Here is a 144,179-nt window from a genome sequence, read left to right on the forward strand (position 1 = left end):
GAATATTGTGTATTTCTTTTCTAAATGAGCCTAATTATACTATTCTGAGTGCTCGGTGTTTCTTACACTAGCTATGATTACGGCAATAAATTACAGCAATCTGCCCATCCGGTGTGGTAATTTATTATTACAGACTTTTGATTCATTGCAATTAGCATGAGTGTAGCAGCAATGAACTAAATTTATTATAAAGTGAAATAATTTCAGTAGCCTTGGTACATTTTATCAGCTTAATATTTGAAAAGGAGTAAGATATTTAGTTCAGTTTTTTTGTATAGCACTTTTAACAGTAGACATTGTCTAAAAGAAGCTAATGCTAATAGGTTATTTGCGTATTGTAGCTGAAGTGACTGTAAAAATATAACCTCCATAGAAATAAAATGGAAATAATATGATGTAGAGAATTAAGAAAAAGATCAGGACTGTAGTAAAAACTTCAGCTGAGGAAACAATTCTACTATTATATCAACTTAAACAGAACAAAAACTAAACTAAGCTATGGCAGGTTTGGAATTAAAAGTTTAGGGACTTTAGAGTGCTGTTAAGAAACTTGATTTAAATCACGTTGGTTATATATAATATACTCTAGATTCAACACAACTCAGGTGAGCTGAGCTGAACAAAATTTATACTTTATTTATAATTTCATCTAAACCTAATAGAACTAAATTTAATTCAACTCCACTCAATTCAACTGACCTCAATTTTACTCAATTCAGTTTAACTAAATTTAATTGAACTCAGTTCAGTTTAATTGTTTAAAAGTTTTACTTAATTGAGTTTAACAACTTAATTTGGCATAATTCAGTTCACCTAAACTCAATACAACTCAAATAAATTTGATCAGTTCTCTTTAATTGGGGTATGATTAACCTTTGGACCACTCAGCTGAGGTGAACTCATCTCAATACAACTCAATTCTCATGTTCCTCAGCTTTGTTCAGCTCATCGGAACTCAGATTTACGTTTTCTGACATTTTTTAAGGCAATTTAACTCAATTCATTTCAATTGTAGTTTGAATGGAATGGCATTTACAGTATATTTATTTTCTGCACAATAAGGTTATTACTTTAGTGCTTAATACAGTATGTATACTCTGGAGTTTAGATGAAGTTAAACACATATGAAGCAGCATAACTTTTACTGCAAACAACATTGATTATGAATCAGACGATCCTGAGTAAAATTCCCAGTGTGTTCACACCGGCTGCTTGTGCATGTGTTGTACAGATGGAAAACTACTTCATAGTGACTATTGTTCTATAAACAGCCTTTTATCAAAAGAGCTTCAGTGTTTCCACCATCTGTAGTGTACGTACACTTAGCATTGAAGAAGTTGTTTTCTGTGGTGGGAATTAAATGGAAAACCTAGGGTGTGGAAAATATATGAGATTTGCATTATATTGCCTTTTTTTTGTTCTTCTCAAACAAATTGGATTCTGAAACAGAGTTTGTACTGATTGATGACAAAGATTTTAAAAAAACATTTTATTATTAAATTATTCATTTAAAGTTGTAAATTATGACAAGTAATTCACAATTTTTGTTGGGTTTACAGTGCAGTTTATGTACAATTCTCCCTCTAAAAGGAAACATCAAAAGGAGAGTCAAAACCTCACCATTTTTTGTTTCTGCATGAGGGGTCATAGAACGTAACCCCCGCGAGTATCGAGGTTGCACTGTATACGTTAAAGTTTATTCATTACGGTAGTGTAAATTGCTCTGTTTCGCTAAATTATGTACTGTAATTTGTTGAAAATTATTACAAATAACAACACTACACCATACTGATCACCAAGACTAAGACTCCTGGGTAGGCGTACGATATATTCAAGTTACGATGGGGTCATCAGAACCCATCTCCATCATAAGTCAGGGACTGCCTGCACAAGAGAAAATGTATAGGTGAATGAGAAACAGGTGTGGAAAGGCATTTGAGTCCGGGGTGGTTTGTGGGAAATGTAGTCCCTGTCCATAATCCTGACATTGTGAAGGTTTCAGACTGATTCACTATATGGACCAAAGTTTGTGGGAACCTGAGCATGTGCCTCTTTTTGAACATCACATTCCACATTTCATCCCTATTTACTCTTATAATAACTTCCACTCCTCTGAGAAGATGTTTCACTAGATTTTACAAAGATTCTTTCAGCCACAAGGGTGTTAGTAAAGTCAGGAACTGATGTATGTGAGAAGGTGAGGAGGTTCCTGCGGTGCAGTCAGCGTTCACATTAATCCCAAAGGTGTTTAATAGGGTTGGAGCTCTTTAGCAGGAGATCTTCCACACACCCATGGAAAGCATATCTTCATGGAGCTGGCTTTGTGCAGGGGCATTATCATGCTGGTCATCAACAGGTTTGGGTCTTTAAGTTCAAGTGAAGGGAAAATTTAATGCTACTGCTCCCAAAGACATTTGTGTGTAGAAGTGTATGTTAAATTGAATACAATTTCCTTATTCTTATAAATGCTACAAAATGGATAAAGCCATGACCTGGATATGAATTTTCCATCATGCATGGGTCAGCTTTTAGAAATTCTTTAACAGGCAGAAAAGTAGCCCTTTGCGTCTGGAATAATTGCACTATTCATCAGTTTGCCCAATTCTTCATGTTAATCAGCTGTTAGAGAAGCCGTACTGTCACAAATCCCAACATCTGGATCTCCAACGTCGCAATGCGGTCGCTTTAAACCCTCAAGCTCCACAAAGCTCTTTATCTTCCTATAGAGGAGCCAAAATCCTGCAAATGAAAAGGAACATTTTATTACCCCAAATCTATTTCCTCTGTTCCACCCAAGATGTTTGATTTGCTCTCCGATTATCTAAAATGAATATAGTCGCATTATATAAAGATACAAAAAGACGGAAAAAAGCTGTATTTCTTTATATCTACATATATAACTCAGAATCCTGAATTCTGATTGGTCTGAAAGCTTTGATTAATAATTTAGGGAGGGAGTCTCTGGTGTCAGTCTTAAATCATTTTATCATTTCATGTTTTTAATTGCTTGTAAAATCACTTTTGGCTAGTCATTTTCGAGCTAGTTAGGACTTGGGCTAGTTAGCAAAACACTCAACAGGACGTGGCTCTGTAAAGTCTAATCTCATCCCACTAGCCTTTTTCAAGTTAGTTCATTTTCATGCTAGCTCATTACAATGCTATTTAGTGGTAGCTCAGTGGGACACTGCTGGGCCCTCGAGCAAGGCCTTTAACCCTCCACTTGTAAATGTAATTACGACACTGCCTGATTAGCAAGACAGAAATGTCTCTGTAAAGTCAAATCTTATCCAGCCAGCTGTTCATGTGGCAGGTTATTATTATGCTAGCTAAAGGTGATGCTAAGGTTAGGGTTAGTTTAGCAAAACAGCTAGCAGGAAATGTCTCTGTAAAGCCAAAAGGGCATATACTGTACAAATAGATTAATTTGGATTTCACAGATATAGAAATAAATGTCAGATACTTGTACATACATCCCACATGTATTTCAAAATGGCTATTTTTATATATGTAGTAAATTTTCCCAAATCCAAATACGGTATATGCCACATACAGTATCTAATAAAAGTAAGAACAACCCTCACATATCAGCAACCATTGTAGTAAATCTTCTCAAGGGACAAAGCTATACAAATGAAACTTAATTTTAGATTTACTGTCCTCAGCATACAGTCATTATTGTCTAAATAGCTGTCAACAGAAGTGAGTACACCCTTTAGTGGACATGTAAATGAAAGGGTTAAATATAAGAAATGCATAAATGGCATATATAAATGGTAAATAATCACAGAATAAAGTTAACTTTTCAGTTTTTAAAAAATTAAATGTTTACTGCAATTACACAACAGAATTAACATAAAAATGTACAATTCTTTTAACAGTTATTTAAAACTAATTTAATACTAGAAAATCAAGTGGTAATCTTGGGTCCTTTTTTTTTTAATTTCTTTTATTTATATTTATCTATTTGGCAGATTCACATCCAAAAGCAGAGATGCCTTAAATAAGTACAAGACTGACCTCTCAAATTGCTCTCCAAGAGTGTATCAGTGTTAAATAGTCCCATGAGCAAATTCGACATTATGTATTCCGGTATATATAATATGACATATATCAGATTTCCGTATGGGGTGCTGAAGTGACCACTTGTGTGAGACGTATGGTACATGGTTACACACTTGAGATTTGTAACAGGAAGTCCAGGAGGAAACAGGAAATAAACAGTACAAATGTAAGTATTTGGTGACCCGAGCTTCCTGTGAATCAAAACAGTTTCTCAGGGGTGGGGGGGATTAGCATTCCTTAGTGTGTGTGTGTGTGTGTGTGTGTGTATGTCACAGGCTGCTGGAAAACAGGAAATACTGCAATGGCACATCAAATGTTTAGTTTTTCTCCTTCAAGGAGAATGTAAGCAGCTGCCGCACAGCATGCTGGGAAATGTAAATAAGGAGGACGTGATTGTTTTATAATCGTTATTTGATCAAGAAGTGAAACGAGGCAGAAACAGAAACGTGAGGCTCTCTTGCTCTCATTTGGCGTCGTGCCGGTCAGGGGCTGAGCTCGGGGCGCTCGGGGTGATTACGACGCGGAGAGATGCAATTACTAAATTCTACAGAGATGAAAAATAATTATCTGGCAGTAACGGACCATACTTAAGAGCTCTATAGCAGGAGGTCTTTCACTCCAACCCATGCAATGCATATCTTAATGGGGCATTATCATGCTGGAACAGGTTCAGGTCTCCTCAAATGAAGGGAACATTTTTTTTAATTCAAATTCATCCCAAGATGTCCTTTACAATTGTGTGCCTCAAATATTGTGGTAACAGTTTGCAGAAGAACCACATATACATTATATTGCTAAAGTATTGGGTCATAAGTTTGGTATGTGCTTTTTGAGCATCGCATTCCACATTTAGTCCCAATTTGCTCTTATAATTCTCTCCATTCTTCTGGGAAGATGTTCCACTAGATTTTTGGAGTGTGATTATGGATATTTTGTGTTCATAATCCACAAGGGTGGTATGAAAGGCAGGTACTGATGTAGGTGAGGGGACCTGGTGCGCAGTCAGCGTTCACAATTATCCTAAAGGTGTTCAGTAGGGATGAGATCGCCATACAGGTTTGGATTTCCAAGTTCAAGTGAATGCAAAATTTTATTACAGCGCATTCTAAAGACTTTTTGTACAATTGAGTGCCTCCAGATTTGTGGTAATAATTTGGAGAAGAACCACATATAGCAGGCAAGTGCAGGTGTCCTAATACTTTTGCCAATGCAGTGTAGATAAAAAATAGTTTCCCAATAGATTTTGGGTATATAGTTTACTTAAAATCACTTCCACCCACCTTCCCTTCGGAGCCTCTAGCACTGCTCCACTGGTCCCTCAGCTGAATGATCAAAGACCTACTTTTTCTTGCAGAACTCAAATTAGCACTGTGTAAATGAAAGCTCCATATTTCTCGTCTCCCTTCGTAGCGGTGAAGAAAGCTCAGTGGCTGGAGAAGGAGGAGAAGGCTCGGCGTCTGAGGGAGAGCCAGTTGGAGGAGAGAAGGAGGAGGCTGGAGGAGCAGAGACTCCGGACTGAGAAACGCAGAGCTCTCCTGGAGGAGAAACAAAGACAGAAACTGGAGAAGAACAAGGTCAGGACACTGTGCTTCACTCTCTTCACTTTTTTTGTATGCATTGCCGATATGACACAACTCAGGACTGAAACACGACACTGTTATTTTAAAGTGTTTAAAAGCTCAGTGTATAGAGGGGTCATGTGTGTGTGTGTGTGTGTGTGTGTGTGTGTGTGTGTGTGTGTGTGGGTGTGTGTGTGTGTGTGTGTTTGTGTGTGTGCAGGAGAGATACGAGTCCGCTATCAAACGTTCGACTAAGAAGACGTGGGCTGAGATCAGACAGCAGAGATGGTCCTGGGCTGGAGGACTGAACCAGACATCTCGCAGAGAGAGTGAGTGTTTTAACTAATAGGGATGATGTTAATAATGGGTGGGGGATAATAGACACATTATTTATCACTTCACTATCATCATCTCTACCAACCAGTCAACTGGTTTTTGTGTGTTATAGCTGAATATTCAGTATTTATAATTTTTTTTAAAGAACTGAAAATCTCACAAAAGTTTCTCGCTAACAAACATCCAGACAAGCAGCTAACACGACTGAACAGTTTTTGTATGCAGCACTTCATGCTAACACGGTTTAAGTAGAGTTTGATGAGAGTCCGGTCTCTGGTCTGATCATCTGCGATTAGCTGATTGACTTCCATGAATGCATGTGATTGGATAATCCTTTGCAGTTCAGAAACCTGGAGTAGCTGAATTTTGACCATTTTGTTGTTTATTGGGTGTGTGGAAGTGGGAGTTTAGTAGATGTTGGGCTTCGGATCCAAAGGTTGTGAGTTCAAATCTCAGCACCACCAAGCTGCCACTTAATCCTCAACTGTTCAGTTGTATAAATGGGACTGTAATGAACGGACATTCGGTGCCACCCAGATGAGGGTGTCTGGTTCCTCTAAAGGTTTCTTCCTCACACTCTCTCAGAGAGTTTTTTCTTGCCTCAGTCGCCATTGCTCTCTTAAAATAGATGTAAAATTTTTTTTATTTTTTTAGCACACAAGACAATCAGTGAAAACTAAACTAAACATCAAAATACGAACACAGTGCGTTTAAAAAGTCCCCCTGCAGTGGCAGTGTAGAGCAGGTTATGGGAAAATATCCGTTTAATGAAACTCATAATTATTCTCACTCATGTATTTATTTATTAAATCTCACACAGCATTACGATGTGTGTTTTCATGTCTCTGGAAAAGCTGCTTGAAATGAATCACTAAATCTGTGTAGAAACGTGCTCCACTACTCTGCTCTACACGGCACTGTGGAGGGACTTTTAGATCGCGCTGCCTATAAATAAAAATATAAAAATCAGTTTAAAATGACTTTAAAAACTGTAACCGCACTGTACCGTGTTTACTGAATCTTCTCCCCGTCCCTCACTGTTTTCTCCCCGTTCCTCTGTTTTTCATTCTGCAGCGTCTTCTGTGTTTCCAGAGTTTAGCGGCTGGTGTGTCAGTAATAATAGTCCGTGGGGAAACGCCGTGCTAGGCGTGGAGTTAAATGGACTAAACGAAATGTAATATTTGTAATCGAATTACTCGAATTATTCGAGGAATCGTTTTCAGCCCTAGTATTGTTTTAATTCCACCCCCATGTAGATGCAAAAAAAGCACCATGGATTATACAATTTTAGAAATAAGGTTCCTCTTGGATTATTTGGGTATTTAATGGTCTCTAGACCTTCATGTTATACACGACATGGACAATAGTATTAGGACACCTGACTTTTACAGCCATATGTGCTTTTTCCCCACACTGTTACTGCAAAGTTGGAGGCATACAATTAGTTATGAAGGCTTTGTATGTGGTGGCATGGAATTTTCCCTCCACTTAAACTAGGTGAACCAAACCTGTCCCAGCATAATAATGCCCCTGTGCATCCCCCCAGTCCTCCTCACCTACATAATTGCATCAGTACCTGACTTTACTAACAACCTTGTGGCTGAATGAGCACAAATCTCCACGCTCCAAAATCTAGTGGAACGTCTTCCCAGAAGAGTGAAGGTTATTATAACAGCAAACATTTTTAAACATGTAATGTGATGTTTAAAAAGCATCGGGGGTCGGGTGTCCACAAACGTTTGGTTGTATAGTGTAGATATTTTTTCATAGGGAAAAACCAAAGATCCCATAAAGCTTTGGGTCACTAACTGCAGTTTATTCTTCTATTTAAGTCCTAAACTTCTCTTTGAGCTTTCTGTGTGATACAGTATGTATTCAGTGTTAGTCATAATTCAGTTGTACATGCCTGGTGATGTGGCTGTAGTGTGTATTGTGTGTGTGTGTGTGTGTGTGTGTGTGTGTGTGTGTGTGTGTGTGTGTGTGTGTGTGTGTGTGTGTGTGTATATGTGCTGTTTTGTGGTGATATGACATTGATATCGCATCAGTATGCCAGTGTACAACATTCTATTTTTGGACTATTTGTAAATAATGGGCCTTGTTTATCTTTTAGTAAAGTTTTTACATACAGTCAGATTAAAAAAAGTTTACAAATTGATAATTCTATGTATCACATGTGTATATGTGGTAAAGGCCAATCACCAATAAATGATCAAGTGTGCATATGAAAATGCTGATTTTCATTTGGAGGCATAAATTAAATATATCAGGTAAATTAAATTACCAGATGAATAAGGCCCAATGTTTTTACCAGCTGCTTGTTGAATGTCGTGTTTTTGTAAATAATTACAAAAATACAGTTTTTCTGAATGTATTGATGTATTTGATACTTAGTTTTGCCTTATCACTCATCTAGTCCTTACTTCTCTCCCTTGGTTATAACTCCATCACTATAATATGAGCTGTTTCTCTATGTTACATTAAGTTTCTTTATTACCTCGACCCCCTGAAGTACTATTCTGGAAGTTGGAGTACTAAATAACAATGTTTCGATTTTAAGAGCATTATCTGTCATTTTTTTAGCATAATACAATTATCTTTATGGTTTTTACAACTACACGGTGAGAAATTAAGTGCCATTAAGCTTACTGGATGCGGACTTCTTTTCAAAACAGAAAAAAAATATCTAGTTAATATATCTCTAGCTACATAGCTCCCATTAACCGCTAGTTAATCATACCAGCTATTAAAATTATAATTAAAACAGTTTGATTTTGTTTTTAGTTTCAATGTAATCACAATTACCCAAAAGTTATTATTAAGAAAATTAGGGAAAAAAGCAAATATAGTTCAATAACATGGGAAGATCAACATTTATCTCAGATATGTTGGTCGGTTTTACAGAACAGGCTTAATATGACAAAACAACCATGTGCTAGCTACATGTACATTAGCTATTAGCAATTATTAGTTATACTGTTATCTATAGCTGAAAGTATATTTATATAGTATAAGTAATAAAAGTCCATAAGAGTTACTTCTCTATTGGAGTTACTTCAGCTATTGCCTAAAATTAGTTCTAGTGTGAACAATATTTAGCTAATGTAACTGAAATAGAACAAAAATGTGTGGGCAAGATGAACATTTACCTAAGATGTGTTGGTAAATTCTGACAAAAAGCCATAGTTTGGTCAAACAGCTATATTTTACCATCAGATCATTATGTGTTAGCTAAAAAAAAAGAAACCTTGATTATTAGCTATAGTTAGACATAATGTTAACTTTACTTAAGGTTCCTTTATAGATGATCTATATTCAGTCATAGATTGAGCTATAGTTAGTTAATATAACAGTGAAAATAGAACCAAAAATTGTGGAAGATCACAAATTTACATTACTATATTTAGCTAGTATGAGAAATTATGAAAATTAAAAAATAAATGTTGGAAAGGTCAACATTTCCCTCAGATGTGTTGGCAAAGTTTTGAGAAAATCCTTAGCATGACTAAACAACCATGTTCTAGCTAAATGTACCTCAGTTATTTGCTATAATTAGTTCCAAAATGTTAGCTATAGCTAAATGTATCTCAGCTATTAAACATATTTAGTCGTAGTGTGAAGCGTAGTTAGCTAATATGACAGTGAAAATAGAAATAACGTATGAGACGATCAACATTTACCCTGTATGTGTTTGTAAAATCGGTCTAGCTAAATTGACTTCAGCTTTATTTAGCTAATATAACAATAAATATAGTACAGAAATATGGGAAATAGCAACATTTACTTTAAATGTTTTTGTATATTTATAAGCAAAGGAATTTGAGCATTATTAAACAGATATTTTCTAGCTACATTTCGCTAACCTTAGTTATTACCATTATTTAGCTAACATGACAGTTAAAATAGGACTAAAATATGGGGAGATAAACATTTACCTCAGATGTGTTGGTAAATTTAAATAAACTGGCTTAGCATGACTATTTAGGTAAATGTATAAAAATGTAACTGCCTAATTTGCTATAATTAGTCATAATGGGAACTGTTTTTAGCTAATATGAACGTGAAAATAGAGCTAATATATGAGGACGATCAACATTTGTTTGTATTTGTTTAAATGTGTAAATATGTGTCTGTAAATATGTAGAAAAAGCCTTAGTTGGGTTAAAAGTTATATTATAGATAAATTTTTATTATAGTAGTAAAATTTGGGGAAAAAATGCTCAATATGTTGTTAAATTTCTAAGAATAGCCTCAGCATGAATAAACAACTATGTTTGAGCTAAATGTACCTCAGTTATTAGCTATAATTATTCAAAGTGTTAGCTTTAGCTGATTTTATAGCGTTTAGCTATATCAGTCATAATGATCTGCAGTTATCTGACAGTGAATATAATACATTTACCTCAGATGGGTTTTAAAAGTCCTAAAATAAGCGCTAGTTGGGTAAAACAGCTATATTCTAGCTAAAATTACCTCACTTATTACCTCTATTTAGCTAATATGATGATGAAAGTAGAAGCTTCGCATTACTAAACATATGTTATAGTTGAAAATGTCCTAGTTAGCTATATTTAGCTATATGAATGAAAACTGATGAATGAAGAAATGTCTTCATGAATATTGGTTAAAGACAGTAGGGCGAAAAGGTTGGGACGATCCGTGTTTATCTGATTTACGCTGGAAATCTTGTAGGAAAAATTTTAGTTTACACAATAAATACACATAGCCTCGATTGCTATCCTTGAGATCCTGTGGAATATCAAAAGAGGGTTTTGTTCCTGTGGAATTTTGATGTGAATCGTACTGTATATGTACACAGTGATATGTGGTAGACCTCGGAGTAAGTAGTGGTAGTGTTACCAAGCAGTATTAGGACCGGAGCGTGAGTCAGTTTCCAGGAGGTCCTGGTGGCACAGTTCCAACACCGGATCAGTTTCCTTCCCTCAATATGAATCTTTGGGTTCCTCTGTGAACGTATGTGTGTATATGTGTGTGCGTGTATGTGTGTGTGCTGCGTTCTCTCCGGAGCAGGCAGATGCTCGTCCTCCACCGTAAACCTGCCACGGCAGACAGAGCCTGTCATAAGCAACAGGCTGTCCAAGTCGTCTGCGACACTCTGGAACTCGCCCAAACGAAGTAAGCTCTAGCGGCGTCCATGTTCCCCTCCTCCCTCCTACATAAAGACTCCATTTTCATTTTTTTCCCCTATTAATCCGTTGTTTTCCGGTGACCTTCCTTCCTGCCTGCCTGCCTGTCTGCTTGTGCCTGGCGATCAGTAGTCATTCTCACAATCAAATCCTTCCTGTGCGGCATTGTGGGTAATTTTGAGTTCATCATCAGTCCACACATTTCTAATCTCATGGCTTGTGGTGGTGGTTGTGGTGGTTGTTTGTCAGTGATATTGCTGGATTGTTGTGTTTGTGGTGGTGGTGCTTTTTGTTGTTGCGTTGTTACTTTTTGTTATAGTTTTCATGATTCACTTCCTGTTCCACACTCATGTTTGTTTTTTGAGTCGTCCCTCCTCCGCTGTGTGTGGTGTGGTGTGGTGTGATGTGGCGGTGCAGCTGGACTGTGACACGTAATGATGTAGCGCTGTAACAAAGAATTGGGACGTCAGTGAGGATTAACGACATGCTTTATTACATTGTTAGGGCAATAATCAGATAATCAAATATGGACCATGTCTCGCTTGAGCCGAGACGAGTTTTAACACATTTGTGACTGAATCTAACCCGCTAACATGGACGGCTGTGTTTTATTGTATGATGAGTAAAGTGAGGGTGTGTGATTGCTATAGGTTTTATAAACAGCGATCCTGGAAATGTCCGTACACTTATACAGGAATACAAAAAGTTACGTAAGAAAAGCGGTAAGAAATGCTGACGGACTGTGAAGGTATATCAAAAGAATACACACGACTATGACTATACACACGGCTTATACCCTTTAAAAAATATATACTTTATTTTTATTTTGACTACATAAATTTTATATTTACATTATCTCCTTTATTATTAAGCATCTCACCCATTTGTAATGGTTTATAGGTTGATATAAGGTTATAAGCACTCAAAAGACAAATTAGTTCCACTATTGGTTCCTGTCATGGTTCCGTCTTCAGCATCTCTCTCACTCTTGATTTTTCTCTCTGCCAGTGGTGGACAGCAACGAAGTAAAAGTATCTCATCATTCATTCCTCTGTAAATGAACGATGGAAGAAACTCCTGACTCCGACTCGACACAACACCCGTGGCCTCGTTTGCACCATTTTTTTGAAGTAGTCGAAAAGAAGTTCCTCAGAAGTCAACTGAGTCAATTGAGCAAAGAGACATGTGATAAAACAAAAACGATAACAGGAACATTATAGCCGCAATAAATCATAGTACTTTGGATACTTAAGTACATTTGAAGGCAAATACTTGTATTTTTACTCAAGTAAAAGATTTCATAGAGCATTTTTACGTTTACTGGAGTCACATTTTCCCCATTGTATCTTTACTTTAACTCAACTACATGATTTGTGGTCTTTGTCCACCACTGCTCTCTGTCTCTCTTTCTCTCTTTCTCCAAAACACCCTGTGACTGTTATATAAAGCTCCTACACTCAAAACTCCTTCTATAAACGTCTCCGAACAAAAAGAATCACTATATAAATAATTAGTGACCGTATTTTAGGTTATGAAATCTACTGTACAAATCTCTGCAATAGAACCCTGCTGACCAATCAGATTCAAGAATATGACTGCACAGGTGTATTCATGCAAATGATGACCCTTTTTTTCTCTTCATAGATTTAAACTGGTTTTATTTATTAAATCACAAGTTCCTCTGTGTTTTGTTGATATATCAGGTGCAGCGTCTCTGCTGGATGTCTTGCCGCAGTGAGGGGGGGGGGGGGGGGGTGTTGCTTAGCAACAGAGGGTTGTGCAGCCGTATTCCAGCCCATAGCTGATGACCTTGAATAGGTTTTATTGGTCCTGTGTAGACATAGATCATTTGTTCTTTACGCGCGTGTGTGTGTGTGTGTGTGTGTGTGTGTGTGGTGGGGGGGTGTAGTGTGTGGTGACTAACATTGCCCTCTCCTGGCAGCTCGTAGCCTGCGCCTGAGCCCTTGGGAGAGTCGCATCGTGGAGAGACTCATGACCCCGACACTGTCCTTCCTGGCCAGAAGCCGCAGCACCACCGCGCTCCTGAACAGCAGCGACCCTCGTGGGTGTAACACACACACACACACACACACACACACTATTAATCTTTGCTAATGCACTGACAAAATGGTATGCAAATGAAGACTTCAATTTGCATTTTATTTATTTGCATAATAATGCTAAGCTCTTAACTCTTTGATCAGCTGTAACCTGTGATTATACGTTTAAATGATCAAAAACAGTGGCGCACAGTCTGATCTCAGATCAGCTCTAAGATAAAAAAAGATTAATCTAGAAACTATTAAGTGTCTGATCTTGGATTCGTGTCAAATCAGTCTTCTTATTGAGTTAATCTTGATAATTAGGATGAATAACTGTGTGTGTGTGTGTGTGTGTGTGTGTGTGTGTTCTCAGACCAAGGTTCCCGTTCTCCATCTGCTTCTCCATTAGCCGCCTGCTCGCACCAGCACAACACAGACCGCTGGAGTTCCAGCACACCGGATATCACACAGCGCCAGCGCAGGCGCAATTCTGCTCCGGTACACTCACGCGCGTGCACACACACACACACACACACACACACACACACACACACACACTCATACGTGCTTACAAACAAACCCATTACTCTCGACAGGCTAAAAAGGAGAAGAAGGACAAGGAGAGAGAAAATGAAAAAGAGAAGAACGCTATCACTAAAGAGAAAGTGCAGAAGAAGAGACAATCCGAGTCGCTCACACGACCCAGAGCTGAGCTCAGGTGTGTCAAACTCTGCAATATTAAGGGATGGACACGAGTATTACTGCTGTTATTTAATATGAATTGTTCAACTAGTTTAACTAGGGTTATATTTAATTATATACACTACATGTATATGTGGACAAAAGTATTGGGACACCTGACTTTTCCAGCCATATGTGGTTCTGCTCTTAATTGTTACCTCTAAGTTGGAGGATGTCCTTGGATGATAGCATGACATTTTCCTTTCACTTGAAATAGGAGACCCAAACCTGTTCCAGCATGACAATCCTTCCCTGCACTCAAACTGAGCTCCATGATGATCTGTTTTAAATGGGTTGTAGTGGAAGATCTCCTGCTATCGAGCTCCAACCCTATTGAACACCTTTGGGATAGATATTTTACACTGACTGCATCCCAGGCCTTCTCATATTCTCACCTACATCAGAACCTGACTTTTCTCACCCCCTTGTGTCTGAATGAATCTCCACAAAATCATCTCTAGGTTACGTATGTAACTTTAATTTGCTAAGGGAACAAGACGCTGTGTCAAAAACGCTTTGGGAACACCTAACGGGTTCATAGCTCTGAATCACGTGTGAAATCCAGCCAATTGGCAAGTCGTGGCTTCATCGGTGGGTGACGTCGCGCAAACCAGGAAGCTACAAAATGGCTTTTTGGTAGCGGCATTAGCTTCTGTGAAAAAGAGAAGGTAAGCGGCGCAGGGATGCAGGGAGTAAAGCGTGTTAACGCAATGTCCCTCAGGAACCTAGGGTAACATATGTAACCTAGAGACGTTCCCCTTTTAGGAACTCGAGCTGCGTCGAAACGCTTTGGGAACGAGTGTCCAATCACGCCATACTGACCAGTCCCTGCCTAGTGTGTCTGGGCACCACCAGCGTGCAGGAGTGGTGGACCAGCCCGCATTGTTGCATATGTTCTGGAGAGAACGCCCGTGGACCAGGCGGTAAAGGCCGCCATACTCCAGGTGGAATAAGCCTGACTCTGAAAGGAGTGGGAAGACCAGAGGACCAGAAGACATGAGGAAATGCACTGTTCCCGCACAAAAACTCTAGAACTGCACCAACCGGGCAATTGACTGGGTTGAGCCGGTAGTGCTCTCACCACGTAGTGAACAGATGCCATCTAGCGGCATACAAACCCCTTGTGGAGGGAGCTTTGGAATGGGGGATGGTCTTCACTACCTCAGTAGAGAGACTAGCTGCTAGGAACTGCGCCCCCTCAGGGGCCACAGCTTTCATAACTCCGGGCGGGGGTGAACCACGGGGGGACCTGATATTGGTAAGCTTCGCCCGCGAAAGCAAACCTCAGGAACCTCCTGTGAGCAGGAAGGTGGGCTATGTGGAAATAGGTGTCCCTTAGATCTATTGTGACACCCTCTTTGAGGGTGAGCATCCTGAACCCGAGCCTCATGAGTGAGCGGTTCAAGGAGCATAGATCTAGGATCGGCTGCAATCCGCCGTCCTTCTTCGGAACAACAAAATACTGGCTGTAGTAGCCTGATTCTCTGACTGAGGGAGGAACCACCTTGATGGCCCCTTTCCTCAGGAGGGTGCGCACTTCTAATTCCAGCTAACCAGATCCTGCTTAGGTCCCACCAGGGTGAGGAGAGGACCCGAATTTAATCGAGTAACCCCTCTCTATTGTATCCCCTCCATCCGCAGCGATCTCTTAGGAGGAGATGGGAGGAGACACCGGAGTGAGGCTGCACTCCAAAGGGCTTCGCGCTGCCTGGCCAAGCAGCCCCGTTAGAGCGGCAGGAAGTACCACTGAAACACCGCTCATGGTCTCCTGAACCTGTCGGCGAATGCCCTTACCTATAGCCTCGACTGAACAGGCCAGAAGGAGCCACCAGGGTGTTTAGAAAAAAAGCCTTGTCCCTTTCGGGAATCTCCGTTTACAGGGTGAGCTACAGAAGCCTTTCTGTGGGTGATAGAGCTGAGTTCGACCGTATAAGAAAGGTAGGCCCCGGGGCGAAGGCTGTGTCGTGGGACACAGGAAACGCTCATCCAGCTTGCTATGAACGCGTTGCTTCCGCTTCTCATCAGGCCAAGCTATCTCTAGCTTAGGGATGGCCTGCGTCACTACCTCCAGGAGCTCTTTAAACAGCATAGGCTATGAGGAGTGCGTGGGCTCGCTAGCATCCGAAAATTCTCCCTCCTCGGAGAAACCTTCTGCCTTCTGCTAGGTCGGCTTGCGAGCCCCACGAACTTTGGCGCTGCTTAGCCTCGGCGAGAGCGGGACCTGAGCCGCGAGGGAGAGTGCTCTCCAAGGAGCGCATAGCCACACGGCTAAAAATGCTAACAGTTAACCCCCTTAAAAGCCGACTAAGCATGCTCCTAAGCTAAACAAACAACACATTGGTTGTGTGTATATCTCCTCCCAAATGAAGCCGGGCAAGAAGAAACACACAGTCGGAATTCTGCTTGTATTTTAAAGCTCATGGCTGCACAGATTTGTCAGGACATGCCTATTGCCCGGATTTCACACGTGATTTAGAGCGTGGACAATGCGAGGCGTTCCCAAAGCATTTCGACGCAGCTCAAGTTCCTGAAAGCGAACTAGTGGAACATCTTCCCAGAAGAGTGGAGCTTATTATAACAGGAAATGGAGACTAAATGCTAAATGGGATGAAAAAAGAAGCACATACGAATATTACGGTCAGGTGTCCACATGTAGTGTAATAAATATATTAATAAGTAATATGTAAGTAATTGATATTTGAAAATAATCACTAATAAGCGTTTTCTCTGATTCTTTTTGGGGTTTTTTTCAGCACCAATGTTAAACCAAAGAGTCGAGTTTCCTCCCCTGCTCCCACCAGGAGTCGTCCCTTGTCCCCCAGTCCTGCTGTTTCCCCCAAACCCCAGTCCGCATCCTCCTCAGGCCGAACTCCTCCTGCCACTAAAACCCGGCCCCGGCGTGCACAGACCCCGGCCCGAGTGCAGCCCCCTGTCGTGAGTACCGTCACCGTGACCGAGATGAAGAAAGAACCTGCTAAAGAGGCCAAGAGTGAGTCTGATTATCAGGGCTTTATAACCACTCTGATGTTCGACTCTTAAACATCTCCGTTAATCAATTTCCTTTCTGTTTTATACCATTTCAGTTCCTGCCATCACAGTCTCCGCTACTCCGGCGACGCCGGCTCCTGATACCCAACCACTCACAGCAGCTCCTCAGAGCCCAGAGCCTTCACCCACTCCTCCACCTGACACCACCCCTCCGGTCACCAAGCCGACGGCAGGTACTACAGACCCTGAGGAGGCGACCCGAGCTCTGGCGGAGAAACGAAGGCAAGCTCGAGAGCAGAGAGAGCGAGAGGAGCAGGAGAGACTGGAGCAGGAACAGAGAAGCAGGTGAGAGAACCTGGGAGAGAGGAATGTATGTGAGTGTTTTATGTGAATGTAAGAGTGTTTTAATAACTGAGAGCATTTTATTAAAGTAAGAGCATTTTGTCTCTTGCTGTCAGAGCTCTACAGGAGGAACGTGCTCAGCGTGAGGAGGAAGAGAGGAGGCACAGGGAGGAGGAGCAGCGGTTAATGGAGGAGCGACAGCGTCTGCAGGAGGAGAAGGAGGCACAGGAGAGAACTCGTGCTGAGCAGGAGGAGAACATGCGTCTGCAGAAACAGGTTTTTACATCATTATTCCACAAAAATCCCACGTGATTTTCCCCGAGCAGCTGACAGTGCTGTCTATTTTTTTCTTTTTCTTCTCCTTTCAGTTTCTGTAGGATTCGCTCTAATGGGAAAGCAGAGAAGCACTGAGGTGCATTAAATCAGCAGAGACACACAGACAATAGCCATGAGCAGTGTGAAAGGCCTGTCTCACCCCTACACTCTCCCTCCTACAGAGAGACAGACACACAGAGAGATATTAAAAAGTACAGAGAATAGAAACGAGAAAGAGGAGAGTAGGAGGAAGATAGGAGAGAGAGAAGGACAAGGGGGCAGAGAAAGAGATAAAATGGGAGAGAAGAACTAGGTGAATGAAAGAAAGATGTAAAGAGAAAGAGATGGTCAAGGGGCAGAGAAAGAGAGATGTAAAAAGAGCAGAGCAAGAGAGGATAGAAAGGGCAAGATGGAAGGAGAGAGATAGAAAGAGGGAGCAGAGAAAGAGGGATAAAAAAAGAGATGGTAAAGGTGCAAAGAACGAGAGAGATGGAAAGAGAGAGAGATGGTAAAGGGGCAAAGACAGAGAGATGGAAAGAGAGAGATAGCAAAGGGGGCAGAGAAAGAGATAGAAAGAGAGAAAAGAAAATGAGGACACAACAAGAAATAGAAAATAGAAGAACAAGTGGACAGATATGGTAAGAAAGAGAAGAATGCAGGGACAAAGAGAGACAGATGGAAAAAGAGAGGAGAACAAATAGACACAAAGATAGAAATATAAATTAAGTAAAGGACAAGGGAACAGAAAGAGAGAACTGGAAAGAGAGAGGGATGTTGCAGGGAGGCAGAGAAAGAGAAATGTGGATTGAGAGCGTCCTCTCTTTATTCACTCTTGGAGTTAATAAACCAAAAAAACACAGCCTTTTATCAGTTGAATCCAGAAAAACACGGCAGAAAACCAGCTAAAACCGGAGACTACTTCTGTAGATGGTGAATAAACTTCACCATATCAACAAAATGTTTCTGAGACATGAGCACTTTGTAGGTTAGACCCTGATCATGTAGGTCCCCTCTGAACAAGCTGTTTCTACGGAAACAATAACGGCAGCATTTTAGCGAGATTTATCAAACGTTTTTTAATTGTTGGTGAGAAAACAAAGTAAAGGTAGATGTGGAACTCTACCTCCCCCTGGTGGCAGCCTGAGGAAGTGTTAATACATTGTTTGGTCGAAGTTGCACTTCGTTTGCACCGTTAATTATCGATGTGGGTTTTTTTTTTTTTAGAGAGAGGAGGCGGAGTCGAAAGCTCGTGAGGAGGCGGAGCGTCAGAGGCTGGAGAGAGAAAAGCACTTTCAGAAAGAGGAGCAGGAACGTCTGGAGAGGAAGAAGGTGAGAGAGAACTGAGAATGTTATTAAAAAAAATTGTCTAGAACTAACTGAACATTGCTTTAATGTGTGTGTGTGTGTGTGTGTGTGTGTGTGTGTGTGTGTGTGTGTGTGTGCAGCGTTTGGAGGAGATCATGAAGAGGACTCGTAAGAGCGACACAGGAGACAAGGCGAGCTCCACAATTTCTTTTATCACATTGACGGTGTAAATAACACATTTATCCAAGCATGCATGTCATTCATTCTTTGTTACCATGGTTACATTCCATTTTGTCATGGTATCATTACACTATAATACATTACATTTGTCAGAGGAATTAATTGTTATGTGTGAAAAATTTAACTGACTGAAGGCTTCCATTTTTTTATATATATATATATATATATATATATATATATATATATATATATATATATATATATATATACGACTAGTTAGATCTGGAATTCTGCTGCTCCAAATCACACACAGAGATAAAGTAGTGCCAGAAGATTACTTTTATTTGCATAATTAGAATATTTGCATAATTAGAATCAGTTTAGAATACGTTTTTCATTCCACTTAATCGTTGTCAGGTTGCAGTTTCTCACAGTACAATTAAAGTGAAAATAATGTCAAATAAAATTATATAGGAATCCATGATTTCCAGAGACTCCTCCATGGAGCTCATTAAGGTCGTTAGGAAGCGTTTACAATAACTCCGTATGGAATTTGGACTGGATGTTACTATGGTTTTAGCTGTTTATAAAGCATGCTACAGCTGTAACCATTCCTTTAGTCCATTTAGCTCCACACGGAGCACTGCGTTTCCCCACGGACCATTATTACTGACGCACCACCCACTAAACTCTGGAGCACGCCGAACAGGGAACACAGGAGACGCTGCAGAATTAAAAATAGAGGGACAGGCAGAAAGCAGCCATGAGAAGATTCCTAAGGAAGCCCGTTTAGCATTAAATAAAAACGTTTGCTTATTCCGAGTTATTTATTTTTCGCAATTCCGGAGGTCGGAGGCTCAGTTTAATACCATGTAATTCTACAAAAAAAAAATAATAAATTTAGGAAATACTGCAGAAAGTTTCCAGAGTTTGGGATCATTTTAAACTAAAACATAAAGAAAACACAGTACAGCGCGTTTGCCTTCTTTAGAGCAATCTGGAATTTATTTGTATTTATAATTTTTTATTTATATATTTATATTTTTATTTTGAAGTAATATGGCAATTAAATGCTGTAAACAGATTTAGTTTTCACAGATAATCTCGTTTACAATTTCAGCAATAAAAATGAATAAAAAGGAAACAAATATGACTTGTTTATTTTAAGAGACCCGTCTTATTTTCTTTTGTATATTTAGTATCGTGCTTTAATAAAAAAGTACTATTATTAGGAATAATCGGTAGAACGCTCGATTACTAAAATATATAAATAAACAAATAAATAAATAAATAATCGATTGCAGCAGCTCTAAAGCAGACTGATAAAAAAAAAAAAAAAAAAAGACAACTCTGAAATCCCACCTGAACTTTCAGCCAATCACAATCCAGCATTCACACTGACTGGAGTATAAAAGGAGATTTCTGTAGATTAAGAAATATGTATAAAAAGCTTTCAAATTCAATACTAATTTTCTGTTTTATTGCAGAAGGAGGCCAAATCTCCAGCACTGCTCAACGACAGAGACGCAAGTAAGCTGTTAGATTCACACACACACACACACACACACACACACACACACACACACACACACACACACACACACTGAACATGGATATGATGTCTAATTTTATCTACAGAACCTGAAGCTGTAATAAATTCCTTTGTTGAGAAAAGAATGTGTTTGTGTTTCATGTGAAATTGGAATATTTTTCGGTAAAAATCTTTTTTTTTTTTTGCTTCAGTCACCGCTCTGAACCCGTCACTCAGCCGCAACACTCCAGAGTCACAGGAAGAGGTGAAAGTGAGGTAAAGAATATGAGTATATATAAATATACATTTTTATATCAAACTAGCTGAGCTATGCTATGAAACCAAATGTATTGGGACACCTGACTTTTCCAGCCATATCTGTTTTTACCACAATGTTTGAAGGCACATGACTGTATAGAATGTTTTTGGATTTAGATGCATGAAATTTTCCCTTTTAAACTGTGAGAAACCTGTTCCAAAATGACAATACCCCTGTGCACAAAGCCATAAAAATAAACTTTACATAGACTGGAGTGGAAGATCTCCCGCTATCGAGTTTTTGAACACCCACAGACCTCCTCACTTTCTCACCTACATCACTACCTGACTTTACTAACACCCTTTGTGTCTGAATGAGTCTCCTTAAGATCTAGTGGAAGATCTTCCCAGAGGAATGGAGGATATTGTAACAGCGAATGAATGTGGAACGAGACGTTCGAAATAAAGCACATATGGATCTTCTAGTCGGGTGTCCACAAACTTTTGGCCATATAGTGTATCGGAGCACAGGAATCATATTGATAATATTGTATTATTGATTGATTACTTATTTATTCAAATGAGATGCGACTAAAGTCAAATCCAGCAGCTTCGTTACACACACACACACACACACACACACACACACACACACTTTTCCTGTGATCATTATTTAATTTATATAATAATTAGATTTATGTAATCGTGTGGCACTACTTTATCTCTGTGTGTGATTTATACACAGTATGTCTAGTGATAACAATATGTCTTATATCGTGTCTCCTCCCAGCCCCGTGTCCTGGAACTCTGCTCCCGTGGTAAACGGTGTCCAGGACACCAAACACCACAACGGCCTGTCCTTCAATGGAGAGATCATCCAGATGACCAATCACAGCAGCGGAAACAGCAACGGGCAGGGCCAATCGCAGGGCGGCATGGCGACTGACCCCATCATGGCCTTCGAGGGAGGAGAGACTTTTATTATGAAGTCAGGGCCGATGAAGCCTCAGCATGTGGCAGGTGAAAAGATTCGGGTTAAAAATGTACATTAGAAAAAAAACGAATACATGAGAAAAACCTAGTACAAAAATAAAGTATAAGAAAACTCCAGTGTATGTATGTGTACAGTTCAGAAACATCTGGTCTTCTAGGGGCATCATCTCTCCTGTTCTCCATCTTACACAAGTTCTTCTGTAATTTGGACTCCACAGAACTTTCATTCACCTTGTTTTTACCTTTTACTGAATTCGTTGCATAGAAACAAAACAAACCACAAAATACGGGCAAAAGTTTGTGGACACCTGACCGTAAGATTTATTTATTTACGTCCCATCTCACATTTAGTTCCTATTTATAAAAACCTCCACTCGAGATTTCAGAGTGTGTTTGTGGAGATTTGTGCTGATTCAGCTAGAAAGGTGTTATTAAAGTCCTGAGGTGCAGTCAGAGATCAAAAGAAATATCTCACCACTTTAGTTCTTGTAGTGTAGATACGAGTTTGGAGTTGGTAGACATTTTGTTGGAATGTGAATCATGTTCTGAACAGTCAGATGATGCGATGCATATATATACAGGATGTGTGTATGTGTGTGTTTCCTCTCTCATGTCATTTCTCTCATGTCCTACAGAAGTGCTGTGAAGAATCAGACGAGGCTTTAGGAGCCGTGTGCACCAGGCAGATTAGCAGTGAGAGTGTGTGTGTGTGTGTGTGTGTGTGTGTGTGTGTGTGTGCCAAACCGTCAGAGCAACTGCTTTAACTGAAAGACTGAGACATGGACCTTCATCTTACTTACGTGAATTTGAATAAAAACCCCAGTGTTTTCTGTCGTTCTCACTGCGTATGACGGAGCAGGTGTTCACTTCAGTCCTCAACGTCATCCAGAGTCCTCGTGTGGCACCTTAAAGACTGTGTGACAGAGTTTAGAGACAAAACCTGGAAAAACATCACGATATTCAAGTATTGTTATGAGAAATAATTATTGTTATTGTCGTTGTTCTTATACTATATCAGTATTTTTTCTTTTAAATTCAGAAATAAACTGTGTGTGTGTGTGTGTGTGTGTGTGTGTGTGTGTGTGTGTGTGTGTGTGTGTGTGTGTGTGTGTGTGTCTTGATCTCTTGAGTTATTTAACGAGAGAGAGAGAGAGAGAGAGAGAGAGAGAGAGAGAGAGGTGAGGATTGATTATGTAAATGTATATTTGCCTGAACTGTGGAATAAATCTTTATTAAAAAGGTTGTGTTGTGTGTGTGTGTGTGTGTGTGTGTGTGTGTGTGTGTGTGTGTGTGTGTGTGTGTGTGTGTGTGTGTGTGTGTTGGTATTAACAATCGCTGATCAAATTACTTACTGAAATGAGATGCATTTTACACATTGATGAGCAATGAGGGAAAATTCCATGACAAACCAGAAGGGGGCGGTAAATCCACACACGTGTACTACATAGTGTATCGTTGGACTTCGTGGAGAGATGATTATATTCCTCTACTACCTATTTTCAGATTTCTTTCAGGAAAATGCACCAATTATGGTACTTCATAATTATGTGCACTATTTAGTGTCTCCACATGCTATAGTGAAATGTGCTCTAAATAGTGTCCCTACTTACTTCAAATGAAATGTCCTCTAGTGGTATCACTGAATACTTCTGTCAATTTTGTAGATCTTCCACTCCATCCCATATGAAGCAGATCATTTGACTTGTATTTGTGTGTGTCTCAGTTTACACAAATTTATGTTCCGCATCATGAATCCCTTGGACATATATTGCTACTCCCTTTAATCTTTTCCTGCCGTCATGGCTTTATGATTCTAAACAAATCTATCCATCCATCAGAAGAAAATTTGTTTACGATTCAATCAAGACGTGGCTCCAGTGTTCCGTAATGGAACTGACCTTAAGTTGTGTATTGAGTGTTTTCAGTCTATCAGTATTCAACATGATGGAAACCTCTTAGTCTTTTTTGGTTCGGAGGCACAAAGTAGAAAGTTCTGTGGAGTCCATGTGACAATGTCTTTAACAGACGAACTTGTGTAAGACGGAGACCAGGAGAGATGATGATATTAGACTGCTTCAACCCAGCAGTCAAACATGGAGGTGGAAACTTAATGGTTTGGGGTTGTTTTGGAGCAGGAAAGGTTGGAGACTTATTCTGGAAAGTAAAAGGAACCAACATGGCAACCATTCCATACGTCAACGCCATTCCGTCTGGACCCCAGCTCATTGGGAGCGACTTCACCATACAACATAACAATACGTCTAAATGTTATTTAGAGAGCAAACAGTTGTCTGGAGTGTTCTCTATCGTGGAATGGCCTGTCCAATCATGCGGCTAAATCTGGAGAAATAAACTGTCCGGATTCCAAAAGTGTGCAAAGTTGTTATTCATCATAAGGGAGGATTTTTCACTGTAAATAAAGTGATCTAATAAAAATCTCAATCTTTATACCATTAGATTATGTTGACTGAGGAAAGGGCAGTTATTTAGTTATGTACCTATCTATGGTTTGCTTAGTTTACATAAAATAAAAAAACAGTTGCAAGCTTCCTTATTGAAAAAAAAATCAGGTTAGCAGCTAGCTTTAGCAAACAGATTTAGCGTGCTACTTTAGTGAGAATGAAAACGTTAAGAAGAACATTTCCTTGCACATTTTTATCACTTGGCTTTTTATTAAAAAAAAAAAAATGATGTCAGGGCATCTGTTTCTAGTGTCTAGTCTAGTGTAAAGTCTGAAAATGTTTTAAACAGGATTATCTACTCTCTTAAACATTCCTGTGTAGCAGGTAGATTCCTGTAAGCCTTTCTCACACATGATTTGCATGTTGGCTTACAGATACTAGATAGACCAGTCTGCTATCTCTGTCATTCCTCAACAGCACTCAGCTTCTTAATTTATAAATTTAAAAATGGTTTTGTTTTTAGGACGCACAGTGAGGTCTACTGTTCCTGCTCCCACTGAGATTTACATGCTCCTATTCCTGCCATGTTGATGTTTACAAGCTTTCATTAAGACCTACTATGTTCTACTCCAGCCAATTTGACCCCTAAAGGATTCTAAATCCACATTTTTATGCCTACATGAGTCCCTGCTCCAGCCATATTAAGCCATATTGACTTATACCTTAATGAGAGGTAAGTACACTTCAAGGCTCTTCTCTGTTCTGGCACCGAGGTGGTGAAATGAACTTTTCCTAGATGCCCATACAGCGGAGTCCCTGACTATCTTCAAGTGATGATTGAAGACCTACCTCTTCCTGAAACACTTTAATTAGCACTTTCCAAGTTTGCCTTGTAGAATTCAAGAGATATATTTATATTAAATTTGTAATCTGAAGTACCAGTGTAGAATTATTCATTGCTAAAAACTCAAAGCACTTTTGTACGTCGCTCTGGATAAGTGCATCTGCTAAATGCCGCAAATGTAAATGTAAATATTGAGGCCTACAAGCTTCAACCATACTGAGAAACGGACTGTCCAATATCAATGAATCACCTGTTTAAAAGCTGGCAGCCTGCTTCTTCCATATGATCAATTTTCTGTTCGGATCTCAAAAATTCTGAGCAAAAATACCCAGTAGGCACCAATCCGAAGCCGCATTTTATTGATGTCATCATGTAGAACATCTTACAAAGTAATTTACAGTATTTTAAAACCACAAAAAACTAAACACTAAAGTATTTCGATACGAAATATGAAGCCATTTTCATGAACCTTCTGAAATACAAATTACCAGATCGTATTTTATATTTGAAATGCATGAATCGTAAAACACTGCCCATCCACTGCTATCGCTTTTGATTTCCTTAATAGGCATGGAGTCGTGGAGTCATGGATGATGTTTGTAAAGCTAAATGGAACGCAATCAGTAATTGTTGTAGAAAAACTGCTCCTATTCATTTTGCATAAAAGCTCTGAATGGACCCGAGTAGCCTGTTACACGATACTCTACGGTAAATGTTTACTTTTAAACACAGAATACCGTATGATCTGTGGGTCGACTGCAGCTGCTCTCCATTTCCTGCGAAAAGTGTTGCATTGATGCTACGGCAATTTTCTTGAAAGCAAAATAAACACAATTTAAGGAATTTAAAGCTGATGATTCAGAGGTAGAATATCCAAGTACACGCGACACGCTATATTATAATATAAACAAGTTCACGGGAACACAATCAAACTATTTTTATATGTGATTCGCATTTCCTATGTTAAATACAACACTAACAGGATCATTTAAGTTTCATGGTTGTGTCTGTGCACAAGGTCATTACTAGTAAAATCAGGACATGAAACATACCAGGGGCTTACTCTTTTTTTACAAGGAAGAGAAATCTCAAGGAGAGAAATATAATGGCGGGAACGAGAAAATGAGTTTGCAAAGTAAAAAGAGAAAAGCAGGAGTTACTAGGGAACCTAGAAAGAGTATAACAAACATTTACAGACTGGGATTCTTGGGAAACTCAATGGCTTTGTTTCTGGATGAATAAAGTCTTCTTTTGGCAACACAACTCTGGACTAGTCTCTTTGTGTCCCTCGGGATCTTATCCTCTTTGCTAAAGTCATTTAACCATGACAATGCAACTGAATACTACACTGAAATCATCTGTAATATCTGGAGCAAACACTTTTATAAAAAATAGTTATCTTAGGGAACCTGATGTCATGTATTTGAACGGTTGTGGGCCACCAGTGATTTCTTGATGTCTCAAAGGAGGCGACTCCACCCCAGGATCAGTTTTTCAGGCTTGTTTGAAGAAATGCTTTTATTTTATTTTACATTGTAATTTAGCACCTCTGACTGGTTTCAGTGCCTCCCTATTATATCACTTCCATTGGGACCACAGTGGATAACAATAGGTTTTAAAAAGAGAGAAAAATGAAATAAGTTGATGGCTTCAGAACTTTTTCAGTTTTTCATTGCAGTCAGATGAAGCAGGTTAAGCAAAAGCCTCATCTGATTCTCATTGTTTAATTAGTAGATCTTGGCTTTCAGTAGACTATTGGGTGTGGCTTCTGGATAAGTTTGGACTTGATGTTTCAATTTTTTTCATACATTATATGGACAAAAGTTTGTGGACACCTGACTATAAGATTTGTCTGAAATTTATGAACATCCCATTCCACACTTGCTCTTATAATTACCTATAATTACCACTCTTCTGGGTAGATGTTCCACTAGATGTTCGAGTGTGCTTATAAAGATTTGGGCTCATCTTGCCAGAACTGACAAGATGTTCCAAAGGGCTGGGTTCAAATCTCTGTAGCAGAAGATTCCTCCACTCTAGCCCATGTGAAGCAGATCTTCATTGAGCTGGTTTTGTACACAGGGGTATTGCTGGAACAAGTTTGGGTCTCCTAGTTCAGGAAAAGGAAAGATTTAATCCAACATTTGTGCTAAAAATGATGTTTAATATTATATTTTGTTCAATGTTAAATATCATCATAAATAGTTTGGGCAGTTTTGTATTGTTTAGTATTGTATAGGATATTTAGAATTTGGGGAAATCATTTTATTGAGATTGCAGACCTGGCAACCCAGGACAATAAAAGTCACCAAGCCTGTAGATGAATGCTAATAGAGTTCAAAACAGTGAAAAAAGTTTAAATACTGTATGTAAATATGTCATGTCATTCAGTTACAGTAAAACTTCTGTATTCTCATGCTTTCAGTTCTCTTATTATGGTTCATTTTTAGATTTACTGTAGCCATTGTAATGTGTTATTGGGGTCACTGTCTCTCTCTGTCTCTTTCTCTCTCTCTATCACACACATGTATATTTATGTATGTATGTATGTATGTATGTATGTATGTATGTGTATATATAAATATATTATATATACACATACATACATACATACATACATACATACATACATACATAAATATACATGTATGTATGTATGTATGTATGTATGTATGTATGTATGTATGTATGTATGTATGTATGTATGTATGTATGTATGTGTATATATAAATATATTATATATATAATAGATATAATGTATATAATACATGATTGTCATTAGTTAACTCATAATTAATAGCAACCTAATCACACATTTTTATCTGTTCTGAATGTACTTTAAATTAATACTTTTCAAATTAATACTTTTTGATACTCTAATCAACATGGAAAAATACGGATGCTTTATGCAAAGGTTTGTTTATTATTAGTGAAACCATATTTAACAAATAAGACAACATATTCTTGTTAATGTTTTAAAGTAATTATGGAGTTTTAAATTACAAAAATCATCAGAACATCCAGCGGAACTTTTGTTTCCACACGGACGGTTATAATTGCCGGATGTGTGCATCATGGTGGATTTTGGTACTGATTTGATACCTGCCGCGTCAGTAAAACAAATGTTTAGTAATTAGAAATTATTTTTTGCTGGAGTTTATTTATTTATTTTATTCTCTATTTTTTTATATTTGAGTAAAGAAAGAATGTCGTAATAAATGTGTGTTGCGTTGAAGGTTTTAATTTCATTTTAGGTAAAGTGAATGGGAAATTTACAATTGTGTGCTCCAGATTTGTGGAAAGAACATTTTGTGGAAGAACCTTATATGACTAGAAAGGTCAGATGTCCTAACAATTTTGGCTATTCAGTGTAGATCAGGGAAAAAAATGGAAAAATCACATGGGTAGAAAAGAGGCAGGTGGCTGACCTTAGAATGACTAAAAACTGAGCAAAGATACTGTGTTTCAGTCTGCTCTCTAGCTTTCAGTGAGTAATCAGTCAGTCTGACATTTTAAGCACTTTATTAAATGCAAAATCTTTTAAGTGTCCAACAATGTTTGCTCCCCCCAAAAAATCCCACAATGCACCAGGAAACATCGATACTCACTGTGTTGCTTTCACTAGAAACTGTCCCTTGAAAATAAAAACTGAACTCTCAGCCAATTTCGTCCACAAATGTGAGAAGCTAATTGTGGTTGTTGCAGCTCTTGAATAATTACTTATGTTATGTTACGATAGTCTTCATGATATACCGATTCACCAGCTCGGGAGACAGGAAGCGGATTGAGACACAGCCTAGGAAAGTAAACACAGTGGAATGAGACACAGGTGGCAGCAAAGACACACTTAACATACAGAGAGAATATGGAGGACAATGAATGTTTATTAAAGTCCCATTATTGTTAAGATTATCACCTGCTCACTGAAGGACACGAGTGCAAAAAAAGGTTCATATTAGTTGCAGTCCAAATTCATCTCCATTGTTCCTAAGTGGTACCGTCCACAGTAACCTCATGGGGAACCATCCTTAGCAATGGTATGGTTTTATAAGATCTCTGTCAGGGCATCAGGATAGAGCAGCCAGTTCAGGATAAGTGGTACCTAAGGAGCATGTGTATCTCCACAGAGAGAGAGAGAGAGAGAGAGAGAGAGAGAGAGAGAGGATTATTGGTACACTTATTGTCACATAATGGTCACATATGGACACACTGTATTGTGCTCAGAGAGCAAGCAGGACTCCAGCAAAGTGTGTGTGTGTGTTTGTGTGTGTGTGTGTGTGTGTGTGTGTGTGTGTGTGTGTGTGTGTGTGTGTGTGTGTGTGTGTGTGTGTGTATGTGTGTGTGTGTATGATAGCAGTGATGGGATTTCTGTTGCACTAATTATAACACAGTGACTTTCAAGGGTAGACCTCAAACCACACACACACACACACACACACACACACACACACACACACGCTTGCCACTTCTTATCTTGGACACTCATCATTCTGTTATTAGGATTTGTTTTCCTCGCAGCTTGTGTAGGTTCAAATATACCGATATATATACTATCTACGTGCACCAGGAAAGCAATATCACGAATTTGCTGTGTGAGACATCAGTCATCAATGGAGAGGTACGAGATAAAAACTTCATACAGTTTCACAGCAGAGACCAAATACTGTTTAATGCAATGATTCAGCCCATAAATACAATTTAAACAGACAGACAGACAGACAGACAGACAGACAGACAGACAGACAGACAGACAGACAGACAGATAGATAGATAGATAGATAGATAGATAGATAGATAGATAGATAGATGACGGTTCTAGAAATAAATGCATGGGGATTAGCCATTGCTGCTCTGTAAGATGTCTTTAACAGGTGTGGGTTATGGAAATGTGGGTATTAGTTTCACTACACTTTCAGTAAAGAGGGGCTCAGAAGCCCACAGGAAGCGTGTACGAGGGTGTGTGGATGCACACACACACACACACACACACACACACACACACACACACACACACACACACACACACACACACACACACACACACACACCATGTGTATGAACTCTACTCTTTATGAAGTGTCATCCACAGCTTTTTGTACACTCGGAGAACGCCTTCTGTGCTCGGAAATGTGCTCGGTTATTCACACATAAGACTTACATGTGTCACATTTGAATATAGCAAGTCTTAATTTATTTGTTATAACACATTATCTACAGTGCCCTCGTTTAATTTTGACTCCTCCTAAATATGAGCAAAGAAGGTTGTGTCTTTATTGTATAACCAGTTTGTCCAGACTGGGAGAAAACCCCAATCAACTCAAAATTCTTATTTTGAAACTCAGATCACTTTTATTAACCCTGAGTTCAGTAAGTGATGTCAAATCAACATCAATAATTACCCCCGCAGTGTTTGCTTTGTTTATACAAATATTTGCTTTAGAGCAGTCAATATACAACAATATTCAATTGTAAAATCTTTATTTATGACTATACAGTTCATGGTGTTCACAGAATGCAATATTATAAAAAAAGTATTATGAGGCAATGCTAAAATAATGTGAGAACACGAAAACATTTGAAGTATGGCAATTTCAAAGTCCCAGACTACAAGGTTAAAAAATATATATACTTAAATTTGCCATATGTTATTTACTGAGTTACCAAGTTGATATTTTGACTTTCTTTTTCTTTTTTTAAAATGTAATTACCTAATGTAAATTTTATGCCGTTATTAGTTTCTATTTCACCGTATGTATTTGTGATTTGTACTTACTCAGTTGCTATTTTTACTTACTTATGTTGTAAATTAAGTTGTACATACATTTATTATTTACAAAAGCTTTTAACCTACATAGTTGTAATTTTGACTTACTAAGTTATTTTGACTTACAAACGTTTCTATAATATATATTTTGGGGACTTTTGAAAGTTGTTTCAGCTTACACCGTTGTTCATTTTACTTACATGGTTGTTCATTTGACTTACATTTGACTTGTTACATCCGCCCACTAAAGTTTTTATGTTAACTTATTTATTTATAATTTAACTTGTTATTTTTACTTAATCACGTTAACTTACATAGCTGTTTGACTTACAAGGTTGTTTTTTGACTTACGGATGTTATTTCAGCTGATTAAGTTGTGATTTTAACATGTACATAGTTGTATTTTGAATTAATAAGTTGGTAATTCGACTTAAGTTGTTTCATTTTGCACATGCTGAGGCTCAGCTACTGTATGAGAAAACAAAGTATTTAAAAACAAATACATTTTGTCGTGACATCTTTAGTGTATCAGTGATATTTGTACACAACACATATTTTTGTCCCCTGGAGACTTTACTGTAGACCTAACGAATCATTTTGAGTGTTAAAAAAAGCGGGTTCTCTACAGACCTGGCCACCTTTCAAAGCGCCATTTTGAACGCGTGTGATTTTCAGGAATTGGAATTGGGTGGTGATATGGTGCAACATGGCAACCCATGTGGCTGCAGGAACAGGAAGGACACTGGATCGAATCGCTCGCGCGCTGTACTCTCTGCAGAACACACACTCCAGCGCACTGTCTCATAGCCGCTGCGCCTCTCAGCGCCATCTTTATATAATAAGGAGTTTCTGGATTTTAAACAAAAAGCAATAAATAAAATCAGGTTTAGCGGAAGGTTTGGCTTGGAATTAAAGCCAGTCGTAGATCCGAGTGAGAGCTCGCGCGCCTGTGCAGCCATTACAGCGAGCTGACTTGCGCGCGCGTGCGTGCGCCCGCCCGCCCGCCCGCCCGATATACAGGTACAGCCATTTTCTGTTCAATTGTTTCGTTTTATGTTCATTAATAATATATTTTAACGCGTTCATATGAATAACTCAGGCGTTTATCTAGTTATTGTCGCTCAACACCGTCGTGTCGTAAAAGTAACCCGAGTTAGCTTAGCAACGCGGCTACATCGCATTAGCTAACGGATGCTAGCTGGGGGTTTTACAGTGTTAGCATGACTAGCATCTCAAATATATATACTAATGTAATATATACTTATTGGTCGTATTTTGTTCGAGTTATTTATTTTTGTAAACGATAACTGGGTCCGGTTTTAAGCGCAAATGTATCTTAAAGCTATCCTTATTTGGGATTAGTTTACAGAAACGTCGTCTTTATCACCCGAGCATGCAGAAACATGCAAAATTATTTATTTGTATGAGATACAAATTTGCATATAATTATAATACACTCAGGGTAAAAATATTAAGTATTACTCTCATCTTTTTCCCCACATGTACTGTTTTTTATAAATGAATTGATTTGTTTAACATGATTAGATTTTTACTTGATGTTACGTCATAGCACACGTGTGGTTGTGTATAATATTAATAATATTAATGTAGAAAAGCGTGGAAACACTTGGTGGGTTATGTTTTTAGAGAGACGCATGTTCCTTCTCTTTCTATGCGACAGACTCGGTAATGTCATCGTATGAAGACCCAAACAGATCCATAAATGTCTAGATGTTCCACTTTCTTTTTTTTTTTTTATTTCAGCATTAATAACAGCTTTACACACTGTTGGCATTCAGATATACATCAATTTATCAAGATATTCAGCTGAAACACTTTGTGGTTCCTCTTGTAAAACTTGTCAAATGTGTTCTTCACTAGTTGGAGATGTTTTTCTTGTGATCACTTCATCCCAGAGCAGTTCAATAGGATTAAGGTGTGGTGACTGGGCAGGTCGTACCATGATAGATAACATGGTCAGATTCAGCCAGGCTGGTGAGAAGATGAGGTTCCTGGGGTGCAGCCAGCGTTCACATTCATCCCAAAAGGTGTTCAATAGGGTTGGAGCTCTATAGCAGGAGATCTTCTACTCCAACCCATGTGAAGATCTTCATGGAGCTGGATTTGTGCACAGGGACATTGACACCTTTTGAGATTACAGTTTGGGAAAGAATAATACATTATTTGATGTGAAACTTTCCTGAAGAATGAATGCTGTGTGTGTGTTCATGGTATTGTAGCGGTGTCTCACTTCAGAATGAGGGTTTGATTATGAAAAACATGCTGTTATATCTCACACAAACCACATCCTGACTCATTTGCCTGAAGCCGAAGCGAAAAAAAGATTTCTTCTGATGATGAACGTTTTAATAATCATATAGCTTGTGAGCGGACGAGGGGGGCAATTTTGACCAAAAATCACTTTCTGATGTAATAAATAAATAAAGTGTATTAAAATGTAAGAAAAATCAGTTCTGACACAAAAAAATATATATAAAAATATTTCCTGATGTAAACGTGTAACACGGTCTGATTACAAATGTATTCTTATTTTCCAGTAAGGGGGAGTTTCATATATCCTGGCAAATTGGGTGTCCAAATACTTTTGAGGTATACACTGTACGATTCTTGTTAGGGAAAAAACTATTTTTTTTCAGTACATGTTCATCTTGTGTAATATAAACCAGCATGTATGTTCGAGTTTCGTGTTGTAGCTGAGATCTTTCCTGTAACCGATGGTGACCTGTGGTCTCTTTGTGTACTGTTGAAGGGAAGTGGGTTTTGGGTCATTAATCTGGTGGTGTTTGAGTTTTGGGAATATCTGACGTGGAGGTGGCTACGTCCGAGAAGGGCTAAAGATTAACTCCTGATAAATGATCAGACTTTGGTTCTCAACGATCCGTTCAGAGAACTGTTTGTCAACGTTTGTGTAAACAACTTTGTGTCGACGTGATGGAGGAAATAAATCCTCGTTTGCAAATCTACGTTGTTTCTGAGTTGAATATAACGGGCTGATAGTTTGTGCTGAATGCCAGCGGTTTTGTGATTGGTGATAAGGTAAGCAGAATTAGACCCCAGCTCTCTTTACATTTCAGTTTGTGGGGCAGATTTTTCTCCTTATTAAAGTCCAATGTCTATCTACTCACTGTAGGCAGACGTTTGTGCACACTTTAATACAGGGTTGGTATGTGTTTTCTGAACATTTCTTTCCACATTTGGGCCTCATTTGCTTTTATAATAGTAATCAACAGTCCATTAATCAATAGAGTTGATTTCAGAGTGCTACAGCAGGAGATCTTCCACTCTAACCCATGTAAAGCAGATCTTCATGGAGCTGGCTTTGTCTTTACCAAACATTGATATTTTTTTTTTCCCCTCGCTAGTTTTGAAGAAGACACCATTCCCAAAATGTCGAAGGCACCGAATTCTCCGTCTCGGTCTAGATCGAGGTCTCGGTCCAGATCGAGGTCGTATTCGCGATCTCGTTCCAGCAGCCGCTCACGATCAAGATCCAGGAAGCATCGCTACAGGTAACGCCTTGTCGTTTTCTCTCTGCATAGTATTCTTTTGTTTGCAATGTAAGATTCAATTACAACCAAAAACCTGTTTTTTTTTTAAAGAGAGGAACACTCCAGACTGGTTCAGGTATTTTAGGATGCTCTGTTCCTGTAGTTACGGGTGCAGAAAAAGTTAATAAAACATGGTTGAATTGTCTGGTGGTGTTAGAGCTCTGAAACTCACAATAACCCCACCTTTTACAATAGTGTTTTGGGTTGTCAGGAAATCTGACCAACTAAAATACACAGCACAAGACGAGATAAAATGTGTAGAAATTCATACGTTCATCCCTGTGATTCTCTTGTGCTGATGTAACCTTTAACAAGATCTTTGTGTTTTTCCCCCCTCATTTGTTTGTGTTGTCAAGGAGTTGATACGTTGCACTGTTGTTTTGAGAGCTTTCTTTTGATGAAAAAAATTCCACCAGTCGCTTTTGTTTTTTCCAGTCATTATTATTTTGCCATTGATCTAATGACTAAACAAAACACTGATTATGAGTAGTGAATCCTGAACTTTCATGTGACATAGAGAGACACTATGTGTAGTTATATACTGCCACTATGTGGTAAATGATAACATACCCCCCCCCCCCCTCCTGGTGCTTGGAGGTTTTTTGACATCGGCCATTTTGGTTATTTATTTCAGAATCGCCAACTTACTAAATAAAATGCCATCCTTCCTAGTGCGCATAGTCGTCAGTATTCTAGGTGCTAATAAATAACCTGCACCTTTTACCGTAACTTAGTAATAAATTACATACCAACGTGTTTTATCACTTATGTCTCATCTGTTAATCATAAAAAACTCGAACATATTTCTTTTCTCTTTGTCCCCTAGCTCCAGGTCTCGCTCCCGTTCCCCTAGTCGGGACCGAAACTACCCATCCAGAGATTTTCAAGGCAACCGGGGGTACAATCGTGGTTTCCGTGGCTACCGGAGACCCTTCTATTACAACCGTGGCCGAGGGCGTGGTTATTATCCACGTGGCTACCACCGAGGAGGAGGAGGCGGCGGCGGCGGTGGTGGAGGCGGAGGAGGTGGTGGCGGCGGCGGTTATGGTTATCGCTCCAACAACTGGCACGGAGGCTACCGTGACCAGCAGCAGTCCCACGAACATCACAGCCCCAAAAGAGGACGCTCTCGCTCCAGAACACCCCGCAAGCGTTCCAGGAGCCTCAGCCGCTCCCATTATTCCGGCAAATCCTCTTCTCGATCTCGCCACTCTAGCTCATCTTCACGATCCCCGACCCCGCGGCGCCGGAACTCCGGCAAAGCTGCGTCTAAAGAGTCAAAGAGTAAGACCTCACCGAACGAAGGAAAACCCAATAGTAAAGAAGCAGAGCCCAAATCCTCTGCGTCCATTTCTGAGGAGCCGGCGAGCAAATGGGAGAACTTGAGTGACTACACCACCAGTCCTAAAACCTCTAATCCCGAGCCAACATCTACACTAGGCACTCAACCTGAGGTTAAAGTCTCAATTTCTGGGACAACAGGTAATGGTGCCTCTGCTTGGAGAAGCATTAGTGGTCCAGAAACCAAGAGTCCTCCAAAGCCAACACCGCCGTCAACTGGTTTTGGCTTCTTCTCCAAAGAAGACATGAAGGCAGGAGAGAAAGCGGCCATTTCCACAGCGTTCAAAAAGTACGTGGTGTCTCTTTGTTTGAGAATTGCAGAACTCCTTTTTTAATTTGAACCAACATCCCTCTCTTTTTTTTTTTCTTTCGCACAGTATTTGATTTATAATCACTCTTTCAAATGTGTTTAGTCTGTGCACAGCAAACAAAGCTCCTTGGAAGAAAAAAGGTTAAAATGGAAGTCAACTCATTTCAAACGCAAATAAAATGCCAAATCTTGCTGGCTGTTGCCCTGTGCAATGAGGTTGTTTGCAATCCCATAATTTAGGAGATAAAGCTTAGCCGATGTAAGTATATTTCCTAAAACGAGTCCTGGTCAGTCATGTCTGCTGTGGTGCAGTTTTTAGTGCTCAATGTTTGCCTGTGATAAGTTCATACATTTCTTTTTAGTAAATATATTGGCGTAGCTACGCTGTAGAGCTGAGCGATAATCACATTTATTTTTCCCTGTAAATGTCAGACAAGGAAAATTCTCAAGGATCAAGGACCATTCCTAAAGTAAGAAGTAGATGCAGGACAATGGTTCTGTTAGTAGAAGGGAAGGAGGATCTGGTATGACTGGAGCAAGGAATAAAGAGGATAAAGTGTGAACTCTAAAGTGGGAGGATTACGAAACTAGACCATGGAACTAAGTAGATTAAAGGAACAAGGAATTTATAGGAACTAGAAACATCAAGGAATTGTCCCCTAGGAACTCGAACTAGGGAATAGAAGGATTAATGAGCAATAAAACAAGATGAAGAAAATCGAGTTCTATTAAATTTAACCATGGATATTGTCCCAAAGCAGCTTTTATATAAATACACAGGATTGCGAATATAAATTTTGACTATAAGTTTGAGTTATGAGTGAGCCAGTGGTGGCGTTGGCCTTTTCACGAGGAGGAAATTGTGAGAGGAATCAGACTCAAAGTCTAGGAAGATATTATTAGTTTAGTGTGGTGTCAGTGTATTCAGTAATATATATATATATATATATATATATATATATATATATATATATATATATATATATATATATATATATATATATATATATACATACATACATACACTATATAAATGAAAGTAAAAAAAATTGCTTAAAGTTTAAACGAAAATTTTACGGCTCCTAAACTAATTACGAGTCGTACATCTGGCCACGCCCCATATGCAAATTGTTGTTGTTCTCCATGGAAGCTTTTGTACTACAGCTTTTGACGAGGAATTTATTGAAATGTAGATTGTAATATTTTCCCCTTATCGCTCAGCTCTACACTAGTTTAAGTTCTTTAAAGGCTCAGGATTGTAACTTTTTTTTTTTCTTTTTTTTTTTTTAAACAAGAAAATGTGTCAAACTATCACTCTGGATCATTTACTACAGGTTTCTGGCAGAGAAGAAAAAAACCTCGGCCGACTGGGATGACAATCAGGGCGAAGAACCGAATACCAGCGATACTGAAAAGGAGAAGAGTAGCCGAAAACAAAAAGCCGTTTTCGAACTGGATCCGGTTTATGTTGAGTCCAAGGCCGATAAAGGACTTCCTTTTCTGGACGAGGAAGAAGAGGAGTACGCAAAAATCCTGAAAGAGAGAAAAGCTGAGGAGGAAACAAAGTACAAGACCAAACCCACTCTGTCAGCTAGGGAACTGTTTGAAGAGCGCTTTGGGAAGTGGGATGACGACTACGTGTCCAACAAAGATCCTGCGCAACGGGAGGACGAGATGGAGGAGGAGGAAGAACACGTGATGGAAGCGCTTTACAAAAGCCGCAAGCAGGCCGCACGCAAAGAAGAGAAGGCTGCCAAGAAGAAGGAGAAGAAGAAGAACCGCGTGAGTCCGACATCTCCTTCTCCTTCCAGAAATGCTGAGCGTACCAAGCCCCTGTTTCCTTCAGCTAGGGAGTCTTCACCTCCTGCCAGACCGTCTAAGAAGAAAGAGCCTGAATTTAATTTCAGTCTGAAAGCATTTAACGATGAAGCAGAGAGGTAATTAATGACCAATCAGTTTTGTGAACATTTAACCAGCGGTTTGTGAAGTATTTGATATAATCTGCTTCTTTGTTTGTTTTTTTCCTCCCCGCTATTTTTTAGCTCAACTGGTGCTTTAGCCAAAGAAAGACGTTTGTCTCAGGATCTGATATACCCTGTTAAGAAAGAGCATGAGGAGTTCCGCTCGATTTTCCAGCACATTCAAGCGGCTCAGCTTCGCCGTAGCCCATCTGAACTGTTCGCTCAGCACATAGTCACCATCGTCCATCACATCAAAGGTAACTTTTAAATCTTAAGCAGCTCTTAGTAACTGGTCTGGAGTTCCTCAGGGTCTGATGTTGGGCTCCATGTTGTTCATGCATCATTGTAAGGATTTTCTTCTCGTTTGTAGCTCAGCACTTTCGCTCGTCCGGAATGTCTCTGAACGAGCGGTTCGGCATGTACCAAAGAAAAGCCGCACAGATGGAAATGATGAGGCAACGAAAGAGTCCCGAGATCCACAGGTAATCATATCATCGGTGCTTTAATACAGTCTTTCTTTAACTTGGCAAATTGCATGGGGTGGTTTTTGGCTTGAGGAAATAGGGTTGCAAAATTCCAGCAATTTGTAAGACTGGAATAAAATGGGAATTTACATACTTGTTACAGGTTCTTCTGTAACAGGGAGCTTTACATGAAGTTGGAACATCTCGCAGCATATCTTCGTTAAAACAACCAGATTTAATGCAATTTCAGTTTAACTTCTACCCTGCACATTCATCACATCGCGCGTTCCTCCGTAATGTAACACCGATCACTGCTTGAATCTTGTACTCATGTAAATTACATAAATATTACATAAAACTTATTTAATCATAATAATGAAATCAAAGTCAAAGATTTAAGTTTTTTTAAATGTTTATATTTGTTTGTATATAATAGTTTATATAAATTTCCCCAAAAATTGTTTAATATTAATTTCCATACATTTCTGGTAAGTTTCCAACTTGGAATATTTCCCAAATTCCTCAGATGTAGTTTATATAGAGAGCTTCCAGAAATATTCCACCTCTTTGCGACCCTATGAGGGAATGAGCGTTTATAGCTCCTATGACATGAGTGAGAACTTGTTCCACATCATTATTATGCAAACATAATACGAATATAAAATAAATGTAATAGAGTTGAAGGATAAAAGGCTCCACTTCATCACAGCACTTTTTTAAAATGTATTTAACAGCATGATAATGTACATGTTAACGCGACGCCTTTTTAATGTGATTATGAGTAAATAGTGAAGACTTCAAAATAAGTACTTGAATACAGGCCAATATTCCCCAGTGTCCTCATGGCTTTGTCTGTGTCCTTACAGGAGAATTGATGTGTCTCCCAGTGCTTTTAAGAAGCACACTCGTCTGTTTGAGGATATGGACGAGAACGACTACAAGGTGACCGAGTGTTTTCACAAATCTGACATTGCAATGTGTGTGCCAGCTGAACGAGCAATGTGCTTTCTCCCCTGATTCCTTCATACCCTCCCCCGTTTTAAAGGAGGTGCAGTAAATCCTATATACACAAGTACCTCCTCTTCCTCTTCCTGCCCCCAAGCAGCTTTACTGATATGATTTTTGGGTGGGTACGTTCATGCCCAAAACAAAAAGGCTAATCAAAATGGAAGTGACTATTGAGATGTTGTCCAAGCCATTCAGTGGACATCTAATCAAAAGCCATAGTAAGTATTTTCTCCTTGGAAGTGCATTTGAACACCTTGGGGCTCTGTACTAATGGCCATGGGGGAAAAGCATGGAGCATGCTGCTTTCCTATACTTTTATTGACATCTTATTTAAAAATGTAAATCTGGGCACATTATGAACACTTTTATACCAAATTCTTCACTGTGACATTTTTTTTTCTCAGCGCTGAAGATAAAACTGTTAGAACTGCTCATGTCTTTTTGGGAAATTTATTAAATTAATAATAATTTATTAAACTGATATCCATCTAAAAAGTGTTATTTTACCTTCTATTCGAGCATAATGTGTTCATTTCAAAAGAGAGTGGATTTTTTAAATGACAGTGTATAGTTTTTGTAGTATTAGGGGTTAAGGGTGTACTGATTATGTAGTTTAGTGTAATGTAATAATAATAATAATAATAATCTGTAAATTTAGCTCTAAATGTAAATAATTTAACACGCTAGTGAAGTGTCTTGTGTAGTGCTTGATACTGTTGACATTGTCAAAATCCTTTAAAATTGTCCTTCTGTGAGTCATTAAACGTTTGGAACAAATTTCTAAGCAAAGTTTGGATTGTTGAAGGCTGCTGTAGGTGAGGTAAAGAGGCCTGGGCTGCAGTCAGAGTTCCATATAAGCTCAAAGGTGTTCAGTAGGTTTGAGGTCATTTCCAAAAGTTTCATCCAAGAATCAGTTTTGTGCCTCTGACGTGGTGGTAACAGTTTGGTGTGAAGAACCACATTTAGCTAGAAACGTCTGATGTTCCAGTACCTTGGTCTATATGGTGTATTTTTATATTGATATATATAATTGTATTTTGTCTTGAAGCTTTAATCGTATACGTGTAATATTGCTATTTAACACGCTTATGCGATGCATACTGATAATTACTTTTACACTTCTGTAATATATTATAATGGATTATAAAAAGTCCAATAAGGATTTAGTGTAGGTCTTTGTTTTTTGGTGTGTCGATGTTAAATTTTAAAGTGCGTCGCTGTGTTTCCGCAGGATTATGGTAAAAAATACGAAGGAGAGTCAATGGACCTGCGTTTGGATATTGAGCGACGTAAAAAATATCCCAAGCGTGAGGGGGGCAAAGAATCAGCAGGATCACGCACCCCCAGCCGAGAACTCTCCTCTGAGAAGTCCTCAAAACACAAGAAGTCCAAGTAGGTCCTTTTGTTTAATGATTCAGACACACTTACTTCACTGTGGGCGTTTTCAATTTCACTTATTACTCTCATCAGGAACGGAATCGTACTACAGAATAAAAATGAAAGAATGAATCCAAGACCAGGCGTTGTTTTTTTATACGTATTAATTCAGCCAGTAAAACTCCATTACTATAAACTCTAATGGATGTTTTACTGCCATCTACAGGCCAGTTATGATTTTACAACATTTAACTTCACTCTTTTTATCCTTACTCTCGAGTCAGAACCCTGGAAGTTATATTCTCAGAAACTTATTCAGCTTTTGATTGTGTTGCCATTTGGCACAGCTGCAGGGTGTTGGTTTAAAAAAAGGTGCCTAATGGAGTACGTATTTTAAAGACAGGGTTTATCTTTGTGTCTTCTAATATGGAGAACACACTTGATGATGATGATGATGATGTCTGAAATCCTTTCTTTTGCAATTAACTGGTAAAATATCCATTTTGAAATTGGAAATGAACCCAACCACAATAAAAACAAACCTCTTGGATGTTATGAATGGGCGAAGTGCGCCCCCTGGAGGAGGAGTAGGGCTCTGAATTTGATATGATTTAGAAACGTGATAAAATTTGAGTCATTAAAAACTCTATCTAGTCATATCTGTTCATAAGTTATCTAGTTCTACCTGCTCTCATCCTAAAATAGATAGATGTTTTTCTTTCTTTTTTTTATTATTACAGGAAAAGCAAGAAGAAGCGTGAGCGTTCTCCTTCCTCCTCCTCCTCATCTTCCTCTCCCTCGCCCCAAGCTTACCGTTCCAGAGAGTACCACGGCGAGGAGATGGAACAAATGGATAAAGGGGGCTTTGATAAGTCCCGCCTGGGGCCACGAGAGTACCCCCGGGACTATGAAGGGGGCCACATGGAGAGAGGAGGCCACGAGAGAGGAAGAGGAGGGTATGAGCGTGGAGGATTCGACCGTACGGGTTACGATAGAGGACGCGGGGGATACGACAGGGGATTTGTAAGTCTGTTTTTCTGAGAGATGATGAAATTGTAACTATAACGTTTGTAAAAACGATATAAAAATCGTTTATTAATAAAAAAAATACTTTTTTTGTAATTTTTTTTTTTACTATATTACTGGGAATTAATAAGTGAAGCCATGTGTATGGTGATATATTGTTTAGAAATGCTACGAAGTATCGTGATGTGATGTTTGTGTCGTATTGCCTCGGCCCTAAAGGCAAAATTCTGCAGAGTGAGAAATCTGTCCAAAATCCACTCTGAATGAGATGATGATGGAGCTGCTGGTGATGATGGCTCTCTTTTCTTTTGTTATAAAAATGTCCTTTTGTCTTTTACAGCCTAGAATAAGAGGTAGAGGATGGAACAGGGGAAATTACCCCAACAACAACAACAACAATGGAAACCCTGCAAATATTGGTGGGCCTGTACGCCCCCAGGAGGAGGAGTGGGACCCTGAATATACCCCTAAAAGCAGGAAGTACTACCAGGTACCTACTCACACACATATACACACACACACACACACACACACACACACGCCTTAAATTTGAGCTTCTTTATTTTAAATTATTTTCACCTTTTGATGTCTCAGCACGATGACCGTGACCGTGAAGGTGAGATGAAGTGGGCAGACGGGCGCGGTCGTGGGCGTGGCATGTATCCACGCAGCAGAGGTTCCTTCACTATACGTCGAGGCGCTGCCACCGGGGGTAGCAGTGGCAGCCCGAAGTGGACCCACGACATGTTCCAGGGAGCCACGGAGGAGGGAGAGCTGCCTGACGATGGCATTGAGCACGGCCTCAAAGATGATGAGAAAGCAACCGAGAGCTCCGCCTCTAAACCGTAGACCACGCCCACTCGTCTTTCTTTTTGAGCTTTTTTTTTTTTGTTTTTTTTTTTTTTGTTTAGTTAATTCACCACTGCAGTCCCCAAACGCAGGTGTGTCGTTCAGATGAAGTGTACAGCGATGTTCACACGAGCCGCTCTCACTTTATTCTGTCACGTGTTTAGAACAAAATGCTTTCTAGTTATTTTGATTTAGATTTTTTTTTTAACACTCGTTTTAATCGTAGCAGCTACGGTCTACATAAGTCTAACTGGAATGAGCAGGATGCTGTGATTTTGTGTGTGTGCATGTACATGACCCATATTTTTGTTCTTTGATTTTTATTTTAAAACGTGCAATGGAAATGCGCACTTGTGCCTTAGAGACGGGAACTGCAGTGAAGTGGTTTTGTTGTTGTTGTTTTTTTTTTGTGCTCAGTCTGTCCATTCCCTTTTCCGTCTATCTTCCAGAACACCCTTCGTCGTCGTCCCACCACCCCCCACACATTTCTGTGCGTACCGAGACGTGGGTGTGTTGTCAAATGTCTCAGACTTATTTTAAACCGGTCTTCGTCTCGCCATGTTTAAAGTTAATCGCCGAGCTGCTTCCCATCTGGAACGGTTCCACTGTGTATTTTTAATGATTTGTGACTAATCACTCATTGAGAGTTCAAAACTATAGTGCGATTATTTTCAGTCATTCCCCGAAACCCCTTTTTGTTCAATTGTAAATGATTGTAATGGCTTAGTTTTTTTTTTTTGTTTGTTTTTTTAATAATGCTTTAAAGAAATGCAACTTCAACAGGTTTTATTCAGAAGAAAAAAAAACATGGGTGAAGGATATTGTGGGTGGGGGTTGGAGGAATAAAACCCTGCGTTGTTTGTTTTCTAAAGAAATAAACAGCAGCATCTACGTAATTGTAGAATATTAGACCGCAAAGACACCTTTGAGCTGCTACAGCTTTTGTAAAATGAGCCACACTGGTAGAACCTTGATAGATCTGTAGACTCTCCTCCACCCGTTTCATTTGCCTTGACGCTTTGTTACGTTTGTATCGTTTCGCCAACGCTGTTGTTTCTGTCTTTCCTAATTTCCGTTTCAATAAAGAAAAAAAAAAGAATAAAAAAAGATTTCGTGTTTTTATTTGGAGACGTCACTGTGATTTAGGGACGACTTGCTGCTCGGCAGCTGGGAGTCATTACACACTGGATGTCATGGGAAAGGGTCAGCTCTAATCTCTGGACTTAACACACACACACACACACACACACAGATAACATCTGCAGTAGTGCTCTGAGTCGTGACAGCTGGACCAAAGCTGGGCCTCTTCAGCAGCCTTTAAACTAAAATATAGAAGGCTATGGAGATGTATTCAGTTTGAAATGTCATATCTGGTTTAATGTTTGATCACTTGATCAGGTTGCCTCTGGAGAGTTCTCTAATAAAAGAGAAACGATGGATGGAGTCATGTTTTTTGTAAACGAAAAACCCATAGATTTTTTTGTTTTTTTTTTTATCATTATTTGTTCCAGCAGACTCATTTTTGATCTTGCCACGTATTAATGCATCAGCTTTAATGAATTTTCCCTACAATTCACATCATAAAGCAGGTAAACAGGCATAAAAGAAAAGACTCAAAATACTTGTTTTAAGCAAAAAAGGTTTGGTTTAATGATCATTTATATTAAAAGGAAATAAACAGCGCAAAATTATTATTATTTTTTTTGCTTAACGACTGCTGTTTATGCTCTATTTTTATTTGACTGGATGTCAAGGTGGGATGTGGTAAATAGGAACTCAAAGTAGGATATACACAGTGACTCCTCCCCCTTTTATGTAGCGCAACCGGGTATGTGGGTTTTTTATTGTTGAGTAGCTCTGCCCCCTTTTTAAATATTCACTATCCTTGACCTTAGAACTAGACAGAATTGTTTTACATTGTAGGTGGAACATTTATGCATCACAACCAGGATCAAACATTGTGTGAACCCAAGATTAAAAAGAATGGGGAGAAGAAGGGAGCCTTCTGGCCAATTAGAATCCAGAATTGAATAACGCTACAGTGTGAACAATACAACAGCACCAAATCACTATCATTAACACAACACACACACACACTCTGGAATGTGTCTGTGGTGAAAGTTGAGAGCAAATGCTTTTCTGACATCTGAAATCATTTTCATGACCCCCAGGGAGGAGGGTTGTTTCTCTTTTTGATTGTGGGAGAGCAGCCACAGGAAGTGGAGGCCTGAGAAACGTGGGGTGGTGTTTCTTCTTTAGCGTGGGACCGGGATAAAAACTGAAGCTTCTCAGTTTAAATTCTACTGAGACTCTAATAAATCTCAATATATACAAATGCTCCGAAATAGAATAGTTTATATAAAGGTTTATTCATAAATGTGTAGAAAATATTGTAAATACTGAACTTTTCTCACCGTGTGTCAGTTCCAGTGAAGTGCAAAGATTCTGGTGGATTACAGTAAATGATCTGGAATACATCTTTAGCTAGTGATAGTGCACACGTCCCAGCGTCCCAGTCCCTGCGGATAAGATATCCGGCTGTCCGTTTCTCCAGATTTCTCTGACGATGCGTTCTCTCTCCTCTAAACGCCGAGCTCTCTCCAGCTCATCAGCCGAAGAAAACACGTTCACGTCCGTGGTGGTCCCGTTGACTTGGTTCTGCTCGTTCACGGTCACATCAGGAAACGCTTCCTCTCCTTCATCGTCGCTCTTGTCCAGTCGTTCCTGCGCACCTTCTTCGTCAGACACTTTGAGATGTTTTTGGTCTGGAGATGAAGTTTTCTTCACAGCGTTTCTTCTGGGCCTGCAAGCGAAGCCCAGGATGAGGAGCGTCAGAGCCAGGAGCAGCCCGAAGCAGACACCCAGCATGAAGTACAGCGCAAAGCTTTCGGTGTTCTCTGAGGGAAGAACATATTGCAATTACGACTAATGTTCGATATACAGAGCTCTACACTACATGAACAAAAGCTTGTAGACACCAGAACTTAAAAAAATCTCATTCCACGTTTAGTACCCATTTGTCATTATAATAACCTCCACTCTTCTGGAAAGATATTCCACTACGTTTTGGAGTTTGTGGAGAATCACGAGGGTGTTTTGTAAACTCAGGTACTGATGTAGGTGATGTGAGGAGGACTGGGGTGCAGTCAGCTTTCACATTAATCACAAATGTGTTTAATAGGGTTGAAGATCTATAGCAGGCCACTCAAGATCTTCATCTTCATTGAGCTGGCTTTGTGCACAGGGGCATTGTCATGCTGGAGCAGGTTTTGGGTCTCCTAGTTAACGTGAAAAGAAAATTTCATTCTACTGCATCCAAAGACGACCGATACGACTGTGTGGTAACCAGAGGTGGGAAGTCATGAAGTACCAATATGTCGTTACTGCACTTAAGTAGATTTTTTTTCTGGTATCAGTATTTTAATTCACTATTTATTTTTCGGACAACTTTTGACTTTTACTGATTTTTTTACACAAATATTTGTACGTTCTACTTCTTACATTTTCAAACCAGCCTCGTTACTTTAGTTTGAATCTATCACTAATCTTTGGTGACATGATCAATATTTCGTCTTATATTGTAATGTAACGTGTCCAAATACTTTTGGCTACAAACTACAAATGGAGTTTATAATAATGTCAAATGGAAATAGTAATAATGTAAAAGAAATATAAGAGAAATAATAATAAAAAATGGTACATTATTATATACGTGCTATATATTTTGTAATCATTTTATTTAAAAAAAAATATTAAAAACAAATTAAGTGCCAATTTCCTCGCACAAACACTCCTCTCTTTGTGTGTGTGTTTGTGTCTACGTCTGTGAGAGAAAGTGATACACACCTGTAATGTGAGCGTAGGTGGCCATGCTGTTGCTCAGCAGCTCCATGTCCTTTCTCACAGGATTCATTTTGTCTTCCTCTGTCTCTCTGTCACACCCACACAACCCTCATCACACTTCCTGCTACTCAGCTCACATTACACACCCCACACTCCTGAAAACACACACACAAAATATGTGTACATATTAGGATATTAGAATTAGAAAAATATATTAGACATACAGTGATGTCATAAGCACCTAAAGTAATGTGTTTTATTTCTCCACCAGCCCTTCATCCTCAACTCACCAAACAGAGTGGACGTTTTTTTTGTGACATTTTAAATCTGGTGTAAAAAAAAAAGTATAATTTGATTAGCAGTTGTTCTTTGCCTAAATATGTCTATAATTCTTGACTCTTGCATCAACTTTTAAATCATTAATATTACTTACCACTGTGGTGTAAGAAAGAAAAAAGTTAAACAATGAGAAGACAAACACTGGGAAGGAAAATACCAGGATGCTTACACTAAGGAGCTGAAAACTGAAGCTAAAGAAATCAGGAATACTACCACTAAGAGGCAAAACATAAACTCAGATCACTGCTCTGAAGCCAAACACTCAGAACCCAAAGATTCAGGAAACAAACATTGAGAAAAAAAAAAACATTCAGAAGCCGAAACAACCAAAATACCGGAAAACCAAAGATTTATATCCCAAACACTGGAAAACAAGCACTGAATGGATAAACACTCAGAAACTAAAAACATACACATGAAACCAACAAAAAAGCGAAATAGGAAGAAGTGAAACATTGTGAAGCTTAATGCTAAGAAGTTAAACTGTTAGGTCAACAATGAGACAATCAAAACCATCAGAACCCAAAGATTCAGAAGTCAAACAATAGAAAACAAACACTGAGAGGAAAAACACTCAACAATGATGCTCCACACGGAGAATTTAAAGTCTCTGAAGCTAAACACTGAGAAGCTGAGACAACCAAAACATTCATAAACCAAAGATTCAGAAGAAACACTGGAAAAACAAACACTGAGAGGAAAAACTTTGAGAAGCCAAAAATGTACAGATAAAACCCTCAGATGCTAAACACTGAGAGACTGAATGGTGTGAAGTTAAACTGTCAGAAGGTTAACACTGAGTCAACCAAAACCCTCAGAAACAAAATATTTAAGAGCCAAACACTGGAAAACAGACTTTAAGAGAATAATCACTGAGAATTTGAGTCAACCACAACAGTCAGAAATTGAAGATTCAGAAGCCGGACAGTGAGAAGATAAAAATTTAGAAACTAAAGACGTACACATAAAACCCTCAGAAGTGAAATGCTGAGAAGGTAAACAATGAGAAACTAAGCGCTGAGACAACCAAAACTCTTCAGAACCCAGGGATTCAGAATCAGAACATTCAGAAGGAAAACACTGAAAAGCTGAGACAAAGAAACCAAAGATTCAGAAGCCAAACTGCAGAAATCAAACACTGAGAGAATCAACACTGAAAGGCTCAACACTGAGACAAAAATAAATATATTGGATCTCTGTATAGCAGCAGTCAAACCATCTACATCAATGTTGGGTATAATCGTGTGTACTGACCAAGCTAACATATGTAACCCCAATTCCAAAAAAGTAAAGACATTGTGTAAAATGTCAATAAAAACAGAAGGCAATGATTTGCAAATCCCACAAACCCATATTTTATACACAATACAGAATAAAAACATATCAACTGTTGAAACTGAGGACCATTTTTAAGGAATAAATAAGCTTATGTTTTATTTGGTGGCTGCAACATATCTCAAAAAAGTTGGGACGTGGCAACAAAAGGCTAGAAAAATACGTTTTATTAAAAACAAACAGCTCGAGGAACATTATAAAACTAATCAGGTTCATTGACAACAGGTCAGTAAGATGATTGGGTATAAATACAGATCTTAAACTGGCAGAGTCTCTGGGTAAAGATGGGCAGAGCTTCACCAATCTGTAAAAATGTTAAAATTGTGTTACAATTTCAGAATAATGTTCCTCAAAATCAAATTGTGAAGACTTTAAATATCATCTACAATACATAATATTGTGAGAAGATTCAAAGAATCTGGAAAAAATCTCTGTGCAAGAGACAAAGTCAAAAATCAATATTTAACTTTAGGCCCTCGGGTGGCACTGCATTTAAAACAGTCATGAATCTGTAATAAATATCACTGTATGGGCTCATTAACACCTCCAGAAATCAATGTATCATCATGTCATCCACAAATTCAGGTTGAATCTCTATCACGTAAAGAAGAAGCCATATGTGGAAATGATCCTGTCATCTTCTCTGGGCCAATGCTCATTTAAAACGAGTGGAAAACTGTTTTATAGTTGGAAAAACAACATTTTAATTTCATTAAGGAAACCATGGACACTGCATCCCCCATACTAAAGAGGAGAGGGACCATTCAGCTTATTAGTGCTCAGTTCAAAAGCCTGCATCTCCGATGGCATGGGGGTGCATTTAAGTTTATGGAAATGGTAGCTTTCACATTAATGCTGAAAGGTACATACAGGTTTTAGGGCAAGATAGACCGTCATCCAGAAAACATCTTTTCCCAACTGTTTCGAGATGAAAATTTAAATTAGCTTATTTTGTTCTTAAAACGTTATGCTTTGTTTAAACGTTTGATGTTTTCTGTGTTCTATTGTGAATAGTATTATAGAATTATGAGATTTTAAAATCATTCCATTCTGTTTTTATTTACATTTTATATAGTGTCACAACTTTTTTGGATTCGGGGTTTTGTGTGTGTGTGTGTGTGTGTGTGTGTGTGTGTGTGTGTGTGTGTGTGTGTGTGTGTGTGTGTGTGTGCGGTTAATGTTCCAGTCAGAAAACATGTGTTTGTGTGTTCTCTGACTTGGTCGTTTTCAAAACATTAGTGTTCTTAACACACTGGATAGTTATGTCACCCCATCTAATGTCTCCCCTCACACGTCAGTGTCTCTGTGTGTGTGTGTGTGTGAGTGTGTGTGTGTGTGTGTGTGTGTGTGTGTGTGTGTGTGTGTGTGTGTGTGTGTGGAGGGAAAGGGGTGAAGGCAACAAATGCTCCACAGGAAATGACTTCAAAACCATGACTCTTTAAAAGCAACTTCTCAGGCTGTGGAGTTTTAATTAGCATCGCAACGATCTGTTTATTAGCAGCTGTGTCCCAAACACCCGTGTCTGATAAAAAGATTTCCACAAAAAAAAAAAAAAACATTTGGTCTAGAAAAGAATGTGTGATTTTGGACGGTGCTCATGAAAACGGCAAGAAATATGAAGGTTTTTACATACACATCTAAAAATCTTTTTTTTTTTTTCTTTTCACATGTGCAGTGCATTCTGGGTAATTCACATGGTTCCCCAGCTACTAAGACCAAGAACACTAGAAAACAAGTCTATAACAAATCATGATGTTAATAAAACGTCATTAGTGGGCAGATTGCTATATTTAGAGTTTATGGTGATGGACTCTTCTCTAGAATACGAGTGTTTGGGACACTGCCGGAGTGTGTTTGGGACACAGTGGAGTGCTACTGAAACACAACGGAGTGCTTTTGGCTTTGGGACACAGCCAGAGTGTGTTTGGGACACAGCCTAGTGAGTTTTTGGACACAGCTGTAGTGAGTTTTTAGACACTGCCGTGGCGACTCTCTGAACCATGTGCCCCTGACAGCCAGAGCCAGAGGGTCCATGCTTTTCTCTTCCTGCCCACTTCCTGTTTAAAGGCTCATAATTACTGCTGGGTGTAGTCTAGTGAAATGAGACATAGCTGCTTTCCTACCCTCCATCCTCCTGCCCTCCACCCTGATGGTATCAGCTCACAGAGTAAAATAAAAATGAAAACAGCCGAGCTCCAGCTGGGGCACACTGGAATCAGGGAAGAGACGCCTGTCTGTCATACTGTCTGTATCCCCATCTTACTCCCTGTCTATCTCAACATCTTACTCCCTGTCTGTCTTACTGTCTGTCTCAACATCTTACTCCCTGTCTGTCTTACTGTCTGTCTCAACATCTTACTCCCTGTCTGTCTTACTGTCTGTCTCAACATCTTACTTCCTGTATGTCTCACCATTTTACTCTGTCTTAGTCTTTGTCTCAATATCTTAATTTCTGTCTGTCTCAACATTTTTCTCTTGTCTTTTCTCTTGTCTTAACATCTTACTCTATGTCTCAGTGTCTCACTTTTTTACTATGTCTTTACTCATAGCCTCAACATCTTTCTGTCACACTTTATATCTCACTCCTTTTTGTTTTACCATCTTATTCTCTGTCACACCATCTTTCTCTTTTACTCGCTGTCCGTCTCATTATATCTCTCTCTGTCTCTACCTTACTTTATGTCCAACTCACTCTGTCTCCCTTAGTCTCCATCTAGCGGCCTGTCTTTCTTTACATTTTACTCTGTCTCACGCTTTGTCTTTCTCCATCTCTCATTCTCTTTTTTTCTTTTTCTCTTTATCTCCATCTCTCTCTGTACTAGTATCTATCTCTCTCACCCACTCTTTCGCACGTCTCGCTCATTATCTTCCAACCTGTCTTATCTCTCAATCGCTCATACTCTTTCTGTATGTCTTACTCTATCCGTCTCTCACTCCATCTCTCTCTTTATCTCTTGTTGTTGAGGAGTAAATTATGGTTATCACTCTTACTGGACTGAACACAAACAGTGTGATTACTGCACACACACACACACACACACACGCACACGCACACGCACACACACACACAAAGGAATGTAATAACAGGTCATAGTTAGTGTGAGTCAATTCAAGGCATGTGTTTGTTTAGGAAGCCACAACATCTTAAAATATCTCAATCAGATACCACACACACACACACACACACACACACACACACACACACACACACACACACACACACACACACACACACACACGTATGAATCACTATTTGACAGACAAAATTCTGTGACACACACTATTTCCCAGCAGCTACTCTGTTCATGTAACCATCAACCTGCTATGACCTGCATCACCATATGTGTGTGTGTGTGTGTGTGTGTGTGTGTGTGTGTGTGTGTGTGTGTGTGTGTGTGTGTGTGTGTGTGTGTGTGTGTGTGTGTGTGGGTGGGTAGGTGGCTGGATGTGTGCGTTTTCAATCTATGATAACTTTCATTGCATAATTACCCTAAAACATCACATAAAACCAAACCAGTTCTGACATCACAACACAAACGGATTCTGATTGGACAGAAGGTGTTGAAACTTTGATGTATGCATTATAGTTGCTATAGCAACAGCTTCTTCTAGACATGCTGGAGTAAATTTGGGATGAGACTGAGTACGTTTAGGACACAGCAGGGGTGCATGTCAGAAACAGCCATTGTGAGTCTTTAAACCATGTGACCCTGATGCCCTGAACCATGAGGGTCCATGCTGTTCTCCTTCTAACTACAAGAACTTTAAAAGGGGGAACTACAGGGAAGAAATGTTAATAAACACACCAATATATAGATTAATACCAGGTAGAAAAAAATTTCATTAAGATATCTTTCAGGTCGAAATGTAAAAAAAACAAAAAAGGATTAATCCTGAATAGTTTTTCAGCTGCCACTTTAATGTAAGATGAGTTTATCCGTAGCTGCCAAATACAGATACAGAGGCTCAGATCATTTAGCATTAAGATGCTTAAAGGTGCAGCTAGAAAGAAAGAAAGAAAGAAAGAAAGACTTGACACACATACAATACAGCACAATGAAATTCTTTCTTCACATATCTCAGCTTGATACAGCACCCCTGAAACAGAAGGGGTTAAGGGCCAGCAGGGGCAGCATGGTGGTGCTGGGGCTTGACCCCTGACCTGTAACCCCTAACATTAACCACTGCGCTACCACTTCCCATGTATGATGTGGTATCAGAAAGTGTGGAGAAATAACACAACATTTTGCAGAATATCAACATTTACCTCAGATGTGGTGTTAAATGACTTCCATAACAAAATGTATATAATTACTGTCATAACACTTAGCATTGAGCGCGAACCAGAATTCTACAGGTTGTGTGATTCTGAGGAGACACCAGTGATGTTTCACAACGAATAGAGCACAAGGAGTGAAGTGTCCGTGTGGAATCATCTCGGAGAAACGACGAACACAAAACTATGTGAATGTGATGGGTTACATATGCACCACACACACACACACACACACACATACACACACACACACGTACACACACACACACACACACACATATTTATATGACATATATATATATATATGTGTGTGTGTGTGTGTGTGTGTGTGTGTGTGTGTGTGTGTGTGTGTGTGTGTGTGTGTAGATAAAACATTACACTTAGAATAGAAAATTCACACGTCACATTAAAAAACACTGACCAATCACATCGCATGAAACATGAAACAAAGAACAGGAAGCAAAGATAAGACTAAATTTCTTTTTTCTATTTAGTCCTTTGTTCATTTCTTTATTCTCTTTTATGTTTCTTTCTCTTGCTTGTTTTCATTCTTTACACTTTTTGTTTTTCTTTCTTTCTTTGTTTCCTTCGATGTTTGTTTCTTCTGTTTTTCTTCTGTTCCTATCCTCTGTTTTTCATTTACATTATTTTCTCTTCTTTCCATTTGTTTCTTTCTTCTTTCCTTTCATCTGTCTTCCTCATGTCCAGTTCTCGCCTTTGTTGCTTTGTTTAATTTTTTTCCCTTTGCTCAATCAAGTTCTCCTCTACATTTACTTGGGTTTTTTTCTTACTTTGCGTTTATTCCTCTTTTTGTTCTTTCCATTCATATTTTGTTCTGTATTTTTTTCTAGAGTTAAATTTTTTTTACCCTTTTTTGTCAAGAAATTGTATGAACATCTTCCTAACTCTTTCTTCCTACAATCCCACCATCCATCCTTCTCTTTTCATTTCAAACAAACTTGAACAACAGATCATCTCTCCCTTCATCCTGTTCAGCTCAATAAAAATGCTACATCTCCTTGGGAATGTATTGAATGTATATTTCTGTATAATGTTTATATAACTTCATTTTAATAATTCTTTTTATTATCTCCTTCTCCTCACTCTTTTGTATACCTGCTTTTATCCATCACTTTTCTCTTTGAAAGTTCAACCTTAAGAGCTTTTCTGTAATCTATAATAATTTCTGCAGTAAAATTTCTGTATTTTAAATAAAAGCTTGACTTCTTTTTCTCCTCCTCACTTTTTTTTCATGTTTTTTCTGTAGACTGAAAATAAATCTGTACTGAGATACTGAAAAACCGAGACACAAAACAGCTGAAACACCGGAGTGCACACGCACACACACACACACACACACACACACACACACACACACACACACACACACACACACACACACACTCACCTCTGTTTATAAAACATCAGCTTCTGAAGAAAGATATATCTCCTCTGTGAAGCTTCCAAAAGTCCACCAATGCAGACAGAGAGTCGAGTGTGGACCTGACGAGTGTGTGTGTTTGAGAGGGAGAGGAAAAGAGGGAGAGAGAGAGAGAGAAAGAAAGAAAGAGAGAGGGAGAGAGAGGGAGGAAGGGAGGGGAGGGGAGAAACAGAGGGTCCACTGAGCAGGACCAAGAAAACTGAGTCTGGGAGGTGCTTGTCCTAAACACTTACATGCACACACACACACACACACACACACACACACACACACACACACACACACACACACACACACACACACCTTTTTTACAGTAAGAGGCAAAAGCTGCACTCAAATAGCAAATTGCTCTCTCTCTCTCTCTCTCTCTCTCTCTCTCTCTCTCTCTCTCTGTCTTTCTATTAAATAAAAAATTAATGCAAAAGAAAATGTAATTGAATTCTGGATCATGATATGGTGATATTTTTTTTTCTGACAGTACTCCAGCTTCTTTTCGAAGCGTGTCAAGCACCTTCTGCGTTTCGCACTGGATCTCTGCAATTGTGTAAAAATGGCGACCTTTGCCCTGAATCTTCATCTTCGTGAAGGGTACGGTGGATGCAGAAGTAAGATCATGGTGTTTCTGGTGAGAAACTCACGTGTGAGGTGAGCTTGGTGACAGGGTTTGCAGATATCAGAATGGGTGAGGCCGGTGCTCCCTGTGACTGTGCGTGCAGTCTTGTGCTGCCATCTGTTAGACTCATTTAAAACTAGTCTCGAAACATTTTAGTCACATCTTCTGTTTTCTGACATCTTCCGGAGAAAATTTGGATTTTAAATACAACCGTTAGATAATTTGACTCATCTAACATCAGAGGAGGACTGTTAACAGCTGCTATAATGTAACTGAAAACAGAAACTAGATGATTTGGCCAAAAGTATTGGAACACACAGCCATATGTGGTTCTTACCCAAACTGTTAGCACAAAGTTGGAGATTTGTATGTGAATTTTGCACATCCCATTACACATTCATTGCTCATTTGCTGTTATAAGAACCTCCACTCTCCTGGGTAGAGGCTCCACTAGATTTTTGTTAAGATTTGTAGAGATTCATTCAGTCACATGTAAAGTGTTAGTAAAGTCAGGAACTGATGTAGGTGACCCATGTACATCAGATCTTCATCAGATCTGGTTTTGTGCACAGGGGCATTGTAATGCTGGAGCAGGTTTGGGTCTTCTGAAGAAAAGATTTTATTCTACTGCATCCAACTTTGTGGTAACAGATTGGGGAATATCCCTATATGGCTGGGAAAGTCAGGTGTCCCAATACTTTAGGTCTTATAGTGTATTTGTTAAGGAAGCACCATGTGGTTTGGTTTCTACATAGAATATTAATATAAATATAAAGATTGATGACTCTTAGTCGCTTAAAACTTTAAGAGAATAGACCACCAGCACCAGAACTAGAACCAGCACCAGCACCAGCACCACCACCACCCCACCAACAACAACAACAACAACAATAATTGTGGATGAAAAAAATATCCTGCGTCATTGTTGTCATTTTTTCCCTCTATGTTCTAATTTTTTTCCCCCACACCCTGTTCTCTCTCATCTCTTTCTGACTTGGGTCTCTTTCTCTATTTTTTGTTTCTTGCACTTTCTTTCTCTCTCAGTGTCCACACACACACACACACACACACACACACACACACACACACACACACACACACACACACACACACACACGTCGAGAGGGAGGTTGTTGTCGGCGTGAGTGTAAAAGCAAAGGGAGGAGTATTAAAGTTCGACTGTAATTTACACCCACACACACACTTAAAACACACACCCTTCCCTAAACTCCGGACAGACTCAGCTCCTTCAGCTCTCTTTCACTCTGTAGGCCTCCAGATGTCCTAGCAAATTTAAACAGTCTGTGTGTGTGTACATTATACTCGTACACACACACACACACACACACACACACACACACACACACACACACACACACACACACACACACACACACGCATATACAGCCACAGTAGAGGCTTTCAGACAGCACTAACACATTATAACTAATTTACGTTTGTGTGTATTGTAGTAGACAAGTAGTACAAACATTCTAGTACAAACAGGTCAGGGTCAGGGTCTGGGTCAGGGTCTGGTTCTGGGTCAGGGCCAGGGTCAGGGTCAGGGTCTAAGAATGCCATTAAACTAATACCATGTCAGAAGTCTTTGATGAAGCTTTCCAGTTGCTTGAGTGCTTGAGTGCTTGGTTTAATAGAAATCGAGGTGGGTCTTTAGAGTTTTTAAGGAGACACTCTGTGACTCAGTTGTTCAGACATCAAAGACGTATATTTCACCACCTGGTTGCTGGGAAAGAGAAGAGACTTGATTTATTTCTTGAGGGTTGGCAGGTCAAATCAAGTCATGTCATTGTCTCCAAGGTTATTTTATACAGAACAGGGTTTGATAAGTGCCTTCACGTCTGGTTTTGCCTTTTGTAGGAAAATATGTAGGAAAGTTTTACAGTCGAGTGAATTCAGCACTGTAGAGCCTTCTGGTGATCTGGGTGGTGATGAGTCGTTCATGAACGATTCGTTCACTTTGAACGAGTCTTTAATGTGACTCGATTAGTCTCGAAGACTGATTTGTTCATTTTTTTACTGGACACACGTGAGCAAAGCATCACTAAATCTCTGTAGGTTATGTACAGGAAACAGAATTGAGTAGTTCATCTCATGAGTCCTCTGGTCCGAGTCGTTCGTTATTTTATCAAATCAAATCAAATCAAATCAAATCAAATTTGATCACATGACTCCCAAAGGCGCTACACAATGCAAACGATCAAAATATTTTTTCCGGATCTTAACAATTATTGTTACAATAATTATGGGAGTAATGTGACAAAAGACCTACTGGCACAAATCAAAAGATATGAGAGGTGAGCTACTCATTCTGTTGATCAGAACAGATGTGAACAGATGTGTTGGGGGCTTATTGAACATGTAACATTTTGTTTTATTTCTGATCAAAGAAAAGAAATAAATGATCTAAACGATTTGTTCATTTCGATGAACGAGATTCAAAGAACCAAGTAACTAAAATTATCCGATCTTCCAATCACTGTAACTGGTGTGTTTGGATTTCATCATCCCCACTCTAATGATGAGTTCACTCAGGTTTGTTGTTGATGGAGAGGCTGCAGCTTTATGTTCCATCTGCCCTCATGTGTGTGTTACCTTCTGGCTCCCCTTTATTTCTGCGGTCATAGCTAGTCTTGTCAAAGTCTCTGCTTGCACTTTGGTCATGATATTCATTGCCTTTAACCATTATGTGATCATAAGCTATCTTTGCTACAATGCCTTGTGGCTACTAGGGCCATTGAATTGAAATTTGGATCAGTTGCTTGGTTTTGCTCCTGTATGATCTTCATGGATAGAAATGCCCAGATCATTCTTATCCTGTAAAGGAGAAAACTGCACTGCCCACAACAGGTTAGCAATATGAGAAATCAAATCTCACTCGCCCATTTTTCCTGCTTCTAACACATCAACTTTTCAGGACAAAATGTTCACTTGTTGTCTAATAAATAAATCCACCCACTAACAGGTGCCATGATGAAGATAATCAGTGTTCTTCACTTCACCACTCAGAATATTATAATGTTATGCCTGATCTGTGTACAGAGTATGAAAAACTACATCTTATGTCTTACCATTTATGTGACATGTCTGTAACGAAAAATTATGGGGCAGCAGGAAGTGAACTGTAGATGCAAGATCCAGACAAAGGTTTTAATGTTTACGGTGTAAATGTTGCACCGGTACATTTTTGCGAAAGAAAATGAGGTATCGTACAATTTGGACACTTGTTCGACATCATCTGAAGGTCATTACTCTATACAGGAATCTGGATCAGTCAATGTTGACTTATGCCGGACTGGGAAAGAAGGAAAAAGAGAAAATTCAAACTGTGAGGGTGGAACAGGAAATAGCTGTGGAGAACCTCTGCCACTAAAAGAGCTCTTTGTGTTTATGTCAGTTAGAGAATCACACTTTATATACACACGTATACACTAAACATGGGGCTGGTGCCATAAAACCTGCTTTAGCATCGGCAAACGGCCTTCAAAATGATCACAGGATGAGGTTTAGTGCGTATGTGTTTATGTTGCTGATGAGAGGAGTGGACATATGTATTCAGCTGAAAAAACAGAGGCGTGGTGACGAAAGTGTACCTCTCGCAAAAATGGAGATGGTCCAGGTAGATAAATCTAAGTGTGGGATTCAGGTATAAAGATTGGAAAATCTGAGGGGCGGAGCCAGATGTATGACACTTGGGAGCTGAGAGGGATGTCCATATATATATATATATATATATATACACACACACACACACACACACTATATTTTCAAAGTATTGGGTCACCTGGTCATAAATACAGTATGTGATCCCACATATAGTCCCAATTTTCTCCTATAATTCCCTCCACTCTTCTGGGAAGATGTTCCACAAGATTTTAGTGTGTGCTCATGGATATTTGTGTTCATCAGCCACAAGGTTGTTATGAAAGGCAGGTACTGATGTAGGTGAGGAGACCTGGGGTGCAGTCCGCATTCACATTCATTTTAAAGGTGTTCAGTAGGGATGAGATCAGAGCAGGAGATCTTCCTCTCCATGTAAACCAGATCTTCAAGGAGCTCACTTTGTGCACCGGAGCATCGCCATGCTGCAACAGGTTTGGGTTTTCAAGTTCAAGTGAACGCAAAATCTTATTATAGCATTTCTAAAGACACTTGGACAGTTTGGAGAAGAACCACATATATCAGGAAAGGGCAGGTGACCCAATACTTTTGGAAAGAGTGTATATAGAACCTGAAAGCTGAAGGAGTGGGGGCAAATTTATGGTTCTTGAAGGGTGAGGGGAGGGTCCAGGTGTGGGTATTTAAATAGACAAAAATTTGTCAAGGTAGAGATTTTCCATTAAATTAAATCATATTGGATTTTATGTACAATTAATTTTTATTATAGTAGAAATGAACTCCATATAGACACAAACTCCTGAGGCATTAGGGAGAAACCATGTGTTTGCAAGGACTTACATAAACCCATAAAGCTGCAGTACATATAATATATATATATATGGCATGAAGTCATGCTTTACTGTACTCATATTGCCCATTAAAAACTACATTCCCCTTGTATTAAATCCTTCTATTGGGGCTTTTTATTGTGTCTGTTACTTGAAATAGTGTTTTTACTGGGCTGTGAGTGTGAACAGGAACTCACACACTGTTATTATGTGGTGATTAAGCGTCAGCTCTGCCACAGCAGCTCCGCCAACAAAAATACTCATTTAAATAGATCCACTTTTAACTATGAAACCTCAGAGTCAGACAATAACACAGAGGAGAGCTAAAGAAAAAACAAAGGACCTCTTCTTCATCTTCATCACAGAGTCTAGATCGTGTGTGTTTGTAGACTGTGTTTCGGAGACTGATGAGCAACAAATGGGGATTTACATAATCCACTATGGTTCCATCAACATCTGCGAGACACATCCAATAAGCAACAGAACATGTTCAGCAAACCATATCAGCACATCTGTATTTTCAAGAAGAAACCTAATGTTCCTGCAAAACAAAAGTGATCCAAAAAATGTTATGGGATCAACAGATGGTGAAAACGTTAATCCACAACCATGTGATCAATTCTACATATGTAAGATTGGTATGTGCTTTTTGAGCATCCCTTTTTATATTTGTATTTATATATTGTGTTGTGTATATACTTGTAATATAATAGTATGTCTTTCATCTATTCTTTTATATATTTGCATTTATTTGGTTTTTTTTTCCATGCTGCTGTAACAAAGAAATTTCCCCACTGTGGGACGAATAAAGGATTATCTTATCTTAGTCCCATTTCTGCTACATGAACTTCCACTCTTCTGGGGAAATGTTCCATTAGATGTTCCAGAGATCCATTCAGCCAGGGTTGTTAGTAAAGTCAGGTTCTGATGTAGGTGAGAAGTTGAGGCGACCCAGGGTGGAGTCAGTGTTCATTCAAAAGGTGTTCAACATGGTTGGAGCTATAGAGCAGATCTTTCACTCCAACCAATGTAAAGCAGATGATGCTCTGATACTATTGTGTGTCTCCATGATTGTGGTAACATTTTGAGGAAGAACCACATACTGCTGGGAAGGTCAGGCATCTCAATACCATGTAACATTTTTTGTACATTCAATTCTATATATTTATTCTACAATAAGCGTTATACCTGTGAGGGATTAATGGGGCTGATTTTTGGCATTTTAAATTAAACAGCATCTTCTGATTGTGCTCCGAATTAAAACCGTATTCCGTATTCAATCAGGGGAAACTAGCAAAACTGGACCTGTAAATATATAAAGCGCTCACCGTTTACACCTGCCACGATCATTACTAACGTATTTGTCTGGCTTTGTTTAATCCTGTCTTCTACGCTGTGCAGAAAAGAGAAATAACGGCACGATCACGTTCCGTGTTTTTCTCGTGTGCTCATTCGCTAAGCTAATTAGCCAATCGGAGTTCTCTTTCTCGCCAACGAGAGATACGCTGCTGATTAGACTTGAGAATCAGCTAAAAACAGTCAGCTTTACGTGATTATTTATTTGTTATCCATCCTTATATACTTCATTGGTTAAATATGATGATGTTTTCGAAAAGAGAGAATGAGAAGAAGATTTGGAACTGTTTAGTTAGCGATCCTTCAGACAGCTGTAGTTTAAGCTACAGGGAGGCATTGGGACCAGAACCTACTAACAAGTGCAGACTCTGAGAGTCTTGTGTTGTTCAATGGTTTCATTTCAGCAGTTTTCTGTATCACCTCATTAATTTAGTATTAGATTTTATTGACCGTGGAAAAAAAGAAAATCTGTTTAACTCAGAAAATTGTATGTATAAAAAAGTCTGTTTTGGGACAGTGTTACAAAAAATGTTTTTAAATAAATTGATGTTCTATATTATAGCAGTTACGTCTGTATGCGCTTTTCTGAGGCCCAGTGAGCTGATTAAAGAAACCCAAACCCATTCTCAATGATTGTGTATTTGCACAAACACCTCAAAGAACCTTTTCGCATGTCTGAATGAACCTGATGGAGTGTGTATGTGTTGATACAAAGCCATCACAACATATTGTTGAGGTGTTAAAGAACGCTCTTCTCATTGGTCAGAATGTTTTACGTCATCCGTCACACAAAAACAACAGAAACGTCTGTGATGTCACATGGAAGTGATTATTAGCTCCTGCTCACCGTTCACACAAAAATCTACCCAAAACAAAACATCTCTCGAACAGAAATTGCTCCTGGTTATTTTTTCTTCTTGCTGTACTCCTTCCTCCCCTTCTCAGTGAAGCAGCGCACTCTGCGGATCTTCTCCAGCTGGCTCTGTATGGTCTCTACAATGTCCACATGGTCAGGAATGTGGACGTAACGCACGTTACGACCCGTCACAAACAGGTCGGCCATCTCTGAAACGTTCCCCCGTCTGTCCCGGTACACCACGTCCTCCAGACGCACGTTCATGAAGGCGTCCACGTTGAGGACGCGACCCCGCGCCGTGCTCTCGTCCCGCAGATCCACCGTGGTCACCTGACCGTGCAGACCCTGTAACAGCACCACCAGGCTGTTCTCAGAGATGGTGCGCTCGGCGATCGACTGAGTCGCCATCGATTATATGCTGCACACACACACACACACACACACACAGCATTAAACATGCAATGAAATATAGTCATTACTGGAATTAAATCCACATCTTATAAACTACATGATAACAACACAAACACATTTCATATAGCTATGTGTAAAAGGATTTAAGACTAAAAAATATATATTTATCCTCATATCCAAGAGTTTAAAACAAACAAAAACAACACAAATACATCTTTTAAACAAAAACTAAATAACAATTATCATCAAAACGCAAAATCATAAGAAAATCAACTAGAAAACTAAAAAATCTGTTCAAAAACCCAAATAAAAAAAGAAAACAAATAAAAAACAACATAGTAAAAAAAAAACAAAAGATAAAAAACCCTATATAATTCAATTAAAAAACGAATAATATATATTATTTTTTATCTCAAAAGAAAACTTTTGTTTGCATTGTTTATTATTAATAATAGTGTTGAGGTTTTAATATTACTATTAAACACTTTTAAACTTAACATATTACAAATCTCCCTTTTATTCCTTCATCTTCCGTAAAGTGGAATATTGTAGGAGGAAACCGGAGAACCCGGAGGAAACCCATACAAACAACAGGCTGTGTTAAACTCTTTATTACTTTAATTAGAAATAAATATTAAACAGTAATATCATTGTAACTGAAACACCAGATAATATAACCAACATGCTCAGACATCAGTTTAGCATCATGCTAACCGGAAGTACAAACAGCCACCGACTCCACATTACAACTACACGGCCTTGTCCTAAATCCTCTCTGCGCCCTATCGCACTACACAGTGCTCTAATCTGACTGTAATTTATACCCTCCCTAGTGCACTACAGCTCAGTTTGGGATTCGCCCAGGCTACACGCGGGTTTTGTTCTAGTAAACAACAAAACAGGAGAAAGTTTTTAATGAAATGTTAATCTGTTAATATTTTTTCATTAATTAATTGCACAATTAATAAGTACTAAATGTCTTTACTGGCTGTTTCTTGTTACCTGAATGGTCGCATTTGTAGCCGCTGTAACATTTCCGCCCAACAGCAATCCCGTTGTTCCGCCTCCTACTTCGGTGTTATCAGTGGTGACGTCATTTATTTTCACCCCGAAGCGCGTTGTCTGCCCCCTAGCGGCTGGAGACTTATTCGGGAAAGTGAAATGACTCCAGAACCAACATGGCTACCATTCGATACTTCAACAGCATACAATTCCATCTGGACTGCGGTTCATTGGAACCGACTCCACCGTACAACAAGACAATAAACCCAAGCGTACATCCGAGCTCATTATCCAGTTGTCTGAAGTGATATCTATCATGGAACGGTCTGCCCAGTCACTGAACCTAAATCCTATTGAACTGCTCTGGGATGAACTGGAGCAGAAAGAAATCGCCCAACTACTGAAGAACACCTTTGGCCAGTTTTACACGAGGTGGCAAAGTATTTTAGCTGAAAGTTTAGAAATTACTTGTCCAAATGCCAAGAGAGTGTAAAGCTCTTATTCCTGTATTTATGAAAATAAAGTACATAACATAACTATCTGATTATTGTGGATATGACGTGTTGTTAGGTGAAACTTTACTGTATAACTCGAGTGAATTTATACAGTATTCTCTGTACAGTAGAGTCAAATGGCCCCAAAATGTGCTCCAGCAACAGCTTCTGGTAACGAAACGAAGCGACAGAAGAGGACAACTGGCGCGACAACTGTACAACAAATTCACGTCTTAACGTAAAGGAGATCAAGCAGAAGGTACAAGTAGTACAGCTAGAACTTGTACTGAAGAACCACAACTAGGGACATCAGCAGACTCGGAGGAATTTCAAGCTGAGGGATGGTTTAAACGCAGTATACAGTACACAAATTTTCATTTATTTTAATCTATTTGTTATTATATTAAACACTACATGTGTTTATTCAGAGTTTTTGTGCATGTTGTCTGTGATTTTGGTCAAATTTAAGGTTTATGAATTGAAGTATTGGTATTCAGGGCCCGTTTCTGCGGTTTTCCGTTTCTGGAACGTAACCCCCGTGATATCCGAGGAAATACTGTATTTCTTTGTGGTTTAGAGGTCGTCCATCATGGCCAGCAGATCTTCTCCTTTGTTGCTGAGTCTCTCATCTTGGTCCCGATCGGTGAACTGGGCAGCGATGTAAGTCAGCGCTGTGTCAGCCTGCAGGTAAACACAAAGCGCTTTAATACGCAGATTCAAAAACCTGTGTGTGTGTGTGTGTGTGTGTGTGTCTTATGTTAATTTCTCTATAAAGTCCCATGTCATAATTAAATGTGTCTTGTCAATTTGAGCCAAAGAATGTTGATTGCCAGGAGAACTCAGACTGAGAGTAACATTACTGAGAGTCTTTATGAAGCAGATTAGAGACATTAGAGTGTGAAGGTCAGGAGAGATCTCGTTTCTGCCTCGATCTCACACAGTGTTTAGGAGGAAATCATCTGCAAAGCGTGTAACATACCGACAATTACAGTCAGACGTTTAACAAAACACACACATCTGAGGGGTGTAAAGAAGAGAAGAGAAAAGAAAAGACAATGGGATTAAGGGAACAGAGGAGAAAAGCAGAGAAGGAAAGAAAGGGGGATATAGAAGAAGTGAAGATAAGAGAGAAAAGAATGAAAAGAGCAGGTTTTATAAACCCCATGTGACTGCAGTAATACTACTCCACCCATCCAGGAGACACACACACACACACACACACACACACACACACACACACACACACACACACAAACACACACACAGAGTAAATATGCAAATATGAAGCATGGCCTCAGGGTTCACCTTCACAGCCTGAATGTTCACCACACCAAACGCCTCATCTTTCCTGGAAAGCCTTTCCCTGTAGAGACACAGAGCTTCTCAAACACAGTGTACAAACATCACCCTCACCCCCCTTCCTCCTCCTCATCATTATCATCATCATCATCATCAATATCATCATTATAGTCATACATGATAACTACAAACATCTCCACTGATAATACATTTTATTAGCTTTCATAGATGCAATTGAAAATGTATATGCACTATAATTACATTATATCAAGAAAAGAGAAGTGGATAGAGGAGAAGATATGAGAAAAAAAGAGAGAAAGGGAGACAGGAGAAAAGATGAGGTGAGAAGAGAAAAAGAGAGGAGAAATGTACGAGGAAGATAATAGAGGAAATGTAAAAAAGAGGAGTAGAGAAGAGAAGGAAAAAATATGAGAAGAGATAAAAATGTAAGAGAGGAGATGTGAGAATAAAATAAGTGATGTGAAAAAATGAGAAGAGACGAGAAAGTAAGAACAAAATAAGAGAAGAGAAGAGTTTATAAATGTTTCTACACAGCAGATACACTGCAGGATACAGTACGTGCATCTGATCTCACATGAACATTGTGAAGCACATTGGCTGTAAGTCTGAGAGCTGATGTGTACTCACTCCTCATCTTCCTCCTGCTGTGAGGGAAACAGATTCACTCTCATCCCTCCATCATCACCAACAAAATTACAAACCTCCACCTGTCCCATCAGCTTAGCCAACAGGTTCAGCTCGGCTTTAGCCAGAGGGTTAGGATCATCTGTAACCTGCTCAACACACACACACACACACACACACACACACACACACACACACACACACACACACACACACACACACACACACACACACACACACACACACCAGTCATAAACGTGTAAATAATATGGCACCATATGAAACACTGTTGATGAAGCTAAACGTTCACCTGTTCGCTTCTACATGTGTGTTTGGAGCTTGCAGAGGTGTGTGTGTCCTCAGCTGAGCTCTCACCGTACCTGCATGAGCACAGGGTTTGTACATGAAAGGAACATAAAGGAGAACTCTATTCCACTCCACACTCACACACTACTTTTACAACTTATAATTCAGGTTTACTGCTGTTTACATGTTAGTGCCCAGACGTGTCACTCGGTCTCCAGACACATCGAATGAAGCGTCCCTCAAGGAGCTGGCGTAGCTGCCTCCGCTCACAAATTCACGCCGCCTCACCAACCTGCCTCGAATGTTAAAGTACCTGAGGCAGAAAAGATAGAGTAGTTAAATAGTGTATTGTGATTGGAAGTTCAGGTGTGATCTCAGAGGTAGGCATTTCATAATGACCTCAATGAGCTACATGGAGGATTTTTGAGTGTGGTGGAACTTATATAGTGAATACAGTGACTTTGATCAAATCAAGATAAATCTGATGAACTGGAGAAGAAACCGTTTTAATGAGAAAGAGAAAGAAGAATGGCACCAGGAGTTAACTCCAACAGCTTCAAGCTTGCTTGCTACCATTTAAGGATTATCTTTGTGTGGGAATGCTTTTGGGAAACTTGGTCATTATTGGATGTAATTTTTTTTTTAATCTAAAGATTATCTGAAAATTTTAGTTTAGCATTATGCAGATTGTGATTTTAAAACATTACATACAGGACTGAGATGATTCAGCACAGTGTCACCATTTTTACATAAATACTGCTTAATTAGACAATTGACAATGTCAGGCAGATATCTCATTCATGTTGATTTTTCCTTTCAAAATATTAGGAGAATGACATTCGACCTCTGCAACTGATGCAGAATGAAGCTACATGACTTCGACCTTTGTAGGTTCTCCCACCTCACCTCAATATGTTCCTTTCACTGGCTTTCTATAGCTGTCCACATCAGTTTTAAAAGACAAAACAGTCTCACCCTGCCCTACAACAAGCTCCATCCATCCTCCTACTACTACAACAAACTCCATCCATCCTCCTACTACTACAACAAGCTCCATCCATCCTCCTACCACTACAACAAGCTCCATCCATCCTCCTACTACTACAACAAGCTTCATTCATCCTCCTACCACTACAACAAGCTCCATCCATCCTCCTACTACTACAACAAACTCAATCCATCCTCCTACTACTACAACAAGCTCCATCCATCCTCCTACCACTACAACAAGCTCCATCCATCCTTCTACCACTACAACAAGCTCCATCCATCCTCCTACTACTACAACAAACTCCATCCATCCTCCTACTACAACAAGCTTCATCCATCCTCTACCACTACAACAAGCTCCATCCATCCTCCTACTACTACAACAAGCTCCATCCATCCTCCTCCTACTACAACAAGCTCCATCCATCCTCCTACTACTACAACAAGCTCCATCCATCCTCCTACTACTACAACAAGCTTCATCCATCCTCCTACTACAACAAGCTCCATCTATCCTCCTACCACTACAACAAGCTCCATCCATCCTCCTACCACTACAACAAGCTCCATCCATCCTCCTACCACTACAACAAGCTCCATCCATCCTCCTACCACTACAACAAGCTCCATCCATCCTCCTACCACTACAACAAGCTCCATCCATCCTCCTACTACTACAACAAGCTCCATCCATCCTCCTACCACTACAACAAGCTCCATCCATCCTCCTACTACTACAACAAGCTCCATCCATCCTCCTACCACTACAACAAGCTCCATCCATCCTCCTACTACTACAACAAGCTCCATCCATCCTCCTACTACTACAACAAGCTCCATCCATCCTTTACCACTACAACAAGCTCCATCCATCCTCCTACCACTACAACAAGCTCCATCCATCCTCCTACTACAACAAGCTCCATTCATCCTCTACCACTACAACAAGCTCCATCCATCCTCCTACTACTACAACAAGCTTCATCCATCCTCCTACTACTACAACAAGCTCCATCCATCCTCCTACCACTACAACAAGCTCCATCCATCCTCCTACTTCAACAAGCTCCATCCATCCTTTACCACTACAACAAGCTCCATCCATCCTCCTACTACTACAACAAGCTCCATCCATCCTCCTACTACAACAAGCTTCATCCATCCTCCTACTACTACAACAAGCTCCATCCATCCTCCTACTACTACAACAAGCTCCATCCATCCTCCTACTACTACAACAAGCTCCATCCATCCTCCTACTACAACAAGCTCCATCCATCCTCCTACCACTGCAACAAGCTCCATCCATCCTCCTACCACTGCAACAAGCTCCATCCATCCTCCTACTACTACAACAAGCTCCATCCATCCTTTACCACTACAACAAGCTCCATCCATCCTCCTACTACTACAACAAGCTCCATCCATCCTCCTACTACAACAAGCTTCATCCATCCTCCTCCTACTACAACAAGCTCCATCCATCCTCCTACTGCTACAACAAGCTCCATCCATCCTCCTACTACTACAACAAGCTTCATCCATCCTCCTACTACAACAAGCTCCATCCATCCTCCTACTACTACAACAAGCTCCATCCATCCTCCTACATAAAATAAAATAAGCCACACCCCCTATCCGAAGCTGATAGAACTAAGAGAAGCTGGAAGTAGCTTTTAGCTTTATAAAGTTGTATATTTTTATCTTGAACATTTGCAAAAGACCACATTTAAGACACTAACAAGGCCGAAGTGTGTGTGTGTGTGTGTGTGTGTGTGTGTGTGTGTGTGTGTGTGTGTGTGTGTGTGTGTGATGATTTAAACATGCAGTTGGAACAATGCTATGAACTCTATGGCACTATGAACATTTTAGAAAATTCTTTCAATGAAAAGAAACACCGCATGAAATATTATTTGTAGATAATGTAATACTGTATCTATGATAATGATTCACACACAGGGTAAAAGAAGTAGACAGAGAAGAAGACCTGATTAATCCTGGAACCTCAGAGCCATGAGGCACCGGCCCTGAATTTGGCATCACAAAAGTCCCATCCTCTTTCTGGAGATTCTCTTTCAGGAAAATTGAAACCTGGAAGAAGGAATCATATACAGTGAGGAAAATAAGTATTTGAACACCCTGCTATTTTGCAAGTTCTCCCACTTAGAAATCATGGAGGGGTCTAAAATTGTCATCGTAGGTGCATGTCCACTGTGAGAGACATAATCTAAAAAAAAAAAAATCCAGAAATCACAATGTATGATTTTTTAACTATTTATTTGTATGATACAGCTGCAAATAAGTATTTGAACACCTGAGAAAGTCAATGTTAATATTTGGTACAGTAGCCTTTGTTTGCAATTACAGAGGTCAAACGTTTCCTGTAGTTTTTCACCAGGTTTGCACACACTGCAGGAGGGATTTTGACCCACTTCTCCACACAGATCTTCTCTAGATCAGTCAGGTTTCTGGCCTGTCGCTGAGAAACACGGAGTTTGAGCTCCCTCCAAAAAGATTCTCTATTGGGTTTAGGTCTGGAGACTGGCTAGGCCACGCCAGAACCTTGATATGCTTCTTACAGAGCCACTCCTTGCTTATCCTGGCTGTGTGCTTTGGGTCATTGTCATGTTGGAAGACCCAGCCTCGACCCATCTTCAATGCTCTAACTGAGGGAAGGAGGTTGTTCCCCAAAATCTCGCAATACATGGCCCCGGTCATCCTCTCCTTAATACAGTGCAGTCGCCCTGACCCATGTGCAGAAAAACACCCCCAAAGCATGATGCTACCACCCCCATGCTTCACAGTAGGGATGGTGTTCTTGGGATAATACTTATCATTCTTCTTCCTTCAAACACGTTTAGTGGAATTATGACCCAAAAGTTCTATTTTGGTCTCATCTGACCACATGACTTTCTCCCATGACTCCTCTGGATCATCCAAATAGTCATTGACAAACTAAAGACGTGCCTGGACATGTGCTGGTTTAAGCAGGGGAACCTTCTGTGCCATGCATGATTTCGAACCATGACGTCTTAGTGTATTACCAACAGTAACCTTGGAAACGGTGGTCCCAGCTCTTTTCAGGTCATTGACCAGCTCCTTCTGTGTAGTTCTGGGCTGATTTCTCACCTTCCTTAGGATCATTGAGACCCCACGAGCTGAGATCTTGCATGGAGCCCCAGTCCGAGGGAGATTGACAGTCATGTTTAGCTTCTTCCATTTTCTAATGATTGCTCCAACAGTGGACCATTTTTCACCAAGCTGCTTGGCAATTTCCCTGTAGCACTTTCCAGCATTGTGGAGGTGTACAATTTTGTCTCTAGTGTCTTTGGTCTTGGCCATGTTTGTAGTTCGATTCTTACTGATTGTATGGGGTGGACAGGTGTCTTTATGCAGCTAACGACCTCAAACAGGTGCATCTAATTTAGGATAATGAATGTAGTGGAGGTGGACATTTTAAAGGCAGACTAACAGGTCTTTGAGGGTCAGAATTCTAGCTGATAGACAGGTGTTCAAATACTTATTTGCAGCTGTATCATACAAATAAATAGTTTAAAAATCATATATAGTGATTTCTGGATTTTTTTTTTTAGATTATGTCTCTCACAATGGACATGCACCTACGATGACAATTTCAGACCCCTCCATGATTTCTAAGTGGGAGATCTTGCAAAATAACAGGGTGTTCAAATACTTATTTTCCTCACTGTATATGATGTCCAGTGAACACATACATACATACATACACAATACATACACCAGTCTCCTGTACAGGTATAAAGGAGAAAATATATCAAATATTAAAATAATGTATAATATACTGTAATATGAGGAGCTTTAAAAGGACCTCCAACTTCTTTAATAGGGTTTGAACAAAACAAAAAACTAATATTTCCAAATACTTTGTGGTTTTATTCTGTTTCTTTTAGACTCCTTTAAAAAAAAGGAAAAATTTATTATATAGTTGCTTATTTGTTCTGAATTGTTTCCTTTTTTGTTAAAAATATATTATTCCAAAAAAGTTATTTAAAACAACCACTGACCATTTTTTAGCTTTTAAACAGACACTGTGTAAAACGAATCTCACCCTTATGTGAATGTCCTGAAAGAAAGCAAGGAGTGTCTGCCGTATGAGCTGAAACTCGCCGTCTGATAGAGGAGTGTACGTCTAAAACAAAATGAGAAAAAATACAACTATGATAGAAGTACAAAGGCTCATAAAGTAAAAGATCCCTAGTTATCCAGCTCCAAAAATATTTGGACACCTGACTTTTTTCAGCCGTATGGGTTTTTTCTCCAAACTCAAAGAGGAACACAACTGTATAGGATGTATTTATGCATGGTAGCACGAACTGAACTAGGAGACTCAAACCTGTTCCAGCATGAGTATGCACAAAGCCAGCTACATGAAGATATGCTTTACATGGGCTGGAAGATGTGGAAGATCTGCTATAGCGCTCTGACCTCGACCCTAATAAACCCCTTAAACACATTTGGGATAAATGTAAATGCTGACTGAACCCCAGGCCTCCTCACCTCACCTACCTGACTTTACTAACACCCTTGTGACTGAAAAAATCTCCACAAATCTTGAAATCTATTGGAACATCTTCCCATAAGTGTGGGGAGGATTATAACAACAAAAGGGGACACAATGTGCAATTGGAAGTTCTTAAAGCACACACAAATTTTATGTAAGGTCAGAAACATTAAACCATCATTAAAGATTTATTTGCAGTTTAAACCGTAGAAAAGTTCATTCTACATCCATCCATCCATCCATCCATCCTGAAACCAGGGAATTTCTAACAAATGTTGTGCGGTAAAAAGGTGGTACCTCTATGATGAAACGCTGTGCCTCGTTGACAGAGTTAATGAGGCGAAGATTGTCTTTAATGAGTCCCCGAACCCCGTCCATGTGGTTGAAGGAGACGAGGAGCAAATCTCTTGGCCGAGGACAGAGGACGATCTGGTACTTAAACGCCATTGTCATCAGATCATACAGCTGCACACACACACACATACACACACACACACACACGATATGGTCAAAAGTTTGTGGACACCAGCTTGGTAGTCCTATTTGAACATCTCGTTTCACATTGAGTCCCAATTTTACTGTTATATTAACTATTATATCCCATTTTTCTGGAGATGTTCCACTAGATTTTGGATTGTGCTTTTGAGGATTTTTTAAATCAGTTACAAGGGTGTTAGGTACTGATGTAGGTGAGATGAGGAGGCCTGGGGAGCAGTCAGTGTTCTAAATCATCCAAAAGGTGTTCAATAGGGTCAGGTCTCTTCCACTCTTCCACTCCATCCCATGTAAACTCTATTTTAATGGAGTTGGCTGTATGCTGGAACAGATTTGGGTCTCCTAGTTTTAGTGAAGTTAGACTTTCATGCTACTGCATCCAAAGATATTTTATAAAATTGTGTGCCTTCATGTTTGTGCTAACAATTTGGGGAAGAACCACATATGGGTGGAGAAGTCAGGTGTCCCAATACTTTTGTCGATATAGAGTATAGTTCTATAAGTACAGTAGGACCCCTGTATCCAGAGATGAATATGTGTTAGATTCCAACACGGGTAATTCTGGACATTTATAAATGATTTTGAAATATATATATAAAAAAATCTGGGATTGGGTTTTATGGGATTTATATCAAGACTGCTTCAAAACATTGCTTCCTCCATATCCACTCTCCTCGATCCCCTCCTTCCCCAGCCGCCCTACCCGGTCCATGCTGGTGGAGCTGAGCCTCATGATGGAGGTATGAGCCAGACGTGTGAGCAGGCAGCGCAGCGCTCTGTGTGAGTACACGTCCTGCGGCTGCATCGTCTCCTCTATAAATGCCTTACTGAACATCACGCCTACGATATCGTTCAGCACTACACACACACACACACACACACACACACACACACACACACACACACACACACACACACACACACACACACAGATTCAAATCAAAGACACAAAACACAGAGGACAAAAACGTATTTGCATACAAATGAGACTCAGTTAGCAAAAGTACTACTACTGTAATCTCAGGTGGATGATGAAGGTGCTATTTAGTGTGTAGGACACTGCTAATGTCAATCCTTACAGATCTTTACCTCGTTTCCTGTCCTCCTCTGACCAACCTGCAGGAGGGACAAGTAGCATGAGAGCATGATCTAGACCCATTCCTCATTCTCTATAAAAAACACCACACACTTTATTCACTTTATGGGTCTATGTTTAAACACAGGGTAGTCCAAAGTGTCAGGAGGCTAATCTAGCATTTACTCAAAGATCTTTAACACATCACTGGAACTGTGTGAAGTGCCTGCCGGATCCAAACGTTCCACCATCATCCCCATCCAGAAGAAACCAAAAATCACTGGACTTAACGACTACTGACCAATTGCCCTAACATCTGGGGTCATGAAGTCATTTGAGAGACTGGTGTTGGCTTATCTGAAGGACATCACTGGACCCTTGCTGGACCAGTGGACTGGACACACAGGAGAACATGGGACTGCACTTCATCCTGCAACACCTGAACAAACCGGGGACTTATCCTGTTTGTGGACTTCAACACCATCATCCCAACACTCCTCCACACCAAACTAACCCAAGCGCTCTGTTCCAAGCACTGGTGACCCACAGGGATGTGTTCTCTCCCCTCTGCTCTTCTCCCTGTAGACCAATAACTGCACCTCTACAGACCCTCTGTCACGCTCCTGAAGTGCAGACGACGCTACAGTCATCGGCCTCATTCCACTCGGTAGGTTAGCATTAACGTGTCAGATTAGCTTTCACTCAGTAGGTTAGCATTAACGTGTCAGATTAGCTTTCACTCAGTAGGTTAGCATTAAAGTGTCAGATTAGCTTTCACTCAGTAGGTTAGAATTAACGTGTCAGATTAGCTTCCACTCAGTAGGTTAGCATTAACGTGTCAGATTAGCTTTCACTCGGTAGGTTAGCATTAAAGTGTCAGATTAGCTTTCACTCAGTAGGTTAGAATTAACGTGTCAGATTAGCTTCCACTGAGTAGGTTATCATTAACGTGTCAGATCAGTTTCCACTGGGTAGGTTAGCATTAATCTGTCAGATTAGCTTTCATTCGGTAGGTTAGCATTAACGTGTCAGATTAGCTCTCACTCGGTAAATTAACATTAACGTGTCAGATTAGCTTCCACTAAATAGGTTAACATTAACGTGTCAGATTAGCTTCCACTCAGTAGGTTAGCATTAACGTGTCAGATTAGCTTTCACTCAGTAGGTTAGCATTAACGTGTCAGATTAGCTTTCACTCAGTAGGTTAGCATTAACGTGTCAGATTAGCTTCCACTGAGTAGGTTAGCATTAACGTGTCAGATTAGTTTCCACTCGGTAGGTTAGCCTTAATCTGTCAGATTAGCTTTCATTCGGTAGGTTAGAATTAACGTGTCAGATTAGCTTTCACTCGGTAGGTTAGCATTAACGTGTCAGATTAGCTTCCACTAAATAGGTTAACATTACCGTGTCAGATTAGCTTCCACTCAGTAGGTTAGCATTAACTGGTCAGATTAGCTTCCACTCAGTAGGTTAACATTAACGTGTCAGATTAGCTTCCACTCAGTAGGTTAGCATTAACTGGTCAGATTAGCTTCCACTCAGTAGGTTAGCATTAACGTGTCAGATTAGCTTCCACTCGGTAGGTTAGCATTAACGTGTCATATTAGCTTCCACTCGGTAGGTTAGCATTAACGTGTCAGATTAGCTTTCACTCGGTAGGTTAGCATTAACGAGTCAGATCAGCTTTCACTCAGTAGGTTAGCATTAAAGTGTCAGATTAGCTTTCACTCAGTAGGTTAGAATTAACGTGTCAGATTAGCTTCCACTGAGTAGGTTATCATTAACGTGTCAGATCAGTTTCCACTGGGTAGGTTAGCATTAATCTGTCAGATTAGCTTTCATTCGGTAGGTTAGCATTAACGTGTCAGATTAGCTCTCACTCGGTAAATTAGCATTAACGTGTCAGATTAGCTTCCACTAAATAGGTTAACATTAACGTGTCAGATTAGCTTCCACTCAGTAGGTTAGCATTAACGTGTCAGATTAGCTTTCACTCAGTAGGTTAGCATTAACGTGTCAGATTAGCTTTCACTCAGTAGGTTAGCATTAACGTGTCAGATTAGCTTCCACTGAGTAGGTTAGCATTAACGTGTCAGATTAGTTTCCACTCGGTAGGTTAGCCTTAATCTGTCAGATTAGCTTTCATTCGGTAGGTTAGAATTAACGTGTCAGATTAGCTTTCACTCGGTAGGTTAGCATTAACGTGTCAGATTAGCTTCCACTAAATAGGTTAACATTAAAGTGTCAGATTAGCTTTCACTCAGTAGGTTAGCATTAACTGGTCAGATTAGCTTCCACTCAGTAGGTTAGCATTAACGTGTCAGATTAGCTTCCACTTGGTAGGTTAGCATTAACGTGTCATATTAGCTTCCACTCGGTAGGTTAGCATTAACGTGTCAGATTAGCTTTCACTCGGTAGGTTAGCATTAACGAGTCAGATCAGCTTTCACTCAGTAGGTTAGCATTAAAGTGTCAGATTAGCTTTCACTCAGTAGGTTAGAATTAACGTGTCAGATTAGCTTCCACTGAGTAGGTTAGCATTAACGTGTCAGATCAGTTTCCACTCGGTAGGTTAGAATTAACGTGTCAGATTAGCTTCCACTGAGTAGGTTAGCATTAACGTGTCAGATCAGTTTCCACTCGGTAGGTTAGCATTAACGTGTCAGATTAGCTTCCACTCGGTAGGTTAGCATTAACGTGTCAGATCAGTTTCCACTCGATAGGTTAGCATTAACGTGTCAGATTAGCTTCCACTCGGTAGGTTAGCATTAACGTGTCAGATTAGCTTCCACTAAATAGGTTAACATTAACGTGTCAGAATAGCTTCCACTCAGTAGGTTAGCATTAACGTGTCAGATCAGTTTCCACTCGGTAGGTTAGCATTAACGTGTCAGATCAGCTTCCACTCGGTAGGTTAGCATTAACGTGTCAGATTAGCTTTCATTTGGTAGGTTAGCATTAACGTGTCAGATTAGCTTCCACTCAGTAGGTTAGCATTAGCGTGTCAGATTAGCTTTCATTTGGTAGGTTAGCATTAACGTGTCAGATTAGCTTCCACTCAGTAGGTTAGCATTAACGTGTCAGATTAGCTTCCACTGAGTAGGTTAGCATTAACGTGTCAGATTAGTTTCCACTCGGTAGGTTAGCATTAATCTGTCAGATTAGCTTTCATTCGGTAGGTTAGCATTAACGTGTCAGATTAGCTTCCACTAAATAGGTTAACATTAACGTGTCAGATTAGCTTTCACTCTGTAGGTTAGCATTAACGTGTCATATTAGCTTCCACTAAATAGGTTAACATTAACGTGTCAGATTAGCTTTCACTCGGTAGGTTAGCATTAACGTGTCAGATTAGCTTTCACTCGGTAGGTTAGCATTAACGTGTCAGATTAGCTTCCACTAAATAGGTTAACATTAACGTGTCAGATTAGCTTTCACTCAGTAGGTTAGCATTAACGTGTCAGATTAGCTTTCACTCGGTAGGTTAGCATTAACGTGTCAGATTAGCTTCCACTAAATAGGTTCACATTAACGTGTCATATTAGCTTCCACTCGGTAGGTTAGCATTAACGTGTCATATTAGCTTCCACTCGGTAGGTTAGCATTAACGTGTCAGATTAGCTTCCACTCAGTAGGTTAGCATTAACATGTCAGATTAGCTTTCACTCGGTAGGTTAGCATTAACGTGTCAGATTAGCTTCCACTCGGTAGGTTAGCATTAACGTGTCAGATTAGCTTTCACTCGGTAGGTTAGCATTAACGTGTCAGATTAGCTTCCACTCAGTAGGTTAGCATTAACGTGTCAGATTAGCTTTCACTCGGTAGGTTAGCATTAACGTGTCAGATTAGCTTCCACTGAGTAGGTTAGCATTAACGTGTCAGATTAGCTTTCACTCGGTAGGTTAGCATTAACGTGTTAGATTAGCTTCCACTCGGTAGGTTAGCATTAACGTGTCAGATTAGCTTTCCCTCAGTAGGTTAGCATTAACGTGTCAGATTAGCTTTCCCTCAGTAGGTTAGCATTAACGTGTCAGATTAGCTTTCCCTCAGTAGGTTAGCATTAACGTGTTAGATTAGCTTCCACTCGGTAGGTTAGCATTAACGTGTCAGATTAGCTTTCCCTCAGTAGGTTAGCATTAACGTGTCAGATTAGCTTTCCCTCAGTAGGTTAGCATTAACGTGTCAGATTAGCTTTCCCTCAGTAGGTTAGCATTAATCTAACCTGTTAAAGCTAACCTGCTAAATGAAAGCTAACACAGCTGTATTATTTGCCTACACTTCCTGCGCACATTTGCTGGAAGTGAACACACCAAACCAGAGCCTTCAGATCAGTTTCATTCAGAAATTCCCCCCTTTTTTTTTTATGTAATATGAGAATCATTGAACACTAACTGAGAGGTGCTGCTGGAGTGTGGGAATAAAATAAATACTAACATTTTAGAAGAAATATTATATATATATATTTAAATAGGGAAAATAGGGAGACACTAATCCACCTATTAATGGGGAATTCTGTACATTTCTCTTAATGTGAGCAGGGATTTATTTTTAAAGGAGGGGAACTAATACTAAATTACCTTTCTGTATTTTATCATCTGTTTGATTCTGAGCTCGGAGTCTCTGGTCCAGAATATAAAGCATTTCTCCTCCCAGATTTATTATCAGTAAAGGCAGAGTCCTCAAAGACATGGTGGAGGATTAGAACCAGTTTACAGCTCAACAAAGTCCTTTCTTTCTTTTCTTATATATGTTTATTTATGTCCTCCTAAAACCTATTTGAACTAGTCTTTAAAAACAATCTGAATGTGCATCTAAAGCGTTTCCCTTTTTAACTGTAAAAAAAGAAAACAAATTAAATGGTATTAGACACACTATCAATATCAAAAGTGTCATTACAAACCGCGTCTGCAAGAGGGCGCTGTTTTAATGGTTCTTTTTCGTTGGCTCGAAGAGGCTGCATTTTACCTGCAAAGTGGTATTATTGACACCTAGCGGACTGTCTGCGCTACTACACGAGTAAAAAAAAAAAAAAAAAAAAAGTGTTTTTGCCAAGTGCTCGTCATACTCCACATACATACCCAAAGGGAAGTTAAGGTTGTGTAAGTAACATAATTCCTCAGTAAATACAGAAATATATAGCAAATAACAAGTTTTATAATAGGACTGAAAAGTATACAGAAGGCTGTAATGCATTGTACAGAAGAACAGAATGAGAAGTGTTCAGGAATCTGGAATAAGTTTTCCTGCTCATTGCAATATGGTTCTTGGAGGAGTCAGTTTCCTGGTACAGTTCTTGGAGAAGTACAGTTTGTGGAGGAGTATGGTTCCTGGAACAATTCCTAAAGGAGTACAGTTCCTGGAAGGGTATGGTTCCTGGTGAAACATTATTCCTGGTACAGTTCTTGTAAAAGTCTGGTTCCTGTATATGTATAGTCATCATAGGAGCACATTTCCTTAAAGAGTAAAGTTCCTGGATGAGCATGATTCCTGGAGGAGCAAAGTAATAGAGGAGAACGGTTTTTGGTAGGGTATCGGGAGGAATATGGTTCCTGGTATATGGTTACAAGAGGAGTATGGTTTTTGATAGAGTACAATTTTCTAGAGAAGTAGATTTCCTGGTATTATTTCTAGAGGACTATGTTTTTGGAGGAGTATGGTTTCTCTAGGACCATGGTTCCTTGAATGGTTCTAGAGAGATGGTTCCTGGAGGAGTACGGGTCCTGGTATGGTTCTTGGAGAAGCATATGTTTCCTGGAGGAGTACAGGTGCCAATAGGAGCTCGGTACTTGAAAGAGTAAGGGGTCTGGAAGAGCATGATTCCCGGAGGAGTACAATTCATGTTATTGTTACTAGAGGACTATGTTTTTTGGGGAAGTATAGTTCCTGGTATGGTTACTGGAGAAGTATAGTTCCTGGAGGAGTGCAGTTCCTTTTATAGTTCCTGAAGGAGTACAGTTCCTGTAGGAAAAGGGTTCACCATTGTTCCTTCCTTTGGAGCTCTTTTGATAGATACGGACCACTGCAGACCAGGAACATCCCACAAGAGCTGCAGTTTTGGAGACGCTCTGCCCCAGACGTCTAGACGTCACAATTTGTCAAACTCGCTCAAATCCTTAAGCTCATTTTTCCTGCTTCTAACATCAACTTTGAGGACAAAATCTTCACTTGGTGCCTAATAAATAAATCCACCCACTAACAGGTGATAAAGATAACAATAGTGTTCTTCACTTCACCATTCAGAATGTTATAATGTTATAATGTCATGTCTGACGCATGTACTTAGAATTAGAATTGTATACTACATGATTAATAAATAAATATTAGCAGTTAAATGCCTTAACTCTGTCAGCATTATCACCATTTCTCTTTACATTTGTGTTCAAAAACGTTTTTGTTTTGTTTGTTTACACTTCTATCCCACCTGTAGCGTGAGAAAGATGTTATTATCATCGGTTGTAATTGGCGCTAAGCGACACGCCTTTTGCCCAAAACACACTTTTCCACTATTTGTTTTTCTCACATGCAATTCACTGTTTTTTTTTTTTGTTGGTAGTTTTGTTTGTTTTCTTACACAAGCGTTTCGATTAGAATATCCCCATCTATCGTAAGGACCAGAAACTATAAATGGGTATTTTATATGTCTATACATTTCTATATGTATTATAAATATAGTTTTTTCTTCTGTTTGCTTTCCATTTTGTTAACTGATAAAAATAAATGACTTTACACTTTACACATCTATCAGACTTCTATATTCTGGCTCTCAGACCTCCATTATACATCAGATTGTTTTTTCACAATGGCACCGTGCTTTTATAACACCATCCCTTCCCTCCGTCATGGACACTTATGCAAAACATTGCTGCTGAAAAGCCTGATAGCTGATCACACACCCCTCATACACACTACTCACACACACCCCTCATACACACTCCTCACACACAAGGTACTGGAGAATTCCAGTCAATCTATTTTGTGTTTGCTAGTAGTAGGCCACAGTTTTTTTCTACACCATCATCATCCCATTATTGTCTAAAATATAAATGTTTTCTATGTAAATTGTAAATTTAAAAGTGAATTCTTTTGTTCTGCACTTTTCTTCTTTCGTCAACCTGATAGTTGCTGCTGATGTGGTATAACGTGATCCAACAAGGCAGATCCCAAAAATAAGTTTTCCTTTAGGCACGAGTGTCGAGGTTTTATAGAGGAAACCGTCTTTAATTACATACTTTATAGAAATGTGGGATACCAACAAACCCTTTCCGCTAGCTGCAGGGCAAGACATCTGCTAATATGCAAATTAGGAAGAGTGAGAGTTATGCAAATTTTGAGTCTTACAGCACGCACGCAAGAACGTGCAGACACACACACACACACACACACACACACACACACACACACACACACACACACACACACACACCAGAACTGCCGAAGAACACACAGTACTAAAATGTTATCATTCAGAATAAGTCAGTAGTAAGAGTTCAGAGTATTCTGAATGTTTATTGGGGAACGATTCTTCTTTACCAAGAACTTTTAAGGCCATGATCATCGATATCGATACCAATAAAGATATTTTTTAAAGCTATAATTTCTTTATATCAAATAAACTATAATAGACAGGACTAAAGCTAAAACTAAAATAATCATTTAGTTTTATTTTAAAAATTTTTATAATCTAAATAATCTATTTAAAAACATTTTAAAGTTTTAAGAAAATGTGATTTGCCTCAGTGTCGTGTCGAGGCTGCAAACTTTTTGAAACTGTTTCTGAGGTAAAAGAGCAGAGGGATCATGGATATCAAATGTTCGGTGAACTGGGATATTTGCCTGCCTCTGGATGGCGTTCTCTTCGACTGGAGGCCACTCTGTGCAGCTGGGGATGGTTTCACATCAATGTCTGGGGATCCATGAAATGACTGAGAAGCACAGGAGTTTTGAGGATTTGAATTTGGATACATGTCATCAATCTGCTACACTGACTGAGGACTACAGTTTGCATTCATGTACCTCCACCGCTTCAGGTTCTTCTTAACCTGCTCCCTACTCTTACCACAAATCACAATATCATTTCGCAAACACAATAGTCCACGGAGACTCCTGTCTGACCTAGTCCGTCAACCTGTCCATCACCACTGCTAACAGGAAAGGGCTCAGAGCCGATCCTTGATGCAGTCGAACCTTCACCTTAAACCAGTCTGTCAATCCTACTTCACACTTCACTGTTGTCACACTGTCCTCATACATGTCCTGCACCACCCTCACATACTTCTCTGACACACCTGACTTCTTCATACAATAACACAACTCCTCTTTCTCCACCCTGTTTCTTTACATCTAAACACACAATGCAACTCCTTTTGACCTTCTTTATACTTCTCCATCAACATTCTTAAAATTTATTGTAAAAAGTGCTATACAAATACAAATTAATTGAATTTATATCAATATGATATAAATATATGATTAAAATATATTATCAAAGAGACTTTTTTAAATGAAATATAATTTAATGAATTAATACTGTTTTTAACAAATAATTAATAATTCTATTCAATAAACCCCACATAAACCGCAATTAATAGGTTTTTACATTCCATGAATTACCAGGTTTATGTGACAGCGAGATGTTGACACTATTTACCCTTTGGTCAGTTTCTGGGTTTGTTACTTTGACTGATCGACTCTCCTGCTTTTGAAAATTTTCTAAAGGTTACAGATGCAGCAATCCCAAGATAAGGACGAGCAGAATGACAGAACGCTGACTTCTTTGTATGATGAAACAGTCCCTATTCATGTTCAACTAAAATTTTGGGTTAATATTTTTCTGTGAGCAATTGATCTTCTGAAGTGTAGATACTTCAAATTTGACTCCTGTTCAGTAAACTTTAATAATCTATAACCATCCGTAGATGTTTGAACCACTACTATGTTATTTTTCCACTGCTGGAAAATGTGTGTAAGAAAATAATTATGTAATGTAGTAATGAACATAATAGATATAATTAAGTAATTATTCAGCTAATAAATGAATTGATTTAATAAAATGATGGACCGATGACAGAAAATGTAATGCTTATAACTGTTTAACTTAAAATAAGATCTCAATTCTATTTTGCAGCTGTTTTTATTCGATTATATATTTGTCTGGCAAACCTTCAATAAAAAAAGATTGTTGACACCTGACAATAAGATTGACCTTTTAAACATCTCATTCCTTATTTAGTTCCTATTTGCTGTTATAAGAACCTTCACTCTTTTGGGAAGATGTTCCACTAGATCTTTTTGGACATTTGTAAAGGTTAATTCAGCCACAATGGTGTTAGTAAAGTCTGATAGTGATGTAGGTGAGATGGTGGGAAGGTGGAGAGGTCTGGGGTGCAGTCAGCATTCACATTCATCCCAGAGGTGTTCAGTAGGGTTGAAAATCTATAACAGGAGATCTTGCACTCACTCATGTAAATCAGATCTTCATGGAGCTGTATTTTTGCACAGGGGCACCATCATGCTGGAACATGTTTGGGTCTCCTAGTTTAAGCGAAGGGATAATTTAATGTTGATGCATCCAAAGACGTCCTATAAAAGGGTGTGCCTTCAACTTTGTGTAAATTTGAGGAAGAAACATGGAAAAGTCAGGTATCCCAATACTTGTGACCAACTTCTTCAATTCGTGATCAAAACACAGACTTAATATGCATGATGTTTGATTTGCATGTGCTGTAAAAGACCAGACTGTGGTTTATGGGCTGTGAGTCAGTTTCTTCATTGATTTGTTCAGAACGGAATTTTGCAAACATGTTTATTCTAGATGTCGTGTTCCGTTTTGCTTCGTCACGTTAGAACTTCTGACTAATTTTTGTGATTAATGGCACAAGAGATGAGACACATCAGGTTTAAACTTGAATTAGTGAGAATAAGTAAATAAATTCTCCGTCCGTTCATCATTTTATGTTTAGCAACTTTGAACCTGTTTGGCTTCACTTTACTAAACAAAAACATATTCAGCCTTATTATTAACCAAACGCTAAACATTTTTCAGAAATCCATGCGATTGAATGAACCCGCCTCAGAGAATCTGCAACAGAAGATTTACACTTAGATAATAAGAGTTACTGAATAGTTATTTTTGGCTCTGGTTTAAAATGTTTTCACTGTGAATCCACACTCAGATTCTCGATCTGCCCGAACCACTGCTAGATGTGAAGGCGTGCGTCTGCTTTATGTTACCAAATATCCAGAATAACCTTATGAAGGCGTTTGAATAAATGAAACACATCTTCAACCAAAGTTTTGTCTATACTAGTTCAGGTGGTGGAATGAGTTTCCCCTGGATGTCCAAACATCTGAGTGTTCAGGCTGATGATATCAGTGTTTGTTGGTTTGTTGATTTATTCATTGATAGAGACTCAAAGCACTTTTGTATGACGCTCTGAATAAAGGCATCTGCTAAATGCCGTAAATGTAGTTCAGTATAATTTGGGACTATTCACATTGACAATTACATTCACTCATGTTGCATATGGTGCAGTATTATTATACTCAGAAATGCTTTTGAGGTAACACTTAAAGCAATTCTGGACCTGTTGTGTTACAATCGTCCCTGATTCCAAGCTGTGAAATATGTGATTCTTTTTTTGTGCAGTAAATGTGCTATAGATTTACACACCTATAAATCTTAGATCTTTAATTAACTACGGTATAAAGGTATTTTTATTTTATTTTTCCACAATCATTACCATTCAACAAGTTTAATTCAATAGTAAACTTGTATGCTTCCCCTCCACTATAGTGACAAAAGTATTTGGACGCCTGATTTTTCCAGCCATATGTCGTTTTCTTTTATAACAGTCAAACTGTTATAACAAACACGGAGGCACACAATTGTACAATATGTCTTTGGATGTAGTAGACTGAAATTTTCTCTTCACTTCAACCTGTTCCAGCATGACAATGCTCCTGAAGATAAATGTGACTATAAATCGGAGTGCTGACTGCACCCCAGGCCTCTTCACTTCACCTACATTATTACCCATATATGACTTAATATCTCATTATTTTAACATAATATTAGTATTTAGTAATATTATTATTATTTCTAGTCAAATACAGGAACGGCGTGTACTTTATCCAACACTGATCTTCATGCTGGAACAGGTCTAGGCCCTAAAGTTCCAATCCAAAAACAACAAACACTTTCTACAGAATAGTGTGATTCAGACATTTTTTGAGGTTTTGAGAAGAAACTGATACTATGAAGGTTTGGGGACCAAAACCTAATTTTGGATTGGTTTTCCATGCAATCTACGATGCCCATGGTGCCTTTTCTGATCAGGGAAGAATCACACAGCACACAGCATGGAGCATATGTTCTTCAGTTTAATGCAGACGACAGACATTGGGTAAGAAGACATAGTAACCGAAGATGTGTGAGTCCAGACAAAGACATTCCGTGTACCTTACATACCCTCATCGTGAAGACCCTATAGACACGGAACACACAACCTAGGAATGTGTTTAGAGAACCAGTGTGAGAACCATCTTAACACTAACAGGGACTATAGTGCATAGAATTATATATTTAAATACAAATATATATTTTTTTAATGACAACACATGGTGTTCTGAAAATCTAGTAACAAGATGATCAAAAATGTCATACAGTACAGACCAAAAGTTTGGACACACCTTCTCATTCAAAGAGTTTTCTTTATTTTCATGACTATGAAAATTGTAGAGTCACACTGAAGGCATCAAGGGCTATTTGACCAAGAAGGAGAGTGATGGGGTGCTGCGCCAGATGACCTGGCCTCCACAGTCACCGGACCTGAACCCAATCGAGATGGTTTAGGGGTGAGCTGGACCGCAGAGTGAAGGCAAAAGGGCCAACAAGTGCCAAGCATCTCTCGGGGAACTCCTTCAAGACTGTTGGAAGACCATTTCAGGTGACTACCTCTTGAAGCTCATCAAGAGAATGCCAAGAGTGTGCGAAGCAGTAATCAAAGCAAAAGGTGGCTACTTTGAAGAACCTACAATATGACATTTTTCAGTTGTTTCACACTTTTTTGTTATGTATATAATTCCATATATAATTCCACATGTGTTCATTCATAGTTTTGATGCCTTCAGTGTAAATCTACAATTTTCATAGTCATGAAAATAAAGAAAACTCTTTGAATGAGAAGGTGTGTCCAAACGTTTGGTCTGTACTGTACGTACAAAAATGTTGCGCTCTTGTGGAGCAGGACTGCGCGGTGGCGTTAGATCGTGCACTAGGGGGCAGTAGTGTGTGTGTGTGTGTGTGTGTGTGTGTGTGTCATATTATTTGTAGCATACTACTAATAAACTAAACTTTCTTTTCGGCTTCTCCCGTTAGGGGTCGCCACAGCGGATCCTCCGCACGTTTGATTTGGCATATGTTTTACGCTGGATGCCCTTCCTAACGCAACCCTCCCCAATTTATCCGGGCTTGGGACCGGCACTGAGAGTGGCTGGGGATGGTTCCCTGACCGGGAATCGAACCCGGGTCGCAGCGGTGGGAGCACTGCATCTTAACTAGTAGACCACCAGGGCATACTACTAATAATAAAAAAAATTAAATCAAATGACATTGAATCATATATCTTAGGGGACCTGGGATTTGCCATCCGTGGGGTATGCGGTTTTGCGCACACATTCGTTTTAGTTGATTTTCATGATCAGTGCGTATTTATTATCACACTAAGTCCTGAGTTATTCCTCCTTCATTGTACACCATCATACTTGCCCAACCCAAACCCTGATGATCTAGGGTTAGAAGAGAGGAGAGCTGTGGTTGAGTTTTTTGGAGAGGCGCAGCGCAAACCTGTTACCCGGAAAGACCCCGTTTAATGCGCCTCGTATCGTATCCGTATCCGACTCCGCACTCTTTTCCCTCTCTGAACGGTTTAACAGCCCTGTCCCAGCCCCTGGACACGTGTGTCCTCTCCATGCGCACTTTGTTCTGCGCACGGTGTGTTTCCGGAAGGCGGAACCTTGCAGGCTTTAAAGAGTGAGGATTGGAGCAGAGACGCGCACTGGAGCGAAATAGAGACAAAGTTTCTCTGCGCTGAAACTAATTTCAAGTAATATACTTTGGGAATTACTAAGAGACTGGAGATGAAACTGGATACACACTTTCCCCACGGTGGAAACTTGGGATCAGAGTAATTCAGCTCAATATATCTTCTACACCTGTGAAGTTTCTTCACTTTCTATGAGGACTGATTCAGACCCCTGAGCAGGTAAATCCAGTTTACACTATGGTACAGGAATGTATAAACATTAAACAATTTCTACTCTGGTCTTAATATTCGTTTTCCTTTTCTTTATTTGTTTATCTTTTCTTATCCAGAAGGGACAAACCTACACATAAAGAACATCTTATTCAACAAATAAAAATGAATTGAATTGATTGGTTTTCTAACAAATGAGCAAAATAAACAACTATAAATCAAATACAGGATTTATTTAATGCACTCGTTCTAGCACGCTATCATTTACTAAAATTACACCTTGTTTTCCCCAAACAGGAAATCTGGGTTATTTTGGTGTAAAAAAAGTCCAGAAATTAGAAAGGTATGGGCTCATTCATAGCTTTTTAAAGACGTCCCTCTGATCCATAAGCTCTGGTTATGTATAAGTGACAAACTGATATGTACAGACAGCCAGGAACAACGACAAAAGCTTGACATTGCGACACAGAAAAAATAGATCTAATGAAACAGGTGTAAGTTAAAAGCGATTAAGGATCCTGTGACGAGATCATTTTACCAGTTCATGAATGAATAAGGTGGGACTCGTAGAAAGGAATGATGCCTTTAGAAAAGCTCCCTTCTCAGAAGAGCAGGAGGACGGATAGTAAAGTTGTGAGAGGAGATGGTGTCCTCAGTGAGGCAGATATTCAGAGTGATGTTCTTAGAAGGACTGGGACAGAAGGAGATGGTGCCAAACTGAAACCCAAAACCTTTCCAGCATTGGATTCCCTACTTTCCCACATCACACAGTTCTTATCCAAAAGCCAATTCTGCAGTATCCATTGATTGTTCAGACTTTTCAGTCAGGTATTGGTAGTTAATGCAAACAAGCAGAATTAAATAGATCATTTATTAAATACAAATAAAACAAACACAGTTCACAGAGGTGGGAGTGATTACGGACCCTGTCACAAGATCATGTGATATATAGGGGCTTATGGGTAGTGTATTAGTGTGTCTTTTAGCACTACCATAAAAACCAGTTGGTCGTTTATTACACATAGTTTACAAAAGTCCTTTTTTTTTTTATAATTAATTACTATAAATTCTAAGGTTTTTTAATTAACTTGTGTATTATGATAAGAACATTTACAGATTGATTAACGGACATACTTCTGTATTCAAAGTTGTAAATGAACAGTTAGGTTGGTTTCTAATTTAAAACCTGAGGAACAAGACCTTAAGGTTCACCTTTAAGATGTGTATTTTTATTTATGATAGAGAAACATGAGACGCAGGGGAGGGAATGACTATTTATAGCTGCTATTATTAAAGTGAAAATAGAGATCACCATATTAAATAACAATAAATGGAGAGAATGCACAAGATATGCTTAAATAAATAAACAGTGTGATTGACACTCTGTGGTGAAACGTGCTGGATACGTATTTTTCTATGTGCGTTGCTCATTCCATAGTGAACCTATAGCTGAAATTTGAATTTACTATTTAACATTTGGTAAGTGCTATTTGTTGGGGGTGTTTTGTGTGATCTCTCAAATGTATTACTCCAATGTACACTGAAATTTAGGTTGCACCGGAATTGACTAATATAGAAAGCTTGAGTTATTACTTACGCAACACAAGAGTTATCAATGAATATTCACAAGAAGTGAATTATTAATGTAACATTCTTGCTCTTTTCCTTCTTCTCACTCACTTTGGTAATTATACTCTGGTTTTAGTTAATCATAACCATTAGACAAACATTGAAATCAGTAACACTGATATACTTCATTAAGATCCAAATAAAGTAAAGAAAATATAAATGTTTCCGTGAGGAGTATACCAAAGTCTAGTATATTTTGTTTTGTTACATGTTTTATGAATTTAAACATATTACAACATAAAATTCTTCCCGTGGGCTCACCACCTGCAGGAGGGACCGTAAGGGACGGTGCTGTGAGGATTGGGCAGCAGTCGAAGGCGGGGGCCTGCTTAGACTGCTGCCCCCGCGACCCGAATTACGGATAAGCGGGAGAAAATGAATGAATGAATACAACATAAAATTAATGTCTATAAATTTGGTCAAAGGTAACACTAAAATTCAGGTTCAATGCTCAAAATGTTCGTTTGATTTTATGAGTAATGTGAGATGTATTAGATAAGGATGTGATATAAAAGCTATGGTATTTCCTGAATTAGGGATGGCTCGATACCATCATTTGGGCTATAGTAGGATACCAGAATGTAATACATCGTTATCGATACCATAAGCAACAAATAATCAGCACTAAAAGATAAGTGAATTGAAAACAATTTATTAATATTAATAATAATAATAATAATAATAATAATAATAATAAAAGATTCATATCTTAATACCTTTTGTATCCAACTGTAACAAAGAACCCTACAGGGAACATAGGGTACATTTTGACTATGAAGAAAAAACATTGCAACTGAAGTAACACAATTAATGCTTTATCTTTTCAGTCTTTAAACGGTTTCGCAGCAATTTGGGAAGATTTTGGAACAGCAGCATATAAAATACAGAATTCAGCAAAGTTTTAATATCGTACCGTTTGAAATATAATATACTGGTATTTGGTATCTGTTTGCCTGATTCGATTTTTTTAAATTCATACATATTGTTAGCTTGCAGCATTTTGCCTCATTTGAATGCAAAGTAGCTAAATTCATACATATAGAATATACTGTGTGTGTGTGTGTTTGTGTGTGTGTGTGTGTGTGTGTGTGTGTGTGTGTGTGTGTGTATTGTTTCAGTGTTGGGTTTTGTTCGATACTTGGAGCACTTATGTTTTTTGTATTGGGAAAAAAAATAAAAATAAGGAAGCTTCCTAGAATTATGTCCACATGATCTTTCAGTCCAAGTTTCTTTTTAGAGTGAATTTTAAACTTTCACTTCATAAAAAAAATTTGCTTCATAACTTTCATTTCTGTTCAGTTATTCTCAGTTTGCTTCAAAATGCATCCACGGTGCTGTGTAATCGAAAAAGTCTCTTAATATAGATCTATGAGTGATTTGCAGCTGCATTACTGTTTAGATCGGTTGTCACTATAGCTGTTCTAGAGAATATATTAATACCTTCGGCAGCAACATATCGGGAAATTAATAAAAAAATTAGGTACATGTCTTTGTAATGGTCAATAGGAAGAACAATAAGTTAAGAGCATAGGGGTTAAAATGATATTAAACATGAATTAAGATCTGGGAGTCCAATAATTGATGAGATATGAAACAATATAATATTATATTATATTGAATTATATAATATGAATTAAGAAGAAGAGAGAGTTCTTTATTACTATTGGTATAGTTTTTTTTTTTTGTAATTTATCAATGGAATTGGTAATTCGGCAATTTGGAAGTAGTAGCTCAACAGTTACTGATCAGAAAGTCGGAGGTTCAGCACCAGCACCACCAAACAGCCACTGCTGGGCCCTTGAGCAAGGCTCAACCCTAACTCAAAGCTAACCCTAACCCTCTATGCTCCATGGGTGCTGTATCATGGCTGACTCCACATTCTGAACCCAGCTTCCTAACGTGCTGGGATATGGGAAGATAGAATTTCACTGTGCTGTAATGCACATGGGACTAGTAAATGCATGTATAAATTTGAAGCATGTTCTGCCTAATGTCACAAATGTAAGTGATGTTAAAAAATATTTAAAACCTGGGGAAATCTGCTGATGTCATGTTTACTGTAAGCACATAGTGTTTTCATATGAAACCAGTTCATATTGCCTGGAGTCATATTCACCACTGAAATTCCCCAAAAGTGCGAATGATCTTTCACTGCATGTCTGTTTTGTTTACAGGTGTGTGCAGTCAGTAGACGACCTGTTCTGGATATGAGTATAGGCACCGGTCTCATCCCTCCAGCCTTTCCTTCAGTTTTGGATACATACCTTTGGCCTGACTATTGCAGCACCGTGAGCGTGTCCTCCGTCATCCACAAAGACTCAGTCATATGGACAAATTTGCTCAGCCTATCCAAACTGCCTGTTGGAATGGAAGAAAAGCAGCCCGAAGAGCAAGAGGACCTGAGCTCTGAGTTTCAGCCCCAGCTGGATCTGTTTAGGAAGTTGGGTTTTTCCGATGCTCAGATCCGAGCTGTGCTGCTGAAGCTGGGCCTTCACACAAACACCGACCGGATTCTTGGAGAACTGATACAGGTCAGAGCAGCAGAGACAGAAAGTTCTCTCGATCCACCAGTGCTGGTCCCAAATGCTGAAAGTCAGAGGAAAAGTCACAGTGTTTCATCTCTACCTGCTGAACAAGGTGACGCAGGCCCGGATGAAGATGCCCTCAAGCCGATAGTGATAGACGGCAGCAACGTAGCAATGAGGTGAGTCAATAATACAGGGCATGTCCGATAATGATGTGTGGGAAAGTGAACATAGGCATTGTCCAATGTACCAAATATTGAAAATAGAAAAATAGATTAAATGTAGATGCTAAGGGATGTAAGAAATTATAACCCAGAATTTAGATGTTGTAAAACTAGAGTTTTCTAGTTTTTAACTTGATTAAGGACTCCAAAGTATATAAATAATGACTAGTGTTACGTAATCAAATACTAATGGTGACTAGCATTACAAGACCAACAAGTCTAAGTAATGACTAATGCTACATGATCAACACCTATAAATAATGAGTAGCATTACAAAATAAACTATTAACAATGACTAGCATCAAAAAATCAACTATAAATAATGACTAGCATTACAAAATGAACTATTAATAATGACTAGCATTACAAAATTAACTATAAATAATGATAGCGTTACAAAATAAACTATTAATAATGACTAGCATCACAAAATCAACTTTATTGATTCACTATAACTAATGACTAGAATTGACTAGCGTGACCAGTATTGGCGAATATCACAATTCACTATTAATAACAGCTAGCAGTACAAGACAATGCAGTTTACCACCAGTTGCTCTAAATATTGTCCAAGTGTTACAGTACCAGCAGTTATAAATAATGTCTACTGATAGATTATCAATTTCAAGCACCATAATCACAACTAGTAATACGAAGAATGATATCAATATCATGATATAAACAATATCAGGATTATGGATAAGGATTGGGTTTTCCACAAGCTTCTGCACCTCAGTGTACAATGTCACATGTTTATTTGTCATGATCTACTGCACATTTGGTCTTTTGATTGTTGTTGTTGTCTTTCATGGTTTTTTGTTATTACCATTGTTCCATGTTCAGGTTATGTTTTTTGTTACTTTATCCATTGTTTTTCTGTTTGGTTTCATTTGACTGGTTTTCATGTGCTTTTTTTAATCCTCATTGATTGATTTTTTTTGCATTTGCATTATAGTTTTCAGGATTATAAATAGTATCTAGTGATACAATATCAACATCTAAATATAGACATACTAATTGAAATTACTATTATTACTGGTAATGACCACCATAAATATAATTGCCATAATTAGCATTAAACAGATTACTGAAATTACTGAGCATCTGAAAGATGATACAATATAAATAATAATAATAATAATAATAATAATAATAATAATAATAACATAAATAATAGCATTAAAAGATTGTGTGAGCATTGAGAGAAAAAATGGAAAAGTTTTTCAGATGAACTCCCAGTGGAACATTGTGTACTTTTTGTTGTGTTTTAAATCCTCCCCTTGAATTCATTCATCAAAACTAAGCGAGGCTTAACATAACACCATCAAAATGTCCCGATGAGCCCAAAAAAAGGTGTAACACACACATCCTCATAACTCAGACCAGGAGTTGTTTCTATAGGATTTTATATTTCCCTTGTACACCCATCAGAGTGTCATTTTATTCCATACTGAGTGAAGTATGGTACTGATACATACTATGTATTATCTGTTTAACAGTTCCATCAAATGAACTAAAATATATAGTCATATAATCAGTACTGTAAGATACATTATATGGACAAAAGTTTGTGGATTCCTGACCATTAGATAGGTATGTCCTTTGAACATCCAATTCCACATTCATACTTATTTTCCCTTATAATAACATCCACTATTCTGGGAATATGTTCCACAATAATTTGGAATATACTTGTAGAGATTTGTGTTCATTCAGCTACGAGGGTGTTAGTAAAGTCAAGTACTGATATAGTTTGAGGAGGCCTGGGGTGCATTCAGCGTTCCAGGTTATCACAATGGTGTTTAATAAGGTTGAGGTTAGCAAGGGGGAGCAAGTCTCTTAAGATCTTCAAGAAGTTTTTTTGTGTTCTTTAATGAAACAAGGGCATTGAATCCAGCAGATTGTGAATTTGTCACGTGTGTAAGGTACAGGTTATTTTTATCATGCTTTTATTTTGCTATTTTGACCCGTCAAATAATAAAAAAATGCCAATGTTATTGTAAAGATATAAAGAAGATTAAGGATTTAAAGAATAAGCTGACCTAGCACTTGTATGGTACTTTTACAGCTAGGTTAAAAAAAAAAAAACGGTTGTTGTTTTTTTTTGTAAAAAAAAAACAACTTAATTTTATTTTATAATATTCAATATTTGAAATATGTTGTTGCCTTTCCTTACCTTTTTTCCCCCGATGTTTATCTCTAGAATCTTTGTGTCCCTGTTATATGCAAATTCTGGTTTGTTCATCTTGGAAGTATGTAAAAAATCCTCTGCGTAAATGATGAAAGCAAACAGATGCTTAAGAAAACACTGGACACAAAGACTTGTGTCAATAGACACATGACAATAAAGGGAAAGCTCCATTTAAATGGCTTTAGGTTCATCTGTTTGATGGATTAGCATGTCTAAAAGCTAAGAAACCACAAACGAATAACAAGCTTTCAGTCTATTTTGAATTTGATATGGTTTGTTCATTTTGTTATGATAACCGATCATGCTGACTTCTAACCGAGCAACTGTTTATTTGGCTAAATAAATAACGTGTATTTTGCTCACATGCATGATCATTTAAGTAGAAGGATGTCTCAAATTCCATTCGGTCCAGCGTTTCAAGTCTGTATTGGATCAATGTATCCTTAATGTTATGACTATATTATTGATACAAGGATTAAAACCTAAGCTAATGTAGGCAACATGTCAACAGGGTGGCGTGATCAGTTAGTTACCACAAAGACGATGTTCCTTCGACAATGGAACATCCCAGAGAATTTTGTTCTACTTTTAACAGCAGTTTGCCAACAATTATAATGAATCTTTTTAATTAATCATGAAAATCATATACTTTGTATCTGTTTATAGTTCCATTTAATGTTGTGAAACACCTGGGAAGTCATTTCCAGTGATCAGTTATGGTATTGTAGCAGCTGCAGTATTGCTGTTAAAACTAATCAACATTCTGACCAATCAGACCAGGATTTAACCCCTAATAATGGCAATTAACCAGGCTTCAATTACTAATTAAAATAATGATACTGTTATAAACTTATGTAGTATGGTAGCAGCTGGCTGAAGACAGGAAGAAACACCAATGTCAGTAATGCAACCATGGAGATGTGCTTGAACTAGGAGACCCAGACCTGTTCCAGCATGACAATGTCTCAATGCACAAAGCTAACTCTATGAAGATATATATGAATGAATCTCTACAAATCTCCACAGTCACACCTCATAATCTAGTGGAACATCTTTCCAGAAGAGTGGAGGATGTTATAAGAGCAAATGGCTAAATGTGGAATGGGATATTCTGAAATCACATAAGCTTATGGTCAGATGTCCACAAACATTTGTCCATAATATTGTACATTTAACTGTTTATGCTTCAGGTATTCCATTTTATATACCGTACTTTCCAGACTATTAAACGCACCCAAATATAAGCCTCAAATATAAACCCACTGAATTTGACAAAGATTTTTATTTTGAACATAAATACGCCGCACCTGTCTATAAGCCGCAGGTGTCTACATTGAAACTAATAAACTTTACACTGGCTTTAACGAAAGCCATTGTCTGTTACACGGCTTGTATCTAAACAGTAGCCTACTAAGAAAGTCATTGTTCACTGTCTTCCTCCTTCCTTTCACAACAATTTCTCTTGGGCGTGAATCTTTTCATTTCACAATTAAATCTTTTTTATGATGAAAAATGTGAACAGAATGTATTTAAAAAAAAAAGTACAATCAGCTAACTGTAGCCCAGGGATTAATAGTACAACAATGACATATTATATAGCATTCTCCTGCTATGCAAATTTGCCTCCACGCCTTTCTGAAGTCACATGCCATCCAAATGAGACATAGACAGGCACGGTGCCAGAACTGGCCCGACAGCGTGGTAACTATTTCTCCTTTTTGACCTTTTGCCACTACACCGTGACCTAAGATTCCACTTCACACAGCAAAAAGGTCCAGTCACACATTGACTTCATGTGTTAACAAACAAAAGTGATATAAGCGAAAAAAGGTATGCTCTGGAGGGTTTTGAGGCTGTTCTTTCTGACCACCTCTATCCGGTCTTTTAAATGATGACGTTGCTCCCACCCACAGGCCACTACACACACACACACACACACACACACACACACACACACACACACACACACACACACACACACACACACACACACACAGAACTCCAGTTGAGTACTTGTGTACTGAGAGTCTACTGAAAAAAATTCGCACCAAAACATTTTATCCCTTGCTTTTTTTTATTAATTTTTATTTTTTTTTTGCTCAGTCATGGGAACAAGGAAGTTTTCTCCTGCCTGGGAATCCAGCTGGCTGTGAAGTATTTCCTGGATCGAGGGCACACAGATGTAACTGTGTTTGTGCCGTCGTGGAGACGCGAACAGCCCAGGCCGGACGTGCCGATCACAGGTGAGACAGAAGGAAGAAGGAACAGATCTCACTTCCTGTTCTTGATTCTTAAAACCACAGTTAGTGTAGTCAGGTTACCAACAGTGTACTTTGTATAAAAGCTTCAACCAAATAAATAGATGTCAACGTGAACTAAAAGAGAAGCACAAAAAGACCACCTGAGGGGTGTGTGCGTGTGTGCGCAATTTAGTGAGTTAAGTTTGGAAATCTTGAAAAAAATCTTATTAAAGCTGCAAATTAAATTAAACGTTCTTATTACATTTTTACCAAACACAATACTAAAAAAAAAAAAAAAAGCACAGCCATCTCTGATACCTGAGTGGGCGTTTCCAGAGTGCTGAGGAGGCGGGGCTGCAATAAATGTGCACATTTCCTGCACATTGTGCCACATGTCCTATCCATCATGTTGATGTTTTTGTCTGCTTGACAGCAGCATACAAATGTGTGTATCTTGTTTTAGAACAGTTTGGTGCTTTGAGTTCAGTTCTTTCATTCTGACCACTGGATGTTTAACAAGGACCTCATGGTAAAGAGTCTCTGAGGATTTGAGAATTAGAATCGTTGCTCTCCACAAAGATGCAGAGGCTATAAGAAGATCGGTATCACCCTGAAACTGAGTTACAGTAAAGTGGTTAGGGTCATACAGAGGTTTTCCAGCGGGTTCCACTCGGAACAACCCTCGCAAGGGTCCATCAAAGAAGTTAATTCCTTGTGCTGTGCGTCAGGTGCAGAAGCTGCTTCAAAAACAGGCGCATGAGTGCTGCAGCATTGCTTTAGAGGTTTACAGAAGTAGAAATCACAGGTCATGGTTCCAGCTTGTTACAGTGTGCGACAACAAGCTGAAACCATGACCTGTGGTCTGATGAGACTAAGAAACTTGTTTGGCTTAGATGGTGTCCAGCATGTATGGCAACACCCTGGTGAGAAGTACCAAAAAAATTGTGTCTTGCCATTTAATTGTTATAGATTTTAATATTGCTGTAAATTATCTTTACACACATAAATAGAGTACAAATATAAATTTTAACATCAATAATTATTATAAGTTTATAATGAGCCAGGGGTGATTGTGGAGAGGGGAATATTCCCTGGGACTTCGTGAAAAAGAAACATTGAGAGGAAACATACCCAAAAGCGACTCTATCTTCATTTGTGTGACATCCAGATACAAAATCACTGTAATTCCATCATTATTGAGGTTATTAACTGTTCACATTACAATGAATGCGTCAGTAATGAGGTAAGCGATATTATCAAATTCATTGTTAGTTTGCTAAGAAACTGAGCAAAACATTAATTCCATATTTACCCTGTTTAACTCCCAGTATGTGGCAGTGGCTCTTCCACTGTGTCTCACTTTTCATGTTACATGTCACATCGACTGTTTTATTCCAGTTTCATTGTAAATTCTAACTTAACAATCTTTTTAACAAACAAACAAAACTTCTCTAGATAATCTCCTTCTGACCAATCAGAAATCAGAATACAAATTAGCAATTCCTGAAACTACGATAAGGACGCCGCATTCATGCACAATCGCGTCTAACAGGAAGTAATTAGTTAACTGCACTGCTTTCTTTTGTGACACATTTGCATGAGCATGAAACTCCGGCTGGGTGAGCGAACAGGTTTCTAGCTAGTGCTTATGTTGAACTGTTGATGTATCGTCTTGCCTACAGCCATGCCATTTGCATGTCAGTCAAGCGTTTAGAAACATACCAGAACTTTGCATTCATACTTCGCATGCTACCGTCTGATTGTTAGATAGTAATAAGAAAGAGAGAAAAGCTAGAGATATACAAGTATTTTTCTTGTTCGGTTGATAAGAAAGTGGTTTATAAATTTATTTATTTATGTCATTTTACACCCACACAGCCACAGGGTTTTGTTTACTTAGAAACACATCTCCCTATTACTGTATCTTTGAATATACCAAAACAGGAGTTGATAAGTAATAAGTAATAAGTCAATAAGTAATACTTGTGTAACTAAGTAATTTGTTTCAATTCTTTGATAACCTTTAAAAAAACAAACAAAAATGTCAAACATTAGCTACGTTGAATATGCAGATTAATATGTTTTCAATGCTGAATACATTTGCCTTTACCTTTTATATCCTGAAAAAGCATTAAAGAATACACTGATGTACAAGCCGGAATAATTATGCAAATGAATAGACTCTCCCATTTGCTTAAACAGTCCAACCTCACCTTTTCAGAGTTATGTGGGATTACGCATAATGAAATACACTTATGTAGGATTGTACATAATTGTATGTTTACGTATACTATATAGACAAAAGAAATTTGTGGACACCTGGGGCTATAGGTTAAAAGGTGAATTTTCAACAGAATATTTGCTATTATAACAACCTCCTCCATTCTGGGAAGATGATCCACTAGATTTTGGAGGGTGCTTTTGGAGATTTGTGGAGATTCATTAACCTACAAGGGTTTTGGTAAAGTCTGGTACTGATGTAGGTGAGGTGAGGAGGCCTGGGGTATACAGTTACAAAGATGTTTAAAAAGGGTTGAGGTCAGAGCTTTATAGCAGTTCATTACATACTATACCCAGTGCCAAACCTCTTGCGTTAAATTCCCAAAGCGTATTATAATATCAAAGAGGGAATACATCTTTAAACGACTGAATTTTTTTTTTCAATTTTTTTTTAAATGGGAAGTTCAGTACTTAAGTGTGCACATACATTTGGTAACAAGTCATGAATCTACAAACAAAAAAGAATTTCAACAAAAAAATTTCACCATTGCAATTAGAAAATAGAAATTATAAGGTACAAATTTTGCTTACATAAGTATTCACCCCTTTACTGTAAAAATATTAGTCTTCAGAAGTCATTTAGTTAAAGACTAGTTGAAGCTAGTGCAATGTCGACCATTTGCATATAAACTGTAATGTAATCTTAGTATCAATAAAAATGCATTTGTTCCTGGAAGAACTCGGAGAGAACATACCTAAACAAACAGTACAATAAATACCAAACATCTATCATTATAGGCACAGGATGACTATGGGTTTGGTTGTAACAAAAGTAATCTCAACCACAACATTGCATTTTTACGAATGAAAAGAATATGGCCTAACTGTGAATCATTTGATACTAGTAAAAGAATTAAGGGAAAACCCGAAGAAGTTGGACAAACCCGCAATTCAAATAATGGAACATCGCAACGAAAGGATTTATGAAAGAGAAAAAAACCCCACTGAATTGTGGTAAATTTTGGTCTATTGAGACCATTCACGCAGTGCTGCATTTGGTGGAACAATGTGAATCATCATAGTAACACCATATACCATACCAACATAGAACACCAGTACCATAGTAAAAAAAAGTTGGTGATATCTTTGTAATGTGGGTATGCTTTCAACAGGGACTGGGTTGAGGGCAAGATGATTGGAGCCAAATACTTGGCAATGCTAGAATCCTAGGTGGGTGAGGTTGGACAACTGGTAGCATTCTGCTGAAGCAACATGTAAGTGGTTAAGACTTAAGAACCAAGAATTTTATTAGAATGACCCATTTAATACCCAGACATTATTCTAATTGAGAACAATCTAATAAAGCCTGAGTACTTTCCCAAGATGTCTGTAATTTCTTTGTTTAATTAACCCTTGTCTCACAGTAATGTTAGAAATATTGCATAATTTAAATAGTAAAAATCTAAATTCCAGGTTGTACCACTACAAACATATTTAAGAGGTGAAGTTTATTTTTAGTATAACTTTAGACACTTTTATGGTTTCTGCTAAAATTAACAAGAGCCTGAGTGATCTTTCAAATGGTTCATGACTTGGGAGCTGACAGACAGCAAACCAAACAGAAAGCAGGCCGCTGACAGGAAAAAACTTTGGGCTAAGAGACTGTGAAAAATGCTATGTATTTTAGTCACCATGGTTTGTTCAAACACCACAGATACAGAACTGAAAAATGTATTTTCATGGAGAACTTCCTTGCCAGTAGAGAGAAAGTGAAAGAAACTTTAACTGTAGCTTATTTCTCAGTGGCTGGTTCTAAAGGAAGCAGCTGTGAAAACCTCTTTGTTAGCCAACCTGAACTAAAAACAGTTAAGTTTGCTCATTGCTTGAATACTTCCTAAAGCCTGAAGATAATCCACTGTTTGATTATATGGTTTGTTGAACTTGACTTGCCTTATTTACTGTTTAACTTTAGTGATGTGTGCGCAGCATTGATAAAAGCTACAAATTTATTACTGGGATTTCTTTTGTGGTGAGGGAAATGTTTTCGGTAATTTGGTTATACCTGTAGACGTCATATCTGTGCTTTCCAATAGGTCAGCTGTTCCTCTTTTTATTGAAGAGTCAGTGGAAACAAGTATTATTTATGTGTAGTATCCGGTTTACTTTATTTCTAAGCCATTTTGTAATGTTGAGTTATGGTTTTCACAACTAGAATATTGGATAAACTTTCTTACCACACCTTGTTTCCTGGGACTGACAGACTCATGGACCACACCTTATTCCTGGGACTCATAGGCACAAAGACTACACCTTATTTATTGGGATTTACAAGGTACAGTGGAAACACCTAATTTCCTGGGACTTCTAGGCAAAGAAGTCATTCTTCATTTACAGAGAATAAAAAGTATAGAGGCCATTACTTGCTCACTGAGATTTATAGTAAGAGGTGTTTTGTTGGGACTTGCAGGTACAGGAGCAGAAACCAGCAATCCTTTAGTGGGAATAACAGAGGCCACAATTCTCTTCCTAAAACTGGCAGACATGGACTGGGACTGGGACTGAACACTGCACTACATTGAATTATTTAATTCAGCTATGTAAAGCAGAAAACTGTTACTGGACGAAAACATATTCTGACTGTGGGCCTGATTTTTTGGTTTATTTACCACAGATCAGCAAATTCTCCGTGAGCTGGAACGGAAAAAGATTCTGGTCTTTACTCCATCAAGGCGTGTGGCGGGAAAGCGGGTGGTGTGCTACGATGACCGCTTCATTTTGAAGCTTGCATATGACGTGGATGGTGTCATAGTGTCTAATGATACCTACCGAGATCTGCAGGGAGAAAAGCCTGAGTGGAAACGCTTCATAGAGGAGAGGTTGCTCATGTACTCATTTGTCAACGACAAGTAAGTCATACCTCGAAGCCTGCTAGACATTGTTGTTTAAGCATACTATACATACATACACACACACACACACACACACACACACACACACACACACAGTTACAAAGATGTTTAAAAAGGGTTGAGGTCAGAGCTTTATAGCAGTTCATTACATACTATACCCAGTGCCAAACCTCTTGCGTTAAATTCCCAAAGCGTATTATAATATCAAAGAGGGAATACATCTTTAAACGACTGAATTTTTTTTTTCAATTTTTTTTTAAATGGGAAGTTCAGTACTTAAGTGTGCACATACATTTGGTAACAAGTCATGAATCTACAAACAAAAAAGAATTTCAACAAAAAAATTTCACCATTGCAATTAGAAAATAGAAATTATAAGGTACAAATTTTGCTTACATAAGTATTCACCCCTTTACTGTAAAAATATTAGTCTTCAGAAGTCATTTAGTTAAAGACTAGTTGAAGCTAGTGCAATGTCGACCATTTGCATATAAACTGTAATGTAATCTTAGTATCAATAAAAATGCATTTGTTCCTGGAAGAACTCGGAGAGAACATACCTAAACAAACAGTACAATAAATACCAAACATCTATCATTATAGGCACAGGATGACTATGGGTTTGGTTGTAACAAAAGTAATCTCAACCACAACATTGCATTTTTACGAATGAAAAGAATATGGCCTAACTGTGAATCATTTGATACTAGTAAAAGAATTAAGGGAAAACCCGAAGAAGTTGGACAAACCCGCAATTCAAATAATGGAACATCGCAACGAAAGGATTTATGAAAGAGAAAAAAACCCCACTGAATTGTGGTAAATTTTGGTCTATTGAGACCATTCACGCAGTGCTGCATTTGGTGGAACAATGTGAATCATCATAGTAACACCATATACCATACCAACATAGAACACCAGTACCATAGTAAAAAAAAGTTGGTGATATCTTTGTAATGTGGGTATGCTTTCAACAGGGACTGGGTTGAGGGCAAGATGATTGGAGCCAAATACTTGGCAATGCTAGAATCCTAGGTGGGTGAGGTTGGACAACTGGTAGCATTCTGCTGAAGCAACATGTAAGTGGTTAAGACTTAAGAACCAAGAATTTTATTAGAATGACCCATTTAATACCCAGACATTATTCTAATTGAGAACAATCTAATAAAGCCTGAGTACTTTCCCAAGATGTCTGTAATTTCTTTGTTTAATTAACCCTTGTCTCACAGTAATGTTAGAAATATTGCATAATTTAAATAGTAAAAATCTAAATTCCAGGTTGTACCACTACAAACATATTTAAGAGGTGAAGTTTATTTTTAGTATAACTTTAGACACTTTTATGGTTTCTGCTAAAATTAACAAGAGCCTGAGTGATCTTTCAAATGGTTCATGACTTGGGAGCTGACAGACAGCAAACCAAACAGAAAGCAGGCCGCTGACAGGAAAAAACTTTGGGCTAAGAGACTGTGAAAAATGCTATGTATTTTAGTCACCATGGTTTGTTCAAACACCACAGATACAGAACTGAAAAATGTATTTTCATGGAGAACTTCCTTGCCAGTAGAGAGAAAGTGAAAGAAACTTTAACTGTAGCTTATTTCTCAGTGGCTGGTTCTAAAGGAAGCAGCTGTGAAAACCTCTTTGTTAGCCAACCTGAACTAAAAACAGTTAAGTTTGCTCATTGCTTGAATACTTCCTAAAGCCTGAAGATAATCCACTGTTTGATTATATGGTTTGTTGAACTTGACTTGCCTTATTTACTGTTTAACTTTAGTGATGTGTGCGCAGCATTGATAAAAGCTACAAATTTATTACTGGGATTTCTTTTGTGGTGAGGGAAATGTTTTCGGTAATTTGGTTATACCTGTAGACGTCATATCTGTGCTTTCCAATAGGTCAGCTGTTCCTCTTTTTATTGAAGAGTCAGTGGAAACAAGTATTATTTATGTGTAGTATCCGGTTTACTTTATTTCTAAGCCATTTTGTAATGTTGAGTTATGGTTTTCACAACTAGAATATTGGATAAACTTTCTTACCACACCTTGTTTCCTGGGACTGACAGACTCATGGACCACACCTTATTCCTGGGACTCATAGGCACAAAGACTACACCTTATTTATTGGGATTTACAAGGTACAGTGGAAACACCTAATTTCCTGGGACTTCTAGGCAAAGAAGTCATTCTTCATTTACAGAGAATAAAAAGTATAGAGGCCATTACTTGCTCACTGAGATTTATAGTAAGAGGTGTTTTGTTGGGACTTGCAGGTACAGGAGCAGAAACCAGCAATCCTTTAGTGGGAATAACAGAGGCCACAATTCTCTTCCTAAAACTGGCAGACATGGACTGGGACTGGGACTGAACACTGCACTACATTGAATTATTTAATTCAGCTATGTAAAGCAGAAAACTGTTACTGGACGAAAACATATTCTGACTGTGGGCCTGATTTTTTGGTTTATTTACCACAGATCAGCAAATTCTCCGTGAGCTGGAACGGAAAAAGATTCTGGTCTTTACTCCATCAAGGCGTGTGGCGGGAAAGCGGGTGGTGTGCTACGATGACCGCTTCATTTTGAAGCTTGCATATGACGTGGATGGTGTCATAGTGTCTAATGATACCTACCGAGATCTGCAGGGAGAAAAGCCTGAGTGGAAACGCTTCATAGAGGAGAGGTTGCTCATGTACTCATTTGTCAACGACAAGTAAGTCATACCTCGAAGCCTGCTAGACATTGTTGTTTAAGCATACTATACATACATACACACACACACACACACACACACACACACACACACACACACACACACACACACACACACACACACACACACACACACACACTATATTGGTAAAAGTGTGCTGACACCTGGTCATTGGTATGGTATGTGCCATCAAGTATCAAGTTCCACATTTAGTCCCGATTTTCACAATATTTTGCTTATTATACTGGGAAGATGTTTCACTAGATTTTGGAGTGTGCTTGTGGACATTTGTGTTCATCAGCAGCAAGGGTGTTAGTAAACTCAGGTACAGATGTAGGGTGAGGAGGCCTGGGAGATCAGGCCTTGAGATCAGAGCTCTGAGGCAGGCCACATAAGATCTTCCTCTCCAAACTATGTATATCATATCTTCATGGAGTTCGCTTTGTGCACAGGGGCATTGTCATGCTGGAACAGGTTTGAGTTTCCAATTTCAAGTGAATGCAAAATTTGATATTACCACATCCAAAGAGGTTGTTTACAATTGTGTGCCTCCAGCTTTGTGTTAACAGTTTGGGGAAGAACCGCATATGGCAGGAAATGTCAGGTGTCCCAATACATGTCTATATAGTATATTATATATTAGAAGCTTAGTTAGCTTAGTGGTTAGACTTTTTTCTATCCAAAGGTCATGAGTTAAAATCCCAGCTACACCAAGCTGCAACTCCTGGGCCCTTGAGCAAGGCGATTATCTTCATAGCTGCTCAGTTGAATGAGATTGAGATAAATGTAAGCCGCTCTGGAAGGGCGTCTGTCTAATGCTGTAAATTTAGAAGACCAGACACCACAAAGTAAGTGGTATGTGGTTCAAAATAGGAGAATTATTAATTTTTTCTTGTTCTTTGGTTTTCAAGGTTTATGCTGCCAGATGATCCACTTGGGAGACATGGGCCGACTTTGGAAAATTTTCTGCGCAAGACTCCCCGAGCTACTAAGAAACTACCTTGCCCTTACGGTGAGTCTCAACAAGTCTCTTTACCTCCTTACCTTCTACAGCAAACATTTATTTGCAAATCCTGTGATTCTGCAGAAATGTACATGTGCCAACTAGTCCACATAAATATATAATCTCTTATGCCCGGTAATGAACTTTAATTTGAGTACTCTGATGACTGATTTGCTTGAAGATTTTAAAACTGTATACCTGATAACATTAGCCTGTGGGTGGGGTACGTTTCCTTGGATCCTACAAAATGCAAAAAAATAAATGTTATCATTAAAGCATACTAAGTGTTTATTCTAATAATTTCAATTTAAGGTAAAAAGTGCACCTACGGGATCAAGTGCAAGTTCAGTCACCCAGAACGTGGCAAGCAATCCCAGCGTTCCTTGGCAGACGAATTGCGTGAGAAAGCCAAAATGCCCTCTTTTCCACAGAAATCATTGTTTGCAGGCTCAAACCCTTCCCATGGGGCTTCTCTGGAAGAAGTGATGGAGCAAAAACTTACTTTTAATCAAAGTGTACCAGTCAAAAAGACCCACACCAGTGAGAATATGGTGGTTGTCAAGAACACACCACAGCATACTTCAAGAAAGTCCTCTTCAAAGCGAGATTGTTCTGGCAAGTACTCACCAACAAATCCAGACTACATTTCTGCTTCTGTTCAGGAGTACCTGGACTCAGGTCTGGGCTCATATGAATGTCACAGTGAGCTCCAGTTTGGAGGAGAGCAAAGGAAGTCCAAGAATTCTTCTAGTGGAAGGTTCCAACATCCTCCAACTTGCAGCCAGTCCTTAAACCAATCCGATGTACAATCCAATCCAGGTTACCAACCCCACCACATCAATATAGCTCCATCCCAAAACCCAAACAACCTGCCATACCCTTACCCCCAATATCACTCTTATGGAGGAGCACCTTACCCACCAGGTAACTTTCCCCGCTATAGTGTACCCCATGAGTACCACCACAGAACCATTCCGCCTCCTCGAAGTGGCTACTGGTCTGAGCCATACAGACACTTTGGCCACATGCCTCCAGGACCTGTGCAGGGTGACCGCTCTCCCTGGAACCATCCAATGTCAGACAGGGAGCAAGTAAGGAAGAAGCTGCTAGCTGTGTTTAATGCCCGTCTCGTGGACAGAGCAATGGAGATGTTCCCAAACGTAATGGACCCCCAGAAACTGGCTGTGGAGATTATAAACCTGCAGTCATATGAAGGGGTTTTGTGACTTTTGCTGCCTCATGGTTGGCTTGTTAACAAGTGTACACACACAAGTGTGTAGTGTGTGCATATTTTGTACATTTCTGAAACAGTGGGCCACTGGAAAAATTCAGGTTCAGGTGAAAGCCTTTATTGGTTTTAAGAATGAAATTGAAGGTTACAACAGATTACAACATTGAAAAAGCATCCATTTATTGATATGTACGTTCTGTATACTGCAATTTGAATTTTGTGATTGTACCATTTCCCATCCTTTTAAAATAACATGTTAAATCGTACAATATACTCATTTAAACTTATATATAAAGAATATAAAGCACAGCAGGGTCTGCTGTTATAGGAAGAAACTCAAAGGCAGGGTGGTATGATGTCCTTGAATTTGATTATTTAGTCATAACTGCACATCCTAAAGTACTCTTCTACTATAGTGATTACACAAGGTTTTAATTGAAATGTATAATTTTAGAACATCTATAAAACAATTTATTATGGTAAAAGCATACAAAAAGTATGGTCAGTTATGTGCCAGTTATTGGAAAAAAATTACCCAATTTACCTCATTTGGAACTGGGTTTTGTATTGTTTAAATACAATAAGATGACATTTATTTAATTAAGCATGTTCAGCCAAAAGGTGTTACCAAAATACAGTTATTTTGGTAAAGATTTTATTGGTTGTATTGACCAACCTGGCATAGTGTTTTTATCTGGATTCATTTCTCAGGTACTGGTTTGTAGACAAGGTGGCACGGAATGACGTCGTAATAGATCGTAATACTGTAAGTCACCTCTATAATTTTTTTTATACTTGTTTTGATGTTTTTGTTCTATTTTAGAAATCTTTTAGGTGTCTAGCTATATGAAATATGACTGTGTCTTATATTTTGTAAGTAAATATAGGTTTTCACGTTTGAGTAGTAAATAGTGCTTAATAGGGTTTGTTGGCACCGTGTGCCTGATACAATGAAAGTCTGAAAACTACCTAAAACAGGTAAATGAGTGTACACCCTGTGGGTTCTGGGTATTTTCCCATTCAAAATAAAGTAAATTGTTACATAGTCACTGTTGGGTACAAGTCACATGACTTTCCTGCACCACAGCATTCAGATTTTACTTACTGTAAGAAACTTTTTTGCAAAGCAGAACTACCATGATGAAAGGGCAAAGGCAAGAAAAGCCACGCTGACCGCACAAGTGCTTGAGTGATGCCGAGATATTGCAGAAATGCATTTGAGGTTTTAAAAGTGATTTATGCAAGATTATTAAACTCCTGCCTCGTTGACATGACACATTTTGTAATCTGTAACGCAATAAAGACAATATTATAACAACTCAGACTTTTATTGTATTACATGCAACTGCTGCAAATGATCCAAAATGCAGCTGCACGACTTGTATCCAATCTGCCCAAGTTCTCCCACACGACCCCACTGCTGCACTCCCTTCACTGGCTTCCAGTAGCTGCACGTATCAGATTCAAAACACTGATGCCTGCCTACAAGGCCAAAAATGGACCAGCACCATCTTACCTCAGGGACCTAATCACATCTCGCACTTCACCACGCTGTCTAAGATCCTCCAGCACTGCTCGACTGGTACCACCTTCTCTCAGAATGAGAGGTACGTATACTTTAAGGCTCTTCTCTGTTCTGGCACCGAGGTGGTGGAATGAACTTCCCCTAGATGTCCATACAGCTGAGTCCCTGACTATCTTCAAGCGACGATTGAAGACCTACCTTTACTTAAAACACTTAAATTAGCACTTTCCAAGTTTGCTTTGTAGAATTCAAAAGTTATATTTATATTAAGTTTGTAAGCTTGCGTACTAGTGTAGATTTATTCATTGCTAGAGACTCAAAGCACTTTTGTACGTCGCTCTGGATGAGGGCGTTTGCTCAATGCCACAAATGTAAATGTAAATGCTGTAATATGTCACAAATACTGACATCATTAAAATAGTTCTATTAAGGTAATAATTTGACAATTGAAGGATTATATTTGGTATATAAAATTATTTATTTCATGTTGGCACTTTAGCTTTTAAGTTATCCACCAACCAAAATCTTGCAACATATCAACGTTAATGAAAGAAATAAAGACTGAACATGATTAGACAGAATGTAATAGCAGGCAACTTCAACAAAGAAAAAAACAAAAAACAAAGAAAATATAATAAAAATATTATATAGAAACAACCTTTAATTTTATATATTATAAAGAAAAAATAATTGAGAAAGAGGAATAAATGTTAAGAAAGGAGTTAAGTTGCTATTTGTGGAAGTTTAACGTTTAAGATATCTGACTTTTGATTCGAAGGTTGTAAGTAAAAAATCCCAGCAATACCGAGGTTCTACTGTTGACCCTTAAACAAGGTCTTGAGCAAGGCCCTTAACTTTTAACTGCTCGGTTGTATAAGAAAAAAATACACTATACAGGTAAAGGTTTGTGGACACCTGACCATAAGATTTGCATGTGCAAGTCTTCTGCGCAATATGGCATCAACTTTTCAAGCAGTTTGTTCTAAAGAAATTCTGCTGTGGGATGCTTCTCATTTAACTTGATCATATATGACTGTCACTGGTGCAAATAGTGCAACTGGCTTTTGGTAGGAATTAACCACTGCATTCTAGAAAAGGCTTACATACACAAATATAGGCTTAGCTGTTCACATGGTTAGCTTCATCAGCTAGCACAATCCAGAGAAAAGCTAAACAAAACAAAAAAGTAGCAAGACAGTTAGTGAATGCTAGTGTCTAAATGATTGGAGCTGATAAAGGTGCAGCAATATGACATATATTGGCATAAGAGACATGATGTTCAGAGCAGCCTGCAAGGAGAGAAAATATACACCACAGCACGTACAGTACATACTGAACTCGAGTACAACCACAACGTGTCTGTGCAAGTCGTTTCTTCTTCTCTGTGAAATCACATTCACTAAATATAACCTCTCCTCTTCTACAAGATGAAGTCTACATGCTGGCTTGAGTTTTAATGCCACAAAACCAAAAACGCTGAGGTAATTCCTGGTGACTGTTTTTTTCACACAGATATTTTTGTGTACATGCCTGGAAACCTTTGCGTGATGCCTCCCTCACCTTGTTTTCAAAACGTCCTACACGTGCTGTTTCTCTAATAAACTAATTTCTAATCCTGTCCATCGTCGTCACTCATAACTAAAACCTCAACATCTTCAGCTCTGCTACCTCCAGCTCCACCTCCTGTCTTTTACTCAATGTCTCACCATAGTACTATAAACTTTCACTCCTGCAGATACTCTTCTATCACAAATTACTCCTGCTATCACTCTTCTCCACCCACTCCACCATGCCTGCACTCTTTTCTTCACTTCTCTAACACACTCTACATTACTTTGCACTGTTGACCCCAGGTGCCTGAACTCCTCCACCTTCTCCACCTCTTCTCCCTGCAACCGCACCACTTCACTGCCCTCCCTCTCATTCACACACATGTACTCTGTCTCACTCCTACTGACTTTCATTCCCCTTTCTCTCCACCGTGTACCTCCACCTCTCCAGGCTCTTCTCAACCTGCTCACTACTCTCGCCGATCCTTGATGCAGTCCAATCTTTACCTTGAACCAGTCTGTCGTTCCTACTGCACACTTCACTGCTGTCACACTGTCCTCATACATGTCCTGCACCACCCTCTTATACTTCTCTGACACACCAGACTTCCTCATACAATACCACAACTCTTCCAATAGTTACAATACAAAACCTCTCTCCACCCTATAATATGTTTTCTCTAAATCCACAAACACACAATGCAACTCCTTCTGACCTTCTCTATACTTTCCATCAACATTCTCAAAACAGGTCTGCACATCTCCCTTATGCTTAAAGATCGGTACCAGCACACTCCTTCTCCATTCCTTAGGCATCCTTTCACCTTTCAGAATCTTGTTAAACAATCTGGTTAAAAACTCCACTGCAATCTCTCCTAAACATCTCCATGCTTCTACCGGTATTTCATCTGGTCCAACCGACTTTCCACTCTTCATTCTCTTAATCGCTGCTCTCACTTCCTCCTTACTAATCCTATCCACTTCCTGCTTCACCATCTCCACATCATCCAACCTTCTCTCTTATTTTCCTCGTTCATCAGCTGCTCAAAATACTCCCTCCACCTTCTCAACACACTCTCCTCACTAGTCAACACATTTCCATCTCCATCCTTTATTGCTCTAACTTGCAACACGTCCTTCCCAGTTTTCGCCACATCCCTCTTTACCTGCTGCTGCATCTCCTTGTACTCCTCCCTACTTTTTTCATCACCCTGTCGATCCCACTTCTGTTTTGTTAACCTCTTTCCCCTTATGCTCTCCTGCACTTCCTCATTCCACCACCACGTCTCTTTGTCTCCCTTTCTATTTCCAGATTTCACACCAAGTACTTTTCTAGCTGCCTCCCTCATCACTCCTGCAGTAGTTTCCCAATCATCCAACACCTCTTCACCACCACCGAGCCTCTGTCCGACCTCTTCCCTGAACCTCACACTACACTCTTCCTCCTTCAGCTTCCACCATCTTATTCTTCTGTCAGTCCTCACTCTCCTCTTCTTCTTCACCTCCAAAACCATCCTACAGACCACCATCCGATGCTGTCTAGCTACACTGTCCCCCGCCAACACCTTACAGTCTCCAATCTCCTACATTGAACATAGTCCACCTGTGTGCACCTTCCTCCACTGTTATACGTCACCCTATGATCCTCCTTCTTCTTAAAATAAGTGTTCACCACTGCCATTTCCATCCTTTTCGCAAAATCTACCACCATCTGCCCTTCCACATTCCTCTCCTTTAGGCCATACCTACCCATAACCTTCTCATCACCTTTGTTCCCTTCACCTACATACCCATTAAAGTCTGCCCCAATCACCAATCGTTCATTTCTAGGTACACCATCTACCACTTCATCTAATTCACTCCAGAAATTTTCCTTCTCCTCCATCTCACAGCCGACTTGTGGAGCATAGGCACTGATGACATTTATCATCATTCCTTCAACTTCGGCTTCACGTTCATCACCCTATCAGAAACTCTCTTCACCTCCACTACACTCTTACTGTACTCTTCCATCAGAATCACCCCTACACCGTTTCTCTTTCCATCCACACCATAATAGAACAGTTTAAACCCATCTCCAATGTTTCTGGCCTTACTCCCTTTCCACTTGGTCTCCTGAACACACAACATATCTACCTTTCTCCTCTCCATCATATCAGTTATCTCTCTCCGTTTACCAGTCATAGTACCAAAATCTAAAGTACCAACCCGAACCTCCAGTCTCCTACACTGCTCCTTTCCCTGCCGTCTCTGTAGACGTCTTCCTCCTCTCCTTTTCCTCCTTCGGCCAACAGTAGCTCAATATCCACCGGTACCCTGTCGTCTAACGATACCTGTGGCGGTCGTTGTTAACCCAGGCCTCGACCGATCGGGTATGAATTTCTTAATCGTGACCCGCATATTCGATTTGGCACGTTTTACGCTGGATGCCCTTCCTAACGCAACCCTCCCCATTTATTTGGGCTTGGGACCGGCACTAAGAGTGCACTGGCTTGTGCCTCCCCAATGGCTGGGTTAATTGGCAATAATTTATATATCATCTCATCTCACCTACATCAATACCGGATTTTTTCTAACACCCTTGTGGCTGAATGAATCTCCACAAATCTTCACAAACACACTCCAAAATCTAATGGGATCCTAAATCTAATCTTCCCAAAAGAGTGGCGGTTATATTAACAGCACCTGGGGACTAAATGCAGAATGGGACGTTCAAAAGGCACACACAAATCTTATGGTCAGGTGTCCACAACAGTTTTGTTTATATAATGTAAAAGTAGATAAAAGTACTTGCTGCATTATGCCTGGGAAATTCTCAACCTAAACATAACCACTGAAATGCAATAATGAGGCACAAAAACTCCACAGCTAACCACAGACATGTTTTTAATGCCCCTCTTCCACCCCATGACCTACTGTATATACGTAGCAGGTGTGTGTATGGAGACTTTAACACACATGAATGCAGCTGCCTAACCATGCGTTAAAAAAGCGCCTAACGGCTTTTAAATTGCACAGAGGGGGAAAAAATACAGTCTACATATAGTTATTGTATTATTATTGATGTTTGTTATTAGCTATAGAACAGAGGTTCATTTTTCAAAACTGCAGCATGGGTTATTTAAAAATCACATTGACATTAAAAGTAAATTTTTTTGGAAAAAAGGGAGCAACTTATTTATCTATAATAAGCGACTTAAAAGTTTCCTGTTATCTGTTCAGGGCTGAGCTTCTTTGCAGCTTTTCTGTAACATGACAAGCAATTTTTTTGTCATATTAACGTCATGGAACAAGGAACAGGTTTATAACTTATAATGGAACAAGTGCTGTACAACATTTCGTTTGTAAAGAATTAAATAAAAAACTCGCAATGGAGGTATAAAAGGAATGAAGCAATTTTGGACAACCAGTTATGAAAAAGCAATCGATTTAGCTTTGCATAAGATTACATCTCAGCACCGTGTTAAAAAATCGTTTCAAACAATGATTCAGCTAATATGCAAATTAGTCGGTGATGTCATCATGTTCCCCCCAAACGGATTCATTCATTTGATATGTCTGTATTCATTGTACTTTCGTTTGACAATGCTAGCTAAAATTTAGATCAGCCATGCAGGCTCTGGTCCTGGGACAGGTGGTGCGTGCTCTCCTGAGGAAACGGGCCATCGAGGTGGTTCCCTCCTCCTTGTTCAGAGAGTCAGGCTGCTACGACTCGGCCGGGTTACGGGCACAGTCTTCCGCCCGGTTTGTAGTCATCCTCACTGCAGTCAGGAGGGTAGGAGCAGGCCAGCCAGTCACTGTGAGGCAGTTCCAGAGGCTGCTGGGTCTCATGTCGGCAGCGTCCAGTGTTTTTCCACTCTGCCTTCTCCGCATGTGGCCCCTCCAGTGGTGGCTCCGGGGCAGGAGGGTTCTCCCCCTGAGGGAGTCTGTATCGTACCATCAAGGTCTCACGGTGTGCCCTTTGAGCCTTGGTTGCATGGTAGGACCCTACGTTCTGTCCCGAGGCCCCGTTTTAGGGACTCCTTGTCGTCGCGTAATGCTAACGACGGACGCTTCCCTCACTGGGTGGGGGGGGTGGTCATGAGTGGCCACTCCGCCTGGGGTCTGTGGAGCGGCCCACGTCTCTTGTGGCACGTAGGTTGCCGGGAGATGCTGGCAGTGTTGTTGGGGTTACAACACTTCCTCCCAGTCCTTAGAGATCACTATGTGTTGGTCCGCGCGGACAATACTGCGGTGGTCTCGTACATCTACCACCAGGGGGGCCTCCGGTCTCGCCCCTGCAAACAGCTGGCGCAGGGGGTCCTCTTGTGGTCTGATGTCTGAGCAGACGGTCTTGGCGAGGCTACGCCTGTACGCCTTTCCCCCCCAGTTGCGCTGCTCTCGGGAGTTCTGGTATGAGTTCGCCGGGAGGAAGTCTTCTCCTCCTGGTGGCACCTCGATGGTGAGAGGAACCCTGGTTCACCCCCGCCCGGGGTTGTGGAGGCTGTGGCCCCTAAGGGGGCACAGTTCATAGCGGCTGTTCTCTCTATCGAGGTAGTAGAGGCCCTTCTCCACTCCAGAGCTCCCTCCACGAGGAGGTCGTACGCCGCACGATGGCGACTGTTCGCGTCACGGTGTGAGCACCATGACTTGGACCCAGTTAACTGCCCGGTCGGTTCAGTTCTGGTGTTTTTGCAGGTACAGTTTGCTGCAGGGTTAACCCCTTCGACCCTGAGGGTTTCCGTGTTCACTGGGTAGGTCCCATTGGTGACGCGTTTCCTCCGCAGCGCCCGGAGGCTGTGGCCCTGGAGTTGCCCCCTGGCATGGCCAGGGTGTTACTTACATGCTGGGTGCTCCCACACGATGTGTCGTGTTACAGGCATTCTGCCCTCCTCTGTTTATAGCCCCCGGCCAGGGGTTACGAGACCCGGCTGTGTCCAGTGCAAGCACTGGGTGCTTATCTCCACAGGACGAGTCCTTGGAGGTGGTGGGTGCTGTTGTTTGGCTGCAAATCCTGGTCCCCGCTCCGATCACGGTCAGGGCTCGCTCCGCCGGAGTGTGGCGGCCTCTGCGGCCGGATCCACTGGAGTGTCACTCCAGGATGTCTGTGACGCTGCGGGTTGGTCCACCCCGCTGTCCTTTGTCTGGTTTTATGGCCTTGACCTCAGAGCCACCCCGGGCTCCTCTGTTCTGCGTGCTGGTGCCGAGGCCCTCACTCTTTCGGCAGGGTCTGGTCAGTGTGGCGTGATTGGACACTCGTTCCCATAGCGTTTCGAGCTCGAGTTCCTGAAGGGGAACGTCTCTAGGTTACGACCGTAACCATAGTTCCCCAAGGGAACGAGACGCTGCGTCTCCGTGCCACACTCCCTGCATCCCTGCGGCGCTTACCTTCTCTCTTTGCAGAAGCTAATGTCGCTACCACCGCAAAGCCATCTTGTAGCTTCCTGGTTTACGCGACGTCGCCTGTCTATGACGTCACGGCTTGCCTATTGGCTAGATTTCACACGTGGTTCAGAGCGTGGTCACGCAGGGGCGTTCCCATAGCGTTTCGACGCAGCGTCTCGTTCCCTCGGGAAACTATGGTTACGGTCGTAACCTAGAGACGTTTGGGGTTAATGTGGATGAGACAGAGGGAGTCAGTGATGAGAACATGACTAAGATCAGAGACATTCATGATCATCATCATCTTTTCTCTGCTTGTGTTCTATATTCGGATCTTCAGAATGGATACATTCATTAGGTAACAACATTTTTAATTATATATATATTTGGCTGTCAAAATTTCAATTATTTTAAACAGCACTAAATGTTATTAACACGCTATCAATTCAGCGCGCATTTCTGTTTCTACCATTTTTATATAAAAAAAATTTTTTTAATACATAAATAAATAAATATCAAAAAGGCGAAAAAAAAAAAACACCAGCAAAACATACACTTATTCACGACGTCCTTTCTTTACTTAGATATACAATAAATAAATAAACTTTACCGAAAAATAATTTTAATCAGTAAACCTTTGCTTTATTTTTGCACAAAGTCTCAAATCAAACACCAAATCAGCCATGTTTTACACAATTAATCCTCTAGGTGGCGTTTTGTGGGTTTTTCCCTCATAATGGTGACACGAACATAAATGACTGTCTTTATTGATCGTACAGATAAAAACAATACATCATTCAAACCTGTAAAATGTCTATGATTTTATATATATATATATATATATATATATATATATATATATATATATATATATATATATATATATATATGCGCTTCTTGACTGGAAGAGGTACAGTTTCTCCGGTATCACCTCATTAACTGTCCGTGTAAAAACATAGCAAAGGCTTCTGCACTATTTGCACAATTGCTACTTTTTGCACTTCTGGTGGATGCCAAACTGCATTTCGTTGCTGTGAACCTGTATTGCGCAATAACAAAGATCTATCTATCTTTGTCCAAGAGGTCACAAAATACCCCAAAAGAGAGATAAATCTTTATATATCTTTATATAAAACAACATCCAAAGAACTGCAGGCCTCACTTGCCTCAGTTAAGGTCAGTGTTCATGACTCCACCATAAGAAAGAGGCCGGGCAAAAATGATCGCATGGCAGAGTTCCAAGACCAAAACCGCTGCTGAGCAAAAAGGACATGAAGGCTCGTCTCAGTTTTGCCAAAAAACATCCTGATTATCCCCAAGACTTTGGGGAAAATACTCTGTAGACTGACGAGACAAAAGTTAAACTTTTTGAAAGGTGTTTTTCCCATTATGTCTGGCGTAAAAGTAACAGCATTTCAGAAAAAGAACATCATACCGACAGTAAAATATGGTGGTGGAAGTGTGATGGTCTGGGGCTGTTGTGCTGCTTCAGGACCTGGAAGACTTGCTGTGATAAATGGAACCATAAATTCTGCTGTTTACCAAAATATCCGGCCATCTGTTCGTGACCTCAAGCTGAAGCAAACTTGGGTTTTGAGATGCTGTGGCATGACCTTAGAAAAGGTGGTTCATGCTCAAAAACCCTCCAATGTGGCTGAATTACAACAATTCTGCATAGATGAGTGGACCAAAATTCCTCCAGAGCGCTGTAACAGAGTCAGTGGGAATTATTGCAAACGCTTGATTGCAGTTGTTGCTGTGTGGCCCAAGCAGTTATTATGTTTAGGGGCAAACACTTTCCCACAGGGCCATGTAGTTTTGCATTTTGTTTTCCCTCAATAATAAAAACCTTCATTTAAAAACTGCATTTTGTGTTCACTTGTGTTATCTTTTATTAATATTTAAATTGGTTTGATGATCTGAAACATTAAAGTGTGACAAACATGCAAAAAAATAAGAAATCAGGACACTTTTTCACACCACTATATGTGTGTGTGTGTGTGTGTGTGTGTGTGTGTATGTGTGTGTGTGTGTGTATGTATATATATATATATATATATATATATATATATATATATATATATATATATATATATATATACATACACACACACACACACACACACACCGGCCACTTTATTAGGTACACCTTACTAGTACCGGGTTAGACCCCCTTTTGCCTTCAGAACTGCCTTAATCCTTCGTGGCATAGATTAAACAAGGTACTGGAAACATTCCTCAGAGATTTTGGTCCATATTGACATGATAGCATCACGCAGTTGCTGCAGATTTGTCGGCTGCACATCCATGATGCGAATCTCCCGTTCCACCACATCCCAAAGGTGCTCTATTGGATTGAGATCTGGTGACTGTGGAGGCCATTTGAGTACAGTGAACTTATTGTCATGTTCAAGAAACCATTCTGAGATGATTCGCGCTTTATGACATGGTGCATTATCCTGCGGGAAGTAGCCATCAGAAGATGGGTACACTGTGGTCATAAAGGGATGGACATGGTCAGCAACAATACTCAGGTAGGCTGTGGCGTTGACACGATGCTCAATTGGTACTATTGGGCCCAAAGTGTGCCAAGAAAATATCCCCCACACCATTACAACACCACCACCAGCCTGAACCGTTGATACAAGGGAGGATGGATCCATGCTTTCATGTTGTTGACGCCAAATTCTGACCCTACCATCCGAATGTCGCAGCAGAAATCGAGACTCATCAGACCAGGCAACGTTTTTCAAATCTTTTATTGTCAAATTTTGGTGAGCCTGTGCGAATTGTAGCCTCAGTTTCCTGTTCTTAGCCGTCAGGAGTGGCACCCGGTGTGGTCTTCTGCTGCTGTAGCCCATTCCGCCCGCAGAAGAACTCGTGGAAGTGGCGGAAAAATCAAGCCTTACAGATTCTACAGGTGTAGGATACTTTTCAGAGCTGTGTGAGTGAAAAAACTCATGAATTTAATGTTGACACTGGTTAGCTTTTTGTAAAAACGAACTACACCCCGCACGTTTTTTGTGTGATTTTGTGAGCGATCTTTGTGTTTGCAATGTTGAAGAATATAATAAAGGTTTGTTTTGAGAATCGACGGTGGTTTGTATTGTATACTGGTAAATTTCTGCTGTTAGTTGGTGTACATATGCCTTTTGGTGTAAACAAATATGTATGTACATTTTTATAGCATACCTTCATCGCAACGCTGTTGTGTAAAAAAACCTCCAAAAACATGTGCATGTACATTCTCATTTATTAACGCACATCATGTACGTAAAGAAATTTCAAGCACGTTAATATATTGCCGCCTATATATATATTAGAAAATTCTGTAGCTTGTGGCTGGTCCATTTTTACGTGGAGTGAAAAGACAACAAATGATCTATAATCTTGCACTTGTCTACGATGTTAAAGCAGTTTCATTTTCACAAGACTATGTTATATGACATGAGTTGCGCGAAATAAATGCAAGCTAAAACATACAGAAAACACAGATATATGGAACATGTTTGAGCAGAGAGTCAGGCTATTCCTTTCCGTGCACAAAATTAGAAATTAGTTCTAAAATATATACAGAATTACATACACTGTTGGACCAGGTTCAGGGTACCTTTGTATACAGATTGTACTAATGTCAGTGTCAGGCCATGCATTTTACACCTAGGCCTTTAGTGGTGTGAATCAATCCACCCCTAAGTATCATCATTATTATGCCATGGGTATAGAAACAATCACTTCTAGAGAAATGCAGTATAACAGAGCACTGCATCACAGACAGGAATCTCATACAGTGAAAATAAAATTACTAAAGCAAGAAACCAAAATGAACACAATTGAACAATTGAAGTCTTCTTTCACTGTAGCCACAAGTGCACATTTACATTTACATTTACGGCATTTAGCAGACGCCCTTATCCAGAGCGACGTACAAAAGTGCTTGAGTCTCTAGCAATGAATAATCTACATTGGTACGCAAGATTACAAACTTAATATAATTATCACTCTTGAATTCTACAAAGCAAACTTGGAAAGTGCTTATTTAAGTGTTTTAGGAAGAGGTAGGTCTTCAACCGTCGCTTGAAAATAGCCAGGGACTCCGCTGTACAGACAGCTAGGGGAAGTTCGTTCCACCACCTCGGTGCCAAAACAGAGAAGAGCCTTGAAGTATACTTACCTCTCATTCTGAGAAAAGGTGGTAGCAGTCGAGCAGTGCTGGAGGATCTTAGACAGCGTGGTGCAGTGTGAGATGTGATAAAGTCTCTGAGGTAAGATGGTGATGGTCCATTTTTGGCCTTGTAGGCAAGCATCAGTGTTTTGAATCTGATATGTGCAGCTACTGGAAGCCAGTGAAGGGAGCGCAGCAGCGTAGTGGTGTGGGGAAACCTTGGGCAAATTGAACACAAGTCGTGCAGCTGCGTTTTGGATAATTTGCTGTGGATGAATAGCATTCGGGGAAAGACCTGTCAGCAGAGATTTTCAGTAGTCGAGTCTTGGAATGACAAGAGACTAAACAAGCACCTGGGCAGCCTGTGTGGACAGACATTGTCGAATCCTTTGGATGTGGTAGAGAAGAAATCAACAGGAATGAGCCACATTAGCAACATGTGGGGAGAAGGACAGTTCATTGTCCATAGTTACCCCAAGGTTACGAGAAGTGGCTGAAAGGGGAGAGCAGAAAATCATGAAGAGTTATTCCTAGATCTTGACCTGGAGATGAATCACCAGGGATTACCAGCAGTTCTGTTTTGCTGGGGTTAAGTTTTAGTTAATGAGCACACATCCATGAAAATATGTCTGTCAAGCATGCTGAGATCAGAGCAGAAGCAGTGGTATCTGATGGAGGGAAAGAAAATATTAGTTGAGTCTCATCTGCATAGCAGTGGTAAGAAAACCCATGTGAGGAAATGACTTCACCAATGGAGTGGGTATAGAGGGAGAAAAGAGGGGGACCAAGTACCGAGCATTGTGGGACACCGGTGTTGAGTCTGCACATCTGCAGATCAAGTCAATTCAAGTCAAGTTTATTTGTATAGCGCTTTTCACAACAGACATTGTCTCAAAGCAGCTTTACACAAATCAACAGTGAAGGTGAATGGTGTGTGTTTGTCTCTGATGAGCAAGCCGTGGCAAAGAAAAACTCCCTTAGATGTTATGAGGAAACCTTGAGAGGAACCGGACTCAAAAGGGGAACCCATTCTCATTTGGGTGATATCAAGAGTTTGATCATAAATCTTTCAACAATACAGAACACTGGAGAGTGAGAACTAACATGATTACTGGAGTATAAGATTGTAAGTGATGTTCTTTCTGCAGTCTTATACAGTCTATATGTTAGTAGCTCCTAGTTTTATAAGCTCAGCATTTGTGATCATCACAGATCCAGCATCAGCTTCTCCATGCCAGAGCCTTTAAACACTCCAGGAGGTCCAATGTCAAACTCCACACATGTAGCGGGATCCAAATGGCACTGGTACGTCTCTAGATGGTTCGGGATGTTTGCGAGTTCGGCATCTACTTCTTCAAAGGTGCGTAATCATCACGAGGTGGGAGGTGACTGGAGCTGGCCAAACCTCAGGGTGTCTCGGGATTGGGAGAGAAAGAGAAGCAGTGGAGAGGAATTGGCGTAGCTGCTGTTCATGATATTAACAGCACAGGTTGATAATGTGCATGTGATCAGATGTTCTGGAGCACAAAGTTATGATATGTGATGTGTGTTATGTGTAGGCTTTGCTAAAAAGATATGTTTTTAATCTACACTTAAACTGGGTGAGTGTGTCTGAGCCCCGAACACTGTCAGGAAGACTATTCCAGAGTTTAGGAGCTAAATGTGAAAATGCTCTACCACCTTTAGTGGACTTTGCTATTCTAGGAACTACTAGAAGCCCAGAGTTTTGAGATCTCAGGGAGAGTGGCGGATTGTAGCGTGTTAAAAGACTGGATAGATACATAGGAGCCAAACCATTTAGTGCTTTATAAGTGAGAAGTAATAGTTTGTAGTCTATTCGAAACTTAACCGGAAGCCAATGTAGGGACGATAGGATTGGGGTTATGTGATCATATTTTCTTGACCTTGTGAGAACTCTGGCTGCTGCATTCTGGACTAACTGAAGCTTGTTTATTAATGATGCAGGACATCCACCTAGTAACGCATTACAGTAGTCTATTCTGGAGGTCATAAACGCATGGACGAGCTTCTCTGCATCGGATATAGACAACATGTTTCTTAACTTAGAAATATTCTTATACTTAGAAATAAGGCTGTTTTTGTAACTTGGTTGATATGATATTTAAAAGACAAGTTGCTGTCTAAAATAACTCCCAGGTCTTTTACCGTTGAACTAGTGGTTACAGAACATCCGTCTAAATGCAGGTTGAGATGCTGGAGCTTCGGTATACTAGTTTTTGGGCCGATGAGCAAAATCTCAGTCTTATCAGAATTTAAAAGTAGAAAGTTATGGGTCATCCAATCTCTTATTTCCTTAACACACTCAGTTATCCGAGTTAATTGAGCTGTATCGCCTGGTTTAGATGAGATACAGTATATAGCTGAGTATCATCAGCATAACAATGGAAGCTAATTCCATGCCTTCTAATAATATTTCCTAACGGAAGCATGTATATTGTGAAGAGCAGGGGTCCTAGAACTGAACCTTGCGGCACGCCATAATTTACTTGCATTAGCCTGGATAGCTCTCCATTTAAATCTACGAAATGGTAACGAAGACAGCCAGGCAGCGAAGCAACCAAACAGCTAGACAGCCAAGCAAAGCAACCAAAAAGGTAGCCCTGCAAGAAAACAGCCCTGGTAAGACAGCAGCCCGGTAAGACACCCGAAGAAGACAGCCCGGGTAAGACAGCCCTGGTAAGACAGCCCACTACAATGGCTCTCAGTTCCTCACTTTCTAATTACAGAGAAATAAGCACAAAATTAGCATTTTTTGACATCAAATATTAATACCCGACAGTTAACCAACTTACCGGTTCAACCAGGTCACGATGTGCCGCAAAACTCTAAACGAGGAAGTGGGATGATTTTAACCTGATAATGGCTGGATTCCTCTAACCACACTAAAGGAAGAAACCAAACCACCCTTAAAACCCATTTCACACAATCAGGCTACCAAACAGGCATGACAACTAAGTCCTTACGACACAAACCTCTCCCAGCTGCGCCAGGTATCCAGTGACGTCACCAGTGTTCAGGAAACCGCACTCCCACTAGACACGGACTGCTCCATTTATAGACCCACTAATTTGATAAGCGAAACCTGGCCATCATTACAATTGCTCCGCCCAACCATTTGACTGTTCCCACTACCACATGTAGAAGGAGGATTAGATAAATAAGCAGGCAGGACACGAGCTGTAGCTTAACATCTCCATGCTTCTTTTTACTTAACTCACATTAGCACACCGTCTTTTTCTACCACAACACTTTACATCTATTAACATGCATATACCACCTAGTGAACATAAATGGTAATAGCAATTCAATTGTAAGAGAACGCAACATCCCCTTTTTCAAAAGAAATAGTTTTTTGCATAGTAAAACAGAAATGAAGATAAGTCAGGAACAAGCAGGTATTATTAACTCAATATTATCAAGAAAATTACTCATAATCTTCTTCTTCTTCTCCTTTCGGCTGCTCCCATTAGGGGTCGCCACAGCGGATCATCCGTCTCCATACCACCCTGTCCTCTACATCTGCCTCTTTCACACCAACTACCTGCATGTCTTTCCTCACCACATCCATGAACCTCCTCCTTGGCCTTCCTTTTTTCCTCCTACCTGGTGGCTCCATCCTCAGCATTCTTCTACCAATATAATTCATGTCCCTCCTCTGCACATGTCCAAACCATCTCAATCTCGCCTCCCTCACCTTGTCACCAAAACATCCTACATGCGCTGTCCCTCTAATAAACTCATTTCTAATCTTGTCCATCCTCGTCACTACCTCCTGTCTTTTACTCAATGCCACTGTCTCTAAACCATACAACATCGCAGGTCTCACCACAGTCCTATAAACTTTCCCTTTCATTCTTGCAGATACCCTACTATCACAAATCACTCCTGTCACTTTTCTCCACCCACTCCACCCTGCCTGCACTCTTTTCTTTACTTCTCTAACACACTCTCCATTACTTTGCACTGTTGACCCCAGGTACCTGAACTCCTCCACCTTCTCCAGCTCTTCTCCCTGCAACCGCACCACTCCACTGCCCTCCCTCTCATTCACACACATGTACTCTGTCTTACTCCTACTGACTTTCATTCCCCTTCTCTCCAGCGCATATCTCCACGTCTCCAGGCTCTTCTCAACCTTCTCCCTACTCTCACCACAAATCACAATATCATCTGCAAACATCATAGTCCAGGAAGACTCCTGTCTGACCTCATCCGTCAACCTGTCCATCACCACTGCAAACAGGAAAGGGCTCAGGGATCAGATCCTTGATGCAGTCCAACCTTCACCCTGAACCAGTCTGTCGTACCTACTGCACACTTCACTGCCGTCACACTGTCCTCATACTGTCCTCATGTCCTGCACCACCCTCACATAGTTCTCTGACACACCTGACTTCCTCATACAATACCACAACTCCTCTCTTGGCACTCTGTCGTAAGCTTTCTCTAAATCCAAAAACAAACAATGCAATTCCTTCTGTCCTTCTCTATACTTCTCCATCAACATCCTCAAAGCAAACAAAGCATCTGTGGTGCTCTTCTTCGGCATGAAACCATACTGTTGCTCACAGATGGTCACCTCTTCTCTCAGCCTGGCTTCCACTACTCTTTCCCATAACTTCATGGTGTGACTGATCAACTTTATTCCCCTGTAGTTACTGCAGGTCTGCACATCTCCCTTATGCTTAAAGATCGGTACCAGCACACTCCTTCTCCATTCCTCAGGCATCTTCTCACCTTCCAAAATCCTGTTTAACAATCTGGTTAAAAACTGCCATCTCTCCTAAACATCTCCACGCTTCTACCGGTATGTCATCTGGTCCACTCTTCATCCTCTTAATCGCTGCTCTCACTTCCTCCTTACCAATCCTATCTACATCCTGCTTTCACTAATTCCACATCATCCAACCTTCTCTCTCTCTGATTTTCCTAATTCATCAGCTGCTCAAAATACTCCCTCCATCTTCTCAACACACTCTCCTCACTAGTCAACACATTTCCATTTCCATCCTTTACTGCTCTAACTTGCAACACATCCTTCACAGCTCAGTCCCTCTGCCTGGCCAATCGGTATAAATCCTTTTCTCCTTCCTTAGTGTCCAACCTTTCATACAGCTCCTCATATGCCTTTTCCTTGGCTTTTGCCACATCCCTCTTTACCTGCTGCCGCATCTCCTGCCTACTTTTCTCATCACTCTGTCTATCCCACTTCTGTTTTGCCAACCTCTTGCTCCTTATGCTCTCCTGCACTTCCTCATTCCACCACCACGTCTCCTTGTCTTCCTTTCTATTTCCAGATGTCACACCAAGTACTTTTCTAGCTGTCTCCCTCAACACTCCTGCAGTAGTTGCCCAATCATCCAACACCTTTTCGACACCACCGAGCCTCGGTCTGACCTCTTCCCTGAACCTCAAACTACACTCTTCCTCCTTCAGTTTCCACCATCTTATTCTTTTTTCAGTCCTCACTCTCCTCCTCTTCTTCTTCGCCTCCACAACCATCCTACAGACCACCATCCGATGCTCTCTAGCTACACTGTCCACTGCCAACACCTTACAGTCTCCAATCTCCTTCAGGTTGCATCTCCTGCATAGCATGTAGTCCACCTGTGTGCACCTTCCCCCACTCTTATACGTCACCCTATGATCCTCCTTCTTCTTAAAATAAGTGTTCACCACTGCCATTTCCATCCTTTTAGCAAAATCTACCACCATCTGCCCTTCCACATTCCTCTCCTTAAAACCATACCTACCCATCACCTCTGTTCCCTTCACCTACATGATCATTTAAGTCTGCCCCAATCACCAATCCTTCTTTCCTAGGTACACCATCTACCACTTCATCTAATTCACTCCAGAATCTTTCCTTCTCCTCCATCTCACAGCCAACTTGTGGCGCATAGGCACTGATGACATTTATCATCATCCCTTCAACTTCCACCTTCACGATCATCACCCTATCAGAAACTCTCTTCACCTCCACTACACTCTTACTGTACTCTTCCTTCAGAATCACCCCTACACCATTTCTTTTTCCATCCACACCATGATAAAACAGTTTAAACCCATCTCCAATGTTCCTGGCCTTACTCCCTTTCCACTTGGTCTCCTGAACACAGCATTCACAACATATCTACCTTTCTCCTCTCCATCATATCAGCTATCTCTCTCTTTACCCGTCATAGTACCAACATTTAAAGTACCAACCCTAACCTCCACTCTCCTACACTGCTCCTTTCCCTGCCGTCTCTGTAGACGTCTTCCTCCTCTCCTTCTCCTTCTTCAGCCAACAGTAGCTCAATTTCCACCGGTACCCTGTCGGCTAACGATACCTGTGGCGGTCGTTGTTAACCCGGGCCTCGACCGATCCAGTATGAAATTCTCATTTGTGATCCGCATATTTGATTTGGCATATGTTTTACGCTGGATGCCCTTCCTAACGCAACCCTTTCCCATTTACCCGGGCTTGGGACCGGCACTAAGAGTGCACTGGCTTGTGCATCCATAATAGCTGGGTTAAGAAAATTCTTAAAAAAAACTCATAATAATAACTACTTATTACAGCATGTTCCCTAACATAACCACGCTCTCTATATATGTAAAACATAGTTTTTGGTCCAGGCAGGTTTCTGTCTAACTCTGACTGATTTATTTGACCGAATTGGTGTTGTCTCAAGTTGTGTCTCATTTGGAGTAACACTTCCAATCAATTCTGGCATTTCGGGAAGCCGTGAAGCATTCCACACTTTACCATCATCAAGTAAGTACTGTAGGTGTCATCACTTTTCTTCTGTATGACTGCTTTTGGTTTTGTGAACTTCTGATCACCTTTCTTTACCATCCAAGGCTTCTTAACTCGAACCAAATCACCAGGTTGAAATCGTGGAGACTTAGCATTTCTTTTCGTATCTGTGTACTGTTTAATCTTGTCTTGTTTGCTTTTTACATGTTGTCGTAACTTGTTTCTGTCTGTTTATTTTACGGGAAGGTCCATCACTTGTAACTTGGTCCTCATACAGTGGCCATGGAGTAACTCAGATGGTGTAACACCTGTGGTGCTGTGAGGAGTACTTCTATAGTTCATCAAGAATGTTTGAGTAAATGTTTTCCAAGGTTCACCTTGAATTGAAGCAGTTTGTAAACAGTCTTTCAAAACTCGATTAAACCTCTCAACTTCTAAATTTTCCCGAGGATAATAAACAGCAGTTCTAAAATGCTCAGAAAACTCTGTAGAAATAAACTAAGGTCCATTGTCTGAGACCAACTCCTTTTGGATTTCCTTCTCAGGAGAAAACAGTAGTCAAGACCCGCTTAACAGTAGATGTATGAACTCTGGACACAAAAGCAACTTCCGGCCATTTGCTGAAGTAATCCACAAGTGTTACTACGTACTTGCAATCTGATGGTGCAGTTTCAAATGGTCCGACAATGTCAATGGAAACCTTTTCCCATGCAGCAAAAGGGAATTCAACAGGATTGAGAGGAGCATCATGTGTAACAGCAGACTTGTAATTTGGTCTGCACGTATGGCAGTTTCGAATCTAATCTTCAGTCTGACTGTCCATCTTAGGCCACCAGTACAGTTGTCTAAGTCTCTGCTTCATACGGATTATCCCTTGATGTGATTTGTGAGCCAGGTCTATGAGTTTCTTTTGTAATGACTCCGGTACCAAGAGATGGTACATTCCCCTGATAAAGAATCCATCCATGACAGAAAGCTCATGTCGAATTGGGGAGTATGACTGTAAGTCTGGATCAACATCCTTTTTGTCTTTTGGCCAGCGTGATTGGTGATAGGTATGCAATTTAGCGAACACTGGGCAGCTGTTACATGCAGACTGAAACTCATCTTTGAAGATTGCACTGGAAGCAAATAAAATCATAGCAACAGACTCAATAAGTTTAGCATAGTCCGGTTCCGTGCTTGTAAGAGGCAATCTTGATAAACAGTCAGCAACACTGTTCAATGGACCAGGTCTGTGTTGAACATTGTAGTCAAACTCCATTAAGTGTGCAGACTGGCAACAGTCCCTTTTCCCCAACTATTCCCTTTGCTTGTAAAAAAATAATGGTAAGAGCTTGATGGTCGGTGCACAGTAGAAATTTTCTTCCCCACAGCCACGTACACCATTTCTCTGTAGACCAGATGCATGCCAGTGCTTCCTTCTCGACAATGGAGTACCTTCGTTCAACAAACTTTTTGTTGTACAGGTTTAACTTTAGGACGGATCTTCACTTTGTGTGTGAAATATTTGGCACATCCAAATCCAGCGGCAATTGGTATGGGAGCAGAACTACCATTAGAAGCAGGTGAAATACTGGAAGGTTGGAGCATTGCACAGGTTTAATCAAGCAACCACCTTTAATCTCAATGTCCAATGCTTGACATAAGTCACGTCCAATAACAGGAGTTCCTGATTTCACGATGTTAAACTCACCAGCGACAGTCTTCCCACAGTATGTCACATTCAGTGTCAGGTAACCACATATAGGTATTTTCTCTTTTGAGTAAGTCAGAAGGTGCACTGTTGGTGGAGACAGGGCACATAATTTGAAGTATTCTTTAAAGATGTGTTGCAGTAAGATTGATACACCAGACCCTGTATCTACCATCATCTTAATGGTGCAGGTCTCTGTAGGGAGTATGGGTGTAGCTATGGTAAAAGTGATTAGCAGAACCACAGCGGTAACACATCTGCTGTCCTTTTACATGCTTGTCCTCCTTCGATTTTATTCTTGTTGTATTTTTGTGCATTTTCTTGCTTTTGTTTCACTGCTACTTGCTTCGGTTCCCCTTCAGCTATGACCTTGGTGTCTACTACTGCCGCTTCAATTTGTCTTGCAATAGCTAGGGTCTTTTCAAGGGTTAAATTGGGCTCTAGTTTCATGTATTCCACATGAAAATCGGGCATGCATGTTTTTTCCACAATCTGATCACGGATCATTTTATCTCCAAAAGCGCATGTTTTCACTAGTTCACGGAGTGCAGCAACGTAATGATCAGTGGACTCACCCGTGGCCTTAGCACGTTGTCTGCAGCGGTATCTCTCTGAGACCACATTCAGCTTGGGAAAAAGGACTGTTTTATTGCGTGTAAAGATCCATTGATTGTATCGGCAGTAAGAGGCAAAGTATTATAAATCTGTTGTCCTTCTGTTCCCAAACAGTGTATCATTAGAGCTCTTTTCCTCTCAGCAGAAAACTCTTCCCCACCGATAGCAAGCAAGTAGTTCTAAAATAACTTTTCCTATGCATCAAATAAGAGTTTCGGTTCACCTGGACATTCCAGGAATTCCTAGTGGTTGTAGAGAGAGCAGGGCCATCCTAATATCCTCGTTGCCACTTGTTATATAGAAGGAGGATTACCACTTCCTCATTCCACCACCATGTCTTGCCTTCCTTTCTATTTCCAGAAGTCACACCAAGTACCTTTCTAGCTGTCTCCCTTATTATGCACTTTATGTGGCGAGGACACTTACTAGTCTTTAGCCCTGTGTTTTCTGTGATTGCTGTTGTATGTAGCACCAGGGTTCAGGAGGAACATCATTTCATTTCACTGTGTAATGTGTCAGCTATATATGGTTGAAATTATGACAATAAAAGCTTCTTGACTTCTTGACTAGACTTGAATCACTTCTGCAGTAGTTGCCCAATCATACAGCACCTCTTTACTACCACACAGACCCTGTCTGACCTCTTCCCTGAACCTTACACTACAGTCTTTCTCCTTTAGTTTCCACCATCCCATTCTACTTTCAGTCCTCACTCTCCTCCACCTTCAAAACCATCCTACAGACCACCATCCGATGCTGTCTAGCTACACTGTCCCCCGCCAACACCTAACAGTTTTCAATCTTCTTCAGGTTGCATCTCCTGCATAGAACGCAGTCCACCTGTGTGCACCTTCTTCCACTCTTATACGTCACCCTATGATCCTCCTTCTTCTTAAAATATGTGTTCACCACTGCCATTTCCATCCTTTTAGCAAAATCTACCACCATCTGCCCTTTCACATTCCTCTCCTTAAGGCCATACCTACCCATCACCTTCTCATCACCTCTGTTCCCTTACATACATACCCATTAAAATCTGCCCCATTCACCAATCTTTCATTCCTAGGTACACCTTCTACCACTCCATCTAATTCACTCGAGAATTTTTCCTTCTCCTCCATGTCACTACCCACTTGTGGAGCATAAACACTGATGACATTTATTATCACCCGTTCAACTTCCACATTCATCACTCTATCAGAAACTCTGTTCACCTCCACTACACTCTTACTGAACTTTTCCTTCAGGATGACCCCTACACTATTTCTCTTTCCACATCCATTTCCACACCATGATAGAACAGTTTAAAACCCCCTCCATGTTACTGGCCTTACTCCCTTTACGCTTGGTCTCCTGAACACACAACATACAGTATCTACTGTTCTCCTCTCCATCATATCAGCGCCATCACTCCCTTTACCGGTCAAAGTACCCACATTTAATGTACCAACTCTAACCTCCACTCTCCTACACTTCTCCATCTTCTGCTGTCTCTGTAGATGTCTTTCTCCTCTCCTTCTACTCTTTCGGCCAACAGTAGCCCAATTTCTACTGGTACCCTGTTGGCTAACGATACCTGTGGCGGTTGTTGGTTACCCGGGCCTCCACCGATCCGGTATGAAATTCTGATCCATGATCCGCATATTAATTGATTTGGCACATGTTTTACGCTGGATGCCTTTCCTAACGCAACCCTCCCAATTTTTTTCGGGCTTGTGAACGGCACTAAGAGTGCACTGGCTTGTGCAAACCTAATGGCTGGGAATGACTCATTGACTAATAGAATAAAATACTGACCTGGCAAATCTCAGTCATTATGACTGATTAATTGATTTAAACATATCATAGCCAAATAATGTATCGACTCAGACACTGATCTGCTGAGTCAAATATCAGAATCAATCAAGAATCAAATGATTTACTGATTCAAACACTAACCTGATAAATGAACAAATCTCAATCATGTCCGAATTACTTACGAAGGTTCCACACACGGATTTTTGAAATTCAAAAGCAATTAAAATACAACCTTTTTTTAAATTAACTTTTAACAACCTTATTTCTTTAATTAACTTCTCCCATATTTAAAAAAAATGGTTCAACAGGTTATCTTGCACAAGGCCTTTAAAGTGCAATTTCGAGTTTTTGAAGGCCAAGGTATTGCATTAAAAACACAGAAGAATACCTTCTTGTGTGTCTATTTTACTAGTTTAAAATTTTAAGCTCCTGTATTAGCTCCGTTAGCATTGTAATATACACAAAAGATCATTCAGTCGGAATTAATACTTTAAATTATGTTTACATTCCTGTCTAAGAGCCAGCAGTAATAAATTCCATCATAGAAAAGTTCCTCTTTGGGTTATTTGGGTTTGTCCTATTGCTGCGCTTTGTCAACATCAATTACAGGAGATTTATCGGGCTGCACTGAGATTTCACACTGAGAATGCATTTTAAGACATTTTAAAATATAATACATTTGGGCTGTCGTCATGACTTTACATTTTTTTGCTTTCTTTTTTCTTCAATCCCAACCATTAAAACGTATAAAATGTATTCTCCAGATTTCTTCAGTTCATTTTTTTGACTGCCTTCTTCATCCAGTTTTGAATACATAGAAGCACAAAAGAAGTACAGTATATATATATATATATATAAATATATATATATATATATATATATATATATATATATATATATATATATATATATATATATATATATATATATATAATATATATATATATATATATATATATATATATATATATATATATATATATATATATATATATATATTTTTTTTTTTTTTTTTGTGGTGTGCTGTTTTGTAAGTGTTGGATGTTTGCCCATGCAAATCTACACCAAAGAATGTGAGGTGGATCAAACAGGCAGCTCATTCTTCAGTACATAGCACACTAGTGATGAGACAGTGTTGACAAGTTTTTACTTGAGGAGGAACAAAAGTTCCTAAAAAAAAAAAAAAAAGATTGTCATTAATTTGCATTTTCAGCTTTTAGAGATGTAAAGATTTATGCAAACAAAAACCTCATCCTAAACGTACGGTGCCAACAAATATTTAACCCTCCTTGAAAGTCATCAGGTTCATCTGGATTACAAATGACACCAACACAGATTGTTTCAGCCTTTAAATGGAAGTTTCCAATATAAAAATTCACCATAAAAATAAAGCATACAAGTGTTGTTTGCATAAGTATTAACACCCTTCTGATGAGTACTTTCTAGAAGCACCCATTGCTGTCATAAGTGCTTTAAGTCTGTTGGTATAAAGTCAGATTTGCCGGGGGCTATTTAGGTTGGTCTGATTATTGTATTGTTTTGTCTGCAATTTTCAAGCATTGCCATATGTTTTTAATTGGATTCAGAGCTATCCTTTGACTTGCATCACCTGTATTGCTTTGGTGTTGTGTTTGGGACCAGTTTACTGCTGTGTACTACCTTTTTAGCTTTTAACTTAGCAGATTAAAGTGTAATATTCCCTAGAGTTTTGCTTCATCCATTTTCCCCAGTGGTGGACAAAAATGTAATTAATTAGCTGTATTGTGTACCTGTACTTTACCAAAGTATTTTTATTTGGAAAGACTTTTACTTTAACTTCACTACATTTCAAAGTCAAATACCTTATTTTTTACTCAACTACTTACTAAAACTACCAAAGTATCTACTAAGTATGAAAATACAGCATACAACATCAGTTCAACAGCAAGCAGAACATTTTTAGAGGAATTAATGATGGAAGAAACTCCTGACTCAAACTCGCCACAACACCCATGACCTCATTTGCGTGATTTTATCAAAGTAGTAAAAAAATGTTTTTGGACTCATGATAATTTGAATAGATATTAATCAGTGTTTGACTCTTATAATATTATAGATATTCTATCAATAGATGTGTGCTGAGAGTCATATTAGAGTCTTTTCACATAAGATGAGTTGGTTAAGCAAAGAGTCTTGTGACAAAAATGGTTATAGGAATATTATTGGTATGATAAATCTAGGTTCTTTGGATACTTAAGTACATTTAAAGATAAATACTTTTATACTTTTAAGTTTATAGGGAGGACTTTTACTGGAGTAAAATTTTTATCTAGTGTATCTTTTGCTTTAACTCAACTACATGGTTTTGTACTTTGTCCACCACTGATTCTCCCTTTAATGTTGGCAAGGAGGACAGATTCTATGAGAAAAGCATCTCCAAAGCACAATGCTGCCACCACTAGGTTTCACTAAAGGGGTTGGCCTGCCTTAGGTGTATATGTTACGTAGCTTAATTAAACTAACTAATACACAATATAACTGTTTGTTCCCTTTAAGTTCTGCAGACATTCTGATTATCTACATCAGTGGGACTAAAGTGTTGTGTACTGTCCAGTCACCAATTCTTAGGTGTCCACATCTCTGAGGCTCTGTCCTGGCACCATACCACTTTAGTTCTATATAGGAAGGTCACTGTATCATCGAGAGCATCCTGACAAACTCCATCACAGTGCTGACTCATGATATCACCTAAATGAGGATGGGTTCCCCTTTTGAGACTGGTTCCTCTCAAGGATTCTTATAAAATCTAAGGAAGTTTTTCCTTGCCACAGTCGCCATGGCTGCTCATCAGGGATAAATACACATTGTTCACCTTAACTGGTGAATACTGTAAAGCTGCTTTGAGACAATGTGTTGTGAAAAATGCAATAGAAATAAACTTGACTTGAATTGACCTGTTGTATGGCAGCTGCATTATGGGTAAAATAAAAAAAGCCTTGCATGAGGTGGTAAAAAAACTACCCAATGCATCATTTGCACTTACTTAACTACTACCCACTGGTCATCTGCACCACATTAGATGTCATCAGGGATTCCTCCATTCACAAACTGTTCAACAATCTTGCCTTCGAGGCAGAGATACAGGAACATTCACACCAGAAACAGAAGTTTCACTGATGTCACCAGTATTGAACACCTTTGGAATAAACTGGAACACTGACTACACCCCAGGCCTTCTCACCCACCATCAATACGTGACTTTAATAACAGCCTTGTGGATGAAAAGCATCTGCTAAATGCCACAAATGTATGGAAAAGAATGAGCAGAAACCTTCACAACCACTTACAAAATCTATTAGAAAAAACATCTTCCCAGAAGAATGGAATTTATTATAACAGCAAATAGAGACTAAATGTGGAATGAGCTAAAAAAAAAAAGGACGAATCTTATTGTCAGGTGTCCACACACTGTTGTCTATATAGTAAATCTATGTGAATGTGAATTAGCATTCAGAAATTTAAGCAAATCATAAAATCTCAATGTAAATACACAGCAGTGTACTGATAATAGGATCATAAAATGTCTTTAGTCGAACCACAGAACCAACACCAAGACTAATGAGTTTCACTTTCCCTTGGCCACACACTCTCTCACACTCTCTCTCTCTCTCTCTCTCTCTCTCTCTCTCTCTCTCTCTCTCTCTCTCTCTCTCTCTCCTCTCTCTCTCTCTCTCTCTCTCTCTCTCTCTCTCTCTCTCAGTCTGGTAGTCTCATCTAGTGGCAGGATTTAAGTATAACATCTGACAGGCAAACAGTTTTGAATGGTGTCACAACAGGGATTTGAACCAAGGTCGACTGAATGATAGGTAGGTGTGTGAACCCAAGTCCAAAGACAGATTTGGAAATGTAGGAAAATTGATAACTTTAATCTCAAATGTCCAAAAGGTTCCCTGGTGGTCTAGTGGTTAGGATGCGGCGCTCTCACTGCTGCGGCCCGGGTTCGATCCCCGGTCAGTGAACCATCCTCAGCCACTTTCAGTGCCGGTCCCAAGCCTGGATAAATTGGGAAGGGTTGCGTTAGGAAGGGCATCCAGCTTAAAAACATGTGCCAAATCAAACATGCGGAGGATCCGCTGTGGCGACCCTTAACAGGAGAAGCCGAAAAAAAGTTTTAATCTCGAATGTCCAAAAACTCCAATAGTCCAAATTCAGAAATAGCATCATCTGTTGAAAAAATGGAAAAAACCAGGAAAACAAAAACAAACAGAGCCCTGGCAGGAATCCCCCAGATCCTGACAGAAATGTATTAAAATTTCAATCTCAATGTCATGTCAGAAATGTGTACACTGGTGTGAGATTTTAAAATCTTTAACTTTTCATGATATATGAATTGATTTCTATTTCAAATTCATGTTATCTAAGAACAGCATCGAATCATTTCCGACTGAGAAATAGACATCTTACATGATGTGTATATAAACAAACTTCCCTTTTTTAATAAATGGCTGTTTTGATTATTCTTCCCGTGGGCTCACCACCTGCAGGAGGGGCTGTAAGGGACGGTGCTGTGAGGATTGGGCAGCAGTCGAAGGCGGGGGCCTGCTTAGACTGCTGCCCCCGCGACCCAAATTACGGGTAAGCGGGAGAAAATGAATGAATGAATGAATGTTTTGATTATTTCTGATTCCACTCCTAATTGCACAAATTGTGGTCATTGATCAGGTCAAGTTATTAAAAAACCCTGACCTTATGCACCATTGTAGCATTACTCACATCGCCACATTAGCAACACCTTGCCAACTCCAGTTCTCAGCAAGCGCCACAGCATGGCCATCACAGACACCACCCACAATGTGCAACACTCATATGTGTTGGATTTCAACATTTAACACCACCATTCAGCATTCAGCATCACCTGAATTATGTCATGAATTAGGTGACGTTTGCTCGATGTACAGTGGTGTGAAAAAGTGTTTCCAGCCCCTTTCCTGATTTCTTGTTTTTTTGCAAGTTTGTCACACTTTAAAGTTTTAGATCATCAAACTAATTTAAATATTAGTAAAAGATAACAAAAGTGAACACAACATGCAGTTTTTAAATGAAGGTTTTTTATTATTGAGGGAAAACAAAATCCAAAACTACATGGCCCTGTGTGAAAAATTGTTTGCCCCGCTGTTAAAACTGTGGTTTATCACACCTGAGTTCAATTTCTCTCGCCACACCCAGGCCAGATTTCCACCACACCTGTTCGCAATCAAGAAATCACCTGCCTGACAATGTGAAGTAGACCAAAAGATCCTCAAAAGCTAGACATCATGCCAAGATCCAAAGAAATTGATCTTCACTATGGTGGAATTCAGCTGGTTCAGGTAGAGTAAGCAATAGATAAGTTAGCCTAATTTCTAGAGACACCTGTACTCTATATTGCATTCTGTTGTGCTCATGTGCAAACATTCTGTTCTGCTGTGATATGCAGGAGAAATCTTTAGTAAGTTAGTCCAGATCATGAATAGCACCTCCAGCATCACCACACAGAGAAATGGGGCTCCCCAGGGCTGTGTGCTCAGCCCCCTGCTGTTCACACTGCTGAGTCATGACTGTACAGCAATACACAGCAATACAAACTCAAATCACATCGTCAAACTGGTTAATGACATGACCGTGATAGGTCTCATCAGTAAGAACGATGAGTGATCAAACAGAGAATAAATGCATAGGTAAAGGGACTGGTGTTAAATTAATATCTCACATTTAGCTTTGAATACTGTCCAGTACTGAAATGTTCACATACACATTGCGATGTCCTGTGTATTGGATTGTTTATTCTAGTTAATTTTGTGTTGTTGTTTTATATAAAATCTTGGTCCTGGAGAAACATTGGCTTATTCCACTATGTACTCTACTGTATGTGTTTCAGAGGTGTAAAGAGTACCTGAAAATCATACTTGAGAAAAAGTATAGATAACTTACTGCATTAAAAATTACAACTTACTCCTTTACAAGTCAAAAAAATACAAATTCCAATATAACTTGAGTAAAAATCATAGAGTATCTGATTTGCACAGTACTTGAGTATTTGACTCATATTCAACATAGGTTCAAAAGGTGCATTAGTCCTCGAAACCAAGGCATATGTTTGTGAAAAGCCCAAAACGGTTCATTAGTCAGGTTTTATTTCCTAAAATACAAATCACATTGTACACCTCAACACTGCATTAAACAAGATCAACACAACAGCCGGAACAACATGCCAGAATGAAACAAAGATCAAACAATTTAATAAAAAAAAGACAATATAGTAAAGAAATCTTTCAATAGGGAATCTTTTAACATATAAAATTACAATATCATGTCACAAAGTAGAAACAGAAAAAGCTGTTGTGCAAAATATAATCTGTAACGTCATTGTCAATAAGGCTGTGTTTACACTAATCTGGATATAATACACGTTTCCCAAAAGTTGCTCATCCACACTGAAACATTTGAAAATGCTTACGTCCCTTTAATGTGCATGAGCAAAACATAAAATGCACATAAACATTAAAATATTTATCTGAGCCTGCTTTAACAGATGACAGACCCAGAGACAGTATGAAAACAAAGCTCTAGTCACCTTTTTCCTCCATTCACAATTGTGTACTGACTAAATCTGATTTATTAAGTTTATTCAATGGTTTGTTGAAATATTTTTCTTATATATGCTTCCAAATCCCATTCCAAAACCATGGGCAAACCATATGCTGAGAGCAGGGGGCAGATCCAATCACATAACTTTATAAAAAAAAAAACAAGAGATAATACAAATAGTATTTTGTTAAATAATGCCTCAACAAAGAACAGCAGAAAACAAGCTTAAAGCTTAAATACTGTGGCTAATGAGTAAAAAAACTGTGCAAATTAACACAGGAAATGTAATTGATAAAGAAAAAGAAATTCAAAAGTGTGTGCTCTGGAGTTCTGAAGTAGTGGGAATAGTCAATGATCTGTATGACAAGGGGTGCCCTTGAAAATGTATTTAAGATTTACATTATTTATATATATTATTTCTCATTTATACAGCTGAGCAATTAAGAGGTAAGGACCTTTCTCAAGGACCCAGCAATGGCATCTTTGTGGTGCTGGGATTTGAGCCCCTGAGTTTCCAAGCAGAAGTCCAAAATCGTATTTACTGAGCGGCCGTGTCCCCTTGACACATGTCCACCCTACTGTTACATCAAGCTCCACTATTCTAAAAAGGATGTGACCTGAAGCAGGTTGTGTCTCAGATCAGATCCGAGGACTGGTTTGTCACGGGAGTTCTAAAGGATGCATACTTTTATGTATCCATTCTCCCTTCTTAAAGGAAGTTACTGAGGTTAGCTTTAAGGGCCAAAGCTTACCAGTATAGGGTTCTTTCGTTTGGGCATGCCCTCTCACCCTGCACCTTCACTAACTGTAACTTCAGAGGTTCGGTGGTGGCTCAGAACCTGAGGGTTCTCACTGAAGGGCAATCCCCTCCATACTATCAAGGTCAAGCAGCAAGCCCTACGTGCCTTAGATTTTTGGAGAGATTCCAGGTTTCTATCTCAGGGCTCCATGTTGCGAGTTCCTGGTTGTAGAATAATGCTTACGATGGATGCGCCTCTCACGGGATGGGGAGCGGTCATGAGTGGCCAAGGTTGGCTCCGTCCAAGGTCTATGTGAAGGGCCCCATCTACTGTGGTACCTCAATTGCCTAGAGATGCTGGCCGTGCTTTTAGCAGTGAAACAGTTCCTCCCAGGCCTAAGATATCACCATGTGCTGATCCGTTTGGACAACACCTCCGTGGTCTCGTACATCAACAATCGGTGGTCTTCACTCATGCCCCTGTACAGGCTGGCATGGCAGATCCTCCTGTGGGCCCAAGGGAAGCTGCTCTCCTTGAAGGCAGCATACATCCTGGGCCACCTCAATGCAGCAGCAGACACCCCGTCCAGACAGGGGTTGAGACCCAGGGAATGGTGGCTCCATCCCCATGTGGTGAAACGGATTTGGAAGGAATTTGGCAAGGCTCAGGTGGACCTGTCCGCGTCTGGAGAGATGTAGCACTGTCCCCTCTGTCCCCCCCTTACACCCCCAGCCCCTGTAGGGCTGGACGACATGGCTCAGTTGTGGTCGAGGATACGGATGTATGCCTTTCCCTCAGTCTCGATGCTTCTGGGAGTTCTGGAGAAAGTATGGCCAATGCCTTCTTTTAACTCAGGACGGCATACATCCCCAGGGTGCCCTCGGTCGTTCCATGACCTGTTAGGGCTCCAGACATTCTATCCTCCTCCTTTTCAGGCCCCAGACAAGAAGAAGCTGAACCAGCTGTGCCCAGTGCGAGCACTGGACACTTATGTCTACAAGATGAGTCTGTGGAGGAAGTCGAAACAACTGCTCATCTGCTACAGCCCTTTGAGGAGAGGCCTCCCTACGAACAAGCAGACAGTGAGCAGGTGGATTATTTATACTATCACATCGTCCTATGAGTCCTTTGGTCGCCCCGCTCTCTTTGGGTTCAGAGCACACTCTACCCGTAGTGTGGAGGTCTCTGAAGCTAGGTCTTTGGGTGTGTCCTTCCAGGTCATCTGCAATGCAGCGGGCTGGTCCACCCCACTGACCTTTCTCAGGTTCTATAACCTTGATGTCAGTGCCACTCATGGCCCATCCATCCTTTGACCTAGCTGTACCCATACACACTAGTCAGGGACTGGTCTCTCTGGCGGTATTAGATTCTCGTTCTCAAAGCATTGTGATGCAGCTTGAGTTCCAGAAAGGGAACGTGTCTAGGTTATGCAGTAACCCTAGTTCCCTGAAGGAAAACGAAATGCTGTGTCTCCATGCCACACTGCCAGCATACCTGCAGCGCTTCCCTTTCCTTACAGAAGCTGGTGCTGGCTTTACTCCATGTGCTTTTTACAGCTTTCTGGTTGTGACATTACCCTTCTGGTGACGCTGTGCTTTCCATTGGACAGATTACACACGTGATTAAGAGCGTGGACTATGCGGAAGCATTCCCAAAGCATTGTGATGCAGTGTCTCATTCCCTCAGGAAACTAGGGTTACATACATAACCTAGAATTTTCTCAGGACTTTTCTCAGCATGGGTGCAATGGTATTCTCAGCATTACACTTGTTTAGTTGGTTCTGTACAACAGACCTGTTTGTGTTGTCCCATCTTTGTGAGTTCTGAGAAGGAGGAGGCATAAGGGAGGGATAAATCGTTTATTGAGGAGGCATAAATCGTTTATAGTACCCTGTCAAATCCAGGAAGGCACATACTCCTTTACCTCCTCTATCTTCTTCTCTTGTAGTTTCAGTAAGCCCCTGCCAAAGTGGTATACCAGGCACTGTGCTTTAGTCAGCCCCTGGTTTGCTGTTAGGCCAGCCTTCCTAAGTCTATTTTATTACCTCTCTCACATGGTGTAGGCGTTACACCCATGTCGCGGAGTGGAATACCATGTCGTCTAGTTATGCAGGTGCAAAGTGTGGTTGTGGCTGTAAGACTATGTCCATGATCTAATGGAAGGTGGCGGGCGCCCTGTGGAGGTCAGATGGGAGAACCTGATATTGCCAGTGTACGCTGGTGCTGCTGAACGCTGTTTTGGGCTTTGACTCCAGGGGAAAGGGCTACCTGCCTTTTGTCAGGTCTAGCATTAAGATGGTTGAGCAGACCCTGGGGAGCAGATAGTTGTCAAACTCTGAGACCTGGTTGAGCTTACGGAAGTCATAGCAAAATATAATAACATAGCAAATGTTCAATAATTCCATTCTGTTGTATCTTGCTAACTTCTACATCAATAGTGTGGTGACATTAGTTTAGACACAAAATGTGTACCTTGGTCAGTTAATAGCTCATTTAGGATCCTTACATGGCTGAAGAGTACCATTAACTCTTTGGTAATATTTTTTTGCAGCGGCCTTCCTCGAAGGGACTGCTTCTGGATAACGGGTGGTGTAGGTGACCATGACCTGTATGTATTCATGTCCCTGTGGCAATTTTGGAAGTGGGCCCATGAGTTCCATACCAAACCTCTCGAATGAAATCCCTATGATTGGCAGTGGTACAAGGGGTGCAGGGGCTGGTTTGGATGGTGATGTGTGTTGGCATTGGGAGCAGCATTCCTGGCCAATGAAATCTATCCCTTATCTTCTCTAATGTGTCTCTTGCCCCTAAATATATCTGCCCAGAGGGTGTATGTAAGCCAGGTGCATTATCGAGTCTGTCTTCCCCATCGACTCGTGTGATAGTATAATAACCCTTTTTTTGTCAAAAAAAAAAATATGCATAGGGTAGCTGCTGACCTGGTTTTTGATTTTCCCTCTTTATTTGTAGTACCTGGCTCCAGCAGTGTTTTAGGCGCTCATCTTTGTTTTTTTTTTTCATTTTGTTAACATCCAAAGTTGCCTTCACTGGAAGCCTGGTGGCACACATTAGACAGGAAATTAGTGTTTTTTGACTCCCTCTGCTCCTGTGTCTTCAGTGTCAGTTTGTATGTCGCTGTTTTCCCCTGCCATTCTTTTGAGTGGTGAGTGGGTTGGTTTTGGGAACCCTGGAAAATCCCTACCTATGAGTAGTGGTATATTCAGGTGAGGAATCATGCCACTATTAAAGGCCACTCACCTTCTTGTTTTCGACCTGGACCCTGGTGGTGGAAACCTCTCATACATCTCCATGTACACACTAATCTCCTGGGTTCTAAAAATTTTTATAATTTATAATTATCCCACAGGCTATCGCTAAGGGTCTGGCGAGTGTAATACTGCTCCCTGTGTCCAACAGTGCCTTTGTGTCTCTGCCATCTACTTTTATCGTGATGACTGGTGTTCGGGGCTGTGCTGTTGCATGCAAAGTACATCCTGCCAACCATGTTTTTTTATATTTACATTTACATTTGCGGCATTTAGCAGACGCCCTTATCCAGAGCGACGTACAAAAGTGCTTTGAGTCTCTATCAATGAATAAATCTACACGGGTACACAAGATTACAAACTAAATATAAATATAACTCTTGAATTCTACAAAGCAAACTTGGAAAGTGATAATTTAAGTGTTTCAGGAAAAGGTAGGTCTTCAATCGTTGTTCGAAGATAGCCAGGGACTCTATGTACGGACATCTAGGGAAACTTATTCCACCACCTCGGTGCCAGAACAGAGAAGAGCTTTAAAGTATACTTACCTCTCATTCTGAGAGAAGGTGGTGCTGGAGGATCTCAGACAGCATGGTGCAGTGCGAGATGTGATGAGGTCTCTGAGGTAAAATGGCGCTGGTCCATTTTGGGCCTTGTAGGCAAGTTTAAGTGTTTTGAATCTGATACGTGCAGCTGCTAGAAGCAAGTGAAGGGAGCGCAGCAGTGGGGTGGTGTGGAAGAACTTGGGCAGATTGAACACAAGTCGTGCAGCTGGGTTTTGGATCATTTGCAGTGGATGAATAGCATTCAGGGGAAGACCTGTCAGCAGAGAGTTGCAGTAGTCAAGTCTTGAAATGACAAGAGACCGAACAAGCACCTGGGCAGCTTGTGTGGACAGAAATGGTCGAATGGCTGATTTTTTTCCTGGTTGGGTTTATGGTTCATTACAGGCTGGGTTTTTTCTGGTGTGTGTTCTACAACCCACGTTCTCCACCAGTGTAGCAACTCACTTAGTCGAGGTAGTTGAACACAAGCACCAGACACAAGGTTTCAGTGACTTAACTCTGTGAGGGTTTTTCTTTACACAGTGGATACAGGGGTACAGGAAGATGAAAAAAGTGAATTTGGGGAGGCATGTGCAAGGATGTGTGCTGGACTTTATCCTTCTTAGTGTGTGAAAGAAAGATATTGGCACCATACGAGATTTGAGGTGTATGACGCTGAGACGAGCTCGGCGTGGGGCGAGAGGGATGGCTGCAAGCTGGAGTTGGTGCTCTTATCGCGTGTTGGACCAGCCATAATCTCTTCTGTTGATGTCATTCTCATCTCTGATGCTGCTGCTGCCTAAAGCGTGAAAGAAAGACAGAACCAGGGTCAGTGGGGAGCCAGACTTTCTCCCCCCTACTGTCTTGCAGAGCTCCTTTTATACACTCTGCTCCACTCCGCTCAAGGATGGTGAGGAGCTGTTGCTCTTATTATCAGACACCAGCCGTGTCTGATTTTGTCGCCCCACCCCTCTGCCATGTGCTCCGGGTCGTGTTTGGAGCGTCTGCCTTTTGTCCCATCGTCACAAAACATAATTTTTTTTAACCACTTACTGTCTATTCTCTTCTTTGACACATGCATGTAATTAATATTTTCTGCATACTCTAAACACTATTTCTAAGGTGCACACTATATGTTGATATGTTGATAACCAGTGTTAAATTCAAAGTAACTGATTGCCTAATTTCACCTAATTGATCTAAACCAGATTTTATTTCTATAATATTTAACTCAGTCACTGTATGCATCAAAAAAGCTACATCTGAAAATGGAAGCCATATAGGTCATGTCTATTACATTGGGAATCACTCTATTACAATTTATGAGTAGAGCAATGTGAAATTTAAAAGAGTATTTTAAAGAGTTGTTTAATTTCTACTTTATTCATATTAATTTATACCCTAACATGCTCTTTTTCCAGTGAAAATAAAGCACTTGAAATAGAAATAAATATTTCTACAGAACAAAATGTATCTTTTTCACTGAGTGAAAGAGAACCAGTGACAAAGGCATCAGCAGAAGCACAATTACACTTTCGAAACATAGTATAAGAAACAAAGGCTAGTTTTTTTTTATCACATTAATAAAATTGTCTAGAATTCCATATACATGTCCATATCCATACTTCTAAAACGTCTTTCAAGTTATACACTATATGGACAGTTTGTGGACACCCGACCATTACACTGCTATGTGCTTTTTAAATATCCAATTTCACATTTATTCCAATTTCATTGTAATTCAGCCTTAAGTATTTTATTAAAGTCAGATACTGATGTAGGTGAGGTGAGGAGGCCTGGGGTGTAGTCAGTTTATCCCAATTCATTGCAATGGTCTTCAATAGGTTTTAGATTAGCGCTCTATAGCAGGCCACTCAAGATCTCTTACTCCAACCCATGTAAACCATATCTTCATTTTTCACAGGGGCACCTCCTGGAACATTTTGGGTCTCCTATTTTACGTGAAACAGATATGATATCCTATAAAATTGTGTGCCTCCTTCTTTGTTTGAAAAATTCGGGGAAGAACCACATATTTCTGAAAAAGTCCGGTGTCCCCAAACTTTTCTGAATATAGTGTATCTAGAGATCCGTAAGAGTAACTTAGATATGGTCAGACAAATCTGACTGAAAAAGTATTACATCACATATGCACATAACCCCTTTGTACACACTAGCAAGTAACAAGTCCCTGTGTTGCTAGCAGTTTTTCTCTTGTGAAAGTGTATTGACTGCAACTATTGCCTGCATTGGGTGTGGCATGTCCATTATTTCTATAAAATACAATAGCTAGATATTGAGTCTAAAACTAACTTGGTTAAAAGCTAATTAAATAATTCAACTAACAGTTAAAATGGTTTGTTTGTTACATTGATAGATTCATTGTTAAAATCTATACTAGCCACAAACATTTACCAGAAAAACAATGATCTCTTCTATTTCCTTTCAAGGATAAGATGACAAAATCGCAATAGTTTTTTCACTTGCAGTTTTGCACTTAAACCAGTAGATGGGAATTAAATCTAGTTAAGAACTAAAGTTGTGAGTGGAGAAATGATAAAACATTGGACTTCACATGCTATAGTCACAGCAGCAAGACTTTATCTGCTTTACAAAAGTTTGAGAAAAAAAAATCTTAATCCAAATGTAGTTTGATTTGGTTATGTCACTCATTGCTTCAAATTAAATTACAGCTCAGAGATGTTGACATGCAAAGACAATAAACAGCTAGTAGTCACTTATTAGAGTAAAGATCGGGAAAAGGACACTTAAACCCGCAAAACATTTCGAACATGAATTGGCAAAGGCTAAAATGCACTAAAAATAACTACTAAGCAAAAACAAACACATCTAAGATTGTCTATGCATTTGTATACCATCTAACCCTAAGATAATTACACTCCTAGAATAAAATAGATCTAGCAGTCTATCTTCAGTCAAGCTCTCTGGGAGAACCATTAAAGATTCTGCAATGGAGTTTCTCTACCAGAGAGATTTTTTAAGAATAGACCTGGAAAATTAAAAGTATCCAAACATCTTTTCAATAAGTTTACTTTTCTAAGAATGTATCATGTATCATATGTACGGTAAACATACATATAGATTTTGTACATATATACTGTATGTACAACTCTATAGGCCTCTCCTCAACTGCAAGGTAAGTAACAAAATAAGTAAGTATTAGAAAATGCGCCATCTTCCAGTCAAGTGTGCAACTTCACATTTGCTGAGAGGCATGCAAGATCATGGATGGTGCCCCCCTCTATAAAAGAATAAATACACTATATATAATGGCGCCCCCATTTGCAGTGCCACTATGCACTGCATATACTGCATACCCCATTTTAGGACCTCTGCCTCCAGTGGCTGAACATGTTTGGATACTGCTGTCTCCTTAGTGATATTTTTTACTAATTGGGCTGATACTAATTTGCCAAACAAAACAGGAAATTGAATTTGACTGTCAGTAAATGATTTTAAAGTCCAGGACTGGAAAGGCCTATGGGATTGTGCTATTAAAATACCCAGAAGATTTGAATCTGTGCAGCTAGACAGAGGCTATAAATCTTGAAGAAATTTCACTAATCATTTGATGTGGTTTTTAATCCCTTCAATATTTTTTTTTAGGATTATATCGCAAGTGAAGCACAGAATAAGACAAAATATTTAAAAACATAATGCAATTAGAGAGGGCTTGCCAGTTAGGGGGACAAAATCTATCAAAACCTACTGGCCAACAATCGAAACCTATAGAAAATTGGACTATGATCAGGTCCACTGGTTAAACTCTTTAACTATTGCCATTTCAAAGCAATATCTCTTTAATATATCTACTCGGAATGTGGCCGGGAGCAACAGTTTGGCCTTCTTAAGTTCCTGCAGAACGAATGCAAAGGATTCTGTCTTTGTCTGCTTCTTGCTCCTTTCCTCTCGTCTTTTTTCCTGCTACCTTTTGCTGAGCTGCACCGGCTAGAAGATGAAAAAGCAGGAGGGCTGGAAGGTAGGGGAGTGTAAATGTCTGGAGTGTTTGCAAGCAAAATTTGATTGGATGTGTCATCAGGCAGTTTAATTTGCTTCTTCAAAACTTGTTTCTCCAGGTGCTTTTGGATGGCTGAACCCAGAACTGAAACCTCAACTACAGCACCGTAGATATCCCATGTCATGCCTTTTTCGTCCCAACAGACTTCTTGTACTGGCTCAGGTTCATCTGAACCTGACTTGACTCTTGGCTCTGGTTCTGGAATCAACTCAGGTGAGCTTAAGTTGAATGGAATAACAGGACCTTTGGCAGTTGAAAGAGTTTCTGCACATAGTTCAGGTGCCCTTGTTGCTATGGGTGTCATAGGAGCTGTGGCAATTGAACGAGTTTCTACCTTTAGCTCAGGTGCCCTTGTTGCTATGGGTGTCATGGGAGCTGTGGCAATTGAACGAGTTTCTACCCTTAGCTCAGGTGCCCTTGTTGCTATGGGTGTCATGGGAGCTGTGGCAATTGAACGAGTTTCTACCCTTAGCTCAGGTGCCCTTGTTGCTATGGGTGTCATGGGAGCTGTGGCAATTGAACGAGTTTCTACCTTTAGCTCAGGTGCCCTTGTTGCTATGGGTGTCATAGGAGCTGTGGCAATTGAACGAGTTTCTACCCTTAGCTCAGGTGCCCTTGTTGCTATGGGGGTCATGGGCGCTGTGGCAACAGAATGGGTCTCTACCTGTAGTTTCGGTGCAGTTCTTGCAATTGGTGTCGTTGGCGCTGTGGGAACTGAGTGGGTCTCAATCTGAAGTTCAGGTGCAGTTGTTGAAAAAGGGGTCATGGGAGCTGTCGCAATCGAACAAGTCTGCAGTAGTAGATTTGGTGCAGTTGTTGCTATTGGTGTCATAGGAGTGGTGGCGATTGAGTGAGTCTCTACTTGTAGTTCAGGTGCAATTG

The 144,179-nt window shown here is 39.7% G+C and overlaps 7 protein-coding genes and 1 long non-coding RNA gene across 19 annotated transcripts in view; 4 read left to right on the forward strand and 4 right to left on the reverse strand.

Moving 5' to 3' along the window:
- The window catches only part of map7d1b (MAP7 domain containing 1b), a 46,162-nt gene extending 23,124 nt beyond the window's left edge, over nt 1-23,038 (forward strand). For 2 of the 7 annotated variants that reach the window (XM_083547017.1, XM_083547019.1), the window contains 15 exons: nt 5,473-5,636; nt 5,842-5,950; nt 10,986-11,090; nt 13,044-13,163; nt 13,517-13,641; nt 13,740-13,861; nt 16,638-16,873; nt 16,968-17,217; nt 17,331-17,490; nt 18,754-18,858; nt 18,975-19,025; nt 20,502-20,544; nt 20,758-20,821; nt 21,594-21,823; nt 22,432-23,038. In XM_083547017.1, coding sequence (XP_083403143.1) covers nt 5,473-5,636; nt 5,842-5,950; nt 10,986-11,090; nt 13,044-13,163; nt 13,517-13,641; nt 13,740-13,861; nt 16,638-16,873; nt 16,968-17,217; nt 17,331-17,490; nt 18,754-18,858; nt 18,975-19,025; nt 20,502-20,544; nt 20,758-20,821; nt 21,594-21,823; nt 22,432-22,442 — 1,895 coding nt within the window. In that variant the 3' untranslated portion in view covers nt 22,443-23,038. Of the gene's footprint in view, nt 1-5,472; nt 5,637-5,841; nt 5,951-10,982; nt 11,091-13,043; nt 13,164-13,516; nt 13,642-13,739; nt 13,862-16,637; nt 16,874-16,967; nt 17,218-17,330; nt 17,491-18,753; nt 18,859-18,974; nt 19,026-20,501; nt 20,545-20,757; nt 20,822-21,593; nt 21,824-22,431 lie in introns of all 7 variants that reach the window. The other 5 variants (XM_083547016.1, XM_083547018.1, XM_083547020.1 and 2 more) reach the window with 3 other exon arrangements.
- Nucleotides 6,436-9,395, forward strand: LOC310729207. The gene is made up of 2 exons (XR_014534503.1): nt 6,436-8,500; nt 9,072-9,395. It is a non-coding gene; the product is annotated as an uncharacterized lncRNA (long non-coding RNA).
- Nucleotides 23,039-29,463: 6,425 nt separating the features above from the next.
- Nucleotides 29,464-43,818, forward strand: thrap3b (thyroid hormone receptor associated protein 3b). Of its 2 annotated transcripts, none has more exons than XM_083546968.1 (11): nt 29,464-29,660; nt 34,190-34,336; nt 35,202-36,005; nt 37,361-37,963; nt 38,069-38,244; nt 38,358-38,469; nt 39,318-39,393; nt 40,691-40,851; nt 41,577-41,859; nt 42,203-42,352; nt 42,457-43,818. In XM_083546968.1, the coding sequence occupies exons 1-11, from the start codon at nt 29,653-29,655 to the stop codon at nt 42,709-42,711; spliced, it is 2,775 nt and encodes a 924-aa protein (XP_083403094.1). In that variant the 5' UTR covers nt 29,464-29,652; the 3' UTR covers nt 42,712-43,818. The 2 variants fall into 2 exon arrangements, with proteins under 2 accessions (XP_083403094.1, XP_083403095.1); XM_083546969.1 differs by lacking the exon at nt 29,464-29,660 and adding an exon at nt 31,492-31,826.
- A 1,243-nt stretch (nt 43,819-45,061) lies between these two features.
- On the reverse strand, nt 45,062-54,091 carry eva1bb (eva-1 homolog Bb (C. elegans)). Its single transcript, XM_083547237.1, has 3 exons — nt 53,913-54,091; nt 46,558-46,709; nt 45,062-45,608 (listed from the first exon to the last, which is right to left on the reverse strand). The coding sequence occupies exons 2-3, from the start codon at nt 46,622-46,624 to the stop codon at nt 45,196-45,198; spliced, it is 480 nt and encodes a 159-aa protein (XP_083403363.1). The 5' UTR covers nt 46,625-46,709; nt 53,913-54,091; the 3' UTR covers nt 45,062-45,195.
- A 6,713-nt stretch (nt 54,092-60,804) lies between these two features.
- lsm10 (LSM10, U7 small nuclear RNA associated) lies at nt 60,805-62,799 on the reverse strand. Its single transcript, XM_083547247.1, has 2 exons — nt 62,650-62,799; nt 60,805-61,654 (listed from the first exon to the last, which is right to left on the reverse strand). The coding sequence occupies exon 2, from the start codon at nt 61,642-61,644 to the stop codon at nt 61,285-61,287; it is 360 nt and encodes a 119-aa protein (XP_083403373.1). The 5' UTR covers nt 61,645-61,654; nt 62,650-62,799; the 3' UTR covers nt 60,805-61,284.
- Nucleotides 62,800-62,981: 182 nt separating this feature from the next.
- oscp1a (organic solute carrier partner 1a) lies at nt 62,982-77,367 on the reverse strand. Of its 4 annotated transcripts, none has more exons than XM_083547138.1 (11): nt 77,071-77,367; nt 72,508-72,534; nt 72,122-72,276; nt 71,221-71,388; nt 70,471-70,551; nt 68,371-68,474; nt 65,578-65,706; nt 65,398-65,467; nt 65,091-65,239; nt 64,449-64,506; nt 62,982-63,824 (listed from the first exon to the last, which is right to left on the reverse strand). In XM_083547138.1, exons 1-11 carry the CDS (start codon nt 77,180-77,182, stop codon nt 63,717-63,719), a joined length of 1,161 nt encoding a protein of 386 aa, XP_083403264.1. In that variant the 5' UTR covers nt 77,183-77,367; the 3' UTR covers nt 62,982-63,716. The 4 variants fall into 4 exon arrangements, with proteins under 4 accessions (XP_083403264.1, XP_083403265.1, XP_083403267.1 ...); XM_083547139.1 differs by having other exon boundaries at nt 65,091-65,236; nt 77,071-77,365; XM_083547141.1 differs by lacking the exon at nt 77,071-77,367 and adding an exon at nt 72,795-72,834.
- Nucleotides 77,368-85,523: 8,156 nt separating this feature from the next.
- On the forward strand, nt 85,524-105,947 carry zc3h12ab (zinc finger CCCH-type containing 12Ab). 2 transcript variants are annotated; one of them, XM_083547074.1, is made up of 6 exons: nt 85,524-85,776; nt 89,550-90,079; nt 94,419-94,558; nt 102,161-102,395; nt 103,307-103,407; nt 103,711-105,947. In XM_083547074.1, the coding sequence occupies exons 1-6, from the start codon at nt 85,774-85,776 to the stop codon at nt 104,622-104,624; spliced, it is 1,923 nt and encodes a 640-aa protein (XP_083403200.1). In that variant the 5' UTR covers nt 85,524-85,773; the 3' UTR covers nt 104,625-105,947. The 2 variants fall into 2 exon arrangements, with proteins under 2 accessions (XP_083403200.1, XP_083403201.1); XM_083547075.1 differs by having other exon boundaries at nt 85,613-85,755.
- A 34,675-nt stretch (nt 105,948-140,622) lies between these two features.
- The window catches only part of gprin1 (G protein regulated inducer of neurite outgrowth 1), a 6,770-nt gene continuing 3,213 nt past the window's right edge, over nt 140,623-144,179 (reverse strand). The window contains exon 2 of the mRNA XM_083546967.1: nt 140,623-144,179. This exon is cut by the window's right edge and continues 2,079 nt beyond it. Within this exon, the coding sequence (XP_083403093.1) occupies nt 143,089-144,179 (1,091 nt within the window). The 3' untranslated portion in view covers nt 140,623-143,088.

This window comes from Silurus aristotelis, assembly GCF_946808225.1.
Source record: "Silurus aristotelis genome assembly, chromosome: 7".
NCBI classification, from domain to species: Eukaryota; Metazoa; Chordata; class Actinopteri; order Siluriformes; family Siluridae; genus Silurus; species Silurus aristotelis.

Bases quoted from the DNA above. Each gene is read 5' to 3' on its own strand.
- thrap3b (XM_083546968.1), top strand. The intron at 39,394-40,690 runs GTGACCGAGTGT...GTGTTTCCGCAG, and splicing joins TGGACGAGAACGACTACAAG to GATTATGGTAAAAAATACGA. The intron at 41,860-42,202 runs GTAAGTCTGTTT...TGTCTTTTACAG, and splicing joins GGGGATACGACAGGGGATTT to CCTAGAATAAGAGGTAGAGG.
- eva1bb (XM_083547237.1), bottom strand. From the start codon at position 46,624: ATGAATCCTGTGAGAAAGGACATGGAGCTGCTGAGCAACAGCATGGCC. The intron at 45,609-46,557 runs GTGTGTATCACT...TTCTTCCCTCAG, and splicing joins CACCTACGCTCACATTACAG to AGAACACCGAAAGCTTTGCG.
- lsm10 (XM_083547247.1), bottom strand. From the start codon at position 61,644: ATGGCGACTCAGTCGATCGCCGAGCGCACCATCTCTGAGAACAGCCTG.
- oscp1a (XM_083547138.1), bottom strand. From the start codon at position 77,182: ATGTCTTTGAGGACTCTGCCTTTACTGATAATAAATCTGGGAGGAGAA. The intron at 65,468-65,577 runs GTAAACAGCAGT...GTGCTCATGCAG, and splicing joins ACACGTCTGGGCACTAACAT to GTACGGTGAGAGCTCAGCTG. The intron at 64,507-65,090 runs GTGAGTACACAT...GTGTCTCTACAG, and splicing joins CAGCAGGAGGAAGATGAGGA to GGAAAGGCTTTCCAGGAAAG.
- zc3h12ab (XM_083547074.1), top strand. The intron at 90,080-94,418 runs GTGAGTCAATAA...TTTTTTGCTCAG, and splicing joins GGCAGCAACGTAGCAATGAG to TCATGGGAACAAGGAAGTTT. The intron at 103,408-103,710 runs GTGAGTCTCAAC...TTTCAATTTAAG, and splicing joins GAAACTACCTTGCCCTTACG to GTAAAAAGTGCACCTACGGG.